Here is a 144179-nt window from a genome sequence, read left to right as displayed (position 1 = left end):
GTCTTACTTAAATCTATTGCATATTTATATGGCGGCACCCCTCCACCACAACGAACCGCGCTATAACTGCTGGCTTCTCGTTCTATTCCCTGCGGTGAGCGAGCGAACTTATAAACAAGCAAACAAAACTAACATGGTGGCCTTCACAGCGAGAGAATGTTGTCGTCGTAGCAAATGAGTTCGGAGCCGAAGGAAAGACTGAAGTTTGCTGACTTTTCTGTGAGGAGATTGACCTAAAGACAAAGAAACAAAGTACTTGGCGCATCAGGTGGTAAACCATGACTGGCCACACGGTGAACTCACCGGGCTTGTCCATGAGGAGCTCAACGACCGCGCCCCAGTTCTGGGCCTCGGCCAATATCCGCACGAGCATGGGCAGGAGCTGCGACGAGTTGCTCTGCTCCGGCCACAAAACACCGGTCCGTGCGAGCATAGCACGGACCCCCTTCAGGTCGCTGTTACCATCCGTGTAGACCTTCTGCACGAGTGGTACAACTTCACCGCATTCTATACGGCTGTCTGCACCCTTCGGAGGCACCGGAGTCCTGTCTGCCTTGTCGCCGACACTTGATGAATCTTGGTCAGAGACACAATGGGATCACGAACGCGTTAGCAGCAGTACATGGAAGAACTCAGGCAAAATACTCGCCGTTTATAAATTTAGACATCTATTCATAGATAGATGCGATGATGATGGCTCACTCGTCAGCGCGAAGCATGTCAGTCGGCCATTCCAGATGACCCAACGTAGACGGATGATCCTTCTTCGCTCGCGGTCAGCTGTCACATGCTGGCTCGTTCATGACTGATGCTCAGCATGCTCGAATGTTGATGTTGATTCCATTACAGCATGGCACATACGCACAAGGATTGGCCACACAAATGAGAAATAAATGAGTACCTAAAGATAACACGAATGCGAACGCTATACATCGCCGTCGGCGTGCAAGGCGCATCAAGCGCCACTTTTTCCATCCCAGCGTACGCAGCGCAGCTGATGTAACTTTGTTTTGGCCGTCGATGCATTGAGCTCTTTATTATAGGTTGACAGATTGGGATATTAAAATTGGGCTACTTTTTGTCTGCTTTGGCAAAGAAAACTATGGTTTCTCTAGTTAGCTATATTTATCTTCGCTAGTCTGGACACCATCTAAATAGTGAGAAAGGCGGAACATTCAGTTTGCGAAAACAGCACTTCACTGCGGCGAAGACATAAATACGATGCTGCACCGACGACGTTAAATCATGCACCATCTCACTGTATAGTTCTTATGTGATTAGCCTTATTCCGGAACTTCATGCACATTTCGGCATGTTCCTTCGTATCTGACCTCTTTCACATCAACTTGGGCCATTGTGCCATGTGACACTAGGTATCCAGAACTCCACATTGGGTATGTGCCACTGGGTAGGTATGCCCGCACAGACAAGTAGAACAAGAGGCAAGAAGTCAAGAAGCGGCAACAGGAAATTGAAGAAGTCAAGTACAGAGAAGTGGAGAATTTGCAACACAGTGCTTCGCTACATTGTTTCAATGCTAATTGTGTTGATGTCGACATTCATGGTAAGATGGATGTTGCCAGAACTTTTTTTTCTTTTAAATGTGTAAGCATTTCTATGCCTACCCAACGAGGAAACCCGTCCATCCATCCGTTACATAAGACGATCGCTTTCAAGATAGCGCCTGCAGCAGCGAGCGAATTGACCTTCGTGCTGTCTCTCACTTCAACGCGAACTAAGCGGCGAGCAAGCAACACAGCGCAAGGCTATCAGCATTCGGCGCACTCGCTTTCAAGATAAGGCCTGTACGGCTGCGCCATACGCAGCCACCACAGCACGGTAGATAATGGTTCGCATCAAGAAGAGGCAGCACCATCGACCACGTCTATATGTACGAAGTCTACCAAACGTGACATTGTTAAATTATGTCCCGTACTGCAGCACGCATAGACCAGTGCTCATTGTCCACGAAGCAGCAGTATCATCCAAACGCACCATCCCATAACATAAGTGAACATTGCGACTACTCGCCTCTTCTTCGTCGTCTCATGTTAGTTGGTTGGTAACAACTTTATTTATTGTCCTGCAGAGCTTTCGCCGACGGGGCCTTAGGTCTCCCACGTGGGGACGTCGAAATGTTGCCTTGCCGCCGCCTCGCGGTCCTGCTGAATGGCTCAGATGTCATCATCATCATCAGCCTGGTTACGCCCACTGCAGGGCAAAGGCCTCTCCCATACTTCTCCAACCACCTCGGTCATGTACTAATTGTGGCCATGTTGTCCCTGCAAACATCTCATCCGCCCACATAACTTTCTGCCGCCCCCTGCTACGCTTCCCTTCCCTTGGAATACAGTCCGTAACCCTTAATAATGACCACCGGTTATCTTCCCTCTCATTACATGCCCTGCCCATACACCCCCCCCCCCCCAATTCTTTTTCTTGATTTCAACTAAGATGTCATTACCTCGCGTTTGTTCCCTCACCCAATCTGCTCTTTTTTTATCCCTTAACGTTACACCCATCATTCTTTCCATAGCTCATTGCGTCGTCCTCAATTTAAGTAGAACCCTTTTCGCAAGCCTCCAGGTTTCTGCCCCGTATGCGAGTACTGGTAAGACACAGCTGTTATACACTTTTCTCTTGAGGGATAATGGCAACCTGCTGTTCATGATCTGAGAATGCCTGCCAAGCACACCCCAGCCCATTCTTATTCTTCTGATTATATCAGTCTCATGATCCGGATCCGCAGTCACTACCTGCCTTAAGTAGATGTATTCCCTTACCACTTCCAGTGCCTCACTACCTATCGTAAACTGCTGTTCTCTTCCGAGACTGTTAAACATTACTTTAGTATCATGCAGATTAATTTTCAGACTCGCCCTTCTGCTTTGCCTCTCCAGGTCAGTAAGCATGCATTGCAATTGGTCCCCTGAGTTACTAAGCAAGGCAATATTATCAGCGAATCGCAAGTTACTAAGGTATTCTCCATTAACTCTTATCTCCAATTCTTCCCAATCCAGGTCTCTGAATACCTCCTGTAAACATGCTGTGAACAGCATTGGATATATCGCATCTCCCTGCTTGACGCCTTTCTTCATAGGGATTTTGTTGCTTTCTTTATGGAGGACTATGGTGGCTGTGGAGCCGCTATAGATATCTTTCAGCATTTTTACATACGGCTAATCTACACCTTGATTCCGTAATGCCTCCATGACTGCTGAGGTTTCGACTGAATCAAACACTTTCTAGTAATAAATAAAAGCTATATATAAGGGTTGGTTATATTCCGCACATTTCTCTATCAGCTGATTGATAGTGTGAATATGGTCTATTGTCGAGTAGCCTTTGTGGAATCCCGCCTGGTCCTTTGGTTGACAGAAGTCTAAGGTGTTCCTGATTCTATTTGCGATTACCTTAGTAAAAAAGAGGTGAGGTGTGCAAAGAGCACACAAGAGAAGTGGACAACACGAACGCGGTATAAGTAGGGGAATATGGAAAAGGGCTCAGAGAACTCGAAATGAAGCTTAGAACGACAGAAAGCCGAGCTAGTTGGTAAGGATTCATTATGCAAAAAAAGAGGCGAGGCGTGCAGACAGGACACAAGTAGAGAAGTGGACAACACGAATGAATCCTTACTAACTAGCTCAGCTTTCTGTCGTTCTACCTTAGTAAATACTTTGTAGGAAGTTGGACTCAGTTCAAGTTTCTGTGTTGCAGCCGAGCTCCTTCATTTCACAATTTTTTCGTGGTGTTTCTCATAATTATACCCAACACAGCAGCGTACGACGACGAAAACATACAAGGTTCATAAGATGACTTTTATTCCTGGCCCAGCAACCATAGAAGGTGACAAGCATAGGCATGTAGTCTACTTGAGCTTCTTCTTGGGACGCAAGTTGTTGGAGTGGCCACACTTGCGCTTGCGGCAGTTTGTGGCCTTTGGATGCAGCCGGGCATAGCACCTGCACACAAATAGAACAGCCGTGTCACAATACTCTGGCAGCATTGACCATTCAACGTGCAGAACACAAGTTGACACTTATGCCTAGAGGGCAAGTGGCCTGCTCCCCAATAAAAACTCCATACATTTGCAAAAAAAGAAAAGGTAGAATTCAAAATAGGTGGCCTCCTTATATCACCTGCTAAATTTTGTGACATTTACTGCACCCAATGTTTAACCAGCATTTTATGAAGTCTGAAAATTTTCATAATGGTGGCAATAGAGAATGGTCACAGTTGTGAAAAATATTGTTCTCAAAGTAAAATATTGCAGTGACAGTTGTCGCAGAGACTTCAGCTGTATTCACTGCACTGAAACTGGTTGCTGCTGTAGGCCATTGATGTGAGTCGCCCACAAATAAGCACTACATAACTTTCAAAAGATTGAGGCTCCAACCAATTAGCTTACAAAGACACTGATAAATTGAGAGCACTAATAGCAGCATTTACTCAGTGGTTGTAAAGGTGCTATGAAATAAACAGGTAATGAGAAAGAAAGATAGAGGAAGACAAATAAATGGCTTGGTGGGTTATTTTTCCAAACGCAAGAATTTGCCAACTGTAAATGACATGCAAAGAATGCACTGCAATCGCAGTGTTTTGTTTGAATGCTACAAAATCAGAGACCAGTGGCACATCAGCAGCACATGTCAGAATATCAAAAATGCTTTCATTTCCTACCTTTTATGTGCAACATGCAAATCTAGAACTCAAAAGTTGAAAAGAACAAGAAGAGGACCTAGAAGAGTATGAGAAAAAGTGCACAAGCATAGGAAAACAGCATGGTAGAATGCCACAGCATTGCATACAGCACCAAGTGTACTAATGGTCAGCACTGCCATCTTCCTGCATAGGCTGGAGAAACATGGCGTCGAGGATGCTTGTGGCACAGGAAAGTAATTACAAGAATCACACAGGCACACTGTACCATGTTGTTTGTGTTAGAATGGCATAGCCTAACAAGATGGAATAATTTGCAACATACTACAATATATAAACATTAATAGTGGTCCCATGGCACACACATGCATCTGCTGCAGGTTTTGTACAGTTTTTCTGGGCAAAAACTGAAGGCCATTACAAGGATATTTCAAAAGTACTGTGGCACACAATGTGCAACATTTTTATTGCACTTTTCATTTCAGTGCTAATGTAGGCATTATTACATTCACAGTACGACCTTCATATCAACTCTCATGAAGCACTTTTTGCACCCAGGAAGGTCACTGGCTAGCTACAGCAGTCCAGTCATGACAAAGGGTGTGAAACTGTGGTACCTCAGAAATGCATTGTGCCAGGCCAAAAGGATGATGAAAGCAGCATCAAATGCAGGAAAGGAACTAGCACTTGTTTTTCTCTCGTCCACTGTGGGAATTTCCAGTTTTGCATGTTGTATCAAGCGAGATGTGTGTACTCTCACACCAGCTTTAAACTTTAGATGCGTTGTTTTATAGCAGAGTTTGCCAAGACCATGTATCTTGTACCGAAAAGCAGGTCGCGTAATCAAGCTTATTCTGTATGATCATAAGAATTCAAGGGTTTTCAAGAGGAAGAAAATTCCAGACATTTAGACCATGAAAATGCAATTTTTAATTGAGAGGGATTCAACGACCAGTGTAAACCCTGTACTGTGTGGCATCAATCTAATGACATTTCCCTGTCTGAGGCAATACTGAGGCAATATGTCTATGTCTATATGTCTATATGACATATGTCTGAGGCAATACTTTCAACCATCATGTCGACATACCTGTATGACAAGGAACACCTTTGCTTGCGAACTAATTCTGACAGACCAGCTTGCAGTTTCTGGTCCAGGAAATTGGTATGCATTGTAAGTGAGAGCTTGTATCAAAGAATACAGCTTCTATTACTGAATAGAGTGGCTCAGGGCAATGCTAAACGAGGTTGTCTTTTCTTGTAACTTCATGTCAAGCACAACATTTACCCACATTTGAGGTTAAACACGTCTGTTAACCCTTTCAGGGACAATGACGTAAATATACAGTGCCGCAAAGAAGTCCAAAATGGTCAATGCCATATATTTACGGCGCCATCTGTATGTTTAAAAAGCGCTCCAATTTTCTAATTTTTTTCTTTCCTGGCACATGCTGACACTATGCGAGAATACAAGCAATTTTTTCTCGCGCCTCCCTCTCTCTGTTTTCATAGCATGGTTTGTTTTAGAGCTAGTTTGCTCCGGCGCGTCAATTACTACCGCTTGTGCATTGGCGGGCGGCAGTTTCGGCTTCTTGCGCTCTCAAAACTGATGGCTATTTTGTTATCAATTGCTCAAAGGGCGACCACCTGTCTCTCGCTCGTTTAGTGCTCGAAGGGGTGTGCATAGGAAGGATGCCGCCGTGCATGCGTTTCCTTTTCTTCAAGACTCTCGAAAACTAATTACCTCTGGTTGGCGATAAGACGAAGATTAGTGGCAGTTTTTCCCACGTTTTGCTTTCGTGACAGGCACACAACCACACAGCTTTTTTTAGTGCGCTCATCTATGCAGTTCGATTACGCTATGGATGTAAATATTAGTCTAAGAGCATGAACATTTGAGACTTGCAAAATATTCTCGTGCACTCATTTTCTAAGCCGTGAACTATGTGTATAACAATTCATCGATATTTTAGTCATAAGTTATTCATGAATAAACAGTACATATATACCAACGCAAAATATTTTTCTCTCACTTTGCAGTCACCCTAGAAAAATTGCGGTATCTTTTTTCTTTTTTGAAATAGGTCCCTCGGAACAATTGGAATCCGCCAAAAAAAAAAAAAAAAACATCGGCCCTAGGTGGTCGGCACATGACGAAATAAATCGACCCTGAAAGGGTTAAGTGCTCCTAGAGGGCAACAACTCTAGATTGGCGCATCCTTGTCACTCACTTGCGGCAGATCATCTTGTCGCAGTTGTACTTCTGGGCTAGGATGCGCAAGCTGGGCTCAATCACACCACCGACCAGGCGCAGGCTCAGGTCCAGGCTGCAGCCGGCCTCCAGGGTGTCGGCATCGTCCAGTGGCCTGCCCGAGGCCAACAGGAGACGCTGCTGGTCACATGGCAAGCCAAGGCGGGATCGCAAATCCTCCTTGAGCTCGGAAACCAGCGCACCAGGCGCTAGGTCCACAACCAGCGTCCGGCCATCAAGGCCACGCACGAACACTTGCTGATGCATGTCAGCTGCAAAGACAAAGTAAGCCTTAAAGGGAAGCTGAAAGCTTTTCCAGAAAAAATGAGTGAAGAGCAATACGCCGTGGTTTTCAACCCTCTGAATTCGAATATTGCATCGAAATTGAGCGAAAGAAAGCACAAACATACTTTATTTCGACTAAAAGTGCAGCAGCAGACTCGCCCAGCTCGCGCGCCTCGTTTCAGCCTGTGATTGGTCGGGCGCCTTGTGACGTCAACAATTGTGTTCGTCCGGACCGGCCGCTGCCGCTACACACGAAGCACGGTGCAAAGTAGTTTGGTGGTGTTTTGCCGAGACGGCCATGGAAATTTTCGAGAGCTTGCGTTTCTCTGAGGAGTTCGGTGTTAAGTAAAAACTCTACAAGAGCAATTTTGCGCGCGACGGTGACGGCCGTTGCTTGCACAAATCGCTCGGTGTTGTCGCTCGATCGCTCATTTCTAGAAATCTAGAACTCGTCGCCCGGAAATGCTATGAGCGACTAGCCAATTGTGCGAAGCCGAAACTGGATGTACATAACTCAAATACTACTGTTTGTCACACGGAACGAGCAAACTATTGAATTTTACACGTGCAAGAATAAGAACCCAGTGCAAGACCTTCAGAAATATTTTGTGCTCCTTCAGTAAAATACATCAACTTAAATTGATAAAGCATGCGTCACGCTAGTTTCGGCGCATATATTGCTGCCCTCATACCGGGAAGTCGTCGCTCGCGTGGAGTTCGGCTTGCAGACGAGTGAACGCGACAGCCATCGCCTCGCTTGTAGCGCTGTCGCGTGCAAAATCACTTGTAAGGGATTTATACTTGCACATACTACACGTATGTACATACTTGTACATACTACATGTACGAGCCGATTGCGAAGAGCCGGCCTTTCCAAGAAGCACAAAATGCTGGTGCAAGCACTGCTTTCCACGGGAATGAAGGCGAAGTGTTAGCATCTCCTTGTGTTGGAAATGTTCTTTGGCGAGTATGTTTTTTGCTAAGCTGCATTCAGCGTTCCAGTGAGTACGTTTCCGGGCAAACTGTAGTGTTATGTTCCTGCATGCCTCCTCATAGAATGTAAGCGGTGATGCAATCTTCAGCATTTGTGCGCTGCCCCAAAGCTGTCGGCAATCTACACAGACAGTTTAAACGCGGGAAAAGTTTACCGGCTGTTGTAGCATGTGTAGTACAGAACCTTCATCAGTGCGCCATCCGCACGCTACTGGTAACCAGCTAATTCCGTCGGCTACGTGAGATGGTCGGTTTCTTATGTGTGCAAGAGAAGGGGGAGCACAGCGTCTTGGCATGAGCAGGCTTTCCAACACATGCAAACTTTACGCTTGCACTGCGTTATGGTAGCTGCATGCAAGCTGTTTTACAACACATGTGCAAATAGAAAATTCGCGGCGCTTGGCGATGAAACCTGCGTCAAGCGTGGGCAATAAACATGCACCTTCCGTTCAGCGTGCTTATCTTTTTTTTTAGGAGAACGCAAAGCACGCATTATTGATAAACTCCGGTAGTAATCGTCACGGAAGTGGTTAGAGCACAACACTGTTGTTCTTGAGCGCTTGAAGTTGTTTCGCTTCACAGCAGCCTCCCACTTAGCTGAAAGCTTCTTGTCTTGCAGGAACTAATGGAACATCGGAGCATCGTCGCGGCCGCTGGTGTTCGTGAAAGCGTAGGCTGCACAGAACGCCGGCATGATCGGCCTACAAGTTCAATTGATGCTGCGCACGTCAACTACCACTCCTATATACACACAAATAAAGGAATGTAGGGTCGAGCGAAGCAGATTAGGTCGGCACGCACGCAGAAATAAGCCCGGTCAGGCACGGTCGCGGAGACTGCGAAGGAGCGGAACACCAGTGTTGACGTCACTAAGCCGCGGTTTCCGGTCTCCGCTCGCATCGTCAGCGTCAGTAGCAGCGCGCGGCGCTCGACGGGGGGCGGAGCTACAGCACTATTTTAACCGACGATTGCGTCGCTCCTAAGGGAGAAATCCCCCCAAAATTTTACCTTCATGGTTTATAAGGTTCCCGCATCCGTAAATTTCGCTGGTGCAGATCTGCATACAAGTTAAGGCACATACTTAAACAGAAAAATATCGTCACGCAAATAGGCCAGTGCTGTAGCACATTTATCAAGCTCGGCTGAAACCGGTAACTCGTTTGCATGCCTGTTTAAGGTGGGGGCTATCAACATGGAACGTTCCAAGCGCGAAGGTTGTATTATTGTTCAATGGTCCAAGGAAAAAATTTAGCAGCTCTAGCCATGTTAACCGCGGACTGAGTAGCCCCTCCTAAAAAAAATTACTAGATTGATAAAGCAGAGAGCGGAGATAGATAAAAGCAACGTATTTCTGCTGCAAATTGATGCATGGTTTAAGTGGTATGCATGTGCAAGAACTTTGAGCGCAAGCTATGCGGGGTCATTTAGGTCTGTCTAACGTTACTCTTACGGTTTCCTAATTCGTTAGAGACTGTTCATAGTTCAACGTAGGATGGCCGTAGGAACGCGGAATGTTATGACACGAGGTAGACTCGCCAACACGCATCTGCCACTCGACTCTTCTACACCACGATTCCGCAAATCGCCGCTTCAAGCGGGTTCCTGTCACGCAAATGTACATAAATATTACTGGCACAACAGTGTCCGCAGAAAGAAAAACGCCAGTTAGCCTGCCTGATCGGACAACGCCGGCCGCAATCTTCCGAAACGTGCCATTTACACTACCATGAAAAACATACAACATAAGCATATCACTAGAAAATGTACTTCCAGGACACTTTTGCCACTGGCGGACACAAACAGCCGAAAATTTGATTACTCACAAATAGATATTTCCCGAAAATGCAGAGATGGAAAAAACGCACTTACTAGAGCGGAGCCTGACTGAAGCAAAAAGAACACGGGGTCCTCAGCACTGGCGGAAAGACGTTTTATGCAGTGTTGCTTGACGGCTACACGGTTTCGTCTAAATAATATATAAAGTAATAAAATGTGCAACTTGTTGACGCTAACTGGTTTAAACATTATCATTCTAATCTATTACTTGATCATTACACTACTGAATAATAAATTTGCCTTACAATGCAGTTTTGGTTCAATATAAACATTTTAGTCAATTAATTTTTACTATCTTTTACAGCAACCTCATTTCAACATTATGCAAAACCAAGCTATGAAGATTAAAGTGAATTTGTTTTTCTAAATATTAATTAATAGGTACTTACAACCTCAAAGAATCTTCATGATCAGGTGCATAGGAGAGTTTTCGCTTTTCTCCTGGCCACATCGAGTCGTCAGCGCTGGCACGGGGTTCTTTCCGGTAGGCGTACGGGTCTTTTCTTTTGCGGCATTCTATCCGAATAGACGCCGGAGATGGTATGTTCGCTGTTTCCGTGTTATTTGTAGTTAGCCACTATATTCAGTATTTCTTGCTTTCTGCGAAGCTCTTTAAAGAGAATAAGGTTTAACTGAATCAAGAATTGCTGAGCTATTTGGTGAAATATTCAGTGTCAACTATGGCACACGTGTTGCATGCAAGGCCTAGATCTCTACGCGTGTGCGTGCTTGTGTGATGCAGCGGTACCGGGAACTCGGACGAGGCTAATCACATAGTGATACAGCTGTTCATTTGTGTATGTTCGTGCGTGTGCCTCAGTTTATTCCTAGCCGCAGGGGTTTGGCATAGACTATGTAGCAGTATGCTCCTTTGCCCACTTTCCCTAGTCCGTCTACTGGGCATGTTCGAGGCACTGTGTGAGCGTTTATGTACGAGGTGCATTTGATTGTTCCAGTGTGCCAAACTCACTCCAATTAAGAAGCTCTGAGTGCGATATGTCGTTTATAGCGTTAAAAGGTCGGACGGAGCTACGTTCCTGGTCCTGTGCGCTGCTGATCGTTGTCAATAGCACGCCACGTTTTTGGCCATAAGTGGTAAATTTAGGACTGTCGCTGTGCCACTTTTTCAGCCCGTCATAAGCGCGCGCACGTTGTCACCGTACCAAAAAACATCTTGTGTTAATGCGTCGGGACTTGACTTAAGCCTACTTCAGCTTTTGCATTTTGCTTGCATATTTCAGCCGCCCAAACAGGATAGTAAGAAAAAGACGGACACGAAGGGGACTGCCAAGAAGAAGGAGGGATCCTCCGGAGGCAAGGCCAAGAAGAAGGCAAGTAAAATGTAAATCCAACGAAGGGCTCTTAGGATTGTGTTCTTGGATACCACAATAAACGTTAAGCTACTCGGCGCTGTTTTTGCTGTGTAATATAAGAATATGCCTATAATCCCTTGTTAGCGGTACACCAGCGGGATTGCTGAATTGAAGCATGATGAGGTCAGTCATTTACAACTTTCAAGCATATGTTTCTGTTCACTAGTCATCAGGGAGCAAATGTTAATGCATGATGTATTACAGGAAAAATGATGTCCTACGCTTTTTCTGCTAACAACTGCTGCAGCACAGGCTATGGCAGCATCTAACACTGTGGAACTGGGCAGCGAGATCAGCTGATGGGATAGCAGCAGTAGAACATTCTCTCCGACACCGATAAGGCAGTCATCTTCGAGGTAGAGTTTTTTAATACTCTTGAGATAGCGGAGTTCGAAGGTTGTAGAGGATTCACAAGAAGTGCTCGGCCAGCATGCAACATCACGTGAGATGGTGGTATCGTCTCAATTCCTCATGTGACATGCTATTGCACAGGCTGCGCTCGCTGATTCGTAAGTGCAGCCATTTTAATGTTTGGGCTTGCACCTTTCCACACTGTTCCAAGCACTTTCAACGCCAGCGGCCTTGTTTTGCGTAATATAGCAGCTTGGAACGATACCACACAGGTGAGTCTGTGGATGCAATTTTCACAGAGCACGACCCAGGAGGGATCCATCCATGGTACTGTGGCTCTGCTGACTACGCATGAATTTAGCCATTGACAAAGCAATTGTTTTTAATTTCTAAATACAAATCTCTATATAGTAGTGTTACATTGATTTCTCTGCACATTTTCACTCTAACAAGTGTAGAATTCTATTTTCAGTATCGTAGAGCCTCAAAAATTCAAGGCCCCTAAGCACTTCTCACGAGTTTTGAATGTGAAAGCATCGTCCATTTGAATGCCGCTGGGCAGTCCTTCCGAGTTAAGAACTCGCATGCAAGCGATCCCGTTTAGATGCTTGGCCAATGCCTCCTAGATAACATGAGGTTGATGCACTTGAGTGCACAGGCCTGCTGTCTAGTTAGGCCAGTGGGTAAGAGAATCTGCTTCTGAGCAAGGGGTCACAGGTTCAAATCTCATTACCGCCAGCGTTTTTTGTTTCAAATTTATTGTTTTATACATTAATTTCTTTATAAGCAAATATCAAAGTGAAATTAGAACTTGGGTGAGAGCTTGCGCTGGACAGGGAATGTGCAGATAACAAAGTCCTCCGAAGCGAGTACATTGTGGTGATGCCCTCTCCCTTCGTGCAACACCTTTCATGGCAGCAAGTCTGCACTGCTCTGTCAAGGTGTGCACGTGACGTGGTGTTCCAGATTTAGGTGCCGTTTCGCTGCTACAGGCACCACTTTTTCCACTCAATAGGCCATTTGATGCTTTTGTGACAATCTCATTTAAATGCGAAGCACAGTCTTAGAAAAAAAAACATTGCTGTAACCTGCCAAGAAGCTTCCAAGTAAACACCTGCCAATGAGACCACTTGTTAAGGCCTTTTAGTTTCAGACTATGGCGCTAAATCTTGCTCCACAATAATTTGCACTTGCAGGCGTTGTAGCTTTGCTGTGAGGAATTGCTGAAACAGTATAGTTGGTGGGGTCAGGTTTTCCTTCAGCATACTGCAAGATTGTGGGCAGTGCATTGCTGTGCAAGTTCCGTGGCTGCTGTTTTGTTGTCAAGCACGAATTCTCATGCAGCGCGAACGAATTCCTGTGGTGAGCTGTTGATTGCCCCAACAGGTCCAGACATCGCGCAACATTAAGTGATCACCTCGGTGAGATCTTGCTGCATTCCTCACCTCTTGGGTGTAGCACTATATACTGAGGCACACTCACCACCTGTACTCCTTTTCTTTGTGGTACGTGACCAAGTTTCCAGTCCCTAATGCAGGATGAATAAATCTTTACTAAATTGATATTGAATTGCACCTATTCAGCTTTTCTTTGTTTGGCCGCATATTGAAAACCTTCTTTTGGCAGGTCTTACCACCTGCACTTGACTCTGAAAGTCAATATTTTTGTTAATTACAAATAGGCAATTAGTTTTTCTTAGTGCAAAAAAAGTCAATTATTTTTGTTGTAAGTTTGTAATGGTGAATTCCAAGAAATGTACTGTACTAAAGAGCTGTCATTAAGAAGGTATCTTCCTGACTGATCAAAGAATGCAAGTTTGCATTTTAATGTTTATCTGTATTTTAGCTTATGTTATCAAATTCTAAAGCTACAAATTTGCAAATGTGAAGCTTTATTGTGATCTATACAAAATTTCGAAATGTTGCAGTGTTCTAAAGCACTCTATCATAGCTTTTGTGCACTCTGATTCTCGTAACATTGAGGGAAAAGGGAAATGAGGATTGAATGAGTAGCAGGGACACAGTGCTTCCCTAAAATTTTCGACATGGGAAAAATGCACAAAATTAAACACAGTGCAAGAATGACATTTTATGCTACAACACCAGGCAGTTTCTTTATGAAGCAGCATTGAAGACTTGTTTTGGCAGCAAAGCAAGCTGCATAGATGCTTTTTCAAACAAGACCATGATGGCCTGGCTGTGATGGTTTTGAAATGGCGCATGACAGAAGTGTTATTTCAGAACTTTCGCGGGGAAAACTGAGCATTCATAAGACTAACCCAGTGTTTTCTTCCTCAATGACATTTCATTTTGAGCTAATTTCTTGCCAACAGGTGCGCCCTGATATGGGGGTTAGAAGAATAACCAAAATTAAAAATCTGTTTGAATATTTTTGTCTCCATGGCCCATGTGCCCCTTAATCTCATTCAACTTTCTGAGCTGATCGCAACAATGCAATGATCGTTTGATAAAGTAAATAATTATGGAGATAATTAAAATTCTATTACTATTGCTTGTGGAGACAATATGGTAAAATATTGGGCAGAAAGCAATAATGCACGAGTTGACAGCACACTGTTTATAGAGTGAAGTTTCGCAAGCAGTTTTCAAATCCAACAATTGGCAATTTAGTGTATCATCAAAGTACAGTATTGACAGTATGGCTACTGCTGAACAGAAAAAAAGATGTAGCTGTCCTAGATCTCGATATAGCATAATGAAGCGTTTACATGTTACCAGTTATAACAGGTTAGTAGGCCCCTGGCACATGTGCTAGTATGTATGCTGCAGTGTTAAGCATTTATTATTGCAGAAAAAAAATGGTTTGCTGATTTCGTGTGCTCAGCATTTGGCGTGTGGCGAGATTATTTACAAGATATGGATTGCATGTTTGGCCGACGCAGCATCACTGTAGATTGCACCCGAGGTGAATGTCTAATCACAAGAAATGTCATTGGTGCCATTTGCCAATTACTCCTGCGCCGCATTTCGAGCACAGCAAGATTGTTCACGAGGAACGGGGTGTACATTTGGCCGTGCCGACGCAGCATCGTCGCAGGTTCGACACAAGCTGATCATCTTTATAGGAACACCGCACTCGCGTTGCCAAATTAGAGGTTTCTCCGTTAAATTTAGTATGTTTTTACTCTGTTTAGCAGTGAAATTGTTGTATTGCGGGAGGCGGGGATTTTAAGTTTTGAAGACTTAAACTTTATTGCTGCGGTTTTTGGTGGTTGTACATTTTTATTTTGAAGAGTCGAAGTTTTTAAAGTTATACTCTTTTCTGCAAAACATCACTGTGCGTGTATGACGTAACGGTGCTGAACATCGGAACACGCCCAACGCTTTGAATTGGCTCTTCTTTCCCCCCCCCCCTTCCCAGTAGTGTACCCCTCTAGCGGGTGCCAGTCACAACTTCATACATCCATACACCATTCTGGAGAGTCTGCCTGCCATCACGTGTAGTTAACAGCTTGGTGCCCCTAGTGGAATTTTCTAATCTTCGATAAAAAAAATTGCTGCCATTGAACTTCAGTAGGAAAAGCTCACTCCCGTTCTGGGACGAAGCCAACAGGCTTCTGATAAAAATCCTTCAAATTGGCCGAGTTTGCCATATCCATGCTGGTGCTGCCCTGGTCGAATGCAAAGGTTATGTGTGTTCAGTTAACTGAACATTATCAAATGTAAACAGGGATGCTGCTCAAGCTACAAACAACCCACAAATGTAGTGCCAAAGACCGCCACGATGGAATTCGTCGGCAGCAGCATTGGAAGCCCGCCTGGAACCAGCGGTGCAGTTGGGCGATCACCCGCTGAGTGCTCATCAAACAAAGACAAAGCAGATGACATCTTTCTGGGAATGAAAGTGCCTGCAGTGAATCGGCAGCTTCTAGACAAAGAAGGAATTTCTTGATTGATTGAAAACTATTGAATGCGTGGGAATTACTGGTGTCTGGAGTACAAATATTAAATTTTGGGGGTTCCTGTTGCAATTGTTTTTTTTTTTTTTTTTAAGTTGGCGACACTGCTCCATGTAAGTGTTTGCCTGCTGTCATGCCATAACATGCGCTTTACACAAGACAGGAGAGCATTTATAGAATCGAGGTTTTAAAGGCAAAGCTTAAGCGCCTTCCAAATTTTTTGGGTCATTTCTCGCCATCCACGCTGACAAATTAATTTTTTTCGGACACTTGGGGTGCATTTTGGGGCAAAGTGTTTTGATAACGTGTAGACTAGGCATTACAGATGCCGAAACAAGTAGTTCCCAAAAAAATTTTTTTCGCGATTTTTTGTTTTTAAGATCCACAGTTCCCCCTTAAAGGAAGATTTGGTTGGCTGCCAGTTCCTCGGTACACAGTTGGTGCTTGCGCTCGGCTGCAGCATTGGCACAGAATAGACAAACTCATTCCTGGTTCTGCTTGCGGCGTTACTGATGGAAAGCTGCCTGCTTCTAAGGAGTACATATGACACAGGGCATATGACACACTGCGAAGTCTGGGAGAAACTGCTGCACGTGTGCTCGGCTGCGATGGAGAACGATGTCACTACTGGCGCAGCTAATCCAACACCACCTTCACTCGGATCCATGTCATATAACTCGGCCTGTCTGCCAAGGAATCTAATGGGGATGATCCCAAGTAGTCAACATTGATCTTGATGTCATTGCGCCAGCCTTGTCAGTCGAAATTTCAGACCAGGTAGCCTGACGTCATGGATCAGAGTAAGCAGGCCTTGTGCTGTCTAGGTGGTGTTGGCCAATTGCGTGCCCTCTTTTGCACATGAGGTTGTGCAGGCGGTGTTTTTGGTGTACAGGTGACCAACAGATAGACGGACAAATCAGCTAGCCATATACAGCTTCGCTATGAAAATCAAATTGTGAGAGTTGGTGTTCAGTGTACACTGCTGTTAACCAGGCTTGCTTTTTGTGAGGAAGCCAAACTGGTCCAGTTGCAGTCCAAGGAGTTCTAGACCACTCTTTAGGCATGGGGAAAAAACACTCCGTAGATGGCACTCGCTGCTGTGAATATCTCGGCCAAGTTATCTAGTCATGCGCGGCGCATGTAGCTTGCAAGTGTAATGCAGTCGCCTTTCTCTCAAACGCTCTTTTCAACAAAGCCTGCTCCTTACTCTTTCCCAGTTGCTTTATTTTGTAATATAGCAGATTCCCATACGCGGCTGCTAGTGGCCAATAGCTGAATGAAGAACGGTGTTTAGATTGGTGTGCTTCATCCTGCTCTTACTGTGCATATTTCTTGAAGTATAGTAAACAGGCTGAAGTAAGGAAAAATCTCATTTCAAATTGCTTACTTCTGAAAGAAGCGAACTATTGTCGGCTATTGCTTATTTCACCTAGATTTAAACATTTAACTAGCCTTGAACCATGTAAAACTTAAGGTTGGAACACGCACATGCTTGCCACTGTGGGATAACTCCTGGTCGCTCCTGCTTAGATGCCTTGGTGGACTTCGTATTGGGCTATCATAAAACTTCAAAATGTGCAAGTTAGTGTGACTGCTATTCGTCGGTCAAGTGTGGTGCAGGACAAAGCCAGTCCACACCACATAGCACGACCAGACTGGAGCACACAATTGAGAGCACGCACTAAAATTGCATGTATCTGCGGTCTGCTACATAGCATAGATACCGTAAGGTGCTGCGACGAGTCTGCTGGCTGAGGCCGCTGCAGCTCACTGAGGACGACATTTGGGTCGGCATGTCGTAGGTCCCAAAACCAAAAGTAGTGGCATCTATGTGAACATCTAAAATCAAATGTGAACTGCGCACCATAGTGGTGATCAGTAGGAGGAGCATTGTGGGACTGCACCGCTGTAGCCTTGAGAAGTGTAAGGCACTGAAAGAGTGAAAGCATCACAAATGGCATGTTTGATTGCCAGTAATTCCACTTCTGCTCAACACATTGAAGTCCTTTTTGCGACGGAAGTATTTCTGAAATAGCCTGTTTTAACTTCAAATGCATTTCTCCATTTCTATGAAAAGTGGTTCAGGACCCCTTTAAACTAAGACGACTTTTCTGTGCTGTAAAAGTTTGGCAAGGAAACATTGCTGTTCGGAATGAATTTGTAACCGAGCCTTAAAAGGGCACCACAACCCTGAAAACGTTGTCGGTTTTGTATTCAGAAATTTCCGGCTTTAAGCTTGGGCAATTAGCATGTGCAGTCTTGCTGTTTCCTTGGTATATTATGTTTCCACCATAGTGCTTAGGGTTCCTGAACTTATTTGGATAATTTTTGCTCATATTAGTCAAGTCTCTGTGGTTGGTTGGGTGTATTTTGAGAGTGACTGTCACAGTGCTTTTCCATGTGCAGAAGTGGTCCAAGGGAAAAGTACGTGACAAGTTGAACAACTTGGTGCTCTTTGACAAGGCTACGTACGACAAGCTTCTCAAGGAGGTGCCCAGCTACAAGCTGATCACACCCTCTGTTGTCTCTGAGCGACTCAAGGTGCGAGGCTCTCTTGCCCGCAAGGCACTTGAAGAACTGCTCCAGAAGGGTGAGTTTATTACACATGTGAACAGACAACCCGCTCTGTCTGCTGTGCTGTAGTTTCTTCCTTTTCATTATACCGGTTACAGGTGTACTAGTACCATTTTCATGTTGACGATTATGATTCTTATAATGGTGTTTTTCAACATATAAGGCATGCTTTAAGGGGGACCCTGCGCCTGAAAGCGTTTATTATTTTTAAGTTTGTCAATTGTGAATGCACTTGCTGAGTTAATGTATTTCAATGTGCTAGTTTTAAATATACATCCAGTTTTCTTGCAGAATAACTTTCCAGAAATTGATGAAATTAAGCTTTGTTGCATAATTTGCCTGGTTGTGAGCTATCTACAAACTCTACATGGCATAATAAATATTGACATACAAAAATGATGTGGAACTAACAAAGAGTGCAAATAAGCAAGTATGATGTTCTAACCCAATTTTATATCAAATCAGGGTGTCTACCAACTTGGAAAACCGGCAATTCCCAGGGATTTTGAGTAGTCTGGAAAAACTCGGGGAATTTGTGCCTCTATAACAGAAAATTAGCTGTAATTTTATTGCAAGGGTCGAAAGTTGCGGTAATGCAGGCTCGAGTAACGGAGAGGAATCTTCTTTGACACCCTGTCGTAGGCTGGAGGAGTTGCCAATGTACAGTCAACGAGCGACTTTCCAGATGCCCGATAATTTGGACTGCTTCGCGGTGGCACCATGTAACCCATAGAGTCAATGTATCAAAACGTCCAAAATTTCGGGTCCAATTTTCTGGACTTTTTTGCCGTTACCGCAGGTCTGAAACGGCATTAAAGCCACCACCGCTGCCATTTCGATTACCTTGCCACCTCGAACCGGCGCTCTCACACAGATCTGCTGGCAGCCGTAGCCACCACTGCGGCAGCGCTAGGCCTAGCCACGTCGACATTCGCTATTAAACTTCTTGCCGTTGGGTGCCATGTTTTGCATTGACAGAATTCGCTGCTGTCAGCAATGGCACGGACTCCGCCTTTATGGTACTCACGATTGGCTTAGAAGCTTGGAAAGCACTGTACGTTGCATAATGCCGGTTTCCGATAGTCAGCTTCGCCTCTGTACAGAAATATTACTTGGTGAAGCATATGCAAAAGTATTGCAGTGAAGCATAACAAGCGTGGGAAGGGGCTATTGCCACGGGACACAGTATGTATTCCTTAAACACGCGTGCACCTGGTATCTCCTGCCACAGTACGAGCACTGATATGCCTAATGCATGTACCGACAGGCCTTCAGAGCATTTTCGAATGGGCCTGTGACGGTTTGAGCCTTTAAGGCAGTAAATGACATGCATTTATTTTTTCCAACTGGCCAATTTTTCGGACGTTTTCGCGGCCCCTAGGGAGTTTGAAAAATCGGACGTGAACTGTGCAACTGACCAAGAAGATGCTTCAAATGGTCCATGGGGCGAACGAGTGGCAGAAAGAGGACAAGAACAGAAAGGACCTACGCATTGAGAAATGAACAGGAAAGGAAGCATGCTGCCGCCGTTTTTAAGGTGCTTGAGCTCAAAAAAAGTGGCTGATGCCGAGATGCAAGTGTCCCTCATCCAAACCAAAATAAACTCTAAAGCAGTGAAGCACAACACTGAGGCGTTGTGCGCGGGCTGAGAGTATGTCAGGACAGTGGAGGTTGACTTGCAAGCTCTTGAGAATCTCAATTATGACAAAGTTCGGGCCTCATACCACTGAGCTTGCCATCAGTTGATAGAAATAGCTCATATTCAAAAATATTTGCTTCTGTATGCATCTCCTTTTTATTCGTATTTGAAAATGTCAGACTCGATTTCCAATTTTTTTCGAATACATTTTGTTTGCTCTGCATTCTACTCACCCCTCCCTTCTGTTTTCTTTTTGAATAACATAAACACTGCTCATTAGTATTCAAATTGGGTTAAGTAGCTTTTTTTAATTTTTTCATATGCTTACTAGAGGATGACTGCATCTGGTGATATAACATAAAGCAAGCGTACAAAGCAGTGGCTATGCCAAACGTTTCCACGTCATAGGAGGCAGGAAATTAATTTCGCCTGCCTTCACAGGCCTAATCAACTGAAAAGATCCTGTATGGCTTGTCTCCTCAAATTGCGTTCTTTCATTTTGTGCTTTTGTCTTTGCTGCTACTACACAGCCTTTAAAAGTTTTTGCAGTGGATTGCTTCCTGAATGACTTCTAAAGGGCCCTTACCAGGCCCCATAGCAAATTTTGGTTATACGCTGGAAGTTGTTACGTGTCCTCTAGGGAGCATTGTGCCACAAACATTTTTCAAATTGGCTCATTAATAGCCAAGCTAGAAATATTTCAGTGCCGCAAACCCACGATTTCAGTAGGCGGGCTCCACTGCCAAGCAAGACACTCTTCTCCACTCGCCCCATCTAGCCTTTGCAAACAAAATTCCTTCCCTGCATTCTCCCATACCAGACCTCGAGGATCGCGTGATGTATACGTCACAGGCTCCGCCTTCATTTTTTCATTACACATTAAAGTGCGTGCAAAATCACTATTTTGCCATTGTGTAGGGCTTAACTCAAGGGCTATAGCAGCTACACAAACTAATGACATAATTGAAATCTGCTTGAAATGCTCTCTAAGCTTGTGGATTTTCAAATCTATAGTAAAAATATTAAGTGGAGACGCTCCTCAATATGACTTTTTTTATTACTTGTACTAGAGGTTTCAAAATTCAGCCAATTAGTTTTCTATGCAGATTTCAAATATGTCATTACTTTTTGTGTGGTTATAGTTTTTCAGTTAGGTGATGCACAACAGCAAAATACAGCCATCTTTGTGGGCACCTTTTATGTACTAAATTTTCACAAAGGTGCCGATATATAGCTAAACATGTACAAAACCTGAAACTATGCAAAAAGATTAGAGCATTTTAACTTTTTCTTCGATTCCCTGAAATATAACCTTGCACTTTTGCAACTACTTGCTGGAGATTTTGCAATTTAAAGTAGGTATCAGCACTATACATATCTTCAAGAGTATGCATGCCATATTTAGTTAGTACAAGAAAATTATAAATGTGCAAGGTTATTTTCATGTGATTTTGAAAAAATTTAGTATCTACTTGTAATGCTTACAGGTGGGTGTATTTTCAAATATCTAGTACAAATATTTTAAAAGATGTTTTTCGAGGAGCGTCTACCCTTAAGGGCGTAGTTGCATCAATTTGCAGGTGGATTGACTAAGTATTTGTTATCGCTAAAGCAGAAATTAAGAGTCATTTATCTGGATTCACGCCCTACATTTGAAGAAGCATTGTGTGTACATGTAATGACCTGGTTCTCAGATTTAAATATGTTGACAAATTTTTAATTTGCTTTTCATCCAGCAGAAGTGAAATCATTTAGTGAGACTTGTTTTGTCTTTGCAGGACTCATCAAACAGGTTGTCAAGCACCACAGCCAAATCATCTACACAAGGACAACCAAGGCAGAAGATGCATGAGCTGTGAATAAATAACATCTAGTGCACAGACCTTTTCTTCCTTTGGCTTTGTTACTCAGCCCTCGCAACCTAAGTACAGAAATTAATTCCTACTATAGTAGGATGGACAAGAATGAACCAAGGTGCCCTATTTTTGTTGTGCTGCCTTCATATAGAGTGGTGCTGGCTAACACTCCCTTCGTTATTATTCAGAAACTATTTAATTTGCTTAAGCAAAAATGCGTGGAACACTAAAAAATGTCAATGGGAAGTTAAATGAGTTTGATAAAACACAGCTCTTTTAAAGAAGTCTTACATCAAGCTTTAGAATGTGTGATAAGGCTGCTATCAGCTGCTTCCCATTGTCCTGACATAGCTATTGGCCTCGAGCTCCACCACTGGAAAAGCTGGCGCCACCGTCGGCGTGACGTGCTAGGAAGGGTCACGTGGACTTAGCGGCCGCGTCGGCTTCGGGCGCGCCGAAGCGAGCTGAAAATGAGTTTAAATTCCCTCGTACGCTGCGGTCCTTATTTAGTGGCGAAATTTTCCCGCTTTGAGTGTCTCCTTTACAACGCTTCAAAGCACAATAGGTAGTGGCTGCCTTTGAAGGCGCGCAATATGGTAGGCTACTGCTCGGTTCCGCAGGGCCGGACGCACGTAACGGAGGCCGGTGTCAGCCTTATTAGCCGCTGGACAAGAAGCTGCGTGAAGCTTGGCTCGGGAAACATAAAACCGGCAAACAGTCATCGGCTACAACTCTGGTATGCAGCAAGCACAGACGCGAGGAAGATTTCTGCTACGGCGCCCGGTCTGCGATGTTCCGAAAACGCGCATTGAGACGCTCGCCCGAGTCTGCTGCACGACTAATGTTATGACGGTTTGGTCTATCAACTAGTCGATGCTATAGATACTGGCAAGTTAAGTGGAGTAGAAAGGCAGCGGTAAGAAGCACATTTTAAAAAAAGCATGGCATATGTCATGTTTGTGTTATCAATTAATGCACTGGATTGCAAAAAAGGAGCAGCGGGAAATCGCGCGCTGAGAACACCGATAAACATACAGTGCGACGCAACTCGAAAAATAATATTGAAAAGTCAAATAATTTAGAAGAAAAAAAAAGATAGAATCGTCGCGACGGGACATCAGTCTCCGTAGGCGCCGAAGTTTCTACAATGAAATGATTTTTGAACAGCTCTGATAGCGCCCACGCAACAATGGTTGCTTGTATACTGTCAAATGCTCATATTCTGCGGCCTAAAGCTCATGGCACGGTGCGAAAACGCGCGCGCGGAGAAAGCGAAACAGGGCGCGGACAAGCATGCAGACGCGCAGTCGGTCGCTGCGTATCTGCGCGATCGCTGCATTGAGGCTTCGTTCTATTACGCTCCATTTAGTTATACAAACACTATAAGAACATGTTTCACATAGTTTGCTCTCGGCGTTTACCTACCTTTCACGCAAGAAGCCGGTTCGGGAGACTCCATCGCGGCGACCGCGCGCAGTGGCGTTCACTGTACGTATTCGGTAAGGAGGTAGCGTCTGTAAACCATTGTGTGCTTTCAGTTTGCCCAAGATTTTATTTAGACAGCAAGAAACTTCTCTCGTTTTGAAAGTACTTATATAAATGTCCGGGAGAGCTTGCGCGTGGTGTTTTCAGTGAGCGCTGACAGCAAAACCTATGAGGAGCGCGCCGCATGATCCCTCATACTACGCCAGCGAGGCGCTTCCGATAGATGGCGACTCCGTAACTCCTCGCCGCCAATAGGTTACATGTTTATATTTTGCAGAAATGGGAGGCTTGGTCATGGCAAGTGTGATTTCTGACAGTTGTGGCGAAATGTATGTTGATGTATTACTAGCTTATAAAAATTGCTCACAATAAGTGCTCGAAAGCCCTGCCCCGTTTCAAACAAAGGCAACATATACTGGCAACCTTTTAAAGAAATTACACGAGTCGCTTATTTCAACTGCTTGAGAGAAACGACTTTGGTGGAAATAGTTTTGCAATTCTTGAAGGTTGCAAACATCGGACGTTTTATATTTAGGGGCATGAGCATCGAGTGACACTTCTGTTTCTTGCGCAGCAGTTCCGGTTCACCTCCCGAGACGACCGTGGAGGAAATTCGAAAGCAATCTGGAAAAAAAAAATTAAAAAAAAACTATAGTACAAGATTTGTGGGCTTTATTTAGATATATCGGAGCATAAGTTTACAAGTTGAGTTACTGAAGTGTCTGGAATAATTACAATTCGAAATTACTGAGACGGGGCGAAATTCAAAATCAATCTGAATATAGAAAAAAATACTGCAGTACAATATTACTGGGTTTCGTTATAGATAGATCAGCATTAAGATCAACTGAAGTGTTTAATTGGAAATTGCTGATGACCGTGCACCAAAGCACAGAATCGGTAGACTTCAGAGACCCGCCACGTGAGCATGACTGGCGAAATTCCTGGAAACCCAGAAGTAGAAGCGGAAGTAATGACGGGATGCATGAGGGTGGCACATTTAACCGGCTAATTAATGGAAAGCAGTTTCCTCCGAGTTCGGTTCATGCGTTGCATTCGTCTAAAGTTAACTTAAAGGGACACTAAAGGCAAATATTAAGTCGACGTGGACTGTTTACCAGTGGCGTAGCAACAGGGGGGGCCGGGGGGCCGTGGGCCCCGGGTACAAGGGGCCAGCGGGGGGGGGGGGGGGGGTCGTATACGTCTGAAGACGCCCAGAAATTGTCGATATCCTCACCTTCCTCGACTACAACCGGAGGGGGGGGGAGTGACAAAAGACCTATGGGCCCCGGGTGCCATACGACCTAGCTACGCCACTGCTGGTTACATACCGTTCCTGAAACCTCGAAACGCTTGTTTCGTGTTAAGGCTTCGTTCACGAGAAAATTACATCTGAAGTCGGAATATTAAAAATTCAAATCTGCCACTGAACCGGGGGAGTGGTGACTGCATACGCCATCACCACCCTTTGCTGCCGTCAGTAAAACGGCGGCCGTCAGACAGCAGTACTGAGCCAAGACAGCGACGGGTTCGCCACTGCAGCTGCTTTTTGGTCAAGTCGCATAGACCATTCAGGCATCCCGCGATATCGCATGGAAGTTGAATTCTCTGCTACTTGCAGTTTGTGCGAGTTTCGAGAGCCAGCAAAACTAGCGTACGTGGGCGGCGCGGAGTTGAGCGAAAACGAAACCTTTCGACCGCCCGCGCGTTGTCAAGGGCTTTTTTTTTTCTTTTTTTTAAGTAGAACTGGACAACTAGAATTTTATTTCATCTTGTAATACGATACAAGTGCATTTTTTGCAACGAGTAGATGAGTACTAGGGACAGAAGTTAACTGAGTAGGGCTTTCATCATCGGGCAAGTGCTTGAATGTCCCGGGGGAGTCTCTAATCATGTCCTGCATTTACCTCAATTTACCGATTATTAAAGCTCCGTTCGCGATAGTATTGACGCCTTAGAGATTCTCGGGCACTAATCTATCACTTTAACTTGACTTACTATTTGCCTTTAGTGTCCCTTTAAAGAACAACGCCGAGGGCCATTAAGAGAGACCAAAGATTAAGGTCGCGGGCCATTTATCATGTCGGGAATATCGTTAGTCATTTTTTTTTGTTGACTGCTTTGTTGTGCTAACATCGACAATACTATTACCTTAACTAGCGATAAATGTGTGCAGTAGACTTATACACCAGGTAGTAATCACTTGTAGAATTATTAAAATAGGAAATGTCTCCCCTAGATCAAGATCCCTAGTACTCCCCTAGGTCATCGAAGCCATTGTTAAACTTTCAATCCAAGCATTCTAAAGTAGTAAAAAACGGAATTGCCATGTCGTGCCTTAAGTCTTCTGTCACCACATCGTGCATGCACAAAATGATCGTCAGTTTTAATGCACAGGTCCGGCGCCTATTAGCAGCTGGTTAGCCTAGCGTGGCAGTGGCCACTGTGGCTGACCGCCTAAAGAGGTTGATTTCGAGGGGAACGGACGTGATTACAGAAGGCATTAATAGCAAGAAAAGAGTAGCGACTATTCCCTGCATTAATTCAGTATCGCACAGGCTCAAAAAAGTTGCAAGTGTTTTCACTGCTCTCAATAAGCTAGGTAAAATATGCGCTGCCGTGCAGAGGAAAAAGGAGCAGGTGAAAGGCAAAGAAGAAAAAAATGTGAAGCACACCAAGAACAATTTTACGGACTGTCGTGTGGGTGTGGTATATAAAGTTCCCTTTAGCTGTGGCCATTTATACGTAGGGCAAACGGGGTGGTGTATCATTCAGAGGCTACTGGAACATAAAAGGCCGTTAACCGGTGTATCGCCTTCTAATCTTTCTTACATTGCCAAGACTGCCAATATTGTAACTGCACGCCTGAGTTAGATAAGTGCGCGATATTGTACAGGCATAGCAACGAAGATACGCGTCTTATAGTAGAGGTATGGCATATCAGTAATGGTGGAAGTGCGTGTGTGAGGCAGCCTCCGATAGCCTTACATAGGAAAGAGATCAATTGCCTTAACAGTTATCTCTCACGTAGACCGGCACGTGTACCCGATTGACATGTGCTACCATTCCAGAGCTTGCGCAGATGAGTTTTGTCTTCTTTCTTTTTTCGCCTCAATGCTTGGTTCAGTTGATAGTCGGCGTTCGTGTGGTCCACTTGTGTCCGTGTCTGCACGCCTTACCCGTTTTTGCATTAGGAAATGTCTAGTTATGGATGGGGTGGAGGGGGGCTGTACTGCTGCTACTGTGTGGGTTCAGGGACTTCGGTTACCTTTTGTCACTGCATCATCTTGAGATTTTATATAATTTCGGGCAATATATGATAATTTTCTGATCCACCATGTTCATCATGCAAGTTTGATAATCACTTATATGGCTGGTAATTACAATATTAACTGACCGATGTATTTGCAGGCTCTTTCTCTTAATGCAGTAGCAATTCACAACTTATATAGGTAGAGAGATGGGGGGTGGTCGGATGTTTTACAGATTTAACTATGAGGTTTTACGTGCCAAAACCACTTTCTGATTATGAGGCACGCCGCAGTGGAGGACTCCGGAAATTTTTACCACCTGGGGTTCTTTAACGTGCACCTAAGTCTAAGTACACGGGTGTTTTCGCATTTCGCCCCCACCGAAATGCGGCCGTCGTGGCCGGGATTCGATCTCGCGACCTCGTGCTCAGCAGCCCAACACCATAGCCACTGAGCAACCACGGCGGGTTGTTTTACAGATTGCCTTTAGCATTCGCTCACCCCCCCCCCCCTTTAATAAATATATGTTGGTACATCACTGAAACCGACCAATCAATGCTTCGCTCAATTGCGCTGGCCCTTACAGTGCATGGAACCTGCATGAATTTTGTGCTAAATAATGTCGTTTTCTTTTTCTTCGCCGGAATGGGAGAAGTTTTGGTTCGAAAAGCAAGCGACCGAGAAAATTGACCTATAGATTCGTCTGGTCGGATCAGTCGCATTTCCGATGTGTTTCCGGCGTGTATAGAAGGGAGCGTTAATATCTTTTCGCATGGTTTCTATGCTGGCCGGCAACAGCTGTTTCCTTCAAGGGCACAGGTTCATTGTGGCTGACTGTGCGTATCCTGTTTTTCTCCGTCTAACGGCCACCTACCGATGGCGAAGTTTGGTGCACGCTTCCTTTCGATGATGAGCCTTGAATCACCCTCAAGAGAAATAAAATAAATGTGCAAACAATGGCGCAAGCTTTGAGCGTGCGCTGAGCAGGTCATCTTCAAGAGTCCCACACTAATAACTTTTGTCGTTGGTTCCCCTAAAGGCCAAACTCGTGTGCAACGCGTGAAGCGGGCCTGCGCTTTTAAAAGCGCAGTTTTTCAAAGCCCAGTTGCACACTGTGCACTGTGGTAATTCGGTTCCTTCCTGCTTATAACTATTTTATTTTTATATTATTATTATCATTTTAGAATTGATGTACATGTGTCTATCGACATTTTGTCATACCTTGTTGATGCTGTGATACGCACACCGACACAGGTTTTTTGAAGATAGTGAGTGCAAAAACTTTTCTTGGGCAATATTATGATGAAGAGAGGGGCGGCGTGATTACTCGTAATTTTAAGATAACTATAGGAATATCAGATCTAAGAATCCGATATTCGAAACATTACGGCTGAAATATCTCTGCCTTTTATGAAGTGGGCGCATGCACACGTATGGTCTACTTACCGCTTTCAAGTCTATATTGTGAACCAGTTATGCAGGAACTGGAGTGAACTCAACATTTTGCTCATTTACAAGCTGCCCAGTTGAACTGACTTTGATAGAAATATACATTTTCTTTACATGCTTCTTTTCCTGCATTTAGAAGCTGTGAAGGATTTGCCATTATTTTTTGCTTAAACCTTACTTTCTTTTAGTAATTACTTTGAAAATTTCGCTACTCGAACAGTTCTACCAAAAAGTTTGTGACAAAGGACAAAAAGCAGCTGTGTAGCCGACTTTCCCGCCGCGGGTGCGCGTACTTTCGTCGTCACCAGGAGAGCGCGCACACAGGAGGTCGCCCGAGCCTGCATTGCCAAGGTTGTGCCGTGGCGCAGATGCATTGGCTTGCGTTTCCCACGCAGTGGCCCGTGAGAACATCGGCGTGGGGACACGGCCGTCGGGTTTGCATAGGCAGTCCTTCTCGCACTCCTCCCGGTGTGCACGAACAACGTACGTCGTCCTCTAGCCTCACGTGCCAGGCATACGCGCATAGAAGGCGGCGTACGGTGTAGGCGCGCGAAAGCTTCTGTACCTGCCTCGTTCTGACCATGCGGTTGGCAGTATAAAGCAGAACGAAGAGACAAGGTCAGTGGACGTATCAAGACCGAGGGAAGCAAAATATTCTTATTCTGAGCTAGGTACTTGCTCAGTACTATTTTTTCAGAGCAGCAAAATATGACATCAGCATGTATTTAGTACACAGGGGGAACTGAAACCCGAGGGGGTGTTTCAGATGGATGTGGCGGCCTGGTGCTGTGTACGTGCGTGGTCGTGGATTCGGTTCCCGGATTTTGTGACCGCATTAATTCGATGGGTGGCTGTGTGCAAAAATATTGCCAAGTGCTCATAGGTTAAGGTTCATGTGAAAGGACCAGGTGATCAAAATTAATCCGGAGCCAACCACAACAGGCCCCAGGATGTTTCTTTGGTACGTAAAACCCCATCACTCAAACAGTCCAGATGGGCTGCAAGATAAGCCTTTCGGTGTTTGTGCTTTATACATTATGATTGCATAGCGTTCTGCGTTTCTAAAAGAAGTTGAGAGCCGACTGTACACCTGTTCGGTTTGCAATGTCGGCGCCTTATACAGAGGCGGTGTTTCATGGTTTATATGTAATTTACAAAACCACGTCCTTCGATCACATATTCACCTGCGACCCACCTCCCATGAGCAAGGTATCGGTTTGGCAAATGGGGCGTCGCCCATCAGTCTATCATCCATTTGCCCTATTCAGGCGAAGCCATGATGTCTAGACTCCCAGGACTTGTGCTACACGCTCCCAATGCCTCTGTTGGAGTGGCAAGCGTGATGGCTGGGCCATCGGTCAAGTTTCGGTCGATAATTGCACGTCATCCAGTCACATGCTTGTTGGTGAAACTCTCTGTCGCATTCCTTGTGTCGACCCAGGTATAAAAGCAGTGCGCGTTAGTTTGCGGTCTAATCCAGATTTCACCGTTTGTTATTGTAGGATAACGCTTTCTCTGACGACGGTCCCCCCAACCAACATATGCGCAGTGGGAGGCTATCCTCCGTCGCTCCGAGCCTCAGGTCTGGCAGGCCCTGATACGACGATCACGAGTGGTAGCGACAGTCATTGGGGCCCTTGACTGAGGGCGCCAACCACACAAATCATTTCACATTATAATAAAGTTCCTGCTCTCTCTCTCTCTCTCTCTCTCTCTGACGACGGCCATACGCATATCTTTATAACGCATATGATAGAAAAGCGATCGTTTTCAAGTTCTAGAAAACTAGAAAACGATCGCATTTCTGTCCATATAGTATAAATACAGGGTGTGCGTGTGTTCTCTTTAGCTGCACCAATTTTTTTTAACGATTGCCTATGGCAGATAGCACAATTCTTACCCTTGATCTAAATTACTATGGTGCTTTATTCTATGCGCACATATTGAAGGCTGTATTTATTATTTATGTTTGATTTCCTTATTTCTTGGTTGCTTTGTCTGATATTCCTCTTACTAATTATGAGCAGCCGTGATTCAGCGTGCCCTTGTCCCGAGCCCCTTCCGCCTTTTTGTCCTCGGTCGCCGTGTGTGTCCACGATGAGCGGGGACCGACCTGCCGCCGGACTTCCTTTCCGTGTCGTTGCAACCTCGAAAGCCGCGACCCGAGCGAGACCGACGTACGCGACGCGTTCACCGCGGCGTCTCTGACACCGCGGAACCTCCCTGCGTGGAGAAGGGGGGGACCGCAGGTCACGCTGCGGCTGGACGAGGCCCCGCCGCTCCGGGGTGCATATCATCGCGCGCCCCGCGGGCAGCTGCGGCACGCGCCCATGGGGCCTCTCCGGTGGGGCTCGCTCGGCCCAAGCATGACGGTTGCAGAACGCGGATATGCACCGACACCCCCGCCCGCACTTTCACAGGGTGCCGCGGCTGTGCTCGCCAGAACTGTTCACCGCTGGCCGGCGGTGTAGAAGAGCAACAACGCGAAACTTCCATTTTCATTCAAAGAAGTGCCATTGAACGGAACACATATTTATGAGTAAAAAGGGATATTCGGAGATCATACCACGAAACCGGGCGCCTGTACAGGTATGTCTTCCGATGTCCGCGTTTCCTTGGTGCGGTCACAGTTGACGCATATACTCGCGTTCTCTATGAGCGGCAGCATGGTGTCCTTGGTCGAAAGGGCTCCTGCAAGATGTACGGAGGCACCGACATACGAAGAATAGGTCCAGTGGACGTCCCTCACATGACCATTTGGCCACACTTTCCGTGTCCTGTGGGCATCCCTTGCATGTAGACATCGTCGGGACATGCTGCGTACATTTTACGGGCATATCCCAGGGCATTTTGCACAGTGTTTGCCATAATGTCGATTACGGTCGCAGCGCACGCTGTGTGACAGATGCAACGGGCAGAGCGCCCGCACATCAAGAACAGATGCATTGTGGGCCCACGTTACGCACGTGGGCGGAAGTGCAGTGTGCTCCAAGCCAGGTCCACCGCAAAACGCAATTAAGTGTCTAATTAAACTAACAGAATTTTTCAAAGTAAACAGTGTCAGAAAATTGGTGAAATACGACGTACACATGAACGGCAGACGCGGTACAATGCTAATGACGATTATGATGATGATTTATTGGCATCCCTTTTGAAGCGGGGCGGTGACATAGTCAACTAGTCGTCTTGATTTGGCCAGTGGCACGATACGATGCAGCTTCGTATTTGAATTCAAATATGCGCGAAAATACTGTTACGAGGAAACTCAAAGACAAAGCCTCGTTTGGAGGACAAATATTCACGTGTATGTCAATAAAGGTCCATGTGGTATAACCTTTAGACATCCATGGTAGTATATCCAAAACAGGCTCATGTGCGATATCCTTGAGACATCTGTAATAGGATATTAGGAAGTGGACGTCCAGCGGATGCCCTAGTAGTATACGAAATTGTGCATGCACATTGGGGCAGGATTCGGATGTTCTATGAACGACTTGTTTTCACTGAGGAATACCATGCAAATTGGAGCGGTGTCCAATTTATCGTATTTCAGCGCTGCCGTGCAGCCTTGAAAAAGTTGTTTATCTAGGGACTTGTACTGAATAATTATTAAACCCCATTCGTCTTGGGAGTCCCTTCGTCGACCACGGGCACTGTGTCGCACAGCTCATATTGAACGCAACTGTACGTTATGCTTCCGAACTTAAACCGACCGAATGTCCGCGCCATTTGACAACGAACGAAAACAGCGGGGATCACGATAAAACCACCGTGGAACGGGCCGGCATGCATGTCATAGCTGAAGCACGATCCGTACGCCGTGCACAGTTTTATCTGCACGGTGTGCAACTAGAGATACAGGCGAGCGCGTGCACTGCCGGAAGTTTTCGTACATCGGGCCGACATCAAGACAGCGGGGAAAGTGCACGAGGACCCGCAGCTTCGTTTCTTTTTTTTTTTTTTCGCGGCTTCTTTCATTTTCCGTTTCGCAAGTGACAGCGCACTGCCGTTTTTCCTGCTGCGAAAGTGGCGTGGCGGTACGGGTCACGACAGGGAGCCGAACTTGCGCGACAACAGTGCTGCACAAGCCGCCTCTAAACAACTTCACTTTACAAACTCCGCATACATAGTTGTTTGCTAAACCACCTTGAAACGATGTGGCATAACCTTATTAATTATGATTTGGGGCGGGCTTGATATATATCGTCGAGTCGTGGTCTATAGCTTGCATTAATTGTTCCCCTCGCAAGACGTAGGGCCATGCGTACACGAGATCGCACAGAGAACAGTGGGTCAATATGCACCAAAGGAAGAATAAAATAGTCTGTGTAGGTCGGTGGCGACTCGTGCTGTCTCGGTGATAATGGCGTGTGTACACATACACTTGACGAGGCACTTGATCGCCGTATGTAAAGGAAGGTGAAAATCGAAGAGAGAGAGGAGTATGGTTTATCCGACAGCTGAGACATATCCGGCCACTTTGGCCCTGAGCCTTGCTTCCTCAAGGGCTGCAGAAGATATACTGCCAACCTTTCATTTCCTCACATAGAACCACTTCTCTTTCCGTCCACCGACGACTCTGCCCTTATACGCATACGAAATCTGTGTAGGTTGCGTGAGAGTGATGTCACCAGAAGCAGACTGTGTGGTGCATTTTGTTCCGCATATCGTACTACACCCACTCGGCCTCGTGATTTTTTTTTTAACATCCTGCAATGTACGTTGAAGAAAAGAGAGGCACTCATTCCGGCACCATTTTTCGCTCGGCACACTTCGCTCTAAACGGGCAACGTCGAGATCGCAGATGCTTTTACGTTAATCTTTAACTGAGAAGACGTCGGAAATGGGCACCGCTTACGACTGACCCCGATATTGCGCTCGGTTAGCGAGCCTATAGCGTACGCACGTGCCAGAGCAGATAGGCAGCAAGGAAACGGAAAGCATGTGTTCGGATACGCCGCAGTTTTCCCGCTGGCATATAATAGGACATCTGCAGCGGCTGTTCCAACGCGCCAGGCTGTCGCAACCCCATTCTGTTTTTAATTATTGTTATTTATGCTGCAGACCACGTTTGGCCCAAGCTCAAGGGGATTATACTACATTTGACGAACAGTGCCACATGTTAAGCGATACATTTGCCCCAGTTTTATAACAGGCCAGATTCAACGATGAACTAGTGCGTTTCAGTTGATTTGGAGTGAGGGTCGAGAAGGGAATTGGAAGGCGTAAGGGAGACGTAAGTACTCTTGGAGAGATTGATGCATCAACAGGGGCGATATTCAGCTGCTTTGGAGAGAGGGCAGATTGTCAGAACCCGCATTAATTAAACTGTGAGGTTTGATGTCCCGAATTCAATTCAATTCAACACCAAATATTTCAACACCAAAATGTTGAGGACTGCGAACAAAAAGCCTTTCTGTGGCTTGACGAGGTCCGCAGCTCTTTTAACAGGCAGTGACAGAGCATAAGGTGAGGTGTATTTGGATCGGACTGCTGGTACGATCTGTTGGGAACTCGGCGCTGACGCCCGTGGTTGTACCTGGGTCGCAAGCCCCAAGGGTAGCGTTGGCCTGGCGGCCTGGGGTACAACTGCAAGCATCCGAAGGTCCCGGCAAAGCATGAGTCGACAGGTAACAACGAAACAACTTGTTTATTTTAACATCGCAAAGAGTAGGTGGTCAGGTTTGACCGAAGTAGAGAGACGGGAGAGCACTTCACTCAGCAGAAGAAATCGGAGCCCTCCTCTGGCGTCCGGGGGCAGCTGTTTTTATACTCTCGCAGTTGAGGGCAAGAAGGAACCCCTCAAAAGACGAGCACGTGAATGTACAATGGGCTAATGGTGACGCACACTGTCGTAGCGATGCCGTAGCACCATGTCGTGGCGCTGCGCACGATCTCGTAGCACCTGGTCGTGGCGCTGCGCAGCACACTGTCGTGGCGCTGCCGGTCGGACACAATGACTGTAACGAGAAGATGGTCCCTGCTTTGGCATCGCCTGTTTCGGGCACAATGACTGGAACGAGATCCCTGCTTTGGCATCGCCTGTTTCGGGCCCAGTAACTGGAATGAGATCCCTGCTTTGGCATCGCCTGTTTCGGGCACAATGACTGGAACGAAATCCCTAGGCGGTCGCATCGCCGCAGACGCGCCTGGAAACACCTGGCGATGAGTGTTGCGGTGACGACGATCGGGCCAAAATGTCCGCCGCCCCGCCGCCGTCGCGCCGGCAAAACCACGTGTCGCAGGCGAAACGCAACAGACCGCCCCGCCGGGGAAAGGAGATCCCGATGGACAGGGGACTGCATCCGCTGTCCGGAGGGATGTCGCTCGATGATGCTCATAACCGAAGTCGGGCGTCCCTTGACGTTTCTTGAGCGCAGCGCACAGAGAAGGCCTCGTTCTCTCGTTCAGGTTCGCACGGGACACTGCAAAGTGACTTCGGGAGAGTTCACATTTTTGTTCTCGTTCCCGGCAAGCGTTAGAACTACGCTGAAAACTCAACCGCTCAGTCAGCAAGCACGGCACAACCCTCACTAAGCCCTGCCAGGCTCTTTCCCCTTTTTATACCACTGCCTAGTTCCTTACAGTAGTCTAGCATCACTCAGAACGCGTCCACAAATTGAAAAATTGCACTAGAAAGCATATCATCACTTTGAAACACTAAACAAAAGCAATATGTTAAAAAAAATCCTGCCTCAGGAAGAAAAACATCAGTAACAAACAATTTTGAGGCTGATTCCTACGTTAGGGGCTTCGACTTAAGCCATCGGCGTTACCGTTGAGACTCCCCTTTTTGTAACGCACCTCAAAGGAATATTGTTGTAAAGCGAGGCTCCAGCGCAGGAGGCGGCCATTTTTGGGAGAGATGGTCTGCAGCCATTGGAGAGGGCAGTGATCTGTCTCAATGATAAACCTCGAGCCGGCTAGATAGCATGACAATTTCTGAACGGCCCACACGAGACATGCACACTCTTTCTCGGTGGCGCTATACGCCTGCTCACGACTGGTCAGCTTACGACTAGCATACAGGACGGGGTGTTCTACTTCTCCATTTTCCCGTTGGCACAGTACAACGCCCATGCCTCGCTCACTAGCATCGCACTGAACAATGAACCCTTTTGTATAGTCTGGCGATCGTAGCACAGGCTGGCTTGTTAGGGCACTCTTTAGGGCGCTAAAAGCTCTTTCCTTTGTCTCGTCCCAGACGACTGTTTGAGGCTCTGTCTTTCTTAGAGCATCCGTCAGGGGAGCCGCGATATCAGAGTACCTAGGGATGTACCTCTGATAGTAGCCGGCGACACCTAAGAACGACCGAATATCGGTCTTTGTGCGCGGTTGCGGAAAGTCTCGCACAGCGGCCACTTTTATTTCAGAGGGGCGGCGACGACCCTGACCAATCACGTGACCGAGGTAGACAACCTCGGCCTGTGCTAACTGGCACTTAGGAGCCTTTACTGTCAAGCCTGCTTCGCGCAGGCGGGTTAGCACTGCCCGCAAGTGTGCCATATGCTCAGACCAGGATGCGGAGAATATCGCTACGTCGTCTAGATACGGTAAAGCGAATTCTTGCTGTCCCCGCAACACTTTATCCATGAGACTTCAAAAACAGTATGGCGCGTTCTTCAAACCAAAACTCAACACTTTAGGACGGAATGTTCCCATTGGTGAAATGAACGCCGCATACCTACTAGCCTCTTCTGTAAGTGGAACCTGCCAATAACCCCTGACAAGATCTAGGGTGGAAATAAACTGAGCGCTACTAACTTTCTCAAGGCGCTCCTCGATGTTAGGGATCGGATAAATTTGATCCTTAGTGATGGAATTAAGCCTGCGGTAGTCGACGCAAGGACGAGGTTCCTTGCCCGGTACCTCAACTAAAATCAAAGGGGAGGTATAATCACTCTCACCTGCCTCAATAACACCGAGCTGTAGCATTTTCTTTACCTCAGCCTTCATAATATCGCTCTGGCGGGGTGACACCCGATACGCCTTGGATCGTACTGGCTCTGTGGAGGTAAGTTCTATATCATGAGTAAGTACAGAAGTCCTACCAGGCCTCTCAGAGAACAGACCTTGAAACTCTTGTAATAGCTGGTGTAGTTCGGTTTTCTGCTCAGGCGACAGCGGTGCTTTACTGATAAGGTCACTAATGACTTGACCGGTGTCTTCCCTGTTCGTCACTGAGCCTAGTCCCGGAAGCTCGACCGGAAGCTCTTCAGGAACGTTTACCATCATGCACACCACTGCTTCCCTTTGTCTATAAGGTTTGAGCAGATTACAGTGGTAAACTTGCTGTGCTTTCCGCTTTCCTGGCAGACTTACCACGTAGTTAACGTCCGACAGTTTCTGAACAATTCGCGCTGGGCCCTCCCACTGCACGTCTAGTTTGTTGTTTAGCGATGTGCGCAATATCATGACCTCATCGCCAACCTCAAAACGACGGGCCCTGGCTGTCCGATCATAATAAACCTTGGCCCTCTGCTGGGCCTTTGTCATTGCTTCACCTGACAACTCCTGTGCCCTTCTTAAGCGTTCGAGGAGCTTAAGCACGTACTCCACCACGACTGGGTCGTCGCCCCTACCTTCCCACGATTCTCGAAGCATGCGAAGCGGAGATCGAAGCGAGCGACCGTACACCAGTTCAGCTGGCGAAAACCCCGTAGCCGCATGCGGCGCGGTCCTTAAAGCAAACATCACCCCAGGCAGACACAGCTCCCAGTCAGTTTGATGTTCAAAACACAAGGCTCTCAACACGCGCTTCATGACGGAGTGGAGCTTCTCAACGGAATTCGACTGTGGGTGGTACACTGAGCTGTGTAGCAGCTTTACCCCACACCTTTCGAGAAAAGTTGTCGTCAAAGCGCTAGTAAACACTGTGCCCTGATCTGATTGAATTTCTGCAGGAAAACCAACTCGCGCAAATATGGACAGTAGTGCATTAACTATCTCAACTGAGCTGAGTTCTTTAAGCGGCACTGCTTCAGGGAACTTTGTCGCTGGGCAGATCACAGTCAAAATGTGTCTGTACCCCGTGGCTGTTACCGGCAGAGGTCCCACTGTATCAATAACGAGCCGTCTAAAAGGCTCCGTAATGATAGGTACCAATTTCAACGGCGCCCTCGATTTGTCCCCTGGTTTGCCCACCCGCTGACAAGTGTCACATGTCCTCACGAAATGGTCTGCGTCCCGAAAACACCCTGGCCAATAGTACTCTTGCAAGAGACGGTCCTTAGTTTTCTTAACTCCTAGGTGTCCGGACCGCGAACCCCCGTGTGACAAGCGCAACAGATCCTGACGATAGCATTGAGGCACGACCAGCTGATCGAACTCCACTCCTCGGCGGTCTAGATACTTCCGGTACAGGACTCCACCTCTTTCCACAAAACGCGCAGTTTTCCTGGCGATACCTTCTTTGACATTGCAGCGCACGTTTTCCAGGCTGCCATCCTTTTTTTGCTCGGCTATCAAAGCCGTCCGGCTGACTTTTAGCAACCTATCAAGTCCGTCTGACGTAGGCGCGATGAGCAAATCAGTAGATAGCTCTTCTAACTTTCCCGCGTCGGGATTTTCCTCTCCAGTATCTGGCGCCTTCAACGCTACAGACTCAATTTTATTCTGTTCGGGCGTGCTCTGAATATCAGCTTGCTGCGCCTCTGACCCTTTTTCGTTGTTTGATAACGTCGGCCCCGCAACTACCGCCTTTGCAGCGAGCTCCCGAACCTTCGATCTGGTTAAGGCCTGAACACTAGCTTCACCAAACAAAAGCCCCTTCTCGCGCAGGAGGTGATCGGACCTGTTTGAAAATAGGTACGGGTACTGGGGTGGCAGCATAGATGACACTGCCGCCTCTGTCTCAAGCGCTCCGAAAGGTCCTTCAATAAGCACTTTTGCTACCGGCAGACACACGCTATGAGCTTCCACGGCTTGCTTGATCCACGCGCACTCGCCCGTGAACATATGGGGTTCTACGTAAGACGGGTGAACTACATCCATCGTAGCTGCGGAATCGCGAAGCACTCGGCACTCTTTCCCGTTTACGAGGAGGTCTCGCATGTAAGGCTCAAGAAGCTTCATGTTCTCGTCAGTGCTGCCTATTGAAAAAAACACAACTTTTGGTGTTGTTTCCGGACACTGCGCCGAAAAGTGACCCGGCTTCTGGCACGTATAACAAACGCCCGCTCGCCTCATCTCGAACCGCTTTCTGCGTTCGGCTTCGGCTGCCGTCTCTTTACGTTTGGTCGGATTGCTTTCACTCGCATCCTCACTACGCGTGTCCCCCTTAAATCTCATGGGCGTGAACCTTGGCCTCTCAGACTTGGAGCCAAATTCACCCTTTTGACCGTCCTTAGCTCCGCGAGCTCGACGCGTCACAAACTCCTCGGCTAGCTCAGCGGCTCTAGCCACCGTACTCACGTCTGGCCTATCCAAGACCCAGTATCGCACGTTCTCCGGTAACCGACTATAAAACTGTTCTAGCCCGAAACACTGCAGAACTTTATCGTGGTCACCAAACGCTTTCTCTTCTTTGAGCCACTCCTGCATGTTCGACATAAGCCTATACGCAAACTCTGTATATGACTCACTTTTGCCTTTCTCATTTTCCCGAAACTTCCGACGGAACGCTTCCGCAGACAGCCGGTACTTTTTTAGCAGACTCGATTTTACTTTGTCGAAATCCTCTGCTTCCTCTCTATCCAAGCGAGCGACTACGTCGGCCGCCTCGCCGGGTAACAAAGTGAGCAAGCGCTGTGGCCACGTTTCCCGAGAGAACCCCTGCTTCTCGCACGTTCGCTCAAAGTTAACCAGGAACAAACCAATGTCCTCTCCAAGCTTAAACGGCCGCATCAGGTCAGTCATTTTGAACAATACGCGTTCTCCTGCACCGTGTGCCTGACTTCCATTACGAGCGCGTTCCATCTCTACCTCGAGACGCTTCATTTCCAAAGCGTGTTCGCGCTCTTCTTTTTTCTCTTGTTGCTCTCGCTTTTTCTGTTCTTTACGTTCACGCTCTTCTTTTTCTGTCTCCCTCTCTTCAATAGTCTCAAGGCATTCCGACAGCTCGTCATCCTCAGCCTCTAACTCAAGAATAGCCTTTAGCAGTTCAGGTTTTCTTAGTTTGTCTGAGACATCCAGACCCAACTCTCTTGCAAGCTCCAACAATTTCGGTTTGCGCAACGACTTCAAATCCATGGCTGCTCTGAATGCTGCTTTCTCTACTGCTTACTATTGTCTTGCCGCAAACTAACCCGGCAGCAACGACAACCACAATTACCAGCTCTGTTTCTGACACTAACAAAAAGCCTGGCAACGCTCAGAAGAAGAAAGTCCCGCACTCACCAAACCTCGCAGGCAGGAATTCCGCGCAGTCGTTCCGCTGCAGGCAACCAGTCGTCACACAGGGCTCGTTGCACTGCTCCCGGATCGTCGTTGAGCTGCTCAGCATACAGTCAACTGCATCTCTTCGCTGCTGGCCTCCGTTGTCGTGATCTCGCCGCTGGCAGACAGTTGTTTGAAGTCGTAGGCGATCTCACCGCTGGCAACCAGATATTTGAAGTCGTAGGCGATCTCACCGCTGCCAACCAGATATTTGGATCGGACTGCTGGTACGATCTGTTGGGAACTCGGCGCTGACGCCCGTGGTTGTACCTGGGTCGCAAGCCCCAAGGGTAGCGTTGGCCTGGCGGCCTGGGGTACAACTGCAAGCATCCGAAGGTCCCGGCAAAGCATGAGTCGACAGGTAACAACGAAACAACTTGTTTATTTTAACATCGCAAAGAGTAGGTGGTCAGGTTTGACCGAAGTAGAGAGACGGGAGAGCACTTCACTCAGCAGAAGAAATCGGAGCCCTCCTCTGGCGTCCGGGGGCAGCTGTTTTTATACTCTCGCAGTTGAGGGCAAGAAGGAACCCCTCAAAAGACGAGCACGTGAATGTACAATGGGCTAATGGTGACGCACACTGTCGTAGCGATGCCGTAGCACCATGTCGTGGCGCTGCGCACGATCTCGTAGCACCTGGTCGTGGCGCTGCGCAGCACACTGTCGTGGCGCTGCCGGTCGGACACAATGACTGTAACGAGAAGATGGTCCCTGCTTTGGCATCGCCTGTTTCGGGCACAATGACTGGAACGAGATCCCTGCTTTGGCATCGCCTGTTTCGGGCCCAGTAACTGGAATGAGATCCCTGCTTTGGCATCGCCTGTTTCGGGCACAATGACTGGAACGAAATCCCTAGGCGGTCGCATCGCCGCAGACGCGCCTGGAAACACCTGGCGATGAGTGTTGCGGTGACGACGATCGGGCCAAAATGTCCGCCGCCCCGCCGCCGTCGCGCCGGCAAAACCACGTGTCGCAGGCGAAACGCAACAGGTGTTAGATTCAGCTAGAATCACCAAGTCCCAATAGCATGAGTGACAGACATAATGCATATATATATATATATATATAGGCACGAGCTTTGTCATGAACCACGGCTGCCGCGCAGACAACCAGGGGAAAGAAAGAGGAGAACGACGTTAGCCAAGCTGCCGCGGGACCGCTCTCCAAACCGCGCCTGTCAACCAGATTCATCTGGTCCTGCATTAAACACCTCGTGTGTAACATTTGGTGGAGTTGTGCGGGGTAACTCCCACGACCTACAACGGAGCCATCAGCACAAGAGCTACGCCGAAGCCGTCGCCTCGCCGGACTTTCACCGTCGCGCTCAATCATGGCCACAGAGCAAAATACCCTCACCAGCAGTGCCTTGGCGACCCCAGTCCCTATTCAGCACTACCGAGAGCCACGCACGTTCTCGGCGAAGGCAGAGGAAGATGTGGATGAGTGGCTGACCCATTACGAAAGGGTAAGCCAATACAATAACCGGAACGCTGCCAGTCAGCTTAGGAACGTTTTCTTCTTGGCAGGCACGGAGTTGGTATGGTATGACAACCACGCGGACATGTTAACTACATGGACACGCTTCGTTGAGAAGATCAAGAAGTGTTTCGGTGATTCGGACGCAAAGAGGAAGCGTGCAGAATTCACATTAGCCCAGAGAGCTCAGGTACCCGGCGAGACTTGTACTACCTATATCGAAGAAATTTTGAAGCTGTGCCGAACCGTCAAACCTCAAATGACAGAGGAAGATAAAGTGGGGCACGTCGTAAAAGGAATAGCGGAAGACGTGCACAACTTCCTCATTGGTAAAGAGAATTTGAACACGGTATCAGAACTGATACGGCACTGCCGTACATTCGAGGCTCTGAAGACTCGCCGAATTACACCAAAGTTTGGACGGCTGGCCAATGTAGCAAGTGTTGACACGAGTCCTCTGCTCCCAGACCTTTCATCCGCCATCCGCCAGATAGTCCGCGAGGAGCTCCAGCGGCATGACGAACAGGCACGTCAGTTGCGGCTCCTCCGTTTTCCGAGACACTCTTTGGAAACCGTCTTCGGTTACTTGGAACCACTCGGTGAACGTCGCGGATGTTAACGGCTCCAGAGACGAATCTCATTACATTACGACCGACCCACCACGCAATGATTCGCCCCCTCAACGTTTTGATGCACGCCCACGCAACTTTCGTCCACGAAGACTTGCCGCTACCTACGACTTTCAAGGGGAAGAGCCCCGTTACCCTCAACCGATGTCTTCGACATAATACTTCAACCCGTATTCTGAAGTTCGCCCTTTGCCAGTGTGTTACTGCTGCGGCATGCCTGGCCATATAGCTAGGTATACTGTAGCCGACGCCGAGCATCGAACTACGGATCGTCAGCGCCGACTATGCGGCCTAGCGGTCGTACACTGCGCATTTAGTGGCCAGGAGACACCACTTCAGGAAGCCACTTCCGAGAGGACCGATGCACCGCCCAAGAGACCTACTTTGGAGAAGAAAGAACCCGGAACCGGTACCGCTCCCCTGCCTCCGACCGTACTCTGACGCCACCACCAGCCTTCCGAGCCTCCCGATCACCATCCCCTCGGCCGCGATTCACCTCACCATCGCCTCGGCGCCGTTTCGTGTCGCCCCGGCCGGGAAACTATAGCCAGCGCAGCCGATGGAGGTGGGGTCGCTGGAAAATGTGTGCTGCCGACGCAACTACCTCCAACTATTTTCATGCTGAAGAATAAGGTTCATGTACTGATTGATGGGGTCTCTACAATGGCTTTAGTTGACACGGGAGCAACTGTCTCGGTCATGAGTATGGGGTTTAGAGACCTTCTGGGACGCAAGGTTATGTTTCGTTGGGACCAGTGCACAAGTTTCCATGGATTCAGTGGTGAATCATTATACCCTGTTGTTGTGTGTAACGTGGATGTGTCTTTGGGTGGGAAAGTTTTTAATGCAGAGTTTAGTGTTCTTCCTCGCTCCTCGCATTACGGGATTCTGGGGATTGACTTTTTGCAATTGTGTGGTGCCAATGTTGACTGCCGGACGGGAGAACTCAGTGTCGACACCAGTGTTTCGCCTGTGCTCTTTGAAGGTGCAGCTTGCCCGGAGAGTGTGTTGTGCGTGTCTGATGATACAGTTGTGCCCGCCTTATCCGCGATGCGTGTTGCCGTCGCCTGTTCATCTCCGACTCCTATCTCGTTCGATGCTGCAGTGGAACCTGTATATCGGAACTGCCTCAAGAAAAACGTGTTAGTTCCGCACTGCGTGGTCTCAGTGACCAATGGATGCGCGGGGCTGTGGGCGCTAAACTGTTCCACTGACGCGGCATTGTTACCTCAAGGCCTAAAGATTGCCACGTTTCAGGAAGACTCGCCCGTATCGGTGGCAGTAATTACAGAGCTACCCGATGGAGGAGCAACCGGTGTCTCGAGCCCCGGGAGCTCGAAGATACTTTCCATGATCGATAAATCACTCAGTGATCACGAGCGTCGAGTGTTGATGGCCCTGCTTACGAAACACACCTCGGCATTCGACTTTGCGCAGCACGATGGACCGCCATCAATTCCTGCATCCAGAATTCGTCACCGCATCAACACAGGAGCCGCCCAGCCAATCCGACAAAAACCCTATCGTGCGCCCCCGTCAGAACGCAATATAATCAGCGATCAGGTCCAAGAAATGCTACGCAAAGGCGTCATTCGAGAATCATCTAGTCCTTGGGCAGCCCCCGTGATATTGGTGAAGAAAGACGGTACGTGGCGGTTCTGTGTTGATTATCGTCGCCTAAACGCCGTTACTAAGAAAGATGTATATCCGCTCCCACGAATTGACGACGCCATCGACTGTCTATTTGCGGCATCTTACGCGATGCTTTTCGGGTTGTACAACGCGCCCGCAACGTTCGAAATGTTCATGGACACGGTATTACGCGGCTTAAAATGGGAAGTTTGCGTTTGCTACTTAGACGACGTTGTGATCTCCGGGCGAACGTTTAGTGAGCACAGTAAACTTTTGGACTTGGTCTTGAACTGCTTGGAGAAAGCAGCTTGCTCAATTAAAAGAAATGCCGTTTCGGGGAACGACAAACTCTTGTGCTATTTAGGACATCTGGTCGCTAAAGAAGGCATCCGACCAGATCCACAAAAGACTGCGGCCTTAGAAGCATTTAACGTACCCAACTCTGTCAAGCAGTTAAGAAGTTTCTTGGGCTTGTGCTCCTATTTTCGCCGATTCATTCCCTGGTTTGCTGAAATAGCTCATCCCCTTACACGCCTTCTCCAAAAAGGCGTTCCCTTTGAGTGGACTGCAGATTGCGACCCATCGTTTCGCCAGCTCAAGTTCCTGTTGACGTCCCAACCAATTCTTCGCCACTTTGATCCTTCATTACCAACTGAGATTCACACCGATGCCAGTGGCGTAGTCATCAGTGCTGTGCTAGTTCAGCGTGTCGGCGACAGTGAGCACGTGATCTCGTATACGCTAGCCGGTCCTTGAGCCGTTCCGAGCGCAACTACACAGTCACCGAACAAGAGTGTCTGGCGGTCGTCTTCGCAGTGCAACGGTTTCGTTCGTATCTCTACGGGCACCCCTTCACAGCGATAACAGATCATCATTCGCTATGCTGGCTTGTGAATCTGCGGGATCCCTCAGGACGACTAGCGCGCTGGGCCCTCCGTCTACAGGAATACGATTTCGTTATTTGTTACAAAAGTGGCCGGCGACATGCTGACGCTGATTGTCTTTCTCGGATGCCACTTCAAACAACTGAATGTGATGCGGACAACTTTGATGAATATATCGCTTTTGTGTCCCCGAAATTTCCGGATATGGGTACCGTCATATCCGAGCAGCACGAAGACGAGAGCTTACAACCACTCTTCGCGGCAGCACAGGAGTCACCTGAAGGCAGTCGCTTTCGCCTACGTGATGGTGGCGCGCTGTATAAGAAGAGCTACTCGACCACCGGTGCACGCTACCTTTTAGTTGTCCCCAAGAACCTTCGCCACCAAGTATTACACGCCATGCACGATGACCCAACTTCCGGTCATCTTGGTTCCACACGTACGCTCTACCGGGCTCAAGAACGTTTTTACTGCCCTATGATGCGGAAGGATATCGAACGGTACGTCGCCAGCTGCTCTCAATGCCAACGCTACAAGCGTCCGTCACAAGCGCCACACGGCCTGCTTCAACCAGTTTCCCCTTCTAGCGTCCCCTTTGAGCAAGTTGGTATTGATCTTCTGGGCCCTTTCCCGCGATCCTCCAAGGGCAATCGTTGGGTTATAGTTTGCGTAGATCATCTTACCCGCTATTGTGAGACCACCGCATTGCCATCGGCGACAGCTACAGAAGTTTCTATCTTCTTGACTTACGTTATACTCCGACATGGACCTCCTCGCATAGTAATCAGCGATCGCGGGCGACAGTTTACCACGGACGTGGTTGAAAAACCCTTCGTCTGTGTTCATGTAGCTTCCGCCATTCTACGCCCGACCATCCACAAACTAATGGTCTAGCTGGTCGAGCGCACAAACAGAACGCTTGCCAACATGCTGTCCATGTACGTCGATTCAGCACACAAGAATTGGGACAGTATCTTGCCTTTCATTACCTATGCCTTCAATACCGCGAGACACGAGACCACTGGTTACTCACCATTTTTCCTTCTTTATGCTCATCCGCCGCGCTACACCCTCGACACCATATATTTCCCTACTTCGCTCATGACAACGAATCAATTGATGAGATGCTCTGTGGAGCAGAAGAAGCGCGACGCTTCGCTAGGCTACGCACCCTGGCATCGCAGGACCGGTCAAAGATACGCTATGACGGGCGTCACCGCCACGTTTACTTCGATCCTGGTGACCTTGTGCGGCTCTGGACGCCGTTGCGGAAGCATGGCTTGTGCCAGAAGTTTCTCGCCCACTACGTCGGCCGCTACGTTATTCTAGAGCGCCTCAGCGAACTATCGCATTGCGCGTCTCACGAGCAGTGGACGACGCTCCGGCCAAGGCTGAAGTGACACACGTCGCGCGTCTGAGGCGTTACAGCCCACAAGATGACTGACTCGCCCGGCGGGCTTCGTCTGCCAGCGGGGAAATGTCACGAGCTTTGTCATGAACCACGGCTGCCGCGCAGACAACCAGGGGAAAGAAAGAGGAGAACGACGTTTCTTCACACATTGATTATTGTGCACATTCATTATAACATTCATTATTGTGCTTTATATATATATGTATATATATATATATATATATATATATATATATATATATATATATATATATATATATATATATATATATATATATATATATATATATATATATATATATAAAGCACAATAATGAATGTTGTACAGTGTAGATTTTGTTTAGACAAGACAGTAATGTAAAGCGCAACGTTTGGTAGGTTTAATTAGTCCTTGCCCGTGGCATCTCCCAGAGTTCGCAAATGCGCCTATTTAGCTTCCCATCTATGCGTTTTAAGCTCGAGGTAATACTTATCGTGTTATTATTTCTGTTAATACCTGTCTTATACCGGTGAATTAGTGTTTGCTCATAAATATTAGGCATAGGAAGTAAATTTAGTTTTTTGTAAAATGGGCGCGTATGAGTGTCATGGGGAACATCCAGAACACTACGGACGGCCTTTTTTTGTATTCTGTGTAAGGTGGTGATACTAGAAAGTGTCGTAGTACCCCAAACAAGATGGCAATAGTTAATTTGACTTAAAAGCAAGGACTTGTACAGGAGAAGATTGATGCTTTTAGGGAGAAAACATCTTACTGAGCTGCACGAAATTCCACTCACATGGGATATTTTAGCAGCGACTAAATCCACATGAATGTTCCACGACATATGTTGCTCGAATACAACCCCAAGACATTTAACAGTAGGCACAATCGGAATAATAGAATGATTAAATTTTAATGTTAAGTCTGTAGCGACATTACGATTTCTTGGTCTGAACAGAACAGCTGCAGTATTTATACTAAGTTGTCCACTTCTGTACTCTTGTGTCCTGTCTGCACGCCTCACCTCTTTTTTTTTTTTTTTTTTTGCATTACGATATACTACGTGAGTTTGCGGTAGACTACGAGGGCAGTTTTGTTAGTGCCTCATTTGCGGTACCGATAGCCTCTGTGGAATTCGGTGCGTTAACCAGAATAGTTGTGTCGTTCGAGTACGTAATAAATTTCACATTATTATCAATAGTAACTAAGTCATTAATATAAATACAAAAAAGCAGGGGCCTCAGGATACTTCCTTGTGGCACTTTCGCATCAATTGGCTTTAAATTCGACACATATCTCTCTATGATCATTTGTTGCGTACGGTGTTGAAAATACGACTGTATTAATTCAAGAAATACGCCTCGGAAACCATAATGTTCTAGTTTGTTGGGTAGTGTAGCATGAGTTATACAATCGAACGCCTTCGAATAATCAACAAATATACCCGCAGTACATAATTGCTGTTCAAACGACTGCAATATAATTTCCTTTTGAGTAAGTAAGGCAGTTCCTGTCGACTGCCCTTTCACAAAGCCATACTGCATACTAGTGATCAGGTCGTGTTTGATTAGAAACGATGTCATGCGGGCATGTACTAGTTTTTCTATACGTTTAGAAAATATGGGCAACACCGATATTGGTCGGTAATTCGTTAACTCGTTTTTATCACCACCTTTGTACAAAACTACTACCTTCGCAACCTGAATTCTTTTCGGGAACGAGCCCCTGGAAAATATCAAGTTGAATATGTATACGAATGCAGGTAGAATCAAGTCCAGGACATGCTTAATTGGCATGATCTCGAATCCGTCGACGTCACATTATCTGGTGTTCTTGATAGACATAAAAGTAGTAAATACCTCATTTTCTGTAGTAGGCGCCAAAAATGCACATTGTTTAGTCCTGCAGTCAAGGTAATTCAAATAATTAGGATCATGAGTACTGTTTACTAAGGTTATCAAATAGTTATTAGATGTATTTGCAAGCGTCTCATTTGATAAAACTTAATCACATAATGTGATAATTCATAATGTGGCTCACAGAGGCTCCGTAAGGCGGGCTCAAAAATAATTTTGATCGACTATAGGATTCTGTATTGTGCACCCAAAGCCCGGTAGACAAGCGTTTATGCATCCCGACCTTATCAAAATGCGGCCGCCACAGCCGGCAGAAATGGCCAAATCTTCTTATTATTTTTTATGTCAGTAAATTTTCACTCAGCCACACTTCGGCGCGGCCCTTCACAACACGAGTTTGTGCACATATGCGGCTTCTAACTCGTTTCCTTGCGTTGTTGCCAACCGGATGCTTTTCCACTTGACGTCCTTGCCTTCATCTCTTCGTATTCTATTTCTCTTCACAGGTGTTGGTTCTAGCTGCGGGCCTCCGGACGGGTATTGTCTAAAAATTACTATTTCTTTCTCACTGGCTTAGCGTCTTCGAATTACAGGCCATTTGAAACAAAGTGCACGTAGCACGACTATTCCTCTCGGTACACAAAAATCTGTCAATCAAAGGTAATTCTTTAGATTCGACAAGATGAAAACAATAAAATATGTCGTGCAACGGCACACGCATTTTCGCCAAAATGTGCACGAGTAGGTAACGTTTGTTTTTGTGAAGAAGAATAGCGCAGAGCTTCAATTTGAATGTCGCGCTGGTGTCGTGCGGGAAAGCATGCTACGTGGAAAACGTGGGTGCTAACCTCCTCTCTTCGAGGACGGTCTGCGATCTTTCCATACACGTAGGAGAATGCTATTTCTTTCACTCCTGTGTAGAGCAAACAAAAAAGAGCAATTGTGTTAGTGTAGTTACGGACTAACGCAAGCTCAGTGACTTTTGACGCTCGAAAATCAGGAAAAGCGAAAGCAAACACAGCACAGGTGCAGCATGCAGATACAACGAGAGTGTTACAACTCGTCTGCGATCATTTTGGGTTGTCGCTTGGAGGTTAACGATCCCATCGAAAGTTCCTAACTTTAATCTAGCCTATGCAGGCGCATTATAAAGATGTAGCAACGTGTGAAATGACAGAACGAGCCACCAAAAACGACAACCGAAACCTGTGTTTTTCACCCGTACTCCGCTAGCGCTAGCGCAGTCGCGCGGGCGGCCGCGATGGTAGCTACGCTCCCATTGGTCCGCGCGCCGACTCGTAGCTTCTCCTGTTAAGCGCGCCGCGATTGGCTGCCGAGGAAGCGTTGCGGTTTGTGGACTCCGTCGAGAGTCTCCCGGCAAAATGTTGAAAATGCGACTGGTGTTGTCTCTGGAAAAAGGCAGCGCGTAGCGCGATTTCTTTCCCACTGGAATACGCACGAAGAACGCTCGTCTACGGTCCAACAATCCCGATGAGATGATTGTGAAGCAACCATGCCTACTAGTGGCTCTTCTCCTCTGCCTACGGAGTCCCCAGTCAGGTAAGGCCGCGACGTTCGCTCTCGCCTGTCACATCTTGATGGCCGGTCAGCGCGCTAAGCCTACCCGCGGCGCTGGGCGCACACCTCGCGATCAGAACCGCGTTCTTGGTCGTCTGGGTTCCGTCGCCCACGCACGCGGCTCCGTACAGCACTGGGCGAAATAGACGCAGGCGTCGTCAAGAGCCGTTCGGGGCTGAATAACCGCGGGGCTGCTGCGTGTGGTTTCGGTGTGCTTTCTCCACGGGGGCGGGGACGCGCGCTCGTCTCCTTTCGAACCTGTTTCTCCACTGGACGCTGCTGGTCCTACAGCTTCGGCTATCTAAACGGCGCTGACCGCTAGATCGTCGCTACCTACGCAAGGGACGTTCACTTCTGCTCTCCGCCTCATCGCGCTTACTACACGGCTTTGCCCTGCACGAACTCTGTGGCGCTATCGCGGGGATTGCAGCAGCGTCAAGTGCGCTTCACCGCTATACACCATCGCAGGGAGCGATGTGCCCGCACAATCATGCGGTTCTCTTCAACTGCATAAAGCAGTTTTTAAAGACGAAAAAAAAAAAAAGAAACGATTTATACTTTGCAGGGCGTATAAGTGTCCACGCGGGTCACCCTGGACAAGAGAATATCGTCGTCGGGACAAGATCGAAAACGCGGTGGTGCAATGGTCGGACCCGCGCGGTCGCGTATGTTTGGCCGATCGAGCGTCGGCGCCATCCGAGAGAGGGAAAGGGCGGATGCGACTTTTCGAGACACGCGTTCGCGCATGAAGTAGTGTGCACGCCGCCCGCAATCCAGTGACTGCTCTCAGTTCAGCACATCATTCTTATGGGAAAAGTTGCTGCCACGAAGAAATGATTGCGCGCGTCCGCAGGAGCGAGGCGTGGTTTATCGTCAAGCGGTGGCGGCGCGCGTCGCACGCTGTGAGGCCAAACGTGCGTGCGATCCCGCATTCGATGCAGTGCTACTGGAGGAAGCGCGCGCGGCGGACCGACGCCCGCAGTTGCGGCCGCGCGATGCGCCTTCCGAGTGTGCGCTGATATCGCGCTGGCTCGGATATCGCGCGAAGCCATACCTCCTCGCCCGACGCTGTCCGCGTAACTGCGCCCGACATCCGACGCCCGCGTAGATGTGCAGCTCGTATTGCTCGTACCCTCCCACGCGCAAACTCAGCGCGCGGAAAAGATCGGCTTGTGCACCGTCCCGATGTCTGGTGGTAGGGTACACACGTTCCAAATTTAATATATATATATCGCATCCTAGATCCCAACACCCTATGTGATCCAGTCGCCACAGCATACCATTTGCGTACGATCCGTAGGAAGACGGCTCGGACATGTCGGATTCTGCGTCTGTCGGAAGATTATATTTTGACTGCGTGCATCGATCGATCTGCGAGAGCCGTATACGAATAAGGCCGCCTGTGCGCGTACGCGGACTACGTTTCCCGTGCGCCAGTCCTCGCACTTGGCGTGAAATTCGCAGTCTTCCGTTTTCTCAGCGGCTTTGAAACGTTCGGCATAAGTATAGCACGCACTTGCCGATGCGAGCAAGAGTATGTCGTGCACCGGCGATCATCAATTTGTGTTCGCTTCTAGCACACCGTATTAGAATAAATAAATAAATTGCTTGCGCTTTAATTAAGAGAAAAAAAAGGAACTGGACGTGATTATGTTGCTCACGCGGCAAATGTCATTTTATAGCGCACAATTACCCTAATGCAGCATTAAATTTGTATCTGTTACATACCAGTGTAATTGAATTATGTTAATCAGTGTCGCATACATGCATATATGTGCTTCAATGGAACAAGTCATGGATGGCAACGAAAGAACCAGTTTCTGAAGTAGTACGCAAATAACTTGGCTTACACCGTTGGTTGGAATACTCTGCATGATTCCTTTTCAATGCAGCTCATTTCTGTTTTTCACAACAGACCATCTGGGAATATGAAAAACGAAGGGGAATAAGGTCTTTTCAGTGGAATCTTCAATGTACTGTTGCCTGCAAGTATTTTGTGTTACAAGTATAAATAAATAAATAAATAAATAAACTACAGTTGATTAGAACTTTGGTGGCTTGTATAGCATTATATAGCACTAAAACATAGTTAAAGAGTGCATTGATCGCTTTGTCCCCTTGTCGATTAAAAAGAAAAATCGCAATAATACCTGGATCCCCCACGAGGCATTGCAGCTCCAAAGGAAATTGAAATGTGTAAAGAAAAAATTAAAAATTGAGAACGTGCAGTCGGTAAGACAGCAGATCGATGACATTTCCTCTCAGCTTAAAAGTAAAGTGCATGCTGATAAACAACGCTACCATGGTGAATCGCTACCAAGTTTCATAACCACGGCTCCAGAGAAATTTTGGCGTTCTATTTCTCTGTCCGCCAAGGAATGTGTTGAATTTCATGTTGATGGTAAGGCAGTTCACGAAAGCAAATAAATAGCAAATGCATTTAACAAACACTTTAAGTCCGTCTACCAATACCTGATGTTCAAATAAGCGAACCAGGTATACTAAACATGCTTTTACAAGTGAACACTAAAACATCTTCTGACCCGGACAACATTCCAAACACATCTTTTAAAACGGTATGCAGAATGGATATCAAAGTACTTGCACGTTCTGTTCACAAGGTCACTGTGCGAGGAACAAGTACCGAGCAACTGGAGGACAGCCAGAGTGAAACCACTGCATAAAACAGGAAAAAAGCACTGCATTCAAAACTACCATCCAATTTCTTTAGCATCTACGGTATGTAAACTTTTGGAACACATAATCCATAATCATATCTCAGAATTCTTGGAAAACAATAATATACTAACAAAGCATCAACACGGATTCAGTAAAGGCTACTCTACAATTACCCAATTAGTTTTAACAGTGCACGACTTCGCGAAAGCAATTAACAATGGGAAACAAGTAGATGCTATATTCATGGACTTTTCAAAGGCTTTCAACAGAGTCTCTCACAAAAAACTACTTTACAAATTGAGCAAGATACTGAAAATCTCCAGACTAATTAATTGGCTCACAGCATACCTTGATAGCAGAAAACAATTTGTTCTTTTGAATAATCATTCTTCTCAATGACTTCCGGCAGACTCTGGTGTTTCCCAGGGCTTGGTCCTTGGACCTCTCTTGTTCCTTTTATTCATTAATGATATGCTGCATGGTATTCCAGTTATGGTTAAGCTTTATGCTGATGACTGTGTATTGTATTCAGAAATAGACAATATTACTGACCAGGAGTTGCTGAACGATGCTTTTCGACAAATTGTCGACTGGTGCGATGCCTGGCAAATGTTGATTAATTTCAAGAAAACTGTTTTTATGTCCATTTCACATAAGAAGCATAAACTAACGTTTCCGTACTGTATTAATCACATAATTATTTCCGAAGTAACACATTATAAGTATTTTGGACTCTGGATCACAAATGACCTCACTTGGGCTAAGCACCTTGAATATGTAGTAGCTAATGCTAACTGCAAGCTTTTTTTTTTTTTATGGAGAGTTTTGAAACTTTCTACTCCCATGGTACGCCTACTCACATATAAAGCTGTAATTCTGCCAATGCTAGACTATGCATGTGTAATTTGGGACCTTTTTACTAAAACTGGCACTAACAAGATAGAAGTGGTGCAAAGAAAAGCAGCTTGTTTCATTTATAACAGCTTCAGACGCACTTCCGTGACAGACCTCTCAACAAAAGCAAAACTGCCACCATTAATGCAAAGAAACCATGTACCATGACTAAAATTCCTTTTTCAACTTATCAACGGTCATTATAAGACAGATCTCACGGGAATAATTACCTTTTCATCTGGTTATGCTACTAGACAACAACATAGCCAAACAATAACCCCATTTAGTATGCGTAATAATTGTTTTAAGTATTCCTTCTTCCACGAACAGTGGTTGAATGGAATCATCTAACCAGTGACCAAGTTTTAAAATCATCACTTTCGGCGTTTGTTTCAAGTATTGAGTAAAAATGTGTTATCTTGCTGTGCCACTGCTATGTTCAAGCTCTGTTGACCTGATTTGTATTGTTTTCGCTGCCTATGCTATAGTGTTTTTTACATATGCATTGTTTCCCACCCTGCTAGAATCCCCACTGGGGATTGCAGTATTGATAAATAACTAAATAAATAAATAAATAAATTAGCAGTACTTTGAACTTACTTTAAAGAAACTTTGAAGTGTTTACTTGAAAGTTTGAGTGAAAGGATTATACATGACATTTAGATTGTCCTTAAAGTTTTATATGCATGATTACATGTCGCCATACGTAAAAAATTAGAGAGAAAAAACAACAGGTATTGTTCTTAATGTTGTTCTCAATATGCAACTAATGATTTACAACATTGCTTGTATGCATCAAAAAGCAAGACAACAAATTTTGTTAACAAAATAAATAACTATATTTTTTAAAGAGCTAGTTTAACATTCTCATACAGTTCTATAATTCTTACACATAAGTATTACTTTTTTTGGGTCAGTAAAGTATAGTAATAAATGATTATTGTGTAATTATGGCATCCAAGATCAGGTGGCACATGCTGTGCATGGGGTAAGGCAGAAATTTCATGTGGACTTCTTCCAGCACTTCTGTATTGGGCTAACGACATAAGAAGCTTGTTCAGCACATAAGCACACTGATGTACATAAGCGGCGGGTATGGCAGGATAAAAGCGGCATAACCCATGCATTTTTGAAATGAAGACAAATGATGAAAAACAGCATCAGAAGACAAAATATAGTAAATGCAAAGAAAGAATTTAACAGTGTGGTTTGCTGGGCCATTTGGTGCACTGTAAGTCCAGCATTGTCCTGTGCGTTCCTTTTTTCTTGCACTCACGTATGTTCTTGCTCAAACAATTTAAATTTTGTTATTTTAAAATAATGGAGTACACAAGATAAAGAGCAAATGGCAATACAACATGCCATCAGAAAGTATAGCTGACCATGGCAACATCCACTGGTAGTAAAGTCTAGGCTAGAAGCTGTGTTAGCTTTAACACAGATTACTTCTATCAACTTTATTTCATTCTTATCACCAGCAGGCCAATAGTGATGATATGTGCATGATTTGAAGCAGTCAAAAGTTAAAATGAATTTCTTAATTTGTGATTCAATGTAATCATTGTTGGGTTCAACAAAGGTTCAGGAATTAGAAGTTCAGAGCAACTAATTGCTGTCTCATTGCAGCTGATTTGATAGGGAAGAACAAAGGAGACTTCCACTTTATTTTCCTTTAGGTGTCTATGTAGCACTGAATCATCAGCAGCACACCTATGTGCAGGTAACTCTTTCCTTGGAAGGTGTATTTACTGCTAGACAACCACGAATGTCCAGTCTTCAAAGGGCATTCAATAGCCTGAAGCGTTTCTCATAAATACAAATATAAATTTATGCTTTCGAAATTTTATCTGTTCAGTGTACAATGACTGTTTCAGCAGAAGTTCAGCCAGTCACTCTTACCCTAATTCTGAACAAAAGAATGTTTTCATTATTGTGATTTCATTGTGTATGGTTCAAATACGTAAGAAGATATTTGGAGCCCTTAGGCAGATCTAAGTTTTTCCGAACATATTGCAGTGCCTGTAAAAGTGTCTGAATAAACAAACAGATAATATTTGCTGCATGAGCATCACTTATGCCTACTCTCAGATTATACGGTGATTTGCCCTTTGATTGCTTCATTATTAGCCCACTTATTGAAGATTAATTGGTGGAATTTGATTGATGGAACTGATGAAAGAGCAACACAGGACAGTCTGCCTTAGTTCTCAAGCACACCAAACTATAGCAAAATAGATCTAAATGTTCTAAAAATTGGGTACATGCAACCAATAGGTTCGGCCTTCTGGTTCCCATGCGGGAGCAGCCCGCTTCGTGAAGACTCACGATCTGCAGGACTTCAATAAAGTTTTACCATACCATTGAGTAGCAGTGAACTGAATTATATAGTAGCGCAAGACAATTAGCTACACAATCTCTGAGTGGTAGTTTTGCTATGCTTACTCCACTAGTTAGTATGATGCTTGACTGATAGTTATACAGTAAGATGCAGCTTAAGCTTTTTAATTGTTTGCAGTACATTTTATATTGCTTCTTATACTGTGTGTACAATAGCAACAGCTTTTCTCAGAGCTCTCAAGTTCTTGATTTGAACAAAAAAGGCTTACTTGTAAATATGTTCTTGCAGTAGCTAGTCTTCTTTCTGTGCTTACGCATAAAATATTGGTGCATGCTCACAAAACAAGTTTTGGATAGCTTTGGCTAATTAGTTTTGATAATGTAGTGTTGACGACATATGCAAATTCTCTTGGAATCTTGTTGGTGCAATAGCTGTCCCCAAAACTTTAAATGAAAAAGGTCAGAAAATTATTTTTAGAAAATTTTGCTGTGAACAAGCTGCACCCTTAATTTCTGGAAGACCAAGGCTGCAATTTTTCCATAACAACTTAGCCTCTTGGGGCCTGAGCTGTGATTGTACAGATGTGTCTTTCTTATGTGCCACCTCCCTGCTTAGCCTATCTATATTCACCTATATAAGTTTGTACAGCACTTTCATTTCTTGAAGACAGATTCACATTAACTTGTGCAATGAAATGTTTAAGTAAGGAAACAAAGCTGCATATATTATTATTTTTTTTTAAGTGTGCCTGAGCATTTTGTGCAGGGATTTAGAAATAAATGTGGGACTGTTGCATGAGTCTGTGCAATACTTCTCTTATTCCACTGATCTCAGGTCTGCAGTGAATGTCAACTTCTCATAAGGAAGTAAGCATTTCAGTGAAGTGATGCCTGTGCATTGTAATTGCTCAAGTGATAGTAAATATTTTACTCTTGTCTAATGTTTTGCAACTATCTGCTTGAAAATATTATGACCTATGAAAATGATATGTCAGTTAACCATACATGCAGATCACGTGAATCAAGGGTCAAGCACCGGCTGAATAAGAAACAGCATAGCTCAGTGTTTGATGTAATTTTGCTTTGTATTTTTATATGCTTTGAAGGTGTGGAAGCCTAGTCGTACACATCTGGCTAAAATCAAATCTGAGCATTACTGTAACTGTGCTGAAAGTGGGACATGTAGAAGTGAAAACTAACTGGGCCAACTTGAATCTCACTGCATCTAAAAATATACTCCTGTGAAAGGAACGGTAGAGAACATAGCACTTTACACTTTAAAATCTGGCAATTAGTGCAAGGTTTATTCCAGATGTTGGCATCTCAGATTTCCCCCCTTCTCATGTTATATTTATTAAGGTTCAAGTGCTATCTCGGTGTCATGTGATTCAACTACCAATATGAACAGTAGAATACAGTAGAATTTCGGTAAATGGAAATAGTTTATACAGAATTGCCAGTTGAACGAAATAACCTCTAAATTAATGGGTTTAGTATTTGGATTATGCACAAAAAGAAAAGATAGTTTTAGTAATTAGAGCAAAAATTTTTGCAACTCTCAGTAAATGGGACTGCAGAAGCAAGCTCCCAAGTAATTCTTAAAAAAAGAAAGCAAAAATAATTTTTCTTCTTGCGACACCTGTCTTCCATGCAGAAAACCATCCTTAAAAAGCAGTTGCAAGGACTCAAGCAAGCAAACATTTGATAAATATTTTATGCATATCGTGTGCAGTCCAGAAAGCTTTGTAGCACTGCCGCTTGCCCCAATGATGGCCAAATTGAGAACATCGAAAATTTCAGCCGCCTTAGAGCACGCCACTTGATGATTTGGACACCACCAGCATGACCTAATGCTAATTCAGCCACCAAATTCAGCAGTAAGAGCGAAGTTATTGCTGTGATACGTTGCCAGTGCCTCCTCTAAACTAAACTAGTGAAGCCTAGTGAACTCAGAAGTTCCCACTGTGGCCGTAAGACAAATATTAGCTGCTACATTCAGTTCTTGATGCCTAACATTAAGTGTTGAGATGGTGTACTGTGACCCTCCTCTTAATTGGAACATATTTATCCAGTCTCTTGAAGTTCCATTTAAAAAGATTCTACTGTGTATGTGTGCGTGCATATATATATATATATATATACAGGGTGTCCCAGCTAACTTGGACCAAGATTTTGAAAAACCCTATGCATCCTTCAGAACATAAATCGTGTAGATGTTAGCGTTTATCTAAACTTAGAGTACCATATTTTTGCTCGTCTTTTTTCGAGTAATTATCCGAGATAAATTAATTAACTTTTTAAATATAGCTTGAAACATTCGGGCTACAATAGGAAAGTTGTGGAAAGCTTCACAAATATTGCTCAACCCAGGTACTTCCAACGAGATAGACTTAACGTGGCCATTTTTGTTCGGGAGAAACGAAAGCCTGCGGAGTTTAAAAAATATCACTGGACAGTGTGCTCTGTGCGCCCGAATGCGCCGCGATTACAGCACTCTCGTGAGTGGTTTGTAAAAGCATCACCAGCGCCACGCCTTCCCTTCACTTATGAGAAAGGGCTTCAACCTTTACTCGACTCTGACATTACCAGCAGTGGCCGGCGACGGCCCCATAGAATAAAAAACCAACTTATGGCCCTCCAAAAAAGCCGCTGGCGCCTGTCGCCGAAGAATGCACCATCATCAGCCGTTTATTCCGATATGACGAGAAGAGCAATTTTTTTTTTCCAGCGTTGAAGTCGATGCGGAATAGAAAAAACACACACAAAACATGCATCATACATCTGGAACCTGTGCGAGAGAGAGCATCATTTGTTACAACGCCGCTTTTCTTCCAAGCTGTGCCAGAGGCTAGATGCATGCGAGCTTGACTGTCTATTACTGTCTTTGCCGCACAACCGTTTCGAAGAATTTGTTTGCAGTGCCTAAAGCATGCCGTACTCAAGCGAGCAGAAGGCGAACATGGTCTTAGCCTTGGGAGCGGCACGGGGCGACAAGAGGAAAAACTGCCAATTAGGTATACCTAAATTGGCAATGTGGGGGAAAATCTTACCACGAACACAATTATGAGGAGTTACTTGACGCTGAAACAGGTAGCTTTAAGAAGCCGTGGCACAGAAAGGGGACCATCAGTGAGGAAGCTGAAGGAGACATTTTGGCTTTCATGACTGCAAACCCTCATTCTAGTGTGCGTGATGTGAGTGGTGAGGCCGGCATTTCAAAGTCTTCAGTGTCAAGAGTTCTTAGGAAGGCTGAAATGCATCACCTCCAACTGCATCAAAAGCTGCAAGAAAGAGACTTTCAATGGCGGCTTGATTTATCAAATTAGATCCTTGTGAACAGTGATGAAATACCCGATTTTGTTGACAAAGTGCTCTGGACAGATGAGGCAACCTTCTCCAGAAATTCTCGAGTCAACATCCATAATGCGCATTACTGGAGCGAAACGAACCCGCATTGGGTGGCGCAAACCAGACACCAGTACCAATGGTAATTCAGTTTGTGGTGCGTTATCTTTGATGGAAGAATAGTTGGCCCCATATTTTTTTACCTCAAGCTCACTGCTCAGCGGTACGGGAACGACATCTTGGAAGGCCCAGTCGAAGATTTTCGCTGTGATCTTCCTCTTGCGTTTTTAAAGTGAACTTGGTATCAGAGCGACGGTGCACCAGCTCACAGCAGCAGCCTTGCCCGAGCCTGGCTTGACGAAGCCTTCAAATGCCAGTGGGTTGGGTGGCATGGTCCAGTGGCATGGCCTGCAAGGTCACCGGACTTGAAACCTCTTGACTTCTTTTTGAGGGGACATGTGAAAGACCGAGTGTACCGTAAACCTACAACTACACCAGAAGCGCTAAAGGCAGAGATTGCCGAGGCCTGCAGCGAGATACTGTCTTGCGTCATCAAAAAAGCTACATCGGACGTGCTGAAAAGGTGCCAATACTGCATTATGGCAGAGGGCGACTTGTTTGAACACATTCTTTAGACAGGCATCACAGCGAATAAATCTCTACAACCGTTATCCATGAAAAGAGCAATCTGTGTTAAACTTTTGTACGACGTGGAAAAGGCAGGTAAGTAATGTGAAATTACAAGTTCTCTGCCGACAAGGAATGGACAGGAAGCTAGAAAGCAACCTTCCGTGACAGTTTATAATTCTTCCTTTTGTGACAACCAGCGTAATTCACACGACGTTATCAAGCTTGTTATAATGAGTGTTTGCTTGTTGGGGTCCTGCTCCCAAATTCGAGCTCATGAGCTTGTCAGCGTGAGAGTGCAATTATCACCGCAGAAACCGAAGCCACGCTGTATTTCAACTGCTGGCCTGAACCCACTGGCGTTTATCTCGGAACCAAGCACAATGCGAAGCTCTTTCGTGGGCAGCACGAAAGGAGCGAAGCGAGTGATGTATTTTACAAAGCACGGTTGAGAGCGCAGTAATCGTGGCGCATTTGGCGCACAGAGCGCGCTGTTACATGGTATTTTTTAAACTCCGCGGGCTTTCATATGTCCCTAATAATAACGGTCATGCTAAGTCTATCTTGTTGGAAGTGCCTGGGTTGGGCAATATTTGTGAAGCTTCACAACTTTCCTATTGACGCCTGAACGTTTCAAGCTATATTAAAGAAGTTAATTGATTTATCTCAAGTAATTACTCAAAAAAAAAAGACGAGCAAAGAAATGTTACAGTAAGTTCCCACCTGCAGCAAGTTGTTTTTTTGTCCACTTTCATTTGCCCTTAGGTTATCATTTCTGCGCTTCAATTAAAAGCTACAAATAAATTTCCCTGTGCCTTCCTTGGCTTCATATGGTTGCAATTGCACACACGCATGCACACATGTACATATACACATACACACACAAGCGGTTTCATACTTGATGATAAATTTTTCTTTCTTGTGAGCCTAAATTGTCCATTGTCTCACGTGTGGATTTTGTGCTATACTCTGTAACAGGTTTGTACATAATGAATGACATGCAATTAAGTACTTATAATCAATAGCACTATTTGGCAGTTTTTAATTGTTCAATTACTTTTTACTCAGTAGCACTCATTGTAATCCAATTATCTTAGTTTAAGTAACTAATTACATGTAACCAATTACTATATTCATAAGACAAGCTGTAAAGGCTACACTGCTATGAATACTTTGATTTGGAAGAAATGTCCGTGGTTATGGCACGCAGCATGCCATTGTGCGTGTTCAGAAGGAGATACTTGGGACGCTTAGTATTTCTTGTATTATCTTAACGCTACACCAGATGTTGGTCAAAGTAATGAAATGGTGCTGCTATGATTTAACAGCAATGGCCACTTTGATGCCATGAAATCATCTACGGATGATTTTTCTTACATTTTCATTGGCCCTACCAAGTGTGTCTTTTTCGAGCCCAAGTACCAATGACCTGCTGCGTTTCACAGAGTACCCAGATGTGAGCACCAAAGCACTGAGCAGCAACCTCGATCTTGTATGCAAAGTGTTCACACGTTACAACGCCACAATTCTCTCCATCTAGCGAGTTTTCACTGTCACTGGTGATGCCTTTACAAGATAACGAGGGAACATGACTGACAAAAATTTTCATCCTTAGTGAAGATAAACAGACAGTATGTGAAGGGCTAAGAAGGCCGCACTAAAGGAGCCATGCCAGCTCATTCTGTCTGCTGTATTTGTGAAATGGTAATAAACATAAGGAGGAAAGTAACATAAAATTAATTTATTACATTTTAGGAATTGCTCAATTACTTTGGTAGGGAAGTAATTGATCATTGTAATCATTTACCAATTTTAATGGAACAATTGTAATTCCAATCGGTTACTTTTTTTTCTGTAAAGTGTGCAAGTCTGCCCTGTAAGCTGCATACTGTGCAGTGTTCTCTCTGTTGCAGCTCAACATAAAAATGCTGGAAAGGAGGAAAGCTTATGAAATGTGATTTCAGAAGTCTTTAATGAGCGCCTTCAATGACATCACACATTAGATGTGGTGGAGATTGCATGCTTCTGTAGTAAAGGGATTATAATTGTGGGTTCTCTTGTACAAATATTGCCTTATGTTCTTTCCAAGTTAGGAGAGAGAGGGCAACACTCACTGAGCCTTGCCTGCTTCCTCATGCCAGAGTACTAATAATAGAACTCCACCACCCTGTCCTCCTTCAGTGCACATGTGTGTTTGTGTATACAAGCCATGTGTGGGCAATCATTCATGTGTGTGCCTCATGTAGTGGGCAAGCCACAGGCCAGCTATAAGATATGTTTAAACATTGCTGTGGGGCTCATGTTTATTTCTGATGCTGCGGAAAAAACAGACTGGGCGCTGTACATGAGGAAGTGTTTGCCTTTTTCAGTTCCCGGTGCAGCGCTGCTGTTTTACTGTAGTGCTGCTGTCCTCTATGGATTTATGATGGCTGTGCCAACACATTTGTGCATGTAATCCTCAATTCTTATTCAGAGTAATAGAAGAGGTAGTTATGAAACAAGGGTTACCCTCCCTTCAGTTCTCAAATTGCTAGAAAAAAAAAAGAAGAGAGAAAAAGACATGAAAACCCAGTTTTCATCTTATTTCTCTGATTTCTTCTATGTCATCCTGATCTGAAAAATGCATTTGCATGCATTGTTCCTTACTTTGTTTGCCCAAGAACTTAAGTTATTGCCCTTAGATAGAAAGGGAGGCAACTGCTCACTATATTGGGTCTGTGAATATTTGAATTTTTTTACAGGAATCAAATACATACGTTTTGAATTGCTCGGTTTGGTGTTTGGTACAAGAATTTAATTGTCAATTTTCTTGAATATTGAATTGTCCCCATATATTCAGAGTTGCTGTGAATAATGGGGGCTGTGTTCTTTCAAAAAGGGTCCATATGTATGTTTTAAAAACATAATAAAAAAGAGGCAAGAAAATTTTCCTGCCTGCAATGAAGGGACAGAAGAGCCAAAAAGGAGAATGTTGTGCTTTAGTATGTATAGTTATGTCCTTTTGTTTTCACTTATGTCCTATTTTCTTTACATAGTCTCTTTTTGTTACCTTTCCTCTGCCCTTTCCTATTCTGTCACCCTGCATCTTTTCCAAGGTCATGGGATACTTCAGGTGTCTTCTAATATTTGAGACAGTGTTGGTGCCCCCTTAATACCCTTCCCTCTTTGTTGTCCTCTGAATATAACAAATACAGCTACTATACTACATGCCGCTGACAACTACAGCATATACCCAGGTGTGCCAAGAAGCACAGAGGAAAGGAGAGTCCTTGCTACCTTGACGAGAGAAATATTTGCCAGGGACACAGGGACAATGTCAACTGCATAGGCACAGTGTCAACTGCCTAGAGACAGTTTCAAGTGTTTCCTGCTGTGCAGATGCGTCAGATAGCTTGTTAGTATATTTTTTTCCTGAACAAGCTGCTCATGTGACCTCTTGAGACTGAAATAATTTGAACTTGAAAGTTGAACTTGAACTAAAGTACCAGCTATCATCACTTGTAGAACAAAAGTCTAGTTATATGTGGCTCACCAACCACTTCAAGCATTCATTGTAAACCCAGCCAGAAACTGTGATGGCTTCACTTCTTGCGCATTTACAAGTTGCTGATTTGAATCGACGTTGTATGGTCTTGCCTGTCCTGAAGGAAAATAATAATTTTCCTTACGTTTCTCCTTTTGAAGCAGGAAAAAAAAATTATATTTGGTTCAGTGTTCCTAGCTAGTGTTTTTACATGTTTGTACTCCATCTAGAGAATTGTACAATTCATTATTTCACCTTACTTAATGCACATGAAACTTTGCATTACAAACAGCAGCATAAGATACTAGCCCACGTATAAACTGAGATAGACTAATGTCTTTTGCCTTCAAGAGGAGGATTTGTTTTCATGTTCAATTTTAAAACAGGATATTGTTCACAGAACAAACAACTTATCACTGTTCGCACCTTGTCCTGTAGTAATATTTTGGAACTGCTGTTGTCCTGATCCATTCTTCTTGCCTTTTGCCACTGTCCGACACATATCATTGCATCCCATTTTTCAAGAGATTGGTCATTTGACATTGGTCATTTCAAGAGATTGGTCATTGTTACTGACATTCTCACATAGTTGCTTTCTGTTTTTGCATAGATCAGCAACATGGCATGTTGCATGAAAACAAAAGTAAAACTCTAGCAGAACCCATCTCATGATGAATGTCAACGTTAGTGCGATTTGCATTGAAGCAACGAATCAATAGACCTCATTGCCACTATCAAAACATGTAATTTATTAGATGCAAATGCTGCTGGGCTCCTCTCTCGTTCATCCCTCTAGACATGCTGTGTCATCTAGTGGTGCCGCCACGAAGTCAGCACCTGGTGCATGTCTGAATATACAGGGTGAACATTTTTACGTTTTCCAGAATTTTTAAAAATCGCCTGTTACAGATAGCATAATTCCAGTTCTTGAGCTAACCCGGGTTATTCAGAGAGGTGGATATTACTTGCATGAAAATTGGAACACATCTCCTATTAAATAATGAAAATTCACTAGTTAACTTCTTAATTAATTACTTTACGGCACATATTGCAATTTACAAATTGTAGCCAGTGAGTTTGCAAGGCATATCCACTTGGAATGAATTTCCAGAATGACACCAGTTTAGAGATAGGTGCCATCATACTTGCCGTAAGTATGCACTGTTGTTCCGCTTCTTTAACAAAACCCTCTTATGCATTGAAGCACAAAAGTAGCTGGAATGCCCATGCATTTCATTCTTCACAATAGAAAATATTATCTTGAAACTGGTGTCATCCTGGAAATTCACTTCAAGGCGATATGTCTTACAATCTCACTGGCTACAATTCGTAAGTTGCAATGTGTCGTAAAGTGATTAATTAAGAATTTAAATAGTGAATATTCGTTATTTAGCTGAACATGTGTTTGCATTTTCATGCAAGTAATGTCCGCCTATCTGAATAACCCAGCTCAATTACTAGAATTATGCTATCTGTTATAGGCAATGTTTAAAAATTCCGAAAGACTTAAAAATGATCACTCCTATATGATGCAGGTTCAATTTCACCTAGCATTGAACAAATTGAAAGAATATATTTTGTCAATGGAGAATGGCGCATACTTATTGGCAAATACCCGGTTAACCAAGTTGTTGTCAAGAGAGAGAGAAGTTTAATGATATGAAATGCAGAGAAGTTGGCCTGAGGTATATTCCTCTAGCCAGCTACTCGGTGTTGGGGGAAGGGGAAGAGGGAAAGAAAGAGGAAAGTAAGAGGCGCGCATGATGGGTGACGATGATGATAGAGGGAGGATGTAAAACATATGGCAAGCAATTTGGCATGCTCAAAGCCTACAGTCCAGGCCCATACTTTTTAAAAAGTTCAGTAACACCTGGATGGCCTTGAAACTTCATTGAGCGCCTTCATTGGGCGCCTAAAATAACGTCCTCCGACAATGGTGGGCTGTCGAGATGCATAAGGTCATTGTTCAACTTTTGACGCACTTCCACATACTTAGGGCAGTCACAAAGCACATGACCTATAGTCTCACATTGCACAACTCACAGTCCGGAGACTCAGTGCATCGCATGAGGTGCACGTATCCGCACGTAATCGCTACCCCCAGCCTTGGTCTGTGCAGAAGACTGGCACAGCTGCGTTGAATTTTCGGTGGTAGCCTAAATTTCATGGTAGGGTCCAATCTCTGGAGTCGCCTGTGGTGATTATCCGGATTGTTCCAGTGCTTTTCTGTCGAGTTTCGGATGACACTGTAGAGGAGGCAGGGGGCGTCCGCTCTTGAAAAAGGAATTTCAAGCAGTAACTCTGGTTCTTCGAGTGCTTTCTTCGCTTGAGCATCAGCCAGTTCGTTGCCGTGTATACCACAGTGACTGAGAATCCATTGAACTGTGATGCGTTGGCCGTTTACTTGTGCTAAAGTGTAGAGCTCAGCAGTTTGGAGAGCCAACACTCTGTAAGCGCTTTCTTTCAACACCACTCTAAGTAATTGCAGAGCCGATTTTGCATCACTGAAGACTGTCCATACTTGAGGAGGCTGTCGCGAAATATAGTGAATGGTCTCTCTGATTGCCACTAGTTCCGTAGATGTTGTAGTCGTCTTGTTACACAGACGAAACCATCGAATGACTTGATGCGCAGGCACGACGAAAGCCGCACAAGACGCATACGACGAGACTGATCCGTCTGTACACACATTCACCGAAGAAGCATATTTTTTTTTACATATATTCAAGTGTTAAATGTTTGAGGCCAATGGTAGGTATTCACGATTATTTAGAAATTTCGGGAATAGATAGACGTATCTGTATTTTGGACGTTACCCATGGGGGCATACGCGGAAGGTCAGCAGGAGCAAAGTATGATTGTATGGCAGATTCTTGGCATTTAATGGCTCTTGAAGAAGTGGTGATAAGAGGTGGCGTCCATGATGGCACAGCAGTCGCAGCATACTCGAAATAGGTTCGCATCGTAGATTCACAGGTAAAGGGGTGATGCGAGCCTCCTCAATTGTTCCGTAGGTTGAGGTGCAACGTGGAACACCGAGACATGTTTTCAGCATCTGTGCCTGGGCACTTTCCAGCGTACGCAAACATGACCGGCTCGTACTTGATAAAACTGGCAGGCCACATCGAATGTAGCCGACGTAGAGAGCCTGGTACAGCCAGAGTAACGAATGCTCAGATGGACCCCACTTCATGCTGGCCAGAAAGCGAAAAACTTGAGCAAGCCCAGTTAATTGTGTTTTTAACATTGCCACATGCCTCAACCGTGAAACACCGCGGTCAATGACAACGCCGAGGTATCTAGGGTGGGTCACATATGGGATGATATTGCCATATATCATAATTAAATACCAACACGTAAGCTTCCATGCGAACGCTATTGCAGCGCACTTATCTGGGGCCAGTTGCAGTCCTTGGCACTGCAGGTACTGAGACGTTAAAGAAACAGCTCGCTGCAATCTTGCATGAATTTGCGGTTGTGTGACTGCGGATGCTCAAAGTTGGTGTCAAAGAGGTTCATTGAAGTGTGGGACATACCCAGTGACCCAAGTTAGCATGAAAGAGGTTCATTGAAGAGCGGCACACACCCATATCCTCATACTCAGTGGCCCAAGTTGGTTCGATGGTTGCTTTCAAAAACAGTTCTTTCACCCCAGCAGCCAGATGCTCTACCCATTAGATCATGGACTACCCAGTGATCCAACTTGGCAGGAAAATGGTCATAGACACAGACCACCTGATAGTCCCCTGAAAGCTTGTGAAGTTCTCAAATAATGATAATCGCATTAATAGAATCAGAAGAGAGGTAACATTAAATAATTCTGACCCCTGGTTATTAAACAAATTAAACAAAGAAATCGAGATATATGCAAATAGGGTAACCCAACAAAAGTGAGAAGCCACATGAATCTTGATGGAAAGGCAGATGAGAATGTCCAAGACCTGGAACATTCTCCAATGCCTCTTGGACCCCGGCAGTGCAAAAACCATACAAACACACAATCTACAGAAGGTTATAAACAGCTACGATGGTACATTAGAAGTGCTCTTTCGAGAGATTCAAAAAATGTACTTTGGAGATGCGGATAGAGAAGGACTCCTGGATTACCTAGGTAACGAGAATCCTGATCTCGATACCCCCATTATGGAGGCAGAAGTCGGACGTGAACTTATCAAGCTCAACCCGAAATTTGCACCAGGACCTGATGGGGTAAGCAACAAAACACTCGGGAACCTCGATGATGTATCCATCCGAGCTCTCATGGACTACATGAATAACTGCCAGGAGCAAGGTGGCATTCCAAGTCAATGGAAATCAGTCCAAATAATTTTTATACCGAAGCCTGGAAAGAAACCACAACTGACGAACTTAAGGTGCATATCGCTAACATCGTGCGTCGGCAAACTCATGGAACATGACAAGATACATAGATGATGGAGGACTTTACCCACATACCATGGTTGGATTTTGACCCAAGTTATCAACGCAGGATATTATGCTCAAACTAAAACATCAGATCATAGATGCGGGTGAGAAAACTCTAGACACCGAGGCGATACTAGGTCTCTATCTAACTAAGGCCTATGACACTGTCACGCACAAGGCAATACTACAAAATCTCCAAAAGCTGGATGTAGAATGCAAAACATACGCGTACATCAAAGACTTCGTGACGGATCGTACGGCAAAGATTTCAATTGGAGAATCCTAATTGGAGGTGCTCAAACTAGGTAATTGGGGTACCCCTCAGGGTTAAGTCCTATCTCCCTTTCTATTCAACGTGGTAATGATCAGTCTTCCTGTGAGACTTGAAAAGATAGAAGGACTTGGACACAGCCCACACGTGGACGACATCACCCTCTGGGTGGTGGCTGGAAGCGATGGGCATGTGGAAGAGATCCTCCAAACAGCGGTAAACACAGTCGAAGACTACATCAGAGACAAGAGACTGTAATGTTCCTTGCAAAAGTAAGAACTTCTGCTCTATAGACCCACATGCAGGGGTCAAAAAGGCATTATGGAAAGGCTGGGCATCGTGGTCACAGTAGAACGCACCGCGATCGATACCGATAGTGGTGATCCTGGGAATACTGGGACTCTGCATATCGGAAAACGGTCATAAATCATTAGACTACTAGACAATAGTGTTCAACAAACAATCAGACTAATAAAGCAGATATCCAACAGGCACTATGGCATGAAAGAGCACAACCTCATCTGATTAATAGAAAGATTTGTAGTCAGTCGTATTGTATATGTGGTCCCTTACCTCAATTGCTACGCTGCGGAGAAAGGGAAGATAGAATGCATTATTAGAAGGGCATATAAGCAAGCCTTGGGAATTCCGCCAAATACACCAAATGAGAAATTCCTGGTGCTCGGCGTGCACAACACACTAGACAAACTCACTGAGGCCCAGAGAGTAGCGCGGTATGAAACACTTACACAGAGTTTTATGGGGAGATACATCTTGGACGACATTGGAATAACCTACAAAGCACAGTATCGACTGCGGAGAGACATCTCAAGAAAAATAAGGGCAGATCTCTCAATACCCCCCATCCCCAGAAACATGCGCCCTGAGTTTCAGCAAGATAGAAGAATCACAAGAGCAAGAGTTCTCCATAAAAGATTCCATAGTGCCAGGGACGTGGTCTATGTGGACGCGGCAGGGTGCGTAATTAGACATAGTATGCCGACAGTTGGTACGAGTCTAGAGGGTGACTCCTGAGTTAGTGGCACTGTAAAAACAAGAATGGCAGAGGTGGCGGAGGAGGCTGCGTTAGCATTGGCAATAGCCTCTACGGAGGCTAATATTGTAGTCAGCCACTCCAAGATAGCCGTCAAGAACTATGCCAAAGGAAGAATCTCCCCGGAAGTGCTAAGAATTTTAACCAACTTTTGTGAAGATCGAGATGTTTACATTATATGGGCACCCGCACACTCTTCCCTTCCCAGGAACGAAATAGTGCACAGCCTGGCTCGAGAACTGGTGGGCCGAGCAGGTGACATGCAAATACTAGGAACGGAGAGAGACTGGATGACCAACTTTAATGAGATCACCAAACACTATAAATTGGAAAGGGCCCATTTTACCCCGGCACACTCCTTGCTAAGTAGACGGCAAGCGACGGCATGGCGCCTCTTACAAACAGATACATATCCGAACCACTACTACCCGGACCTTTACATGGATAGATGTAGATTCTGTCAAGAGAGGATGGACCTACAACATATGGTTTCAGGTTGTCCAGGCTCAGACACTCACACAGAATCAAATAAACAAGACCAGAGAGCAGTGGGAGACCATGTTACTCAGCTGTGCACCGGAAGACCAACTTAAGGCAATCTAGCAGGCTGAAGATGCCGCCAGCGCTCAAGTGCTTCAGGCCGTCATTTAGATAGAGAGGCCTAGGTCTCAAATATGCTGCTCTAAAATAAAGATTATTCCTCCTCCTCCCTGGTTCTCTTTTGTTCTGGATTTCCAGAACATGCATGTGTTTACTATGCATACTTTTTCTTTGTCTTCTGCTTTCCTTGTGTAGTTGTAATATTTATCGCGGAGGATACCACCAGCCTATTAAAAGATGTAATATGGGTTGGGGACTGTTTCTCATTTCCAGCAAGCAATGTGAATGAGCTCTAGCCTGAATGAGTTGGAGTTGAGTTCAATGGCAACATATTGTAGGGATGATTGCTTGGTGCCGGGGGGTGAAGGCACTGTTAGTAGATTGTGTGCAACCAGAGTAAATTATTGTAAGCTGCATGCATAATGCATTTTTTTTTTTCTTGTAGCATGAATAGCACAAGAATGTAGAAGAAGAACAGAGACACACACAAGGTGCTACAGAAAAAAATAAACTGCAATATGTTACACCAACAAGCCCAAATTTCTACAATGATGCATACATAATACTATGTAAGCAAGAAGTGACTTTTTGTCTTAACTTACACGCTACTTTCCAAAAAAAGACATTATTTGTTATACATTTAGAAGAACTAGCCTTTGTGAAGGCAGTAAAAGTTCTCCAAATTTTCCAAGTCCAGTCCTTTGATTCCTTTAGTATACAATGTAGTTTGTCTTTACCCATAAAATATTAACTAGGCACGAGAAGGTGCTGTCAGAATACATAATGTCATGGCAACCTAGTACAGGAACTTAGATGCAGAGGCACCTTCACTTTTGCATCTTTTCTGGCCTATTCAGCCTGGTTGGCTTTTTCATTATTAGTACAGTGTAATTTACTCATGTAACTTCTCTTTTCTTTTGAGTCCCTTTAAATCACTATTGTGCCATTACTTGAAAAGCTGTCCACTGCCCAAAAGGCATGGAAAGTTAACATTGCCCCAGGCATAGCTATTAGCTGCACAGTAAAAATGTGTTTATATTATCTAAATAACACCATTCTGAGCAGCGCAAAGACCAGGATGGAAGGGAACACAAATGCCAGGGTGTGCATTTCTTTTAGTCCTGACCTTCATGCTGTTATAAATGCTGTCAGCAAGATGAACCAAGTCGCCCACATAGAGGTATTATTGTTACTAGCTTAAGTTATACAAAAGTGGCCTTTTGAATACTTGCCAACTTGTTTGACTATTCATTTCACTGTATGACCTTCATTGTCTTTGTAAGTAAAAATGATATCATCAATTTGCCTATTACTACATATTGTGTCATGGTTACCTGCTAATAAGGGTGGTGAATTGAGTGGAAGGGGGCGTGGGCCTCGGGTGCAAGGGGCCAGTGAGGGGTGTCATATACGTCTGAAGACACCCGGAAATTGTTGATATCCTTGCCTTCCTCAACTACGCCCGGGGGGAGGGTGGGGGGGGGTTGTGTGACAGAAGACCTATGGGCCCCGGGTGCCAGACAACCTAGCTACGCCACTGTTCCAGGGTATCAGCTTTCAGCCTGACATGGGAAATGAAGCAGCGCATTCCCCTTGTCACCTTGCATGCCGACTACAGCGACTTGAAGATCACCGCCTTCTTGAATGCTTTGAAATGGCTTTTTTTCTTGATGAGACAAGTGTTTGTGGCCAATTATCATCTGTGACAAACACAATCAAGCGTTGCCAGTGGTCAGATGTTGTTCAGATGGCTGAATTTCTCCAGCATGTGGAGGTCATGATGTGTGAGAACCCTGAAAAGCTGATTATGGGCCACTGATGATCAGCTCAAAAATAAATAATCAACCTTCCTGTACATAATTTTATTAGGCACCCCTCCTAAGTTATAGATTTGCTTTAGCACACAGCGCCTGTGCCACCCAAGAGCATCTGGTTGCAAATTTCAGCGACCACGTCACCCTCAATATAATGTTCTACATAGTTCCGAATATATAAACCTGTACGGCACTATATATGGCAAGCACCACTGAGAGAACAACTAATGGCCACACAATGATAAAAAATTGCTAAAGGCTACTATTGTGGAAGCACTGCCGAACATCAACACACGCTATCTGATCTGAGTATATAGATATTATAGAAGGTGAATTCAGTCAATAATTGATACTGAAGATAGCGTTATTTAACCTTCTTATAGAAAAGCAGCAAAAGAAACACTAAAAAATATTTTAAATGAGTATGCCGAATCTTGTCTAAAATATTGATGCTATTCCTGAAGTCGCCATTATACTTAATGCGTTCGGTATTAGCACCAAGGTATCTCTATGATAATATCTGGGACGGAAGTGTAATATTTATAAAGTAAAAAAAATGGAGTGAGAATGCTTATGGCTTAAGGAGACAATTTTGCATGCCGACACACTTACCTAATGTCATCAGCCATGTGCTGTACCATGTATGACTGCATTAAGACCAATTTGTAGTTTTGTGGTCATCAAAAATGTCAGCTCTGGTATAAATGAGACAGTTGTCCATGAAGGTCTTATTTAGGCAGTTTTTGAATTAGTCATAGCATATATATTATTGAAGTTGCCATAAAGGTATTGTTAAGTAGCCAGCATGTGTTCTGTTGTGTTTAACTTGGTCTTCATCTGAATAGTCCTGTAGACGTTGTGGAACATCTACAATACTAACAGCTGTAGTCTGTTACTTGAGCCTCATAGTCACAATTTGTGCCACTTCTTCATAAAGGGGAGGCAAAAGGATAAAACAATAAACTTGCAGAGTTGCATGGTGCTCTGAGAAATTTGTGATCACTGGGCTTTAAAATGATCGTGGAATAGTAAGTGACAATTACTGATGCAAAAAGGGAGAGTAATATCAGCAATATGTTTGAGTGATTATAATAAGCACATTGTTTAGCATGCTAATTGTGGCAGAGCTTTTCGAGGTCCCAATTCCTGTGTGTCATGACTGTCGTGTGATCTGGCTAAAGTTATTAGGTGACTAAGTGAGTCTAGCCTAGTAGCAATGCCTTGATGCATCCATGCAGTCTGCAGACAACTGGGGACATGTCGCTGTTTCATAAAATTTGCATATGGTGTTTACATTCTTTCAGTGATGATATGCAGCTTGTTGAGATTAGTGTGGTTGCACAAACTTTGCTGGAGGTGTCTGCTGTCCACCACAATTTTTGCTTGTGCCATCCCTGCTCACGTTGCTACACTTTTGTGCTTTTTACAGATGCATCTGGGATGCCATCACAGGAGCCGGAGCATATGACGGCATTGCTGGGGCAGGATGTGATCTTACACTGCCCCTTCGAATACCCGGATGGCATGCCAGTGCCCTATCTTGTCCAGTGGCACAAAAAAGACCACAAGATACCTATTTACATCTGGTATGTACTCATTTCTTTTAGATTCTGTGTTACTTGTCTGTGTATCCATGTGTCGCCATGGTGTGTCTGTGAAGCAAACACACAAATTTGGGTTAATCATACTAAAAATTATGCAGATCCCACTTAATCAAGGAATCAATGTTATGCAAAGCATTTTGGAGGTAATTGGCTATTAAGCATTGAAAGGGGTTGCATTGGATTACCAGGTGCACCAAGATGTTTGTGTAAATCAATCAGTTGTGTGTGTGTCACAAATGTGTATGTGATGACAAGCAGCAAGCTGACAGTTGTATGACGGTGACAACATGATTTCTATCCCAGTGTATCAGAGCAGAATTCTGGGAATTCAATGATCAACATGCCCATTGTTGGGTTCTACATAGTTGTAGGTACTAAATCGCCGTATGCGAGAAAACATGGATTGACTGTCACCTGTGACTAAGTCTCACACAATCATACGTGTCAGTGTCTATGTCATGTGATCCATGTTAAAATGATGATATAATTTGTACTCTGACAAAGAAACATTAAAAACTTGTTCCACATGGGCTTATCATGAAGGCAGTACAATGTTACATAGCTTCTACATAGTGTTAGCTACTACAAAAAAACAAATGACTGGGGAATTCAGGCCAATCCTGAAGGGCAGTGCCATCTTACAGAGTGCCTCAAAGTGCTAGCTGCCATAAGGAAAGAATGTGAGAAACATGACAAACGTACAGAATGTCTCAAAGAGCTATTCGTCGTCGGCATGAAATAGGTATGTGTATGCTCATAGCATAATGGCTATAGCATCAAGCTCCTGTGCTGGGAGACAGAGGTTCGATCATACCATTGGACACTCGAATTTCTTATTAAAGAAGTCTGAAACGAGGTAAGACAGGAACTTACCCACTGCAGTTGCTTATCTTACCTACTTACCAACTAGTTTTAATTATTTTCACCAAAGTTATGCCAGCCTTTCTACCAATTAAAAACAGTGAAATCAAGAGCCTGTTTTCGTAATGTGGCTAATTATGCAGGTACGACGGGTACCCACCACATGCGGCCGATGACTACAAAGAACGCATTTCACTTTCGGGTCAGTCATCACTGAACCTGACAAATGTGCGCGAGTCCGACAAGGGCTGGTATGAGTGCAAGGTCTTCTTCCTCAACCGGGAAACTATTCGTAATGGAACTTGGATCTACCTCGACGTACTTGGTGGGTGCTTTCCTTTCAACCTTCAGTGACTGCTTTCAGTGAAGTGGCCTTGCTGTAGATACTGTGGATCCCCTTCGGTTATCTTTAAGGCAAGATCACTGGAAGGCTTTTGATGCCTGACAAGCTTCGAAATTGAGCATCCACATTTTGGTATTTTAATGTATGAAACTGACTAACTGAAGCTTTAGTACATATAGGTTCCTGTGCACATGCCCCGCTCTTGTATATCAGCCATATGTATTTTTGCAACTATTGCCAGCAACTGTACTGCCCATATAAGTAAAGGGGCCCTGCTGCATCTTTTATAAAAGGTGCTGAATGTGTCTGATATTAAAGGACACCTCCTCACGAATATTTTTCAGTAAAACATTATTGAATGTACCTTGCATGAATCGAATTATTGACACTGAAATGCTGTTGCTGTCAAGCCCTCATGGCCATCTACTACTTTTCATAATTCATAATGCACTCAAAGCAGTGTACTGTACATGCCTGTGTGGAACAATGGCTACCATGCAGTGCCCATCATTGTGCCATGCTTTTTATTGGCGTGACCACGAGATCATTTGGACAATGATTTGTTGCATTGCCTATCTCAGAGGCCATACGAGACCGCCAGAAAGGTGCAGTGGTATTGTTCACCACCAAATGTTGGTATGGCTGCTTAAGTGATAGTGTTTATTCACTTTTTCTTTAGCCAGAAACACTGCTTCATTGTAATGTTTAAAGAAGAAATCTGGTGTGTAGCCAGCGTCCTTGCATAATAGAGAAAAAAGTGGCAGGTGTTTTGGAATGTTCAAGGAAAGGGCAGGGCGGTCTTTTGAGTGAAATTCTGGGATATTTGGCTGAGATGTTTATGACAGTATTACCTAGTGACTACACCAGCTTATTTACCATATTCAGGAAGTGTTGTAGAGCTGCTTTAATGTAAAATGACAGCTATAATTGAGTGATAACCTTGAATTAATAACATGGTGCATGATAAGTGGAGAGCTACTTCATTTTTGGCCTGCATACTTGCCAGTAGTCCCAAATCTTTTCTAAAGTTTATGAATTTGGGCTTGTTGTACAATTTCAATGGTGTTGTGTCAGGTTTCACGAAAACTAAATTCTGTTTTTGAAAGCTTTTCGCACATCAATCTTCAAACCTTCTGTTTAAAGTCTTCTCATATTAGAAGGATGCCATAATTTGGAAGGCGTGGGCATGAAGATGTAATGCATCTGACACAAGAGCCTCAGCCTGTTTTTCTGTCATCATTGGTTTTTAAAAAAGACCGTCTATAATGTGACAACATGAACACAACAGCTTCATCTCAAAATGTTATTTTTAATTGTTATTGCCTGAATATATCAAAGATTAGCCATTGATGACATCCTCACAACATTGGACAGTATCCTGACAGCAATATTGCTGGAAGTGTGAAAGTAATCAAATATTTATTATCACTTGTATATATGTTTCAGCTCTGAGAGTGCCCACAATGACTACTGTTTGTTTATTGAGGTGAAAACATAGATGTTTATCTCAATGGGTGGCATGTTATTTAGGCATCTTAACAATGGCATATTAGCTACTCTTAGTATTCAGTGCTGGCTCTGTTTTTCTTTGGTGTGGGTCGAATTGTTGCACTTTATTTTATTTTTTAACTCAAATTTTGTTGCACCAGCAGGCAAGACTATGCCCCAAGCAATAATGGCTTGTGGCATAAATCAAGATAAAACATGCCAGCAGAGCTCTGGCTCGCAATTTCTGCCAGTAACAAATTTCATTCTGTAGTAGTCATCAGAAAGAAGTGCAATTGAGAAGTGATTTGTCAGGGGGAAGTACTCCTAAATTTCTAAAGCTTGGTCTCTGCAGGCAGATATGTAATGAAGTGGACTTGAGTATGATAAGGTCATGATTCCAGTTTGGCAGGCAGATATGTAATGAAGTGGGCTTGAGTATGATAAGGTCATGATTCCAGTTTGGTTATTATAAATCATATATAAAAGATTTAAGGAAATACTTTTGTGGCATTCACTTAAAGAAGCCCAGCCCAGTTCTTTTGTTATATTTGTTGCTCTATCAAACTGGTTGTACCACCCTAGAACATGTCTTGTGGTGTTCAATTGTACTTGCTGTACTGTATTATAGTGCACACCGAGTGAGACAAGCACCGTACAGGGAAGATGTGCTAGAGTATTATTGGCCTTATGTAAGCTCTATAAGCATCCTCCCTCATGCCTTCCCAGATCCTCACAAAATAACGCCCCATGATACCTAAATGTGGATTCCTGTTGAACAAATTTGTTACTTAGAATATAGGAGTTATAAATTTTTGTAGCTTTTTTCATGAAACTGACCAGTATGCACTTATTCTGTAGGCACAAAACCATTATTTTTAATCTGCACCATGCTTAAACACAATAGAGATCTTACTGCAGGTGTGCACAATCCATTCCACTGGTTGCTTTTGCATACTAGGCACAATCGTTGGGCAAAATCAATACAAGTGTAGAATGTGTTAAACACATGCACCTAAGTGGCTGGATGGTGGCACCCTCTTAGTGTATATATAGGTGAAGCAAAAAAATAAAGTTGGGGTCTTCGAGTGGTGATGTCATGTCTTGCTGGCATGCTTAGTCTAATTTTACCACGGCCCTAACTACGCCTCCTACACCTCCAAGCAGGCCAAGCATAGATTCCTGTGGGCCTCTAAACGAGATATAAACTGTAAAAGAGGCTATTTCATTTGGGACAACTTGTTGCTTTTTGTATGTTAATTAGTCTGTTATCCAAGAACATGGTGCAACTGCGGGCAAGTTCACACATTGTGATATGTGGTCTCTAATTTGCATCCTCACTGGAGGCAAACTGTACTGTGTAGTATAATGTGCCGTGTTTCTTGGTTCTGGCTGAAGGGGAAAGGTTCATTGACTCTGTAACTGTGGCTACATAAAGGGTGCTGCTGTTGCTGCTTTGTAATGAACGTCTGATTCCTGTGGCTTGTGCAGCTCCACCACACTTCAAGTCCAAGCCAGAGCAGATAATCTATGTGAAGGTGGGCGAATCGGTGGTGCTTCCCTGCGAAGCTGAGGGCACCCCACCTCCCACCATCATATGGTACAAGGTGAGCTGGATTGTCTGCCTTTTTTTAAACTCAATGTTAAACATATCAGTACACATTCTCAGTGGGAACTTGGGAGAGCTGCACAAGCATTATTACTGACTAAATTTTTCTCCTTGGGAGGAAAATGCATCAAAATATGTTCAGATCAAGGTCCTGGACCTCAAAACCCTTAACAACAAAAAAAACAACAACAACAACAACACTGGCACACTTCAGAGGGCCTTATCTAATTGGCTATACTAATCCCTTTTCTACAAACTACTTTCAATTTCAGTTCCCAGGAGGTGCATATGTCATGACATAGAAAGTGACATGTGGTAGCAGGACATTGCGACACTTTGTCATTAGCTCTGGCTCTCTTGGTTGTCTACATTGCTGCTACTTATCGCATGGCTCCTATATAGCAGCACAGCAGATGACTGAGCTAGCTGGAGCAAGTGCCAAGACTTGGTAATGTGGATAATATTTTGCTCCCATGTGACCACTCTCTGCATTGTGACTTTATGACCCCCTCCCCCCAAGAAATGAAATCGATACTAGTTCGTAGAAAAGGTAGTATCGTAAGTAAATTATCAGGGTGCTTCTGGGCTTGCCAGTATTTTCCTCAAATGTTTTGAAATCCAGAACCTTCATTTTCTACAAGAAATGAAAAGTGTGAGATGTCATGCGAGTACTCCTTAAGGGGACAGGGTAGGTCCTATTCTTGCCATGCATTTTAGGCTATGTTCGTGACCCTTTTTCTCGTAATCTGCAGGGGTTAGAACATTAACCTTGGTGGCATTGTAATCAGCAATGTTAGGTAGTGCTACTGAACCAGGATTATATTTTTGAAAGATTAGTTTTTTTTTTGTTTTCTTTTTTTACTGGACCTACCAAATTTTAGAGCCAAAATCTTCAGTTAATAGCCTGTAAACAAAAATCCTGTATAAGAATATTTTTAATCTTGGTTCAGTAGACTTTCTGTAATGTTTGCTCAATATCTGGAAAATAATATCTCCCTAGCGCTTGTAGTTTCTGAATAAAAGGGTCAAATGCAGCAAAATTTGGTGTTTTGAGATAATTGGCTTTGAAGTGGAAGAAAGAGCTTTATTGCAATATAGGACTACAGAAACAAATTCTGGCGCATTTTTTCAATAGCCACCAGCCTGGTAGTCCCCTCCATCACCAACACTTCTTTTCTGTGCTAGCTGCCTTGTTTTCCGGGCCTCCTTAGTGACCAGTCGTGTAGCCCTCTCTGCAAAGTACAGTTGCCGCCGGTCAGCTTCGCGCAACCACTGGACTGTGAACCATCCTGGAGAAACTCCGAATGACTTCAAAATGTCGGCTTGAGCAATGCTGCGGTCATTAAAAGTTAGCACAGCATCCATTGTCGTCATTTTCAGCGTCTTGAGGCCAAGAAAGACATTCTTCGGAGCGCGCTCCCATACAACGTTGTTGAACGCCTCATCGCGTTCTGAGTTTTTCTATGGAGACATTTCTGGTGAAGCTCAAGCGTTCCGCCGAGCGCGAAAGCTTCGATGCAGATGCGCACGTGGTGACCGCGGCGCCCACTCCTGGATTGTGTTGCAGACAATTGGCGTCACTGGAGATCGACTTATGCCGGTTTCCGTGGAAGATACGTTTTTTAAAGCACTTCTTTGGCTTCGTCATTGCATTACGGCTAAATAACCAGCACCAAAGTATAAACAAATTCGATTGTCCGCGAAAACACACCGAAGCACGAGCAAAACGCCGCCTGTTGCGAGTAATTCAGCTGCGTCTTAGGATTCGTTTGGCTAAGTGAAATATGCTAGCTAGGTTTTCACTGTTGCCAGATGAGACAGCCATTCCGCTAAACGTGACAAAAAATAGGCGGTGAAAAAGTTTTTTTTTAGTTTAGGACAGGCACAGATCCCGAGCATGTGTCAAAGGGGGCGTGGCTGGATGCTGCCTAGGTTTCGAAAAATGTTGATATTGAGATAAATATTTCGTGTGCGCGCAAATGAAACACTGGGCCATGTTAAGGAAAGAATAGAGATATTAAATTACACAAAAACAAAAAATCGATTTTTTTCAGGAACTTTGCCTACCCTGTTCCCTTAAATGCCCAGATAAATCTTGTGCTCCTCGTTATGAAAATTCTTACACAATTCTGCAAGTGTTATGCGTATTGTACATGTTCTTGAAGATTAATCTTTTCATCATTGGTAGCAATTGTGTTGTGCTCATTACTGCTTGATCTTTTTTGGGTTACCACAGTGAGTGCTGCATTTGCCTTTAGCGTCAGAGCAGAACTATCTCTTGTGTGACTTTGATAAGAATAAAACTTTGTTTCTTAAAACAGTGCTTAGAATACAGACTTATCATTGTACTTTTGTTGTCTAATGGCCATTGTTTTGTTGCACTGCAACATCAATTGTTCCTAAAGAATTCGTGCTCAGAAAAGCTATTCAATTTTAATGCATGGCCACAGTCTCTTTAGCTGCACTAACCAGAGGACTACGAGAATTAAGCCACATGGCAATTCTGAATGAATTGCATGCTCTCAGTTTTATTGATTGATCATTATCAACATCATCATCAGCCTATGTTAGGTTAACTACAGGATTAAAGAGCTTCCCAGACACCTCTAGTTACCTCGGTGTTGCGTCAATGAAACTCATTCTCTGCTTGAAAGTTTCATAATCTGATTATACCACCTAATCTTTAACTGTCATCAAATGCATATTCCTGTTCTCGGCACCCATTATGTTGCTCCAATAGATAACCAGCTGGTTATCAGTTCTATGCATTACGGGACCGATTTAAAGCTCCAGTGCTTATTGATCTGAATTTCAACATCACCTTCCCATGTTTTCTCTCTAATACATACTCTTTCTATCTCTTTATGTTGCACGCTTGTTTCCTGTAGAGCATTGAACCATACAATTAGGTGTAACAGTAAAAGTTTGTTAATTCACAACTCGTTAATTCGAAATTTCGGATAATTCAGAGTAGCCGCTGTGGTCCATCTAGCAATGTATTGAAAGCAATATGTAACACATCCTGTTAATTCACACTGAAATCTGCACCGCCACCGATAATTTGAACTCCGCGCCATCCTGGATGGGGAGAGTGCTAGGGCGCAGAAGCATGTTGGCGACGCCGCACGCGCCATACAGCTTTGTCTGCAGCCCTTTGTTTAGGCCTGAGTGGAGAGGTATGCTTTTGTGCCTGGCCAGGCATGGCCAATGCCTCTGTTGCAGGTCACTTCTCTCGCATGAGGTTCTGTATAAAGCTCAAGGGCGATAAAATCGTCACTGTGCACCGTACACTGCATGTGCGAGCGAAAGCATGCGAGGGTGAGCCAGTGAATGCGGCTCAATCAAGGCACGGAGGTGAGGCGGATTGAGTTTGGGGTGTGGGGGACATTCTATTCCGGTAGCTGCTGAGGCTGCTGCTGCTTGCGGCTCGCCCATGCGGGCGCCGCATCTTGAAAGCAATCTGTGACATGGCCAAAGTGTACGCCCGCGTGGGCCTCATCTTCAAAGTGATCTGCGCAGTGTGCACGTAGGGCCGGTAGCTTTGTATGTGATGCGCTTTCTACGTTTCATTCGTGCTGAAGCGAGAGCTGTACGAGAGCTCAATTCTCTTGCTGCTACTGCCGCGATTCTCACTCCAGCGTTTTTCAGCGAGTTTCCGTGGTCATCGATCGAGATCTGCTCATGTTTACCTGTGCATGCGTGACACTGTACTTGTTAGTTTAGTTAGTAAGCGAATGTTCACAACTTTATACGGCCGATAAAACTACTATCCTTACTTCGTATAGCTATCTACTAATTTGCTATCGCAATCGATGCTTTGCTTTTCGGGTGAAACTGCAACATTTTTTTTTCTTCGCGCCAGTTGACACGACGAACGCGTGAATAGAGCAGGAGCCATGTTGACATTGGGCAGGTCAGAGCACGTGGGCCACGTCCTGCTACGTTGGCTGCGCCATTGTTTCGAAGTATAGATGTTGTTGTTCACGCCAACGTGACGTACCATGTGTGCACGCATGCTCACACCATGTCGGACTATATACACGCCTTGACGGAGCTACGTTTTTCTCTGATTTTCATTTGTTCGAATTTTGTAGAATTAGAATTTTCGTAGCATCCCTGCGGAATTAGAATTACCGAGCTCTTACTATATATAACCCTGAATCTGATGCTGATTATCTGGAGTGCACAATAATCTGCAGCAATCATTTGCACTACTTAGAATTGTTGGACAGCCCAGGCTAACATCCTTAATACATGAGCGATTATGGTGAAGTACTTGCCGTGATGGTAGGTTCTGGCTATTCATCCCTTGCTCGTATTGTGAATGCAGGACAACCTTCCGCTGGAAGAGAGCACCAACACCCAGATCCACCCAACGGAGCTGCGCATTTCCAACCTGCGCCAGACAGATGTGGGCGACTATACCTGCATGGCTCGCAACTCGGAGGGCAGCGACTCAGCGCTTGCCAAGGTCATCGTGGCTGGTAAGTTACTATTGTTTTCAAAGTGTGTTCCATTAGCGAGCGGCAAGGCATTGAAAGACAATCTAGTTTATTTTTGGACATACTTCGTAAACCTTTACTTTTATAGTGACATTGTTAGGTTGGAAGAGGTTTGTCTTGTAAATGTTTTTTTTTTTTTTTCCAAGGGACATACAAGAATGCAACAGTGTGATAAACACTCCAACACCACATCACTGAAGTGAACAAATATTTTCTGCTAATAGTGTGTCGCAGCACAGTTTAAAGACATAGGAGCCTCTCAATAGTGGGCAAGGAGCATTCTGATTGGTGTCACTACAGTCTCCCTGTGTCTTGATGCCCTGCTCTCTTTTGCCACGGCTGCTGGATAGAAAAGAAAAAGTGCGGCCTGACGCATCAGGCGGGATGCAATGGGAGTGAACGTGACAGCCGTAGTTGCACTCTCAGCCATTTGGCTTTCCTGCCCGGCGCTAGCTCGCGGGTACAGGATGCGTCAGGCTATGGCATTCCAAGCGCATTCTTGATACGTCATCTATGCTGATCCCAGACAACAATGTCCGGCTGGCTACGCTGCGGTGGATCACACCATTTTCGAAGCATGCAGCAGGCTGCATCTTTTTCTTTTTTTTTTAATCCAGCGGCTGTGCTTGTGAAGAGCAAGTGAATAAATGTCTTTTATCTGAAATGTGGGTTGGCAGAGTGTGTGGTTAAGTGCCAGTAAGGGCCATAAAAGAGGGCAATTACAGCCATTTTATCCATTGAGTTCCATACTAAGGTTGTCGGGGAGAAATCTGACATTGCAATTATTCAGTCAACATAGGAACTATGGGTAACACGTGAATTTGTCTATAATTTGGCATGGATCCATTGAGACAGCACATTGCAGCTTTCTTTATTGTTATTTTGTTTCAGTTGTGTTTTGTGTTGACTTCATAGTGTTTTGTTAGAGCAGTTAGTTAAGTTCCTTACATGTACAATTAGATTACACTTCTTTATGTAATGTTGCTAAATTTAGATGATATCTGTTAAGTAACAGTCACTACGTAAACAAATATTTTTATATTCTAAACAATTGCTCTTGTTTGTAATGTTCTGAGAACCATCAAATTGTACAATTAACAAGTTGTACAAGCTGTATGACATAGCAATCATCACTGGTGATCATCACTAACAATCATCACTGTTGATTGTAATACAATAAATTTGCAAGAAAAAACAACTTTTCAGGAAAGTCAATATAAAAATCCACAAGGTCACTCAAATCCAGGAGGATGAAATTTAGGCAAATCAATGTACTTATATGGTGGTTGAAAAGCTGCTGAGTAAATCTGCATAGATGCTATACAGTCAAACCTTGATGTATTGAACACGGATATATTCAGTTATTGCGTATATCGAATATCCAAGGCAGCCATCTTGGCAGACGAAACTCGGCGGGTCTTTATCAGCGGTGCTGTTAGCAGAACAGCACACTCAGGCCTGGTCACACAGTAGTTAATGAGTGCTAAATAACTTCGAGGAGTGACATGCTGCCCTGGGGAAGCCATTATTAATTAATCGCGATTCACAGAACGTATAACCGATGCACACTCAACATGGACACAGGCACACAAATCAACCGGCGAAAGCCCCGGCATCCTCACAAAATGTTCTAGCGGTGTGCAGCAGAGGGCAGTACAGGAGCACGAAAAAGGCGGATTGCGTGCAGCGCAACCAAACATGCGCTCCAAACAACGATCGCGCCCTTGGTTCATTGAGTGATTTGCAGAAGTTTTTGACAAGTTTTTTATGTGATTTTATATATCGAATTCTGGCTATACTGAACTATTTCACGATCACCGCGCTGCTCGATATATTGAGGTTCAGCTGTAGTTGGTGGCTGCCTACAAAAGCTCTGCCCATGAAAGCACACCGCAGCTGACTTCGCAACCTGAAACACAGTTCCCAGGAGAGGCCGATATTGAAAGATGTTCATCTACACCATGGCACTGCACAAATGAGTGAACAAACTAATTGGTTGGCACAGATATACAAATTATCTTTGAACTTGAGAGGCTTGTGCTTGCCAATGCATTCTTAGGTTGCCACCAAATGTAGTGTCCAACTACTCTTCAGGGTATTTATTTAGAAACTTTGTGCCTTATCTACTTGCCTGTTGACTGCTGCGCTTACCATCTCGTTTGTCTTGGGTGAAATGCGAAAACACCCATGTACTTAGATTTAGATACACATTAAAGAACCTCAGGTGGTCCAAATTCCTGGAGTCCCCCACTACGGCATGCCTCATAATCAGATTGTGGTTTTGGCACGTAAAACCCCATAATTTAATTTTTTCAAAGTCTCATTTGACTTCAGTTTATTCTTCTACACCACCTATTTTCCTGTTCCCCTCAGCCTACTTTATTCATTTGGCTTTGATGATACCAAAGATAAGCTGAGCTGGAAGCCATATTGAGGTGGCATCACAATGTAATAGTATCGCCTTGGCGTTTCCAGCTTTGGTCTTTGCCCTGTGATAATATAGTGAGACCAAAGAAGCTGAAACGATGAGGTAGTGCAGCATTTAGTGCTGTTTGCCTGGCTGAAGAAAAAAAAATGTTCCTTTATGCTCCTTTGCTCCTCTTTGTGGGCCTGCCACTTTTTGTTTGTCCACCCTCTACACTTAGCCAAGCCCATACACAGAGTTGTGCACACAATGTGATCTGAAAAGCTTTCATTATCAAGGCTCCAACATACTGTTACGTAGGCAGACACGGTGATATCAAACATGGTGATAATCAGGATGAAGTGACTTCATTTCAACGAGGATTTAGTGCACATTGTCACTGTGTGATTTTTATTCTAAGCTCTTAAGAAATAACAATTCATGCTAAATGAAGTGTTATTTGTTTCACAGGCCCTGCAGTGATCACAACCCCTCCACAAAACTTAACGAAGCTGGAGGGAAACTTTGCAGAGTTTGTGTGTGAAGCACGTGCATTGCCCTCCAACATCACTCATCGCTGGTTCTACAACGGCGTAGAGATCTCCAAGTTGACCTGGCTGCAGACACGTACGCTTGTACGCCAGGATGGCACACTGTTTATAAACCCCACTGCAGCGGATGACTCAGGTTTCTACACCTGTGAGATCTCAAATGGCATTGGCCAACCTGAGTCTGCTACTGCCTACCTCAACATCGAGTGTGAGTACAGTGCTGGAAAGGTTCAATCTAGGGAGCATATTTGGGAAGCTCTACTGTAATAAGCTTTCAGAATACATCTGGCATTTCCTTCCCTGATCCACAATCCTTGATTTAATTTAACACTGCCCAAGGGTTCTCTCAAGGCACTTACGGTGCAGAACCACTGCTTCAGTGCGACTGTGCCCAGTGAACATGTTTTCAGCATGCTTCTCCTCATCACTGGCTGACAGACAGCAGTGCCACATGTAGTGAACATGATATTTCCAAATGTAGACCACCCATGGTATTGTCTCACGAACTTCGTGTAGTGCAGTGAAAGCTACTTTGTCTCAACCCATCATGAATGAGAGCCAGCTGTTTGTTTTGGAGAAAAGAGAAGGGCTTGCCCATTTATCATCATAGCCTTACATACACTGCATGACCAACTTTTCACCCAGTGATATACAATTACACCATTCTTGTTTTCTATCAGCAAACTCCCTTCTATTCCTACAAATTTTCTAATCTTATCACACTATGTAATCTCCTGCCACCTTCAGCTGTGATCCTCTTGACTTGGCATTTACTTTGTTACTCAAATAGACTATCAGTTATGAACTGTGCATCCATTATATGTGCTGCACAACTGCACTTCTTTCTCCTAATTTCAGTTAGATTATATTTGTTCCGTAGACCATATGGCTACCTTCCTGTCTCTCAATCATGAGAGACATGACCACATAAAGCCAACAGACAATGAAGCTAAGGAAAGCATTGGGGAAATTAGCTGTAGTTGAAATTGAAATGCAGAAAATAATGAAGGAAAAGGGAATGAAAGTGGATAAAATGAAATCATGACAGGAAGAGATGATACAGTTGTCATGTTCCACTCCACCACTCATTGCAAAGTCGTTAGCTTTTTCTCAAGTTTTTTTGTTATCCTGCAAATGTCTGCCCCATAGGTTGCAATTTCAAGTGTGCAGGGATGTTAAACGAGGTGCATCCACCTCGAGTTGGGCACAGAAGGGCATCTGCTACTTGACTACCGCAAACCACTAGTCAGTGGCCTGAAGTCTTAAATGCTACGAGTGCACACAGTGCTGTACCATGCCGACCGTGAAGACCATGCCCAGGTGCAAGCCTTTGACCGCTGTGTCACAGCTTGCCACAATAGGATGCACTGATAACATACTTTTCTTATCTAGGCTTTTGTTTAACTGCCCTTCGTGACTTGAGAGGGCCTGCCATGTATATACTCCTTGCCCATTGTGGGCAATTGATCCCTCTGTGAACTTCCTTTCAGCTAGCATGGTGCACAAGGGGGGTCAGTGGGGGAAAATAGGCGAACTTTTCTTCAGATTTTCTTTTCTAGTTGGTTGAGGTGACTCCTAGCCTTCAGTGCACTGCGTGGAGTCTACGAGACACGACGTACGGCAGTGCTGTGTTCTGGTGTGTGTGCACCATGCACCTGGTAGTGCTCCATCTTGCTTTTCATCTTTCCTGCACCCCGTCTTGTGTGCAGACCCAGCAAGGGTGAACTTCACGCCAGCCTTCCAGTACATGCCTCTGAACCTGTCAGGAGTGGTGCGCTGCTACATCCAAGCCAACCCGCCCATTCAGTTTGTCACCTGGTTCAAGGACAACCGGCCCTTTGAAGCCAATGCCCTAAATGGTGTTGTCAACCTGAGCAATGGCTCACTCTTCTTTCAGCGTGTGTCGTATGAGCACCAGGGACGCTACCTGTGCTCTCCTTTCAACATCCACTCCACAGGAGGGTCTTCTGCTGTCATGGAAGTGCTTGTCCGTGGTGAGTACAGCCGTATGCCGAAGCCTTTCTTCCAGTCAGGAGCTCAGGGTGATTCCACAAGAGATCAAACATGCATGTCCGCTTGATATTTTTGTTTTGTCTGGTTTTTTATGTCATGTTGAAATACTCAGACTGCACAGAACCGAAAATTCTATTCCCAAAAAGCATTCCCGGCAAGTCAAAAAAATATTTAAAGGTGGCGCAGTGAGCGTCCTCCTATTGCTTATGACAATATTTTTTGATTTCATGGCTGAATTAAATGCAAACTAAAAGCGTTGTGCCGAAAAACATTTCTGCTCATTTTAATACGTTTTACAGCAAATTAGTTCAATGTATTTTTTTATGCTGTCCAGAAACAAAAAAATGTAAAAAATTCCAAACATGGCTCAAACCAGAAAAATTTTGTAACTTTGATGCACCTTGGCGCGATGTCTATTTCACACAGAAAATAAAAAAAACTGTCAAACATAGAACATTATTTTTGCAACATTTACTCAAAATATTGTATTCCTACATGAAACATAGGATAAGAAAAAAAGAATGAAATAAACAAGATTTCTCAACAAAACTCGTTTAAAAAAAAGAAAAGGAAAAAACTTCCAGTTCCAATATTTGAAAAAATTTTCGATGGAAGTCTGCTTATGTCGGGCAAAACGTGGGTGCAATAATTTGTTTCCTCATTTGCTTTATTCACAAAATATAACGGACCAAAGTGGCCCATGTTGAGCCTGCTGGCTTCAGTACCTTTGCTGGTTGTCTTCAGTTTGCATTGACGTAATAGCTCTGTGGAAACCTGCAATGTGGAGGGAAGTAATTAATAAAGGGAAAATGAGACATCCACCCAATCGTAGCAATTGCGATAAAGGAAAGCCATACGGTTTCCTCGAAAGGAAAGGCTCGCAGTTGAAAAATTCGTCCTGGTCCAGGACTTACACCCAGGAGTACCGCCTTTCCGGGGCAGCCACTCTACCATCTGAGCTAACCAGGCGGCTAGCAGCTGGCAAGGCAAAGTCAAATATATTGACAACTCGAAGGAAAGGCAACAGTTTGACGTAATTTGGCAAGAGTTTGACGTTTGACAAGCTTGCATTATACGCAAATCTAGTTCTAATTTCCTTGCTGCTTCAGAACTTCACTCTGGCAGCTTGTTTTCAACAAAAAGGTATCGTCACATTTTATTTATGTCTAGTTGTGGGGGGGCTGGGGGCTGCCACCCTCTAAAGTGCTAACATGTACCGAGTATGCAGCCTACAACCACTGTGGGCATCACACTTATGCCTCCATTATACGCTTGTCAACAGCATGCGAGACACTGTGAGTGCATGTTGTGGCTGAATTTGCCAGAACCCGCCTGGTGCACACAGTAAATCCCTGTAAGCTGTGCCAAGGCAGGCTAAACCGTAAGCAACGGACCGCTTCCATAGTCAGCAGGTGTGCCATTATGGAGGTGCTACTTCACTGTGTGCTCCCCATCCTCCACATGCAGTGGATACTGGAACCTTCTTCGGCATCACCACGTGTGACTCACACTGTGCTTTTCTAAAAACTCAGTCATTTCCTGAGCTGTTTATTTTGTTTCCTGTTATCACACGTTTTCCGTGTCGCTCACAGATAACGTCTTCCTGTCTCACCTCTACCTTCACCTCTGTGTTTCAGCTGTCTGAAAAAGTGCAGTGCTGCATGACTGAGCCAAAGGCTGCCGAAGTTGGCTAATTTATGATGTTTCGTCAGCACCTTGCTGACGCGCTTTCCCATGCCGAGAACAGCAGAGGTGATTGGGGGCTCGAAACAGACATTGTCTTTTGATAACGAGTGTGGCGCACACGTTTTCACCGTGAAAACCTTTAATTAAGTGGCCTTTTATAACACGTGAAACCGGGAGACATTCTAGAGGCTCAGTCATGATAGCCCCGCAGGAAAAGCGACAGAAAGAGTGTGTTGCTGTTCTGTATAAATGTTCGACTTGTTCGAGCTGTTCACTACATGCGATACATGCGGCTCATAGCTCAGTCCAAGTATTCTGTGCTGATTATTTATGCATTCACAATAGGAAGATTGCTAACAAAAAAATTGTTTGTTGCGTAAACACTTTGGATGTTGCCTCGCTGTGGAAGCTACTGCCAGAGGCTGACCATATTCGCGACACCGACGAAGTCTGCCAGCACTGCTTTGCATGCCTCAAGGAAATCCTGTCTTCATCTAGTGACACCTGCAATGAAGCAGACGAGGCATTGCTTCAGGAAGAAGAAGCAATTGACGACTTGAACAGGCACTTCCACCTTTCTTTCGATGTTTCACCATTGAAGCCACCATCTTCCATACACAGATGTAGCAGACGATCTTACGGAAAGAGATAATGGGCCGAGATTGAAAGGGTCGTGGTGAGAAAGATACGCTCAACTTTAAGTACTGCATACGGAAGTGTCAGTACACTTGAACTGTCTGTGACAGAATGTCATGCATGCGCTGGATGGTTAAATAGCTTGAAGCAAGCGTAGAAGGCTTCAAGGTCCTATCGAGAGCGCCTCTGTCTCTTAGCCATCGTTCCACCAGAAGTTGAAAATAAACGCGTTCAAGAGGCAATCCAGCTGTCACAACGTATATGCTTAGAAAGGCCTAAATTGGTGTGAGAAGCATGGAATGTGGTCAGATTTTGATCTGCACACGACTTCAAGGTCAAGTCCATCGGATGTACAAGCTGCGCTCGACTATTTCCCCAAGGACGAACTTGAGTGCTCTCGGCAGAGCCCGAACAAGAAGGACGTTGTGTCAGTCATCACGAACGAGCGGAGAGAGCACGTCTCAAAGCACATTTTATCTGTGAGACGTCTGACACATTTTATCTGTGAGACCGTCCAGGTGTTCAAAGCAGCTCACACCGAAAGTGCCATTGCCCTATCAAGGTTTTAGAACCTGTGTCCAAAATGGGTGCTGCTCGCACTACAACAAGAGGTTTGCATGTATGTTTATTGCGCTAATGCCATCCTTTGTGTCTCCGCACTTGAGAACATAACCAGCATGGAAATCTCATTGGAAGGCATGAAAGCACTGTGCCTTTGCGGCACCCCAACCCCAGATGGTATGTTAGGTGAATGCGAGCGCTGCCCATGGAGTGAAAGCCTCACTTTGGACAGTCTGGGAATGGTCGATGAGGACGAGGTCACATTCACTGTTTGGAAAAGCGGTGACTTGATCAAGAAGACATTGTCTCCAACCCTTTTTGTGAAAGAACTTGGCAATGGGTGACCAAATGGATTCCTCATGAATACATATGCTGCACTCAAGCTGCGGCTATTCACGAGGCAAAGAAGTGCGAGCAGCAAAGAAGCATTGTTCTGCATTTTGATTTTGCAGAAAATTGGACTGTTCTTCTCTCAAATGAAACACAATGATACCATTGGCACAAGAAATAAATCTCCATTTTCACCTGTGTTGCCATGACAAGGAAAGCACACACAGCTTTGCTGTGTGTTGCTTTCTGACTCAGCGCACGTGTTAGATAAAAAAGCACCCATCTACTGTCACATAACATGCGTCAGTGATGGTGCAGCGAGCTGTTTTAAAAATAGGTACCAACTGTATGAGTTGTGCCACTCCAGGTATATATCCATCAGGTGGTATTTTCCACTACCGGGCATGGGAAGAACACCTGTGACAATGTGGGTGGACTCCTTAAGCACCAAGCTTCCCTGCACAACCTGAGGTCTGAAAGCACCGCCTCCATTCAGTCGGCACATGAGATGGTCTCCCAACTTAGTGGCAGCATCAACCCTGCTTCATGCGCCTGCTGCAGCTGTCGAGGAGCATCGTCAGCAGAAGTCAGTGGAGTGGAAGTCAGTGCCGCGGGTGCCAGGAATTCAGCCATGGCATGTGTGGATGCGTGCCCACGATATATCAAGCAGACATGCGCTGTCCGTTGTGAGAACTGCAGCTAGTCAGCTGACTGTGATTAAAACCTTTTAAATGCTAACTGCAACGTCCACCTAATAAATTCGTTGAAGCACCACAAGTAGTGTCGAGTTTGTTCTCTCTTGTGTCCCAGAAAACAAAGCAGGAAACATGTTCTCTGTTCTTGCCACAATAAAAAACTCAGGTAAACCTTCCTTCATATGTGGCAACCATTGCCTTTTCTTTTTTTAAAAAGAAAGTAAATGTTAACAAACCAGAACGAGTCATTGTGGCACTAAAGCCAGCATGCTCAATGTGGGCCACTTTAGCCTATTATATTTTGCGAATAAAGCAAATGAGGAAACACTGTTGAACCCACGTTTTGCCCACCATAAGTGCACTTCCTACCAAAATTTTTTCACAAATTGGAGCTGGAGATTTTCTTTTTAAATGAGCTTTGTGGAAAAAAAAGACATTTATTTCACTATTTCTTTCTTTCTTGTGTTTTATGTAGGAAGATAATATTTTGCATAAATGTTGCAAAGAGAATCACCAAGAAATCACCTCACACTATCGAAAAGGCAGAATGAAATACCCTCTCCCGCACGCCAAACTCGAATGCGGGCAGGCGGCCGCGTTTCGAATGCTGCAAACGGACTCGTATCCGTCATGAGGCCTACTAAGCCACTACAATTCAGAAATCCCGGCAAATTGCCCACACTGCCCAGAACTCTATTGCTCACTCTCGCACATGCCTTGGCAATGTACCGTGTTACCAGAGGGCCCTCTCTCCAGCGAGCCCGAATGGGAAGAAGCCCTCAAAATCCCGGACCTCAAACTCCAACTCAAGGCCGTCCAGAGGGCCCAAGAACTGGCGAAGCATCACCACGTTCCCGTCCCGGCTTGGGCGTCGCCTACGGTTTCGGCCCAAGGAGCTCCCCGCGTGCGATCTCCAATGGCTTAAACCCCCTCAGGACCTCAATAAAGTTCTTGACTGACTGACTGATTTCACTATTTCTTTCTTTCTTGTGTTTTATGTAGGAAGATAATATTTTGCATAAATGTTGCAAAGAGAATATTTTATATTTGACACTTTCTTTAAGATGAACTTGAAGAAAAGAGGTACCAGCGAAACACAAAGGACGCACACACAAGGAAAAGGTGTCAGACACGGACTGACACTGGACTTTCAACTGTACTTTATTGAAATTTACATTGCCGCACATAACCTCCGACGCATGCGCATCTTCAACTCCTTACCCTGGTCCTACCCTTTCCCTAAAATGGTCACACGACCAAACAATGGCGCACTTCTTTCGCACTTACTGCAGCCATGGTAATGAACCACCAAATTGCTTCCCTGGTCCTCGCTTAAGGATAGGTTATGTTCTTGCAAGTGCTTATTAACACACCTACCTTTCTGGCCTATATTGACTTTACCACAAGCCAACAGAATGTGGTAAACAACGCCAGTGTTGCACTTGATAAAGGGCGTCACGTGTCTAACTTTACAGGCCCCTGAAGCCGGTTTGCGGAAAGTAAAGGGTCTAGCAGGCCAGAAGTCACTGACATCAGAGCGAAGAAAGCAACTAGAAGTAATACCATACATTCATAAAATCTCCCACAGCATTAAGAACGTGGCGGGAAGGCAAGGTGTAAGCATTTCGTTTTCTGAACCTTGCACACTGGCTAGCTTGTGCGCAAGGATTGGAAACGAGGGGACAAAGAGAGGGACCTGTAAAGTTAGACACGTGACGCCTTACTTAGTTACTTAGCTACTTGGAAATGGGCGCTGAACAAATGACTAGGCAAAATAAAAGTTTTCTTAGTAGGCAGAGAGCCACATTCTAAGGCCATGTCCTGTTTTTCTTTGGCAGTTGGTGTGCTTGTGCACTGTCTGTTGCCAACCTTCTCTTGTTCTAATTAGATGACACCAGACATGTAAAGGTTGAATTAGCGAACTTGTTTCTTCATAGAAACTAGTGAGAAACTTTGAGAGAATGAACATAGTTGAATTTAATAAGTGAGAATTTAGCTTGTCTTGAACAAATGATAATTGGTTATATCGCATTTGAATTGAATTTCAAGAAAACAAACTACCTTTGTGAAAGTTAAAACATACTCACATTTTTCATCACTTCCTTTTTTCTTTCATCGAGTGCTGTTATTCTTTTCATGACCTGGAAAATAATTTTGCACTACTGTTTCATTTAACGAGGCCTTGCGTGTTCTCTGCAGACACACATGCATGTATAAAAAAGGAAGAAATAAAAATAGTGGCAGGGACAGTTTTCATTGTTTTCTGTGTATATTTGTGTTCAGAAGTTAGAAAGACACAAAAATGGTGCACTGGATCTGTCACTGCTCTTTCCTTTATAGGAGGTCGACTTCAACATAATGTGCTCTGCCAGGATTTTCTGTTAGTAGCCAGGTTTAGCTGAGCCCTGCTGTGTTCACTTTTCTCTAGGGATACACCATATATTATATCTGGAGTGGACACATCAAGCCTCCCTGTGAAGATAATTTCCAACAACAGCTTTGACCAGCTGTCATTGCAACATGTATAGTACATATAGTAAAATGTATATAGTAGTTGTGGTAGTTTCCCAGCAATCTGATGCTGCAACTTAGTTCGCACCCCTTACATCAATCCTACTAAATTACTTCTAGTTTTGAAACTTCATTCATGAGTGCCACAAGAAGACAATTCATTTTGCTGCCTCCTCTACTGCTTCCATTGACACTTTGCCTGCATCTGTGGGATGCTATCACATGTGTATTGAAAGAAGAATGGGATATGGTGTTGCAGAGCCACCCATGTTCTCAGTGAAGCCCAAGGAGCTGTACCAACAGCCGAGAAACACGGAAGTCACCATGCCTTGTGAAGGCAAGGGGCACCCTCCGCCAACCATCTCTTGGAGGAGAGTAAGTTACCCCAACTGTCTTACAGCATGTGGTCAAAGCACGTAAATCCGGCTAACAATTTTTATCCCAGTTAAGGTCCATTCCTTAATAGATGAACTGGTTGTGTTCACTTATGCACACAATTCTGTTGGTGTGTGCGATGGCAATGCTTCAGTCATGTGCATTTAGGACATAAACAATGTTACATTTCAATTATGGCTTCCTGACTTCAAAACTTGCAAGATCTCACGACTCCCTCTTCTGGCATTGCACCTACTGAGTTATTCCTCTCAATTCTGAACACATTCGACTTTTGTTTAAATGATAATTGTTTTTGATAATTTTTGATAAATGATAATTTATTTTTCGCGGCTTCGAAAGTTCCAGAAATTTTACATCACTAGCCTGTGTGGGAAACTTTCCGTTGATGAAAATTTGCGTCGGCTTAGTAAACAGATGCACACCAGCAGCATGGGGAGAGGGGAAACCTTCCTTATGCAGGGTGTGCCACTGGGTGAGTTCCGTGAGATCTCAACATCAATGCTCGCTCGAGTCTATTTGGCCCCCTGACATTTCCCAGCCAGCAAAATACTGAATTTGTCTGAACAAAGTAAGCTTTCTATTTCAAACAAGAATTTTAGATTGGGCAAGAATACAAAAATGAGCTAACACATTTGAACCCACTAAACGCCATGGCAAGGTCATCTTCCAACATGCGAGTGACCGCTCTGAAGGGACTTAAGCCTACTTGTGTCTATATATATGCCAGTGACCAGTGTCAACAAAAGCCCCGTGAAGGATTTCAACAAGCCACTTTGAGGAGGTACAAGCCTAGCCCTTGCCTCCTTTACTAGATGCCTACCGCATCAGCGGAAAACCAGTTGTCCTGCCCTTTCTCTTTTACCCTCTCTCCAATAGTGTCAGTTGTGAATGCCACATGTGACTGGTGGAACCACTGGGTGCAACTTTGCATGACTTCCGAAATCTCTATTGTGCATGCACGCCAATCTCAAAGGCTATTAGCATCGATCATAGCTCAGTATATGTTGGTAGGCAATACAGGCAACAGCTATTCTAGAGACAGACAGCCAACCTTTAAAAAGCACACCCAGAGGATTGTGCTACCATTGTTCCACCATGGTACCGACCACGTACATGCCATGCACTGTGTCACTAGCTGTTGGTACCGCCTGCCACCCGTGATAGTGTTGGTTGTGAACAGCATCTTGCGACACTTGTTCACAACTGAGGGCAGGTCTTGTTATGCTGGGAGTGCGAGCCGTTCCACAGGCATTTAGTAAAGGAGGCAATGGCCTAGCTAAGGAGTCCCTGCATGCTGCAGTGCAAGCAGCTTCCGAGTAGGCTGTTTGCCACTGCAGTACCAGCAACGAGCAGATTATGGTGCCTGGCTCCCTGAGCTTGTGGGGATGCTTGACTCTCAAGCGTCCTCTGATATTGTTTTCCCTGCATGGCTCTTGCATCTCCTGTTATCCAGCTTCTTCCTGTAACTAAGCACCGGTGGCGATCAGTGTGGTTGCAACAAGTTACAAGAGATGGTGCGAGTGTTGCGCTGCTAACGTTGCCTAACGGCGGGGTTAGTCGGGCACGACAGGGAGTAGGTTCTTTCTCTTTGGCTCGGGTCGGCAAATGGCACAGATGTTCCACGTGTGTGCCTATCAATGCTTCTGCGAGACTGTCTCGCGAGCCCTAGGAGCAGGACACCAGAATGGACGAACACAATCATTTGAATGCGTCACCGTTCACATTACTGTACATGCGAATGACCAAGTGTTTGTGCCCAGCATGGGGCGAACGTATTCACTCAATATCCAGTCACAGTGAGTCAGACTTCCTAGATTTGTTGCGCGCCCATTGGTATGTTCTGTGGATAGCAATTCTGCAAGCAGGCATTAGTGTATGAAAGGTGCAATAAATGCCCTTGTGATTGTTTGCACCAATGTGCTGGCATTATTTTGTTGCAAGAGCACGGGTGAGACACCACAAGCCAAAAATACAGACAAACTCTGCCACCATGTTGGCTGCTGCCCCCACACCCTTCAAGTGTGCTGTCTGTCTTGGCGACGAGCACCCTGCATGGCCCATGTATGGTAGATTTCACTTGGGAAAACCCGCTTCAAAATTCAGCATCTGTACAAACTCCACGACACTGGCACAGTGCTAACTCGCATGCAAAAAAGTACATAGCTAGCAATGCCGACTTTGGGTCAGGCTTAAAGGGACCCTGAAACGATTTTGACGATTTCCTACAAATGTACTGAGTCGTTAGTAGGTCCTTCTGATCATTAATTGATGCATATAAGTGCTCCACATAAAGCGTGTAATTTATTATAACGTTTTAGAAATGCACATCGCTGCCGATGGCAGCACACTGCTTGGCGGAATTTTAAGCCACCCCTACCCATATGACGTAAATCACCCGTATGATGTCAGTGGGGCGAGCTATCCGATTGGCTGACCAAGGTGCGGGATCGATAATTTTTCCAACTTTATGGTAAACAAGTTATGTTCGTAATAGTTGGAATGTTAGTTAATTTGGTTTTATAAAAAGAAAGTAACATAAAGAGTATGCACAATAACAATTTCTCACTACACTTGAGTACTTCCGGCACACAGCAAGCGTCGTCTGCTTGTGTTACAATGTGCTCCATTTTGACGAGAGCTCTGCAGCCAGAGTCTGCTATGATTCGACTTTGTTGCGTTATGGACGGCAAACGTAGCGACTGGCAATATGTCAAGCTGCGACATCGTATCCCTCTGCAAGGCAGCAGACTAGCGGACTGGCTGCAGCGCATCGGACTGCCGCTATCCGATCAACGCCAGGATTTGCACGTTTACGGCCGTCACTTTACACAGGAAGATTGCTAACGCGATAGCGTTTCGCAAGTCCGGTATTAGGGCAAACGCCAGCGCAGGGGAACAGAGCCTGGCCGTTCAATCGTGTCGTTCATGGAATGAGCAGAAGCGCAAATGTGAATGGTCTGCACGGTGCAGCCAATTGGTGGCACAGAGTTCAACCACACACAGTAGCAGCAGCAAAATGTATTCTTCTTTGCTGCTGGTGTAAGTTTTTCGCTGGAGTGTAATCGTTAACACATTTTTTAAAGATTTTTTACACTTGGTATGGCAATATTTGCTATTTGTTTGGCTGGTGAAGCTCTGCGCCAACGGGTGGCTGGACCGTGGAGACCGATCAGGCAGCTCACGTACATCTACGCTAAAATTCCTTCACCAGCCTGAGTTTATGCCTCCAGCCATCTGCCGAAATGCCCAGCTCACCTTTGGTTACCGGAATACCAGACACGTTCGGCGCTTCAACAGAGTGCTCGCAACGCACGCTGCTTTGATAGCTCTCATTTGGGGTCGACTGCCAAGCAGCTGGCAGAGAGTTTGGAGAAGCTTTGCGCGCGCTCCTAGAGAACTGGAAGTCGACGACACGATGTGACATCATGACGCAGAGCCAGTGAAGACGGAGCTTAGCCCCGATCACTCGGCGAACGAGTTGAGGAGAAAATGCATGACTGTGGAGGAGGGTAACTTGTAATCATCCGTAGCTCTCTTAATATGAGACGTTTCACACAAATTGTGGTGCGAATGATTAAGTTTAGCTGTACCCTGCGCGCCTACAAAATTTGTCCTAACCGTTTCAGGGGCCCTTTAATGCTGCTCCAGATGAAATCTTCCTTGCGCTGAAGGGTTTATCGTTCTGTGTTCCAAGAGCTAGCCCCACAATGGGGATTTCAAAATACTAGGGATCAGGCGTGTCAACGGAACTACGCCTTGGCACTTCGTGGACTGTGGTTGATGCACACCTGCTTGCCAACCATAGTCCAGTTCAAACTCGGGGGAAGAAATTTGCGACAATTATGCGCACGTGTAGAAAGAACATTTATTATGCTTGCAGCTAATACTTCAAGCAGGCCACCTAGCTATAATTTACATCACTAAGTTGTTCTTGAGGAAAATACACTAGGTAAAAAGGCACATTTGTTTTATGCCAAGATAGGACTTAGTTGCATAGGAAGCTACAGCTGAAGAGGGCAGCACCGTACTTCTGCTGTTCAAAATGCCCATGACAAATGAAGCTGCATACATAGGTGTTTTAAGCTCACATGCTCAATTGAAAGCTATTGCAAAAGAATAGAAAGTCAGGTGAGTTGATTCAGTGACATGATCTTGCATTGTAGCGCGAAGTGATACTGACAGACTAGAAGCATACAGGACGAGCATTACAGACGAGCATGTCATGGGACAGACAGGACGAGCGTGTCATGGAAGCTGCTACCATTATCTCACAGCGGTGACAGAAATCCTATTGTACATTTATGTCATTCTCTCACTTACCAAGACTCTGCTCTTTGTGAGGGTGTGGTATTTGACACCATAGAGCACTAATTTGTCATTACAGCTTGACTTTATGCCCCTTTCGTTTGATATTTCCAGCCTACTTTCTCAGTTTTCATATTACCTTTCTGTTTTCTTAAGTATACATATATATATATATATATATATATATATATATATATATCCAACAGCAACAGTAGTGGTGATGATGATGATTATGCTGCTGCTGATTATGATGAGAAGGAGGAGGAGGATCTGCAGTAACTTAATTTGTAGGGAACACTTGCATGTGAACATTACTTTGAAATAAAACAAGCACTTACCTAAGGTTTGAAAGAAAACAATACCATTATGTGCACTCTACACAAGAACACACCAAATGGAGGCAGGTAAGAGAGCAGGGCATTCACAATGTTGTTGGTGCATTGTGCAGGCGGATGGCAAGAAGCTACCCAAAAATCGTCACAGTGTGAGTAAAGGAAAGCTGACCATTAGGAGCCTGCAGAAGGAGGACCACGGACGATATGAGTGTGTACTGCAAAACGACGTCGCCACCTTGGTCACCAGCACCCTTTTGCTGGTCGAGAGTGCGTCACCCCTTCTCCTATAACCATGAGCTCAACTTCTTTGTATTGTTCTCTAGTCAGCTTTGGCAGGCAGTTAGCATAACTTGTCTTTATCATTAAATCGGTCTTAAAGGCACTCAAACTGTCACATCTTTTGTGTTTTGTGTGTTTTAAGCTTCTTTCTGCAGATTAAGAAAAATATTTGTTTACATATACTCCAGAAAAAAACAAAAAATGCTGATGTGTCTTGCTAATGTTACGTTGTTATCAGCGCCAGATATTTAAGAGCAAAGGAGTGCAAGACTGCTAAAGTTGCAGCTTATAGCGTTATATTCCCGTGTTCATACCATGTAAATACACATGCCCATATTTTCAAATACATAGAGCACGCATTCTGAGTACCCCTCCTAACACTACAGGAGTAACAAACAAGTACTAGTAGCATTATCATAAAATGCGACTTGCTTGCCGTAAGTATTGTCTGAGCTAGATTTAGTAGGAGCCTCAACACCACTGTGGAGCACTCTGTAAAATCTTTGTTGTGTAGAAATTGTGAGACAGAAGTGTGTAATAGATTATGCACTAAATTATGTTCTTTTTTTTTTAAGCATGTTCTCTGAGGGCCTTGCAGGCTTGAGCTTGCTGTCTTAGCAGAACCTTCCACTGTGCGTTTGTGAAGTTTTACTCTGAAAATTGCAGTGCTTCACCTTCAAAGCTTGTTGCAGTGTATGGCTCCAGATGGATATTGTGTTCAGTGTTTATGCTTTAACATTGAAAGAATGTGTTTGCGGCGACTGCCTTGCAGGCACAACACCACATGCACCAACCAACGTGTCGGTGAACACTAGCGCCTTTGCGGCCACTGTCTCTTGGCTGCCGGGTTACGATGGGGGCCACCCACAGACCTATGTCCTCTGGTTGGTGCTCCTTTCATCATCTTGGCCTGCATGGTCACAAATGGTGGTCATTGGTTGAACAGTAGAAGTGGATTGTGCAATGGGGCCTTATTTAAAGCTTGCATGATGAATAAAACTGCTGGTTGCATGGCTGTGCATGGCTGAAGTCGTTGATACAGAAACAGGAGCTCATGTTATCGAATACTTTTGATGAAAACCTGTTGCACGAGCTCCTTGTGGGGATTCTCAGAGACTTCAGGCAACAGTGGCAGCATAAGCTTGCAGGAGGCACCACATGGGGACACTTCAGTTAAGCAGCCACTTGATAAGGGACTTCAGTGGCGCAGATGACTCACCTGAGCAGCAGAAACACTTTCATTGTGGAGTGTTTAAATTGAAGAGTGTCTGCGAACAGTCTGCGACTTGGTCTGGAATCCTCCCTTTATTCAGAAGCACGCAGAAACATATACACAACTAAAACATTTGTACAATGCCTCCTCTCAGGGGAAGAAACTAAAGTGAAACCAAAACTGAACTAAATCACAGCAGAATGCACATGCATCGGTGTAGTGGTGGAGGTGGAGGGCAGTTGTGGGACGACTGCGAGGGTGGTTGTGAGAATATTAAACTGGCTTCTCTTGCAAGGAAATTCACTCAGTCATTGTGCTTGCCTCACAGTGTTGGGATAAACTCAATGGCACCTGTTTCATTTCATTTTCATTTATTTATTTTCTGAAAGTGCCCAAGAACAGCTTTGCGCCTTAATATTGGTACACTTGTGTTACACAAAGAACATAAAACCAAAAAGCAAAACAGAATATGTCAAACAACAGTGGTACAAAGTGCGACAAAAAATTGAATAAATCAAAGACAAAAGTCAGATAATGAGCAAATAGTAGAGTAGAATATATCAAGATCATGACGCAAGGTATTTTGTTGTGTTACAAGACGTGTTATAGCGTTAGAAGTGTAAGAGGAATTCACGCGGAAAATGCTAGGATTGCGCATGTTAGGGCAGGGCTTGCAGAATGTTACAGCTGACAGTAACTGCGGACAGGAGAAGTAGTTGTGAATTCGTTTATACAAGAATAAGTAGTCATGGTATTTCTGCCTTATTTCTAGGGGTCTAATATTAAACATGTGCAGTACACGCTCATAGGCGTAAAATACATGGCGACCAAGAAATAGATCATACAGGATAAGAATGAAACAATGCTGAACACATTAAATTTTTGCAACATTGGTCAAATGAATACAGTTTCGTACAACAGGACTAAACTCTATATTTGAGTGGACAAAAAGGTAAAGCAGTTGACATTCGTAAACTTCTTAATCATCCTTGAAATGAGGCCTAACTTCCTGTAGGATGCATTAACGATGCTTGAAACATATTCTTCGAAAGTTAGCCGGAAGTCAGCCAATATTCCTAAGTCACGCCTATAACTCGCTCTTTTCAAAACAATGTTACCAAGTGAGTATTCTTATAGTAAAGGGTACATTTTGCGATTAAAGGAAACAAAAAGTGTCTTATTTGGATTAAGGTGCAAGAAGTTGGAAGCACACCACTCCACAAGAGAATTCACGTCTTCCTGTAATAATTCACAGTCGTGCTCTGATTCTATTTCACGGTAAAGCTTAATATCATCAGCGTATAAAAGGAGACGCGAATAACACAAACACTCTTCAAGATTATCAACAAAGATATTGAAAAACAATGGGCCTAAGATCAACTCTTGCAGAACACTGGAAGTTGATTCATAATTAAGGCAAAGAGTACTTTGCACCAACGTGAACATAATTTAACCTAGTTGACAGGTAGTCTTTAATCAGCATGCATAGGCTGGTACTAACGCTGCAACTCAAAGGGTTTATGGATAAGATCATGAGAAGCAGCACCAAATGCTTTTGGCAAGTCGAAGTATACAGTACAAGGCATTTCTCCATCGTGTCTTTGCATGCAAAGGCGTTGGCCCCAGGTTTGATCCCCGTACCAGGACAAATTTTTTTTCAACTGTGAGGCTTTCTTTCCGAGATGCCTGCATGGGTCTCCTTTGTAGCTTCATGCTATGTATGGCTGGATGACAATTTTCCCTTTCATTAGCTTTGCTAATTGAAGTGATGTGGCTATGAACTCTTGCACAGGTACCGGCTCGTGGGGCAAGGTGATGCTGAGTGGCGCACCATCCGAGTGTATCCGGACAACGCCATCACACTGACCATCCATAATCTACAACCTGAGTCTCAGTACGAGTTCCAGGTGCTTTCGCGCAATGCCTTTGGAGATGGACTTTACAGTGACATTGTGCGCGCAAACACTACCAGTGAGTGTTCACTTGGTCATATTATGATGCATACATTGTTTTGCTTTCTGGTGGTGATATTTCTCACTGCTTTATAACTATTATCAATTTATTGCTTGGCGCAATGCGTGCCTATTGTATCCCGAGTTCCTTAAGTCGTTCATTTGATTCACTGATTCTATAGCAAAAGACTGTTGTCTAATCAGATTACGTGCATTACACAAATACTGCTTTGTATTCTCGAATGTACATGAGCGCCAGTGATTATGCTAAAATGTACGATGAATCGTGTATAAATAGCAGACAGACTCATCCTGTCTGTTCAGATTCAACAATTGGCAAATCTTCTTACCCCTATTGTTGTGGTTGATGATTGCTTGGTTTTCTGTGTACAAGATCACCCAATAAGACGTTACCATTTCAAACTCACTGTTATGGAAGTGTTTGATTCCTCACCATCACAATGTGACAATATTCTCCCATGGTTGGAAGTCAGCCTTGTGGCAACTATGAATCCTTCCATAGTTTGCAAAACCTTGCATTTTGGCAAGATTTTGCGAGAAGTAGTGGCAGTAATTGCAGTGAATTTTTTTTACAATATTTAGCTTTTTATGGGTGTGTGAATTGAAACTCAAATTAATTTGGAGAAGAGTAGACCTCATGCAAAATTCTACAGGCAGCAGTGGCATAAGAAGAGGCGGGATTAGGGAGTGTGAATGTGAACTTCTTGATCTCTAAATTCTTAACCATCATGCGTACTTAGTATTGAACATAGATTGAGTGCAGAAGCCTTTTCATCCCCACTTCTTCCACAAATAGGATTATGTTTACACAATTGCAGTTACAGGCCTGCTTCCCAACCACTAGATAAAAGTAACTAGGTAGCTTAACTCATGTGCTTATTCCTGATGGCCTACCTTGCTTAGTCACCAAGATACATATCACAGTTGTTTGTATGGTAAAGTATTAGAAGTGCAACTGCAAAATCTTACTGAAGGTCCAATTTAGTGCTTTCGTTACGTGAGTCTATTCTTTGAAAATGGTGGTTTATCAAAATAAACTGTCTCAGCTTGAAAAACCTAGATGAAGTCATAGTCTAAATTGCTTGCTTTGCATGCTTAAGTCTCAAGAAAAGAAAGGGGACATTATTGCATTCTAGAATTTGGTGGCACTTGTGGGGATTCTCAGAGACTTCAGGCAACAGTGGCAGACTTCAGAATACGGTGGCACTCTAGCCTCTATTGAATTTGTGTTGGTGGTTTATGAATGTGCAGAGTGGAACTACATTGAAGGTGCCTACCCAACAGATGCGTATGGTTCCACCTACATCCCCACTGTGAACAGGACCCCGACAGGTAAGAAATTGCTGGAGGCTGTACTAAACATCTGGCAGACTACCAGATATGTTGCTTAGGAAGGCTGTAAAGCGCAATCCATCCAGGGGAGCAGATGTACAGTCAAACACATCTATGACAAATGCAGTAATTCTGCAAAAAGCAGTCATTATTCCAGTAATTAATTGTACCTGTACTTGCACCAAAAGAGACTGATATTCAAAGGTAATGGAACTAGTTGCAACGAGCCACCTCACCTTGAAAGAACTGAGTGAAGGCTTCTTTCACTTCGCAGTGCTTTACCAGTGTTTCACAGATTTCATTCCTCCGCATATGGGCAGGGGAACACATGAGCGCACACTAGGTGGTATTGGCATATGTTGCCTCGCATTGGCAACACGAGGTGTGGCTTTCCTTTATTATGATACTGTATTTACTTTTTATGCTATTCAGATATCAGTGTTCCTTTTTTCCTTTTGTTTATTTGGTTCCATGTTGTTTTGTGTGCACTCAGTGATTGTATAATAACCCCACCTTCTCGAATCCGTCTATCTAAATAAAGATAACTTGAGAAAAAAAAGAAAACATACTTGGAGGATAACAAAGAAATGAGAGGAAGCTAGGCCTTCACAATGAGCAATGGAACAGCATAAATTGTAACATTCAGGGACAAAAAAAGAGCAGCACTATGGATTAGAGAGCAGTTGCAGGGAGCTGATATATTTCTATTGAGATTATGCAGAAGAGATTGAGTTGGACAGGTCATGTGATGTATAGAGTGAACAGCTGGTGATCTGTTGCCAATGGAAGGGAAGCATACTCGGTAATGGCAGAGGATTTGGTGCAGTGGTGGAAATAGGATGCGTGCAGGCACAAGATGCAGTCAGCTGATCCAGGACAGATGTCACTGGAGATCGCTGGAAAGACATTTGTTGTGCAGTGGACAGGGCAATGATGATGATAATGCATTCACTGTGGATAGGATCAGGCATTTGGAGCTTAAGCACTGTCTGGGTTAGCATTATAAACTTTTTGTCACAATTGACTGACATTAGATGAACAAGGGAAGCCTCACCTTGCAGCCAGCATTTTAATAAAGGGCTCATGCTTTTATTTGCCCTCCCCCCCCCCCCCCTTCGATGTTGATTAATTAGTCTCAATCTTTTGTGATCCCTTACATGCAGTCACTGAGATTGCTTAGCTCATGCCTGGGTAATCCTGGTCAGGGAAAGTGTGTGTTTCAGTGTACAGGTTGTACCACTTTGCTTTTTCCTCTCAGCAGTACTGCATTAAAAAGGAATGTTATTTTATTGTAGCTTGTCTTTCTTGAAAACAAATTGCACTCCATTCTCTCTTTGCTGTCCAGTGACTTGCTTGTACTGTGCAAATGCTTTTCGTGTTCCTCTTGCTTCACCAATAAACGTTGGGATGTATGTTCATTATCTTGGTGTCAGTCACTGTTGTAAATTTCTTTTTTTCTTTTAGCATGGGCTTTTGGACTTGGTATTTGAGTCTGCTGCTGAATTCAACATTTTGACCTTTCTTGTTCCCAGTTACTGTTATTCCTTCCTACTTTTGTGCATTGTTTTTTGTTCTTCTTATTTCATGCATGTGGTGGTCTCTCTGTTGAGTTCTTTACAACGCTTGCTTCTCCAGCATATCATTAAAGCTTGTACTTCTCTCTCTTGCTTCTGTGTCCTCTTTTGGTTTCTCGTGTTGCAGACTGCCCATCCTCCATTCTTGTACCCATTGTTTGGGTGGTGCTGGGCTAGCTTGTTTGTGGATCTCTGTGTGTGCGTGTGCCTTTGTCTGCTCTTTCTTGCTCCCTTTGACCCATTCCCCCTTGTCCATGCTGCTCAATGTGTCTGCTGCAAGGTGCGTGAGAAGTCAGTGCTGATTCACCACCACTGCAACTTAAGTGTGCTGCCTCACACAATGAGGTATCCATGGCCACTTACCAGGGTTACTGGACATGCTACTCATCAGTGTGCAACATTCACTAGTTGACTCCTTGTAGCGCAGCAGGAGTGAGAACTTGGAATTGCAGAAAGGATAGCAAAGTGGTGCAGACAGCCAGATTTTGCACTTGTCCTGAAAGTTTACATTGTACAGCAGGTGTGTAGGTGTTGAACTGTAGGTAATAATCTGCAGGGTCAATTGACTGACAAGTCCATCACTGAGCATCAAAACAAAACTTCACTTCAGCACGTTGTCATGCCTGCTAAAAGGCACTCATCCATCTAAAAGAAAGATGCTGTTTGACAATGTTTTGAATTACTTTGGCTACAATATATTCGTAGATATTTCTTTTCCCTTATTATGATACTGAAGAAAGTAACACTCCTATATTTAGTTCTGTTGTCCATATGCGGCGTGACAATCAGCAGACCTCCCATCTCCCCCCACATGCACATTTTTCACCAATCACAGTGTCTGCCTTCTGGAACATGGGGCCTGTATATGAACAGCTTAGCAACTGGTATGATTGAAGAGCTCTAGCAGACAACGGCACTGATAAGGGAATAGTGATCTATATTACAGCAGTGAAACAATAGTGACCAGGATGGCAGGTAACATACTACAATCTCTGTCAAGAAACTGATTACAGAGCCTTATTATAAGACATTGTGCAGTGACAGCTTGTCAAAAGAAACAAAGCCACTAGGAACAGGAGTATTGCCGAGCCCTGGCTGCATCATGTTTTCAAGTGGGACTCCTGGTACTAGAAAATTTTGAAGGCTGAAGATAAAAGTTAAACTCTCACTCCAAAGCTCTTGAGCAGTGAAGTTTGAACAGGGCTCAAACTAATGCTCGAGAGTACATCTATGCAGTGAATTTCCTTTAATTTTATTTTATCAACTTTTTTAATGAGCATTAATGGCTATACAATCAACGTTTGTAATTGGAACATCTTGTGTTAAAATGCGACATTTAGCAGTGAGTGTATAGTGCTCGCCCTCATGTATTTTTTGTTCCTGTCTCCGTGCTAAATGTTTGCACTTTCACGCAACATGTTTCAACACCAACTAGCCAAATCAACTACGTCACTAAGTTTGTAATTGGCTTTTGTTAAAGAGAGCTTTATATCTGTAGAGACTATCCCTCTGCTGACCTGTCTACTATTTATTGCACTGTCATAACAACATTCAAGAGTTGCGCTATTCTGCACATCCTCTGTTTGCTTTCCATCAGTGCTGTTTTTTCCTGGGCACGTTCCTCCAACTGCTGAGAAACAATCCAACGTTTTCAGTAGAGTGCTTCAAAACTTCTCTTGGCACTAGCTAAGAGACCACAGCAAAGCTGGTGCAGGACTTCTGTAGTTCGAGCAATTGGTTTAGATAGGTTAAACTCAAGGGCAACTGGACTGTGGAGACAGGAACTAGGCAATTACTTCCTGACAGAATGTGCTCACGTTTATATCTTTGCTGTCCTTGACTTTGTACTGCACTCAGCTTGTTCTTTACGTCTTCAGCCCTGCCATCGTCCACTTTTTTACTCCGTTGTTGTACATTTCAAATTATGGTTTTATGAAGCACATTTCTGAAGATTACCTGTGATACTGGTATGAGAGATGAGGGAAAGCCACTCACAGGTGAAAATGGTTGATCTGGCTTACTGTTCCCTTCTCATTTGTAATGAGTTAAAGCTATCAAAACAGAGCAAAGAAACCAACTTAGGAACTGAATCAATTAAACTGGTCACATGATTTCAAGTGGACTGTCTTTTCATGACCATGAGTGCTGCACTTATGCAATGTGATCTAGCCTAGTATTGCTGCCAATATCTTGAACTGGTCTGTCTAAGAAATGGAGAATGCACACCACATCTGTATATAAGTTGCCAAAGTTGTGTTGCCAAGAAAACGCAAAAGTATTGACAACACATCCTAACTCACTGTCTGGAGTCCATTAAACAACAACAACAACAATAATAATAATAAAGCACTGTAGTCCTGTCAATAATGCCTCACTTATTGCACTATACTGTGTAAAAAGTAAAAATACGAAAAGCCACATTGAGTAATAGGTAAGCAAAAAGAAGACTAAAAAACAAAATAAGATTACTACAGCCAGTACATTTCATGTTGATCCATGCTTTGGAGTGTACCTGTGAACCTGTGCATCATTTTCAGTACATTTAGTGAACATGTACAGTTGTACGCCATTTCTCCTTTTCATACAGCTATAAAATATAGATTCAATGAAGCATAATGGCATTGCACATCCTAAGAATGTCTTTGTGTACTGTAATTTTAGAACCACCAGCAACATAGACCCTTTGCGAAAACTTCCAATTCAGCCTCCTGCATAGTAAAAATGTATATTTTTTTTTATCCTACCCATGGTGAAGGCATTGTGAAAAAATTTTGTACAACATTAGCTGCTTCTCATTCAATGCCGGTGTGGTCTGAATGTGCAATACCATGGTGGATGTCTCTTCTGCATTCACCCTCCTATTTATATGTGTTTCACCCCTTAATGTGCTCATTAGCAGACTTGTGGGACCAGAAGGCAGCCTTTCCCCTTGACCTTAGAAATCACTTCACTTGGTCCACAGTCATTGGTGAGTAAAGCAGTGCAGCTTTGCTACCGCAAACTTTCAGCATCTACTCAAAGGCACTGGGGCGGAGGAGCATTCCTTAGAGCGAATTCTTGTCACAGCCATTGTCTAGGAGTGTTACTCGGCCTCCTTTGGGCAGTGACACTGCCCTCAACTGTAAGAAGTTGAGGCATCACACCATAGCAGAGGGAGACTCAAGAGCTTGGGGGCTCCTATCTAAATACATTGTAAGGACGAAATTGCTTTTCTCATCAACCACTACACCGAATTTGATGAGGTTCATTGCATTTAAAAAGAAAGGTTAGAATCTAGTGAAGTGGAATTTTGCTTTAGGCCATGAATTCTTTAATAAGTGCTTTTGAAAATCGCAATATTTCAGAAAATCAAACAGTCACATTTACAACTCTAACTCAGCAATTGGAAGTGATATCACAATTCTGAAAACTGCAGCTAGCAATACACCTAAAGCGAACAAAATTGTTGATGTAATGTAAACCTCTGTATAATATACCATTACTATATGAGTAGGACCTTTGCAAGACGCTCCAAAACATTGTAAAAATCCATGAACACTGTAAATCCACATATCAAATGTGTCCACTTTAGATGTTCTAACAGATGCAGTTTACAGAACAGCAGTATCTCTTTTTGAAGCAGCATTATGCATTTGTAAACTTTGTACTGCTATGTTGTTTAACATCAATTTTTGGCAATTTTTCCTGACAATTCCAGACCTCTAAGTAAAACCCGCCTCATACAGTCACTAGAATTTAACTTTCTCTGTCAAATGCAACAAATTTCATTCAGATTGGTCCAGGGGTTCTTTCATAAAGGCGTTTTTGTGTATTTGAATAAGTGGCATTAGAATTTCCCCAAAGCTGAAGCATCTGCTTAAGATATGAATAATTAATTTTTATAAGCTTATGCTTAGAGGGTGACGAGCATTATTGAGGAAGTGGGTGCGTTTTAGCTGCAGTCAGTTATAAACAGATAAAGGGAAAATGAAAAACAAAAGGGAGTTAAAAAAGAATAAGAACGTCATTGTATGAAAATTAGACAAAACCAGATAAGAAACATGGCTATGAAAAAAAGACTATATCAAATGATAATCTATTTAGAAGTACCAGATCATGATTCATCGGCTAAGGTGGTGATAGAAGAGGAAAGGTGGTTCCACTCAAAGCAAGCTTATTGGCACAAAAAATTTAGTAAACCTCCAGTGCAACATAAAAAAATGGCTGTCTACTACTACAGTGGCCTCCATGGTATCAAATGTAATATGGGTATGAAATTATTGCTTCAATGACCAGGTTTACCATACAAATTTGCAACAAGGGGGTCTACTGTGTAATTTTGCCCTCAAAGGTGTGCTTGTATAGTAAAAAGACATTTTGTCACACCAAACTTTTGCTTGGGACCCAAAGCATGTTGCCACAGTCACCACCATATTTGTCACCTGCAGCTAGTTCTATATTTGCTGCAGAAGAAGTGCCTCTCCCAGTGCTATCGCAACTACCATCGTCTACTGCTGGCCCTATCTTTTGACACCACCTAATGCTTTGCCATTCTTGACTTTCCCTTCCCTTGACACCATTGTTTCACTCATTCCACTTCCACAATAAATGAGGAGAGGAGAATTAGAGAAAATGCAGAGACGTCGTCCTGAAGTAGTATTCTTCTAGCCTGCTACTCTGCTCAGAGGAAAGGGGGAGAAGAGAGGGGTACGAGAACTGATCATGAGAGTAGGTATAGTAGGACGCAAATATGTACACGTTCGTGTCCAAAGGGCCCTTTACAGCCTTGAGTCTAAGCCTATGTTGATTAAAAATTATAAGAGAGCCTAGGTAGCTCGCTTCATTGTACTCTGTCTGGCCAAGAGCCCAGTGACACTTTCTCACTCAACGGCCTACTATTGTTAATTGGTGCTAACGAAGAGGTCATTGCCAGCAGTTCACAGTCATATTTAGGGCAGGAAACAGGCATGTGCGTCACTGCCTCGGGAGTTTTCACTATGGAAAGGGAGGCTGTTTTGGTTGTTCTGCAAAGAGTCCATAGTTTCTTCATCGCTCATCACCTCTTAGCAGTATCAGTGTTTTTCTTCAGAGTGCACTGCTTCATATGATGTGCACTGTCTCCGACCAGTGGGTCCAGGGGCAGAGCCCCACGGCCTGACACGCAGCCCCCCGGCTCCCTCCTTCTACCTCGTCCTCCCCTCCTTCACCATCTCCGTCACCAGGTCCCAAGCCGTCTGCGCCTCGCAATGTAACGGTACGCGAGACTTCTGCTGGGGTACTGGTCACATGGTTGCCGCCAGTCAACTCATCGGTGCCTATCGCCTTCTACTGTGTGGAGTACCGGTCGCCAGACAAGCCATGGGCACGCAGCACCAACATCATGACTGGCAGCGAGTACACCAGTTAGTCAGGGCCTTGCCCACTCCTCTCTTTTCCCCCACGTCTGTCATTGTGGCCCAGTAGTGCAACTTCAAATCAAATCAAATTACCTTATTTCAGTGTCACAATCCAAAGAGCATATGGACATTGAAGGCTGTGGTCTAAAAGCCGCAAAATGACTTGACGAGGTTCACAGTCCCTTTAACGTTTCACAAACAGACAGGAATGTAAGTGAAAAGCAACATTATTGGTTGCCTTCACAAAACAAGAAAGAAAGAAGAAAAAAAATAATGTTAATAAGGAATTACAACTTTGCTTAGCTGAACCCTTGGATCAAAGGGCACACAGGAAAGGATGCCATTAGCACTGATGTGAATAACTTATTGGACCATACAATGTTGCATGCAAAAAGATAGGAACAAGATAGGGTACTAAGCCAATGTCAACACATCTTAGTGAGTGCAGCTGGCATCTGGATGTGTGGTATGCAACCCTCCACTACTCCTATGGTCTCAGGTGGTGTGCCAGAAAACTAAGAAAAAAGGGCAGGGGCAAGAATTAAACATTGGCCCTACATTCTGGCCTGCCTGGGGGTGGTCAGCTCGACCTCAGCTGCCATAAGAGGTACAAGTCTGGGAATCAACACTGGTCCAACTTTGGTAGACATATGGTTGGTTACCAACATTAGACCTACCACATTGCCCAACTTATCCAATACTTGTAAATAATTGCAGAAGAAGCTTTGGCAGTGGAAAATATTAGATTTAGGTCACCCAACTGTTGCAGCAATGCATAGCAAATGGCCCAGCTATGCATTGCAGACAGTCCACACATTTAGCGAAGATGTTGTAAAAATATGCCAGGTTTTCCACTGTATCTTCTAAGTGTGCAAACTAAATAGCTGCAGTTGTTGACTGCAGCCTGGCAGTCTGCTTGTAAGCTGCTGCCATTGCTACAAGCCAAGTGCACGTGTGTAATTCCTTGCCGTATTTCATCTGAGTGCTGGCTGATAAGATAGACAGTGCAGTATGATAATGACTGTAGTGTTGGCTACTGTAAAACTCCTGACCTGCATTGCTCAAACTCAATGCCTCAAATTTTTTCGAGTTCTTGCTGCTTTGAAAGGCATATTATTGAATGAAACCTACCACGGTGGTCTAGTGTTGAGTTAGTCAAAATTATTTTTAGGCCTTGCTGTCTAATAGCATTTGGAAGGCTGAAAAAGTTCTCTACCACAAGAAGCACAGGTAGTTCTTTTGTTTTGCAAGAATGATATCAGCAATGCAGTATGCACATATTTAATTAAAGAAAAGGAAGAGGTGCCATTGTGCAGCATCCACGTTTTTGGTCATCATTATAGTACATTGGTCCTGTGATTGTGTCGCAGCAAAAGAGTCCAAATAATTGAACTATTGAGAAAGGTTAAAATCTGAAAAATCAGTCTGCTACTGTAGTGGATTTTTATTAGAGAACATGAGTGCCTTGAGGAGTGTCAGGTCCTTCCACATTCAGATATACAAATTTGCTAGCCTCATTTTGGTTCACGGCATTGTCACCTGTGTTGCTTTTGTCACTTGGTAAAATAGAGTGGTAGATACACAATTACAACCGGATAGACGCATGGAGGCAATTGATTTTTCTACTTCTTAATATATGTGTTTATGATTAGCTAGATATATCTTTTTATTCATTAGACAGGAAGACAATAGATGACCCATATAGAGAAAGAAAAGGAAATATACTGTGCTAAGATGGCATGGTATAACGGTGTTATGTCTAATTTTTTTGTCAAGTAATTTAAAAATGTTGATAATGTTTTGTTGATTGTGGGCTGCACTTAACACCACCAAGCTGCTCTAGGCTCATATATTACTTTCACTGGTACTTAACGTCATTGCATACCGTAGTTTTGTGAACTCCCTTCGTGTATTGCATATACTCCTGCTGTCGGAGTGAAGATGGGTTGCAATTTCTTTTTAATTAGTCCTTCGTTCTTTTCTTTTTTGTTGATGTTATTGTTAACAACGTGTTCGTTTTTTAAGCCATCCTAAAGGCAAGGCATCACTGCCATTCCCAATTTGGGACAATGCGTGATTCTTAAGCCTCTTTTGCTGAGGATACTTAATATAAAAGTTTCTGGGATATTTGAAGTCATTGCGATTTAAAGGTCCTGTTCTGTGATACAAAGGCTATACAGAGTTTATCATCCTTGACACAGATGCTGAAGAGATGCGTAATGCATCATGGGTAGCCCTTGCACCACGAAGCACTGCATCATCGTCAATGCATCAAGGTGCATTATTTGCTTGATGTATCACTCGTGTGTGGTAAATCCCTGGCCCCTTTATCACTGCCCATGCAGGAGTGAGTGCAACTTGTAAAATGAATGTTCCCCTGATGCAGTCACTGACCTGCCTGAGGGGACCAAGTTCTACATCCGCGTCTCAGCCTTTTCCATTACCTCTGCCTTTGAATCAAGCCCCGAAATACTACTTACCCTGGCAGGTAAGTTTCTCGCATTGTGAAATTGTTCTATGCCACTCAATCATTTCTAGCAATCATTCATTTAATTATGATGATTGCCAAGCACCGCAAGAAAGATGTAGTTGTCTGCATTTGATCTTGGAGCATATAAAGTTTGTAGTCATGCCATTGCATATACTCTACCTCAACGGTCTGTGAGGCAGAGCAAACTGCTGACCCTACCCTACGACCGTGAATGCACATATGGCACAAGCCGGCTATGGTCGAATTCTTCAGGCAACAAAGAAAATTACACAAGTACTCCCACACAGAAGGCACTCTGCGTACAAAGATAGCCAAAATACAATGATCAGTACCTCACTTATTCACTTGTTTCAGATGCAATAATTACCCTAGATGCTGCCGATAAGTCAGAGGAGTAACTTATTCAGCCCCTAGAACAACAAGGTTGAAGCAATATTGCAGCAATATTTGTGAAGGTGCGGAATGTGCCTGATTATAAAGGGCATTTCCTGACTAAATCTTTTCCTACAAAATGTTTTTGATTGTACCCAGTAAGAATAATCGGGAATCAAATGATGTTGCTGCCATGATGTTATATCGCCTTCCACTACTTTTTGTTTTCCTTCTGCACTCAAAGCTATGTGCTGTACTCATGCTGAATGATGTCTCCAATGCTGTGGCCATTCATTACACCTAACGTTTGGGCTGACGTGGCCTCAAGATTATGTTTTGCAATTCTATCCCACCGCAGTTTTTAGAGGTTGTGTATGAACATGCTATTGTTACCCTGAACAAGCTGGCCATGTATAAACACTCTGCCACCAGATAGATGGTGCCACCATGCCATCAGTGATGACCTTTCTTCATTTTTGTTTCTGCCAGAGGCACTGCTTAGTTACGACATTTAAGGAAATCCACCTTGTAGTAACTTTTTTTACTTTTACTTGGTATGAAGGAAAGGTGTGGCGAAGTTTTAATAAGTTGAAGGAAAGGAAATTTTTCAAGCGAAATTGTGGCGTCCTCGCTGCATGTACAGGAATAATATTTGGCTCAGGTGTTTGCGAAGGTATTGCCTCGTAACTGTGAAAATATTAACCTGCTCAAAAAGTGTGGCAGGGTCCCTTGAATGATCAAATAAAAGCATGAACAAGAGTATTGCAGCATTGATGTAGATTCCCTTGATAAATTTTTTTCTGGTCTTGTCAGCATTATGTTTTAGCTTATGACAACTTTTATCAGTTATAGTAAGTAGCTGTAGAAGTACAGCTGGCATAATTGATGCAAACATGAGCAGAGACACTTCATGAAAATAAAAAAAAAATGCGCATGGCATTTGCTTGAGTTGCTCAAGCAAGTGACTTGTCTTAACGAAGCCTGTTTCAGCCTGCATGGAGCATCGGTGCTATATTATTCATAGAAGAAGAACATTACAGTGGACTTGCATTTATTCAAGCTCTTAGGGGCAACAGACACTTCTTCAAACTATATAAACAATAAGATTATATGACGTTATATGAAATATGGTCCAAAACAGAATTTCAAGCTATCCTATGAATAATACATGCACAAAACTATTTTATGCAAAGCACAAGAGTGATTGAATATCCACTGCTAGGCTTTGTGGCAGAGAGATGTTGAAATGGAGCGACCTTGTGTGCATGTCTGCGATGTCAAAAGTTGTGAATGTGTGAGCACTCTGGTGAAGCAATCCGGTTACAGCTTCCGTCAACATGTACCGCAGTCTGAATGTTGAATGTGGGAGCATTTTGACTCTTCCTGCACTGGGAATGTCATCTTATAAACCCTATTTGGGGCCAAGTTTGTTTTCACTGGGACCCAAAATTTATATTAAAAATTGAAACCCTTGTTTCAGTTAAACATGTTCAAAAAACAGGGGGAGTGTTTATTAACAGAAAGGCAGAGTAGTAGGCCCAAGCTAGCACGGGCTAGCTATCCTGCCACTTAAAGTAGGTTAAAAATGGAGAGAAAACATAGAAACCCTACTGAAATTTAGAGTTGTTTGAAGGAGCGCCAATTTAGTTGTCCACATAAACTATTGTGAGTCTGCTGTATCTGCGTGAAGCTGTAATGTTGACGACTTTTTCGTAAGCCACGAGACATTGTGCTTGGACTGATGTGAGGTCGACGTGCAAGTGGGGGAGTTGTTGTCCCAAGTTGGTCTCGCCGCTGCTGCTGGCAAGGCCTACTCGTGGCGTCATCGTTGTTTGGACAAGGAATGCGTGAAGGAAGGAGGAGGAGAATGCTGTGTTTCTGTTGGCGGCGCCACCAGGCTGCTGTGTTTCAGACCGGGGCCCCAAGTACAAGCGGGACCAGGCCATCATCTCGGGTGTCGTCGGTGGCGTGCTCTTCTTCATCGTGGCCATCATCCTCTCGGTCTGCGCTGTCAAGATCTGCAACAAGCGCAAGCGGCGGAAGGCCGAGAAGGGTGCGTACCATTTCTCATTGTTGCAGTTCTTCCATGTCACCTTCCCCCCAGTGATAAACAGTGCCTGAACCAGAGATGTCTATGGAGCCAACAGTCTAACAAGTGTTTACTTAGATCACTTTTTCCCCCCGCCTCCAGTAGGGAGGTATGAGCTGTACAAACACTGTTGAGGCAAGCAGTTGTTTCCGTGATGAAGACAAGTCCCTTGTGGAATCCTTGGCTCCAGAGATACCTCTTGTTCAGCCACTGTTATTTCAAGTCAGCAAATTTATCTTTCTTGTTTAGACTTGTCCCCACTGTTCACACAAAGGAGAAATATTATAATTTTAGGCCATATAACTCAAGTGCATTAGCCATTGCAAGATGATGTAGTCGTGCAAATATCTGTATTATAAATTTTATTTTGTTGTTGCAAGTAGATTGTGGTTGGCATTTTTTTACCTGTATACCTCTGGGATTACATTGTTGGGATGGACATGTTAACTGCAGATGTCAGTAGTAGGGAGTTTCGATCTGATTGGCTGTATGCATGCAAAGGTTATTGTGTAGTGCACAAACAAGTTCCTGATGGTGAATTTGCACCTGTTCTTCTGCAGCGTACATGATGGTGACATGCCCTGTAGCAGATGCTCGTAATGGAGGCCACTCACATGGAGGCAGCCCTGTCTCACTGAAAAAGTAAGTTTTCATATCTCTTCACACTTTTTTCTTCACGTATATAATTTAGTCACTTGTACGGATACCTTAAACTTATGTCCTCCTATTTTCTTTCATTTACAACCACTTTTGCTTACCTTTCCTGTCGCATTTCTCTGCTCCATTACCCTGTATCTTGACTATGGGGCAGTTTAGTCATCAGTTGAAAAAGTGACACAGTTACGACACCTATGGTCTTTCCTTTATATTTTTCTTCTTACCCTAATAAATACAATAAATTACTACTATTCAAATGAACGTCACAGGAGTGGGAGCGTGTGCTTTGGCATGTGTATTTGCAGTTGTAGATTCTTAAAAGCATCATGAAAATGAGTGCGCATATTCTAGCAGATATTGCAACAGAGACATTAAAAGCAGTGGCAGTTAACATTATAGTCTAACCGTGAAGTAGACGCTAATCTGCCCAACACAAAAATCTCTCCTTTATTTCTGTGTCAGTTTAAAAACGCAGACGTATAGCTAGGTAGGTACAGAATGGCATACAGCAGAATTGGGGAAAAGAACAGAAGTTACCAGTAGACAACAAGAGCCAATAAAGACAGTGGACATTGGTTGACTGCCTGGTTAAACTGACTGAGTAGCCATCGAAAATAAATAAGTGGCTTTAACTTTGCAAAATGTGCAGCCAATCATCCAAAGCTAACAGCTGACTGAAGGAGAAAAGAAAGAATTTGTCACATGTTTGCAAGCTTAACCAACCTTGTTGCCAAAAATGGCCAACTATAATGTCCCTAGATGTCTGAATCTTCAAAGTTGCACTGTATTGCTCATATCCCGATGTTCTTGTTATTGATGAGTCGATCGTGCTTGGAGGAACAAGCTTACCATGCAATAAAAAGGAGACTACACAACAGGTGTCGAGTTGCCAGCTAAACTGGGCATGATGTTATATGCCAGTGAACACGTTATGATTAGGCAATGGCCATATTAATGTAATTTATTAAAGGTCTGAGTGCATGTTTGTGTGTGTCATTTCTTTGTGTTCTTATCTAGTCCTGCTCTTGATACAATATAGAGTACAAATAGTTCAACGTCTTGTATGGAGTACAGAGTTCACTTACCTGCTTTTGTAGATAAATTCATGCATTTGGAAAGTTCACTGAAACCATACAATATTGCTGAACTATACTGAAACCAGGCCAGTGACTGATACTACAGATAAATCTGTGCAATATCTTGCCACACTTTACTTGCCATGTATCTTGTACACAAGTGTTGCAACAAATGAAAACCTCTATAATGGCACAAAGTCTGTTGAGAACTTTTCTCATGGCATCAGTACCAATTCACAACAGTAGTACTATGAACAAGGGTAGGTGGTATTACATCATGTTCAAAACTTTAATGCACTTGTAGGAATCCCACTAAATAAGAGCTAGGCCTGAGACCAGAACTAAGCAAAAATGTTTATTCTTAAATTAAGTTATGATGCTGAAAACTTGCGATAAATGTAATCACTTACATGTTATTTCCAGAAGTGTAGCGAAGTTTTGAACATGACTAGTTGGGCCCTAGGATAAGCCAGTAGGACATGTGCTGTATGCCTGGCATGTTTCTGCATCCTGCCACACCAAGCCCACAAAGTGCAGCCAAAACTACGGGTTGTGTCATCCAGTGAGAAAAGTGAGCCAAAAGGCAGTCCTGCATGATGGCACATGAATACTGGTGCATTTACTCAAGGCCAAACAGAAAAAGCTCATGGCAGCAATGTGGCAAATGAGAAGTGAAAGGGGGCTGTGCTGCCTCTTAGGGTAACTGTTGTGTCATGGTTTGTTCACTAATGATGGAAGCAAGCAGGAGCCACCGCGTGCTGTTGCCCATTGTTGCTGTAGCAATCGCTATGCCTGGTCTTGTAGTCTACAATTCTTTAAGCAGAATAATGAAATTTTATTCAGGTCATACTCTGGTGTCAGAAGAATACACATATATGCAGCATAGCTGTGCTGTGACACTGTGTATCGCAGCATAATTTGAATAAAAAGCTGGGATCACATTCTTGAGTTCATTCAGCAAGGTGTCCACTTGCCCCATATATTAGGCTGCATGGCATAGGGTTGGTGAGGTCGGGACATGGTGTAAGATATACATCTTCAGGTGTGGACACAGCACAACAAATTCTGATTTGAGCGCTTCCAGATAATGCACCTTTGCATTACCCTTAAACAGACCAATTATTGCTGTGTCACCAAGGAAAAAAGGGGTGCAGCTCGTTGATATCACATTTTTTTTTTGTGAGTGTATCTCCCAGAGACATGAGATGTGAGTAACACGCATTCAGCTTGGCTGTAAAATGACAAAGTAGCTAAGCAAAATATAGTCATGCTCCACTTAATCGACTTAGCAACAGAGTGAAGGCAGCATATTGTGGTTCTTTCTTTTCCTGTTCGCATGAGCATCGTGTACATGCATGCTGACGTTTCTACTGAATGGCTGTGTGCAATTTGTTAGAAAACAACGATACAAAAGTGCAGATTTCCTTTAGCAAGGAAGTGCCACCTCTCACATGACAGACCTATGACCAGACAGTCATCTCATGGTGTTGCTTCGAACCAGGGGACATTATTAGCCCTCCCTGCAAGGCGCACTGTCAACACCTAAAGAGTTTGTCTTACACCAAGGGTTGGGAGCATGGATGTGTCACTTTTGCTGCTCAGACTAACAGATGTGATATCTTTCAAGCTCCACGATTGGTGCAGAAGGGTTGGCTCTCTGCGAATCCACCTGCCGTTGACGTTGTTCATTCCCCGCCCGCTTTTTCTCTCCTTCTGTCTTTCTCTCCCTCTCTCACACAACTGACACCATTGCCACCAACGGAGGAAAAAAGGTGAACCTCCTTTTCTTCACTTTGTTGCTTTTCTCACCACTTGATTTCATGCTGATGTGTGCCTTTGTTCTCTGAAGACATCTTTGTCTGACACATCTGAACATTGATCACACTTACCCAATCTACTCTGGGGATATTGACGTTTTCATTAGGTCTGAGACCATTTTCATGATTTTAACAAACTAACACCTGCCTGCAGCTAATGGTTTTTACACCAGTGGAACCACCTTCCGAGCCCTGTTTCGCAGAGAACACTTTCGCGGTTAATAAAGATATTGTGCTAATGCAGATAAACTATTTTCTTGTCAATGAGAATACAGGTTTATGAAAGCTGGTAAAAATGTCTTATTTATTCTGGTAACATGAAATATTGCACCTTTGGTTGTCTCTGTTTAATAATGATCCCCTCAGGACCTGTTTAGCTGTTGCTTTAGTTCCAAGATGCAAGAGCAGCATTTCTACATTTCTTTTTCCATGTCTTTTGTAATAGTGGCTGACATCTGTTATAAAGGGTGATCATTTTTAAGTTTTATGGAATTTTAAAATTAGCCTGTTGCAGATAACATAATCCTAGTCCTTGAGCTGGATTAGTCAGAGAGGCAGACATTACTTGCATGAGAAATCAGAACACATACTCAACTAATTAACCAAAGATCCACTAATTATATTTTGAATTAATTACCTTACGGTACATATTGCAATTTACGAATTGTAGCCGGTGAGTTTTCTTAACACTAGTTACCCAGCACTCTCGTTATGTGGTGCTTGGATTGTGTTTTTTTTTCATTAAGAGGAATTAAGCTTTACTGTGGGGCCGACTCCCCGTTCAGGTACACGCCAAAATTCTGTCACTAGACATCCACTGAAATTATTTTCAGTTTCAGTTTATTATTCTTTAAATACAGTGCATAATTGGTAAGATACAATATACAGATTACAATACAATTTTGCTGGAATTTGTTGCATTTGAGAAAACTGAATTCTACTGATTCTAACAAGCAGAATATTGATTTCCATAAAGCTGCACCAAAACCAGATATTGCAGTTCTGTGAACTGAATATGTTAGAGAACCTGAAATGCACAAAATTGTGATATATGAGCTAACAGCTTGTGTGAGATTGTTATGGTACTACCACAAATTTGTGAGTAGGACTTTGGCAAAGCTCTCGTAAATACATGTTTATGAGAGCTTTTGACAAAGTCCTACTCTCAAATTAATGGAATATTTCAGAACAGTGTATAATATATCAATTTTGTCCACTTTAGATGTTTCAATAGTTGGAATTAACAAAATTTTGATATATCGTTTTTTCATTGTTGAGTTACAAAGTTGTGAACTTCATGCTTCAGTTTTCTTCATGCTTTCTTAAATTTTCTTGTTTTCAACAATTTTGTCAAAAAAAAATTGTAGGGGTGTGTGGATAGTGATTTTTGAGATCGAATCGAATCATGCAAGAAGTGGATCATATACAGTTGCCTCGGTATAACGAACTTCAATATAATGAAATTCTCGATATAACGAAGTATTTAACTTTTTGTTACCTCTTGTCCATGGAACACCATGTACGGTGTGTCCGTAAGGTCATGATGCACTTTTGACCAGCCACAGGAAATCAACAAAACAATATAGAAATGTGAAATCTTTACCAAAAAAAAGGAAAACTCTCCAAGTTTCATACCTGTTCAGTGCAGTTCGATGTGACCTCCATTTGTTGCCCTACACACATCTAAACGATATTCAAGTTCTTCCCACACACGGTTAAGGACGTCTGGTGTGACAGACTGAATAACATCTGTGATTCTCTGTTCTAAATGATTAATGTCCTTGATATGTTCACTGTACACATGTTGCTTCACATAACCCCACAAGTAAAAGTCTACTGGTGTCAGATCCAGGGATTGTGATGGCCATGGCTTGACAGAACCCCTGCCTGCCTACTGCTAGGGGAATGTTCTATCCAGAAACTCGTAAAAAATGCTGGCGTAGTGTAGAGCAGCACCTTCATGCTGAAAGATGACACCTTCTGGAAATTGTGGCATTGTATACAATTCCAACAAGTCGAGGTAGTTGTTTGATGTCACAGTCTGCTTCACAAAGAAAAATGGGCCTATCACTTTATCATGCATCAGGCCACACCACACGGTCACCTTAGGGGTGTTACGTTCGTACTCAACATAGGCATGAAGATTTTCAGCAGCTGATATTTGGACATTATGGGGATGAACATGTCCACAGACATGGAATGTTGCCTCATCACTGAGCACAATATTCTGCAGAAATTGTTCATCATTGTTGGTCTCATGAAGCATATCTGTACCAAACGCAAATCATTTGGGTCTATCCGCCGGTTTGATAGCTTGCAACAGCTGCAATTTGTAACCCAAAAATGTAGATATTTCTTTAACACATTATGAACTATAGCCTTGCTTAGGTGCAATTGTCGAGAACACGCATACACAGATTTTTTAGGGCTCCTTGTGTAGCTCTCCCTTATAGCCTCTACAGACGTGTCACTTACCAATGGCCTACCAGAACAAGGTTTGTCCAACAAACTGCTGGTGTCCTTCAACTGCTTATCCCATCAATTAATATTATTCCTATGTGGTGGCCATTTGTTGTACACTCGACAATATTCATGTTGCACTTTGGTCGTGGATTTGAGTTTATAAAGCCACAGAACACACTGAACTTTCCTCTGTACCGTCTACATCTCGACTGGCATAGGCGTGGCCTGATCCGCTGCTGCACAGTTCGTGGTGCTCCGTCATCACCTATGTGCGCATTCCCTTGCACAACATGCCATAGAAAATTGGAAAGTTTTTCTTTTAATTGGTTAAGATTTCACATTTCTATCTTGTTTCGTTGCTTTCCTGTGACAGGTCAAAAGTGCACCATGACTTTACGGACACACTGTATTTAGAACCTAAATATAACAAAATGTATTTGTATGCGATTTCAATATAACAAAATTTAACTTCCACCACAGTGGAATGCGGAGAAAATAAATGAAAACCTCCATGGATGCAGATGGTCAAATGATTGAATTACAAGCGGCTGCATGTAAGCGCACTTCTCAAATTGCATGCTGTGCAACAAGAGCCACTGCCAAAGTGGAGCTGCATCATGTTCCGCATAAAGTCCAAGTGTGATAAGATTCTATCGTGCTTGTGCACTTTGTGCTTTAGATGCAAGTGAAAGTGTGTGAGGGTGAAGAAGAAAGATGGTGGCTTCGCGAGTGCTGCCTTACTGCGCAAGCGAAGGGAAAGAGGGGGATGGGAGCGAGCTCGTGGTAACGTGATCAAGCGCGCACGAGAGGTGGTGGGTGGAGGGGGGCTTCCCACCGTGTAAGCTGGTGCAGGTCTCGGCCGTGGTTGCGCATGGCTATAGCACGGCTGAGCACATACACAGGCAGCTGCGCACGCTGCTTTAGAGGTAATTTACCGCGTGTGCAAAGAGTGAGCGTGCTGAGAGAGCGTGGCATTGTGTAAGCTATCTTTCTGCGCTGTTAGTATTGGAGGTTGCGTAATCTCGAGTTTCAGTGACCTCTTGGAGTGAGAGACAGACAAAGCATTTGTTCCCTGCTGCTGGCGCTTTCCATGATAGGGTCATCCCAGTGCAGGTGACGATATCAGCCGTGGGCGTGGAGGGCACGTGAAAGTGTGGCTGGCTTCGCTTAATTCGTACTGTCAATGTGAAGATATTGTCGACGTGGCATGAAACCGTATCATTCGTCGCCTATTCCCAAATTCGTCAAAATGAATTGCTTTTTCATTCATATTTCCCTTCTATTGCTCGATAATTTGGAAAATTCTGTGGCCTTTAAATTTTAATTGAATTATGGGTTTTACATGCCAAAACCATGATCTGATTATGAGGCACGTATATAGTGGGGCACCCCAGAAATTTGCACCACCGGGTGTTCTTTAACATGCGCCTAAATCTAAGTACACGGGTGTTTTCGACTTTCACCCCCATCGAAATGCGGCCACCGTGGCCGGGATTCCATCTAACGACCTCATGGTTAGCAGCCCAATAGCATAGCCACTAAGCATCTGTGGCCCCTTTCCATGTAAGACAAATCGATCGGCCGCTGTACTTATTTACATAAAAGATTGAATTTCAATACAACGAAATTTTGATATAGCCAAGCAAATTGCCGATTTTACATACTTCGTTATAACGAGGTTTAACTGTATTGAATACTTTTCGAATAGTTTTTAGATAATGAATAGGTGTTATCACAATTATTATAAAACAATGTTCACATGTCAGTATTCTTAAAGCTAGCAAGTTTCACATAGTATGGTATGAAGTGTTGTTTATTAAAAGCATAAATGGAGAATTAGGAGCAAAGAAGTAGTTTCTTTTCATGCACACTGTTCTTCAGAGAGTGTGAACGATTGCTGTGCAGCCAGTAAAATATGGCCCCCTAAGTGACATAACCTGCTACACTATGTAAGTTCTCATGTTTTATTTATTTATTTATTTGTAAAATACCTTACAAGTCCCCTATAGGGGGAATTAAGTAAGGGATCATAGAACAAAGTACACACAAACAAGTGGCAAACTCACGACAATATCAAAGTTGTAAAAACAACACCAGCCAGGTGTCGCACAAACATATTAATGACATGCAGCCGTGTATTAGAAGAATAAAGACAACTCAATAAGTTAGTAAACAAATGTACCACAGTGCAAGGCAAAAAAATAAAAGAAAATCAAACAGTGAGTATGATAGCATGGGTTGACAAGGGATAAGTGAGTTGAGTGAGTGCCAGAATTTTTCACTGTCAGTTTCCTTGACTATGTATCGAGGAGGCCGTTCCAGAGATGAACAGTACATGGAAGCGCAGACAACTTGAATGCTTCAATTTTACCGTAGATGCACATGAAGCTAAGATGATTGAGGAACCTGCGTGCCATGTGCAATGAAGTTTCTAGGCATAGGGAGCAGTTAGTGCAGTGGGTGAAAGTGTTAGAGCAGCTGAAGTGAAAAATGAAGTTTTTGTTTGAGTTACGCTAGAATGGTAGTCATAATTTGGGGAAATTAAACATGTGGCTTTATTTTAGATTGATTCTCGCATGTTAAAAAATTTTGGTGCATAGACCAGACCGGAGCAGCGAACTCAAGCCGTGGGTGAACAAATGTTTGAAATGCCAGTTTACTGGTAAATGTAGGTGAGTTTCGAAGGTCGCGGCACAAGTAACCCAGTGATTGAGTTACTGGTGCCAAAACCTTCGAAACTGTCTACCTACTATACGTGTGGCAGTGCTGCAATTTTATGTTTATTTGGGCGCAATGGATATTTTAATATATTCAAAAAGTATTTGAAAAATATTTGCATTTAGAATAGTGGCTATTCGATTCGAAGACCAAATCAAATGGGACACTATTAGATTTGTCATTTGAAAGTTTCGAACATTCGCACACTCCTAAAAAATTGATGTCCTAAATGAAAAATTTTCCTACAGTTGGTAGGCTAACTTTTTTTTAAATTATACAAAGATAATTAAAATTGGTGCAGTGGATGCCAAGTGAAATGATTTCTCTGTTCCATGTATTTGTATAGCAGCTTCTGAAATAACACCGCCTCTTAAGGCCTCATTATTCGAGCTGAGCTACATGGCTGTGTATCAGTTTAAAGGACAGGCGAGATGGCTATTGAACATGCACTAACTGGAGAACAGTTTGGGTGGCAGAGGCAACAGAGACAGTTGGGCTGTTTGTTTCCTGCTTTATTCTTTGCCTCCTTTAAACACATGTTCTCTGCTTTCATTTTAAGTGCCCAGGTCATGCATCAGTGATCTAAAAGACACCTATAGTTGGTGACAATCTACGAATGCAATGGAAAATAGCCTGCTATTCAGCTGAAAGAGGATTTGTGCCGATGCTCCAGCCAATTACAGTAGCTTACTTTCGTGATATCACGGTGAAGGCAAGCTTTTTTGAATATCAACATCTCTGAGGATTTGTGTTTCGGAGCACAGGGATGCAGAGAGCAGGTGTGGTGCAGTCTTGTGGGTGGAGCTCTTACTGAATTCTTAGGTTGTCATAGACAAGAATTGTTCCTTAGAACTGAGAAGAAATGAGGCTAGCTCTCTTCTTGCTGGCCATATACCAGCGCGGTGATAACCTAATCAAATAGTAAATTGCCACATGGTGTTTTCACAGTGCACGGTGTACCAACTCAATCAGCTGTCCAAATTTTTTAGCTTACTGATGAGACAGGCAGATTAAATGTCTTAGACAAGTAGAGTCTTGTTGTTGTTTTGTTGTGGCATAACTATAGCTAGGTTTGGTAAACCAGAGATCCATTGCAACTGTGCAGCAAGTCAGTGGCCCATGCATGCCGTATAGCCAGAGTGGCTAAGCTGCTCTTTCGAGTTTAAAATGGCAGAAGAGCTTCCCTCTTATGCCAAAAACAGGAATGCAGAATGAGGCTTGAATGGCAGAAGATAGGAAAGACAATTTGGGCATTCTCTGTTCAGCACCGTTCCAGTGTCTTGTGCTTTCCATTGTCAGGCAACTTATATAGTTAAGGCGAGGTATGGCAAAGCCTCTTGCAGTGCAAAGCAAGAGGCTGCATGTGATATCTGTGGTTGTTGGTGGCTACTGAAACATGGATGTTCAGGAAGCGTTTGAGAAGTATGTTTTTACGTGGATGCAAGCACATCCATATGTACAACTGAATGCATAAGCACCAATATCACGTAGTCGGTCAAGTTTCTTAACGGTACGCATGCAAGAGAACCTCTAATATGATCATAATCACCACCAGCCCATTTATGTCTACTGACGAACACCTGTAGGAGGAAGGCTTCTCTCCCACTGATATATTGTTGCCTCTACCCTGAGTTGTTTTTGGAAGTGACATATTAGTTCCTTTCAAAAGTTCCTAGCACATTCAATGCAAGACAAGAGCAGTCTGTGCTGTTGTCTATTGACGGAAGCTGTTGAGGTTGAAAGTTCACCTTCTAAAACAGGACACTGCAGTACTGGAGTTCCGCTGCACTACTTGGAGTCAGCACTGGTCATGTACCGAGTAATCTGAGAACCATGGTGTTAGCATGAACAGTTCCACATGAAATGAAAGGCCTGTTTCCCTATGTGTTGTCCAATGTGCTTGTGCTGCACCTCTGCAGACACCCGGAAGGCCGAATACCAGGTGTAGTGGTGACTGGTGTAGCGGGCCCGGGACCCTGGTGGCCGGTCCCCCCTGAGCCCCCTCCGGCAGCCCCGACAACTCGGCGGCCCGTCATTGCAGCAACCACGCCGCGGGCAAGCAGCCCGGGCCTCCAGCTGCTGCTGCAGGGCTTCCCCGATGACTTGAGCCCCGTGAGCGGTGGTGACCGGTCACTGCCCAGCACGGTGCCATCGAGTGCCGCCTTCTCGACGCCTCCGTCCCGTGAGCCACCTTGTGGCTTCCGGCCCATCCATGCGCCCCCTGCCATCGTGCCCCGCGCTAATGTCGCCACCGGCAACACCGGCCGGCAGCCACCTCTAGCCACAAGCTCACCGCCTTGCCTTGGCTATAAAAATGGTGGCAGCGGCTACACCCGCGAGCGCCTGCTGGGTGCAGTGCAGCGCGTCCGGTGCACGGCCCTCCGCCACCACAGTGCTCCTGAGCTGCAGATGACGGTCTCGGCAGGCAGTACGGCAAATGCGGGGACCGCGGCTGTGGCGGCGTCGAGGCCTGATTCAGCAAGCCTGACAAGTGGTAGCTCTGGACGTGGCAGTTCGGCTGGCGCGGCCCGCGGTGACTCCCTGCAGGGAGAGCTGCGTCCAGCAGCAGCCAACCTAGTGTCGTCATCTCTGGTGCCGCCTCGCGACCAGTCAGTGGACGAGAACTACGAGTTTGACCCAGCTTTGAGCCCTGCGTTGGGTGACGATGATGACGCGTGGCGCGGACTGAGCGACAGTGAGCTCTACAGCACCGCCTGGGATGCTGAGACCCGCTGTGCAGCATTGAAGCGCGAGTTCTTGCGCCGACGCCGGCGGCCGCTTGAGAGCGCCTGCTGAGACAAAAAAGGGGGTCTCCTACTCCTCTTCCTAGTCACGGAAGCAATAACGCGCCGACTCGCCTACACCAATGTCACAAACGGCACATCCTATAAGGGCTATGCTGTAGTGGCCTTTCGTGGCAACTCACCTTGTTGCTGCAACTAGTTTCATCTCGAGCTGCTCCCTGCCTTCACTTGCATCTGATGACATTCTAAAGCCATATATGTGGGCCTACCTGTGGCTGGCAAAATGCTGTTAACTTGTGGTGCACGTGTGTCATCAGTCTGCTGTGGGAGATGCTGCACTAGCAAGATCTTGTGTCTTGCCACGAAAGACCACTGCCTCACACTTCCTTTACCCACATCAGCTCAATGCGGCGATGACAACCCATGTACAGACTGACGTGCTGTGGCCACCTCAGTTGACGAGTGCTGGACGCTCGTGTGCGACAGTCCGAGGACGCTTCTACTTTTGTGGTGCTCGTGCAACGCACATAGAAGGTGGCAAGCATGCAAATTCTTCTTTCTTTTCTCTTCTCATGCGCGTCACCGACATAGTACAAGGGCTTCTCGGTTTATTACTACGCTGGCTTCACTTTGCGCTCTCTGAACCCCTCCACCCTCTGGAATGAGATACTTTTTCTTTCGGGTGGACCGACTCACCAGCTCTTGCGATAAAGGGAGTCTAGGAAACTTGTATGCATGTAAATAGACTGAGGAGAAAAGAAGGTGGTTGTTGCAGAGCGTCGTAGTTCTCGTAATGTTAGTCCCCAGAAGCACAGAACTGTAGACACCAAAACAAAGAATTGTCTTCTTTCTTTTTTTCGCAGTTGCTTCACTGTGTAACTTATGGGATGATGGTGCCCCATGGCACACTACGCCTGCACACATTCCAAGGTCACCTCCATGCTCCACATATACACCGTCGTAACAATTCCTTAAAAGAAAAGCACACAGGCACATACTACAACCTAAACTCATGACATCCATGTGAGACACACACACACACTCTTTGTAGAATTTACAGCAAGAGTCAAAATTTTATTGTAGGCTGTCACATCACAATACATATAGTGCAAATTATGCAGCGCTACTTGTTGCTGTGTTAAATACAAAGATGGCTAAAAAATTCATCTTATGTACGCCTGTTGTCACGGCACTCATGAAGGCGGACAGGCAGTAAGAGACTTCGGCAATTTGCAGCCAGAATTTCTTTACATGCAAGTGCTGTACATAGCATTATGCATCATATAACTTTGTATTGCTTTTGGCTATGGTATTTTATTTTCTAAATTTTTTATTTCTTGTTTTTGTCCTACACTTGCTAAGGATATCCATGTGAGGCTGAAGTCTATTGGTTATGATGTCTGTCTGAAGTGTTTTTGTGGAGAGCTTACAGAACGTTCTTATGTTTGTGAGCTTTGCAACCACTTGTTGGTAGATTAGTTTTTTGCAGGCAATTAAATCAAGGGGTCTTTATGGCTTTTATTAGTTTGGATGCATTGCTAAATTCTCTTTGTAGTTGAGTAAACGATAAGTTCCCTTGCTGTGTTAGAATTATTATAATTTTTACAAACACTTCAGCCCATGATACCTCAGGGATTAAAGGACGCTTTAAAGGTGCCTGTGACATTAAGGGGCCTTGATTTCCTTTGTGTTTCAGTTAGTTTTCTTCTGTTTCTTTGTTTTCAACCTGTCCTTAACCATCACATACTGGAGATAGAAGCTTAGTTTTCAGTTTATTTGCGTATCAGGCTGTCTTGAAATGAGCTTTGCAAATTTCAAAAGTCTCTTGTTGCTTCGTGCCCTACTGATATTCAAAGATTTGTCTACGTAGCAACCTGCAAGGCCGCTACGTTAAGTCAGCCAGTGGTCATCTTGAACAGATTGCCCACCCTGACACAAATGAAGTGGAAGTATATGTTAAAGAACTGCCACTGTAGGCTTCTAGAGCCAGAACTATACATAAGGTGCAGCAGCAGCATTTTGCAGTCAGCCACATGGTAACATGATAACTTTGATACCTGTATTATTGCTTTGCTCCAAATAATATTGTAAGCAGTTATGTATATACCTGCCTTGTTATGTAGCTGAGAACCAAAGTGTCTGCTCCTGGTCATGTGTGTCACAGAAGTAGTCTTGGAGACATCCATTACGCACAACAATAAAAGGTGACATTTTAAGGCAGGTAAAGTGCAAAAAGCATGGAAAATGTCGCCTTGCCAACTAGCTTGGGTACAGACCCTAGAACAATAGAAGGCACAGTAAAAATAAAATGTTCAGAAATAATCTAAGGGGATGCTTAAGATAAATGCCAAATCACGTGCTGCAGTGGCCATATTTCTTTTAATTCAGTAAGCATATTTTTTTTTGCGTACATGTTAAAAGTTACCCAATTTGAAGTCTGAACTTTGGCACTGATGATATCATTGTGTGATGCCACAGATTTCCTACTCCATCACATATTTCAATCCTCTGTGCATGAAATGTGTGCAGAGGTTGAAAATTTGAGGTGGTGTTGCTGCCACTTCTTCACCCCCCCCCCCACCATTTTTAAAAATTTTTGTTGTTTTATAGTACTGCGCAATACTTTTGGAATATTTGCAAAACAAACTTTGTTGTAGCCGTATGTCATTTCAAGGTTGATTTTACATGCCTTGAATGCAATGCAGTTTACTAATAACAATGATGAAAATTCAAAATGTGGTATCATTGAACTAGATATTTTATGTAGATTGAATTTCATGTACATCCAATACTATGTGATGCAGTACGTGGTACCTTTCATCATAACCAGCAATCATTATATGGCATATCGTTCAGAGTAAACTCGTATCTTTGCAGAAGACCTCTACACTCATTGGAACTAACCTACCTGGTGTCTTAGAAGTGGGATCTAATGATCCAGCTTAACTTAATACTTTTCTTTGGTGTACCTGATATACCATGTACAGAAAGCTTAGCTGCATCGATTGTTTTAATGTTTATGCTTTCACATGTATGCTAACAAGGCAAGGTCCTGCATCTCAGCCAGGACTGGTGTGGTATCGAGTTGTATGGCATGGCTGGCTGCAGTGTCTTGCTGCTGCACACTCCCAAACAGAGACAAAATGAAATGCCGAGGCATATGATTTACAGCACAGCAGCAGTAGAATGCAAAGTAGAGTGTGTTGCTTCATCTGTTCTGCTTGTTTGCTTTTGTGTCATTTATGTGGTATTGCATCTGTACCAAGTGGTTTGCATGAGGCTCTACTGCGATATAACAAGAATGTGTGTACATATTACCATTTATCACAAGTTGTCTAGGCTTAAAAGAAAGGAGAGGCGGAAGCTCTTACCAGTGCGTGTCGCCATTGAAGGGATGTTGGGATGCCTCTTAAATCAACACGAGTCTGTTGTCGCGCACATATGCTGGGCCCGTTGTGGTCTTGACCACGCTGCTCAAGGGACAGGTGGCTTTTCTGTATAACCTGTGATATTGTAGTGCAACCGATTGGCTGCTAGGCTATCCAGTCGCCCTTTTCCTAATTTTTTTTTCCTTGCGACTGGAAAGCAAAGATGCATGAAGTGGTGGCAGTTTGTGCAGTGATGGCCTCATCGACAGGATTGATTTGTGGGCTTTATTCCAAAGTAACAGAGGGTCTGTGAAAAATTACATAGTGGAAAGCTCCAGATGAATTTTGACAATGTGCGTGTCTGAATTCTACTGTCATTGGAACACAGATGCTGCAGCCAGGATTGAAACCTCATAACCAGCCGTGGAAAGCCGTAGCCACTTGGTCATTATGGCATGTGCCTCATCAAGACATGTTGGCTTTGGAACATTTTTGCTTCACATTTTCGTGAGCTGAAGGTGGTGTAAAAAAGAGAAGTTGGCAGAGCACATTGTGTTTAGAACACATTAGGTTTATGTGCCATCAGAAATCACCTTCAGCAGAATTACTAGAAGGGGTGAATTCCTGGAGCGGATGGCCTTTTGTTGTAATGTATGGCTGTTGGGCATAACGCCTGAATAATTTTTGCTGACCACTTGAAAGAGTGCTCAAATTTGGCTCTCTGACGAAGTTAGTACTCTTGTCAGATTTGTAGTTACAGTGTACAACCTTGTAACGGCACCTACTAGATTTTTACCAATTTTAATCTGTTTACTGGCCCTGCTTTTTTTTTTTAACGGCAGGGAGATTCATCAGTACAACATTTCTGAATTAGCGTGGAGGGCGAGTGCAACTCGAGTTGCCTTGTAGACTGGTGGAAAGGCGGTTGGCAGTTGTTGGGACAGGGTTTCATTTCTCACAATCATCAGTGCTGCATGCCAATGTGTAAGCAAAGCAACTACAACCTACTCACTAAAACGCAATTGAGAGTAAAAAGGCCACAGATAAACCAGCAGCCACTGTAAGTTGCGTGATGTGGCAAAAGATGATGAATGGTCAGTTTTTGGCATTTAAATATTGGCAGTTCGGGAAAATCTGGTTCAAAGTGGCTAAAAGTTAAATGTTGCCATTAAAATTTCAGTCAAACTGCACATTTGATAATCTTGAATAACTATTGAATGTAAACCACACTCATGCAGGAGGTGGGTACTCTCCAAAGAATCTCACAAGATTCATGTATTTCCTTTGCATGCTCTTAATTTGCATTACATTGTGCCATCTGGTGCTAGCCTGGTTGCATTTTATTGTGGAAAGAAAGAAAACTGTGATAATGCAGAGAAACAAAAGCTAGACATTTTTGGTATGAAGCTTTAGAGATATTGATGATAGAGTGACAGCACTGTGACCCATGCAGCGGGCATGTGCCCTCTCTTGCTGCGACAAAATCACACTGCATTTTTACTCTTACACTTACAATTTAATTGTAAGTGTAAATTTCAATTTAATTGTATTCTTTTGCAAAGGCCCCTGCTGATGCCTCCATTTTTTGCTTAAATCAACTGCAACATAGTTTTTGTGAGCTTCTTCCTGTATAACAAAGTAGGAATTGATTTTTGTGTGTTATAAAAACTGAATAAATATTGAAACAATGGGTGTTAAAGATAAATTTCCAGCTGTGGTAATTTGAATTTGTTTTAAGACTTGAGTAGATTATATTCTGGTAGGGATTAAGTTTAGAGAAATAAGTGAATTTGGTAACCATGTAATCTGTAGAACAGCTAGCTACTGGTCTCTTGGAGAGTTGAATTGAATTGAATTCTAGGGTTTTATGAGCCAAAACCACGACTTGATTATTAGGCACGCCGAAATGGGGGACTGCGGGTTAATTTTTGACCACCAGGGTATCTTTAACATGCCCCCAATGCATGGTACATGGGCATTTTTGCATTTCACCCCCATCAAAATGCAGCCACCGTGGCTGGGATTTGATCCAGCGATCTCGCGCTTAGCAGCGCAACACCATATCCGCTAAGCCACCACGGTGGGTTCTTGGAGAGTAACAGAATAGATCACAAGAGAGGGGAAGTGCATTGGAAGGCTGCAGAATGCTGGATAGAGTGATGAGGTTGAGAAGTTTGTGGGCAGATAGAACGAATTAGGTTGAATCAAGGCAGGGGTCATTTAAAGTCGCAGTAGGGGTGCACTGTGTACTGCAGTGAGCGTAGATAGGCTGGTATCTGAAAGCCCATAGTCATGGTAGTCACTGTTGTTGGAGCCATCATGATAGTTTCTCTGTTTTTCACACCAGTACATCTCCTATGGTCAGCATGCAAGATGCTTTGTGGGCAGCTTTGTGTGCAGTAGTGGTGGTAGCGTCACATGCTAGCCAGGAAAGCCACTCGTGTCCTTAGCAGTAAAGCTGTGCACCTTACCTCGTTATGGGTGTACACATTTGTGTGCTTGGTCCTTCCAGCCACCTCCAAGAGTTTCTGTCCTTGTACTCCCACTGGAGTTCTTACTTTTGACTTTATGTATTGTTTGTTGTGTACCATCACATTGTTGGACATTTCGGGCAGGAAGCTTTGGTCGGTCCTCTTACCTTGTTATTTTGACCAGCCATAACCTAAAGATCATTCCACATTATCCTGCGGTGCTTCTTGAAAGTTTTATTTTCCCACACCTCAAGGACATGAGGGGAAAGAAAACATGGCGGCCAAGGCTTTAACAAAGGCAGTCCAAATAGCTATGTGGCCTTCTCTGCCCATGGCTGCTTGTCAAGCCTGAAATGGATGTAGCATCAGTTACTTCGGCCATTTTTCTACTGTATATGTTCCCAAAGTATGCTTCTTTGGAGAAAATTGAAAGGCATGTAATGGCAAGGAAAGCTATGGAACGTTGTTGGTGCTGCTGGTGCTGCTGCTTGGAATACAGTGCATGGGAACATTACCTCACAAGAGGCAATACAGGAGTCTGGCTAGCTTGATGCTATTGTGTACGGTTTGAGCCATTTAGGGTTTATTGCAATACTATGTGTAGGAAAATCTGGCACTGCCATTTACACGAGTTTCTTGAAGGGCACTGTGAAATTAAGGGAATTATGGGCTATACCCATGCAATGCAAAAATTTATTGTAGACGTCTAGGAGAGGTCTTCATGAGAATATGCAGATGTGCTGTAGTGGTCTAAGTCAAGTGATGATTTAGCCCTAGAATTCCAGTAAATGTGTAGCAAGTGCAAATGCTACACTTGTAGGCATTTTATAGATGTCTCTGTAAGAGCACATTTATATGTCTGTGGGACAAGCCTCATATAGTATATCTAGTGTTCTTTTAGTGTATACGCGTGCAGTTCACAAGAGTTACTAACTGAACATTTTGAGCATATTCACTTCTTAAAAGGTGTCTTTCAGCCATCCTGCAGCATATGGAATACACACATGTTAAATGCTGGACAGGTTAAAGTTGGCTATATCGAAAATATTCAGAATATGTTATCCTTACTTGTTGTTTATTTCTAATACAAAAGAGCCTTTAGATGTCTGTCAATAAACATCTTGAAGAATTGTTCATTTAAAGCGTTGACCAAGACCAAGCTGTTAACTGTTTCAAGATGCCTGCAGGAAGTTTTGTGTTCCATGGGTAGAAGGCTTAGCTTGAATAATGCTTGGCTTAAAACACGGTCACGACTGCACAATATAGCTTTCTTAGAGCGAAACTTCATTTAAAAATTCTTGTTTTTTTTTATAACACACTTTGCATTAATGTTTACTTTCATAATGTAAAACAAGTAAATGAAGGAAATGGAAAGGTACAATTCAAACCAGTGCATTGTGAGTGCAGACTTTTCACCTTTCCTTCAACTTTTTCTGCACACTGCTGCTGTTCACATTCAGTATAACTATGCCCTAGTGTGATTGCTTGTGCTTTTAATGACAAATGTCTTACATAATAATAGAGAAAAAGAAGGATGATCAACAAAGAAGTATGATAATTGCGTTCTAAAGAAGCCGAAGACTCATCGTAGGAAGTTTTGTGAACTTATGCTTCACCAAAAGGGCGCAAGTATGAGAAAACGTATAGAAATTGGTGATGTCGCACTGACATACCTGTACTGTGGTTTGGGCATGCTATTCAAGAAAGGGAAGTTCAGATTTCATTTGATCCTGTAGTAATCAACATTACTATTGGGACAGGAATGAGAGTAGAGCCTTGATTGTAAACTACACTTGTCTAAATAAATTGATTTAGTATTTCTCTTTCATCTCCCTTTAAAGGAGGACAGACAATATTTTTGACTTGCAGATATTTTTTTTCTTGCATTCAGTACAAGTCCAAACTCTTCTCAACCTTGGAAAGAATACTAACATGCATCAGAGTGCCCTCAATAATTTACTACTGTAGTTTTTTGTAGAGCCCCAGTTTCAGTTTCGATACCCCGGAAGTGTATGCGTCATAACTTTATGATACATTTTAATGCTCATCCCAGTGCCTGTCACATGCAAGCACACGCAAAATAAGTGTGTGAAGCACTCTCACTTGTTTTTTTCATTAGCAATGTCAACATACATGGGCTTACTGCTACACTATGTCAGAAATTTTGCTCCGTATCATGACGTCACAATAATGTTGATGCCAGCTTTTAGTGTTTCAAGACCAACTTTAGTATCAAATTAAAAATATATATTTCCCAACCATCATACTCGCTAAGTACAAACCTTTTATGTGTGAGAAGAGTGTGGTAGTGTTTCTAGAACTTCAAAAATATGTGTCAGTACTCCTTTAAGTTAAAAAAGAAATTAACTCAAAAGGCCAGAACTTGGCTTTGCCAGCAGATGGTTATGCTAGTTGAATCTGCCTGGCAGTGCTCATTATGCTCTTTGTCAGCTGCAGAGATGACTATAGTCTTTAAATCTAGCTGGATGAACCATCCTAACTGAACCATATTATCTGTTCTAAATGTTTGAACCATAAAATTTGAACCATAAAATTTGATCTTGGTGTGAAAAAAGAAAGACACGAAAAGCACACACACACACAAAAATAAGCTGTTTGTATAAATTTTTAGGTCACTGCAAGAAAAGTTAAGCACTTTAAAACAACAATGCTTAATTTCTCTAAGGGCTTTTTTTTTTCTCTGGTGCTGTTCTAGTGCACTGTGTTTCATTAGTAGCAGGTGCTAGGCAGGTTGTTGACTTGAAAGCGCTTGGGGTGCATTCTGTAGCTTAAACACTGCTGTCCAGCCTTTACGTTTCATGTGCACTTTTGTCACGATAAGGTGAATTTTTCTTGCTGAGACAAAAAACTTAAGGGCATTCATGTCATTGCAAGTAGTAACTTGAATTAGCCTCGGCACATGCTCAGATATAAATTGCTATATAAGTGTGCTTACGCCTGCTGATTTGGTTGTACTGAGCTCACATCTAGAAGGCTTGTGGACTGAAAAAGGCTTGCCATCCTTTAAAGAGAGTTAAAAATTAAATTATGGGGTTTTACGTGCCAAAATCACTTTCTGATTATGAGGCACGCCTCAGTGGAGGACTCCGGAAATTTAGACCACCTGAGGTTCTTTAACGTGCATCTAAATCTAAGTACACGGGTGTTTTCGCATTTCGCCCCCATCAAAATGTGGCCATCGTGGCCGGGATTCGATCCTGCGACCTTGTGCTCAGCAGCCCAACACCATAGCCACTGAGCAACCACGGCGGGTCTTTAAAGGGAGTCTTGAAGGGAGTGTGCTCTCTTTAAGTTGAACATGACATTGCATGTATTATTTTAAGCAGCTGAGTTCAGCAGAAATACACTAAATTTATGAAATTATTTGAAGGTTGTCAGACTCATCATCATATGGGAATTCATCCTTGCAGATTTTGCTGTGTTAGCATGGATAGAATTAAGTTAGTGTATATTTGTTGCAACAGAAGATGTAACTGTGACTAGCTTGTCCCCTAGGCCAGAAAATGCAGAAAAGTAAAGCTGCTTAAATAAAAAACACTAGTCTGCTGATTGCAGTAGCTATGCAAAACAATAATGCAAGGCATTTTGCCATTGAACCTAGTAACAACAATAGGAATGGATTCATCAGTGCACCAACAAGGACTAGGATTGACTCAGCACTCTAAGGGCTCATTCACACCGGCGACTGACAGTGGTCGCGCGACCAAGTTCGTCGCAAAGCGACCAGTCGCAAATGGTCGCAAACGGTCGCCTTTCTTGAAAAGCGACCATTTTGGGCCAGTCGCTTTCTGCGCGATTTTTCAGTCGCGCGACCGTGGTCGCAAAACTGATAAACCAATCAGCGGCGCACCGGAAGTGATCTTTCGTGTGTCTACATCCGGCCTCCTCCGGCGTCGCGTTCAAATTCCGCGTAGATTCCGAGAGTTCTCGCTGAGAACGATAATCTCCGGGATGGCGACTTGCGGGTCGCGCTCAGCCGGGCTTGCCGGTGTGAACATCAGTCGCCTTCGGTCGCTTTTTGATTGCGAGTCGCAAATGGTCGCGCGACCTCCTCAAGTCGCCGGTGTGAATGTGCCCTAACTATTGACCAACTCAATAATGATGACATCATTGAAAAGATGCTTTGGATGTGGGGAGCTTTATAATATAAGGCTTTTGGGTACTTGGAGCACATTAAGCTCAGCATTTGCTATGTGCTTTTGGATGTATTGCAATCAGTACAGGGCTACTTCCAACAACCGTGATTAAAGCTGAAGCCTTTCGATCAGTGGCAGGACAGCAGAGCTGCTATGCCATGGCAAATTTAATGGATGTAGACGATAACATTGTCATGTCTCAAGCACATGTGGTTACTGGACGACTGGAAGGGTAGTGATTTTCAGGCACGCCAGCACTTCTGTTAGTGTGGTGACAAAAAAGCACATTATGTCTTCAGAAAATTGAAGAGATTACTTATCTATATACACCTTAGGCATACCTGTGTGCACCTCGCATGCCTGCGTAGAAAAAAAATTTAGAGCTTGTTCGGAATGGGTTGCCGAGTGCTGCGAGGTGAGTTGTAACAATTCTCATAGATGCCTAAATCCTGTGTAGCATGCAACCTACATTTGGGTTGTGAAAAGAATACTCATTTTTTTCTTCTTATTTATATATTATGTTTACATAGTTCAGCTGAGACATGGATAGATTTGTGTTCTTGTTCCAGCAGTTATTTTCTTTCGGTGCATTTTTTGTTTTATAGTCCCCTTTTGGACTGCATGTGCTTTTCTAAGTTGTTTGCTGTCATGCCTGTGAGTTGTGATATGGGAGTTTATTCTCATAGCACTCTTGGGAAGATACTAAATGATGTGCGAGCTACACTTATGCTTTCATTTGATGTCTGCAAGTGCGTAGCATTGACCAAGCTTAATTTTATTCACATTAAATTGCAGTGGTGCTGTTCATGTCGCACCTCACAGTCATCTGAGCAAATGCCGTTATAGTGTTGTTGAGAGCCGTATTATACACAGGTTATTTATTTTCTCCTCTTGCCTTGGCTATGTGAGCTGCACTTGTGTGTCTCACTTGTACTTGTTTGTCCCGGTGTGTGTGGACATATGCACATGCTAGACACATTTGTTGAATTGTAAGCATGCCGTCTAGCTGCTTTCATGTGAACACTGAATTGCAACACCCCTGCCCCCTCGCTTTGTTAGAGGCTGTGGTCATAATGCCTAGGTTGTTGGGTGCTGCTGCATTGCATTGGGCTGGAGGAACTGGCAGTCAGCGACAGATGCCAGCATTTGCCTTGATGTATGGGGCCCCGCAAACATCATTGTTAGTGTTGTCATTTCATTGTGCTATTTTGTAGTCATCTCCTCCTTATTGAAATAAGCGATTTCTTGTGTACCGTGTTGTCTTTGGGCCTTCTTACATAATGCCACATCAGGACCTGCTTCTGGCCTGTGCAGAGCTATACTATGCTTGTCAATTATTGGTGTAAACTTTTGTTGCAGTTGTAACCTTCGTGCACTTTGTGACAGCTTGCAATTCCCTTTCATTTTTTCCGTGCCTGCTAAGGAAAATTTTTCTGCATATGTAAGATGTAAAGACATCTCAACATTTAGTAACAATGTGCATATATGTGGCCATAAATATTTGCAGCATGGTCTCATAACAACCATGGTAAACTAATCTATGTGCCCTGCCCAGACAGTTTTTCCATAGCAGGTAACTAGGCTGATAGTATAAATAGTTGTCACAAAATGGTGACACAAATAATAGTCGCTACACATCTGTGCATTGTCTGAAAGTCTTTAGGCATTTAAAATTACATTATGATCATGCAGATGTGCCACATGCTGTATATTCGCAACAACTGTTTACACTGCACCACACTAACAGCACATTGTGCACATTATGCGGGGTCTCACTACATCACTGCAGCTGGCGATGTCCGGCTCCAACTTGTTTGCTCCCAGCCCATGTAGAGGTTATGTCTTTCTGCCATGCCCTTTACTTACTGTCTCCTCATTAAATGTGTTGATGGGGGACATTGTGTATTGTGTACATTTCCAACTGTGTTCTTGCGTGTTGACATTACAGTGGAATATCCTCTGATCTGATGTCACGGGGAATAAAACAAGACACGGTTTTCTTTCCTGTGTCTTTAATTCTGCATTTCTTGTGCCCAGCACAGCTAGTACAGTTATAGTCTTATGCATGTTTCTCCCCTGAAACTTGCATATCTCAATGTGCTTAGCAGTATCACTCAGCCTAGCTGTACTAACGCAGATCTGTTAACAATTCTGGTCCTTGATAAAGGTCTTTTTTTGTATATTGCGTTGCATAGGAATTCAATACTACTGTTACACATAGCCAAAAAAGACAGTTCAGAGGTAAGCATCAGTAGCTGCATCGGGGCACCATACAATTATCGTTGGATTCACACGCGGCAATGTTGATAAAAAATACAATAAATTCATGTGCGCGGCTGACGTGAACAAACGCTACCATCACTTCTGGTAAGGGGGGAAAACCCGCAACACCAATCATGGCGAAAAGGAAACAAATGATGGTTGTGTGTTATGTCATTAACACCTTTCTGTTCATAAGATCAGTATTTCGAGGACGCGACCGGGCTAATCTCCAACGGCAGTAGCGCACTGCGTCATTCTTGAGGACCCTTGGCAGAAACTTTACGCTTGCCGTCGATCTTCTTGGGCGTAGGCAACAGGCTCTGGAGATACTCGTAAAACTCGCCAGAGTTTCTTGCGATGAACAGCACGTCGTCAGCAGTCACGGTGCTTCTGCGACAGTGTAGTGCCAGCATACTAAGCTCGCGAGCCACACGGCTCACTTCGTGGTGCACCAGTTCAGTAAGCGCGGCCACCGTTGCCCGCTGCACAGGAAGTCCTCCCTCTGCCTCGGCCATGTCTTCGCAGATGCGTCCCACTGTGTAGTGTACGGCGGCTTTGAGGCACGCCGCATGACTCAGACGCTCCACTTCGTCGGGGTCTCGCGACATCGTCTCGTTAGCAAACGACAACGACTAAGAGACACCATAGGAGACACCGTCGCGACGCACACAACAGTTTCAAAGTAATGCCAAGGAAGTTTATGACAGGTTCGCTAATAATTTCACTGTCTTTCTCTGTGACACATCCGCCGCCTTAAACATTGCGACCATGGAATAAAGAAATCGCAACATTGCGCAGTTGACTTGGATTGGATCGTCCCAATAGAATCCAGAATAGTCTTCTCAGGTACCTCAGGCTTTCTACAAGTTGGTTCTTTATTCTATGATAAGTATTGTAGGAAACTCTGCCTCAGATGGTCTCAGGCCTCAGGCCAGGCGCTCAGGCAGAGTTTCGTACAATAATTATTGTATGCACAGAGTTTCTCACTGTATTACTAGTGAGAAACTCTATGATTGTATGCAACCCTATGGTATCGGGGCATTGCTCAGAGTCCCGCATATGTGGCTGTAGGCTGGCCAGAGGCTGGCGCTGCGCAGGTGCATTCGACCATTGGTTCGAGTCGCCTGCACGTCTGTGTGAACCAGTTCAAGGCGAATCACGAGTCAAGAAATTGTGCAGCTCGATTTTTTTCGGTGTAGGCACAGCACAGCAGTCGACAGTAGGCACAGGCGTTTTTTTTCTCCGCCTAATGTGCATGGAGCGCGTAAGTTTGAGAAGTCCTGGAACTTCATAGTAGTTCGTGGTAGTTCGTGGTAGTTCGTTACAGTGCAATACAAGACAAGGACCACGACCTACTGAACTCCAGACCCACACAGATCTCCCTTCGCCAACACGCCTGGTCTAGTTCGCCTCTTTTGCCGCTAGGGACAACGTACGAGCGCAGTGGCGCTAGTTATAACCTGTTCGCTGTCGTCTGCTTCTGCGATCTGTTCAGCGCTCGTGCTGCCATTTCGGCAGGCACAAAGCACTTGTATTGGCGGTAAATGAATAAATTCACAAATATAAAAAGAAAACAGAATTTTGCTAATGCTTTGCGTGTGAATAGTGAAACTAGAAGAGGGGGAGCGATGCAAGAAATGTAAACAACGAGCATAGGTGGCAACTGCAATGCTAGATCTACGGCATAAATTTCCCTTTCCTAGCCTCCATAAGAGACTGGAAAAATTGTTTTAAAATATTCATAGAAAAATCTAGCTTTCTTGAGTTGATTACAGATAGCCTAATGTCGTAGAATACTTTAGGATTTACTGCTGTGTGCCGTAGTGAAAGGCAGATGATCTGGTAAAAGTATTCGCGAGTAAGTCCTCCGCCCGATACGTACAATAGGTTGATCGATTGTGTTTCAAGGAAAGGTGAGCATATCTTGCTTTTAATGTCGTTGGATGTATAGCTCAGTAGAAAGCTTGCGAAAGCGATCCCAGTGCTTTAAAACGTGCTGCACTGCAGGCCTTAAATCGTGTCACGGAACTCTACTCAAACTGTAAAGCTAGCTTTTCTGCATGGTACGGCGGCTGCATATAACGGTGGTGCTTAAAGGGACACTAAAGTGAAAGTGATTTCTTCTGCATCAGTAAATTACCGTTCTACAATACCAAAAACACCACTCTTACAACGATAAGACGTTTGGTAAGCCAGAAAAAGCGCAAGAACGAAATACGGGTGGCGACGCCTACTTAAGTTCCCGCACCTGGGGGCCTGTGACGTCTTGGATTTTGATGGCATCTTCTAGGGCCTACTAAATATATATAGCGGTGCAGACTGACTATATATTGTGTTCTAAAAGAACCAAATATTAAACATGGCAAGTTTCGGGAAACTTAATTCAGCCAACGCGGCCCTAATGAGAAAACATACTTTGTAATCCCTGACGTCACGCTGACGTACCAACGCTGGGATTTCGGGGCGAAATTCAAATACTGATACTTGGACCCTCATTTTCTCATCTAATAATCAAACTATTTTTTCGAAATGACTGCCTGCAGGGTTCTCAAACAATGCTTCGTTAGTCTAAACTGATTTATTCTTTCGCTTTAGTGTCCCTTTAAGATACGTACGCAGTGAAGATGTGTGCGTAATTCTCTTTTTGAACTCGCGACGCATTCACGGGCAACTGTTAAGAGTTAAAATGAGTGGTAATCGTTACAGCTGTCGTCGAACATTACGGTGGTTTCAAGTTTCTAAAGAGCGCAGAAGCGAATTTTACAACGTATACAATGAAACTGATGTGTACGCTACGAACTCTATAAACAATTTGACTTATAATAATTTGCCTGAAGAAGGCAATATAGGAGCGCCTATTTAACGCTATTTTAGAGAGCAGCGGACTACACGCTCTGACATATTTTTTAGGTTCGGGCAGTCAACTTTCGAGCCAAATGACCGATCAAAGCTTTGTGACGTCACTGTCACTGTGTTAGCAAAAATCATCAACTAGACAAGCAGTTCGTCACAACACAACAGCCGCCGTACTAATTACAATGCCGCACCAGTCAACCGTAGAGTAGCAGACGAACAGGTTATAAAAACGGCACCAACAGCCAATGGTTGAACGAGAGTAGGCGCAAGTGGCTCCCACAGAAGCCGGATATCTGTGTAGGTCTGGAGTTTCAGTAGGTCGTGACAAGGACACAAGGTGTAAAAACGACGACACGGCGCTGACTCTCAACTGATATTTTATTGAAGATACGTATAACATATATATATATATATATATATATATATATATATATATATATATGTATATATATAGGCACAGAGATGCATCAAGGCAACTGTGACAATCTGACGCATAATCAAAATTGACATAGGTAACGCAATTCCTTGTCATGAGGAGTTATATAGACGGTTCGCTGATACACGTCCCTAATCCTAATATTTATATCTTTAATCTTGTCCCTAATCTTTATATTGTGAGCCTTGGAGATTTGTCAATTGGCTTGCGTGTTTAAAAATGACACTAGTTCTTTTAACATCGGGGCGACAACTGCACGACTTGCAATGCTCCGGGAGATGAAGTGGCGCAACCCCTTGAAGAGATAGCGCATGCTCACGAAGTCGAACGTTCACACATCGCTTCGTTTGTCCCACATACTCTCTACCACAAGATAATGGAATGGCATACACAACCTGCTTAGCACAAGTGATGTACCTGTTCACATGTTTGATAGTGCATTTTCCCCTTCACTTGTTTATCCTTCAGCAAATTATCAACTAACGGGCATATATGCGACCTATCTTATGTTTCGCAGAAAAGCGAACATCAATGCTGTGCCTTGAACCAACGCTCTTAAGCCCATGCGCTAGTTTGAGTACATATGGTACTACTGCGTTTTTTCCTTTTTTCTTCTGTTTTATACCTTGGTCATTTATGCTCTTGACGCCGCGAACCATATATAATTTCACTCACAGATGAAATAATCGCTTCGGGGTAACCAGCGTCCATTAAAGAATTTACCTGATCAGAAAAAGCAGCCTTCGACATATGAAAACACGATTTCTTTAACGCAGCATTTAGGATTGTCTTCGCTATAGCCCGGTTAATTCACTAGTTTAGAGTGACCGGATTTATTGTTCAAAATGGCTTAACCGACCTGGGATCATATTTCAAGCACACATGATTTTTACCAAAGGTTAATCTCAGGTCTAGAAACTGCAGTTAATGATCCTTAGGGACTTCGAAAGTAAAATCAAGGCCGATGCCGTGCTGCCTAAATAACGTTAAAATTTCATCAACACCCTCGGCGTGAATGTCACTGGTAAAAAATATAACGAAATCATCAATTCCGGAGCATTGCAAGTTGTGTGGTTGTCCCTCCGATAAAAAAAAAAAAAAAACTAGTGTCATTTTTAAACACGCAAGCCCATTGACAAGGGAAATAGCCGAGGCTCACAATATAAAGATTAGGAACAAAGCGTGTATCTGCGAACCGTCTATCAGTCTTCATAACAATTAAGGAATTGCGTTATTTACCTATGTCAATTTTGATTATGCGTCAGATTGTCACAGCTGCCTTGATGCATCTCTGTGTCTCGTGCATGTCATGGTTATAAACTGGCACCTATGGCATCCTATGGGGAACCAGCGCTGGACAGGCGGCGCGTCGATGGATGGATGGATGATTGAGGCTCAACCCTTTGAATCGGGCGGCGGCGGCGCGCGCCACCTAGCCTTTAATGGTTCTATATGCATGCATACCTATGTATTTACTCCTTTACTTTTGCGTTGATATTATCCACCAATCAGATAGTCTCCGTTTAGTTATTTCTACCTGTTCAAAGTCTATTCTACTTTCACTGTCTTTAAAACCCAAAGCTTTGAATAGTTCCCCGTTAGATTCAACTGCAGGGTGAAGTTGTTTACAAGCAAGTATCGGGTGTTCAGCCGTTTCCTCCTCCTCTCCACATGCCTCGCACACCAAATCTATCTCCTGGTATCTGGCTCGGTACGTTTTAGTCCGCAGTACACCTGTCCTGGCTTCAAACAACAATGAGCTTCCCTTAGAGTTATCGCAAATATTTTCTTTGGCTATTTCTTGCTTAAACGTCCTGTATGTCTCCAATGCCGATTTGGTTTGCATCTCTGTACTCCACATACCCCTCTCTGTCTCCTTAACCTTTTTCTTGACAGACGATTCCTTAAAAGAGTGCGTTGCACGTCGCCCTGGCAACGAAACGCGGCATATTCCAGCCGCTCGACCAGACGACACGTCCGCGGCCCTTTCACTGTTCGTATGTTTCCGTTTTCGCGCCGCTTCAAGTGGACAGTTCTCGTAAAGAAGCTAGCGCCGTCAAGTGAAGAAATGACGAAAGAAGCTTTTGAAGCTTTATATAATTTTCACAGTGTGTAGCGGCGAGCACGTACGTTTCTTTAACGGTTGCGCCGTGTGCCGTTCGCATGCTTGTGTGGCAGCTTGCCTCGCAAATCTAGCAGCTACGGCGCCGGTCTTGCTGCGCTATGGTTTCGGAAGTATTAGTTGGCCTGAAGACATTCCATACTTCTCTAGCTAGACGTAAGAAATTCTGATGTTACTTCAGTCAATGGAGAAGAAAGCTTTATCGCATCAGCTGATTTGAGCAAGCAAAGGTTTGAGTGCTCCGCTGCTTTATCCGTAACAACCCTGGCTACATTTAGCATTAATTACATAAATTTACCAGATGGATCTCATCGCCGAGTCCTCATCCGCATGCACATCTTTAAAAACACATATGCGCGCCTTAGTCGCGCGTGCGCCGGCGGTATGCGCACACAACCCGTATTACAAAGCAGCTTCCCTGCCACTTCTTGACAATGAATGGAAACTATTTACCTTTCGTATCGTTCGCTTGGTGCGGTGATGTTGGAAGGGGCTTGGTGGTGGTATTGCGAAGGAAAAATGGTTGGTACGTATGCCGGATGGTGCATGCTATTGCTCATTTTGTTTCCGACAAAATGCCAACTGCAGATTCTGTGGTTTGGTACTGGCTGCCGCGGCTGACTATCTTCACTGTCGAATAACAAGCACACGCGCGAAATTCAATTTAGAAACCAGCCCGACACCGCTTGACAGGGCGACAAGATGGGGAGAGAGAGAGAGAGAGAGAAACCTTAAATACTTCGAAAAGAAACCTTATTTGGTCCATTAAGGGTTTAGCGTTCGGTCTTCGTCTTCATCGCTGCAGACGCTTGATCTTCTTAGCAGGGTTGGGCCCCTAGTCCAGGGCTCCAATGAGCCGCGCTGCTTCGCTTGCGTGCTGCACCATTGCCCTTTGGGCGGCAAGCTCGCAGCTGGTGAGCCGGCTCTCCCACTACTCCGCGCACGGGGTTTTGTGTTGGTGGAATGTGTAGTTACGTTTACTCTCCCAGCTTTATATGGTAAAGCGTGGGGGTTGCCCCGCACCACGGACATGTGTTCCTAAATTGTGTAGGATACATCTTGTTTAGTATATGTAAGTTATAGAGAAGGTTCCCGTTTGCAGCCTCCGCCAACTAGCTGCTTCTTTCTGTGTTAAGGCTTTGTGTGGCGGGGAGTATCTAATTCTCTTGCCTATGTGGCAGTTCAGTAACTC

The 144179-nt window shown here is 44.1% G+C and overlaps 4 protein-coding genes across 8 annotated transcripts; 2 read left to right on the top strand and 2 right to left on the bottom strand.

The window, feature by feature from the left end:
- Nucleotides 1-3797: 3797 nt before the first annotated feature.
- RpL40 (ribosomal protein L40) lies at nucleotides 3798-10142 on the bottom strand. Of its 2 annotated transcripts, none has more exons than XM_075691738.1 (3): nucleotides 10058-10142; nucleotides 6891-7182; nucleotides 3798-3962 (listed from the first exon to the last, which is right to left on the bottom strand). In XM_075691738.1, exons 2-3 carry the CDS (start codon nucleotides 7175-7177, stop codon nucleotides 3869-3871), a joined length of 381 nt encoding a protein of 126 aa, XP_075547853.1. In that variant the 5' UTR covers nucleotides 7178-7182; nucleotides 10058-10142; the 3' UTR covers nucleotides 3798-3868. The 2 variants fall into 2 exon arrangements, with proteins under 2 accessions (XP_075547853.1, XP_075547854.1); XM_075691739.1 differs by having other exon boundaries at nucleotides 10012-10100.
- A 302-nt stretch (nucleotides 10143-10444) lies between these two features.
- RpS25 (ribosomal protein S25) lies at nucleotides 10445-21762 on the top strand. The gene is made up of 4 exons (XM_075691737.1): nucleotides 10445-10564; nucleotides 11266-11355; nucleotides 18074-18257; nucleotides 21659-21762. The coding sequence occupies exons 1-4, from the start codon at nucleotides 10562-10564 to the stop codon at nucleotides 21730-21732; spliced, it is 351 nt and encodes a 116-aa protein (XP_075547852.1). The 5' UTR covers nucleotides 10445-10561; the 3' UTR covers nucleotides 21733-21762.
- Nucleotides 21763-47385: 25623 nt separating this feature from the next.
- LOC142582252 (protein turtle-like) lies at nucleotides 47386-137334 on the top strand. Of its 4 annotated transcripts, none has more exons than XM_075691726.1 (17): nucleotides 47386-48728; nucleotides 71745-71901; nucleotides 72924-73105; nucleotides 76100-76215; nucleotides 80548-80701; nucleotides 83595-83882; nucleotides 85384-85668; nucleotides 92366-92481; nucleotides 97256-97409; nucleotides 98194-98305; nucleotides 100427-100605; nucleotides 101859-101939; nucleotides 108658-108894; nucleotides 111275-111376; nucleotides 113664-113804; nucleotides 114401-114482; nucleotides 124491-137334. In XM_075691726.1, the coding sequence occupies exons 1-17, from the start codon at nucleotides 48665-48667 to the stop codon at nucleotides 125365-125367; spliced, it is 3327 nt and encodes a 1108-aa protein (XP_075547841.1). In that variant the 5' UTR covers nucleotides 47386-48664; the 3' UTR covers nucleotides 125368-137334. The 4 variants fall into 4 exon arrangements, with proteins under 4 accessions (XP_075547841.1, XP_075547843.1, XP_075547840.1 ...); XM_075691728.1 differs by having other exon boundaries at nucleotides 47387-48728; nucleotides 108715-108894; XM_075691725.1 differs by having other exon boundaries at nucleotides 47387-48728; nucleotides 113649-113804.
- LOC142582257 (centromere protein S-like) lies at nucleotides 137308-138354 on the bottom strand. The gene has a single exon (XM_075691736.1). The coding sequence runs from the start codon at nucleotides 138179-138181 to the stop codon at nucleotides 137825-137827; it is 357 nt and encodes a 118-aa protein (XP_075547851.1). The 5' UTR covers nucleotides 138182-138354; the 3' UTR covers nucleotides 137308-137824.
- Nucleotides 138355-144179: the final 5825 nt, after the last annotated feature.

The sequence above is a fragment of the Dermacentor variabilis genome, chromosome 5 (genome assembly GCF_050947875.1).
Source record: "Dermacentor variabilis isolate Ectoservices chromosome 5, ASM5094787v1, whole genome shotgun sequence".
Taxonomy (NCBI): domain Eukaryota; kingdom Metazoa; phylum Arthropoda; class Arachnida; order Ixodida; family Ixodidae; genus Dermacentor; species Dermacentor variabilis.
Note: the sequence above shows the minus strand (reverse complement) of the source record. Positions and strands in the feature narration are given on the sequence as shown.

Excerpts from the sequence above, each read along its gene's own strand:
- RpL40 (XM_075691738.1), bottom strand. The coding sequence starts at position 7,177 with ATGCATCAGCAAGTGTTCGTGCGTGGCCTTGATGGCCGGACGCTGGTT. Across the intron at positions 3,963-6,890 it reads GACAAGATGATCTGCCGCAA|GTGCTATGCCCGGCTGCATC; the intron begins GTGAGTGACAAG and ends ATTTGTGTGCAG.
- LOC142582257 (XM_075691736.1), bottom strand. The coding sequence starts at position 138,181 with ATGTCGCGAGACCCCGACGAAGTGGAGCGTCTGAGTCATGCGGCGTGC.
- RpS25 (XM_075691737.1), top strand. Across the intron at positions 11,356-18,073 it reads GAGGCAAGGCCAAGAAGAAG|AAGTGGTCCAAGGGAAAAGT; the intron begins GCAAGTAAAATG and ends TTCCATGTGCAG. Across the intron at positions 18,258-21,658 it reads TGAAGAACTGCTCCAGAAGG|GACTCATCAAACAGGTTGTC; the intron begins GTGAGTTTATTA and ends TTGTCTTTGCAG.
- LOC142582252 (XM_075691725.1), top strand. The coding sequence starts at position 48,665 with ATGATTGTGAAGCAACCATGCCTACTAGTGGCTCTTCTCCTCTGCCTA. Across the intron at positions 85,669-92,365 it reads CATGGAAGTGCTTGTCCGTG|AGCCACCCATGTTCTCAGTG; the intron begins GTGAGTACAGCC and ends ATGGTGTTGCAG. Across the intron at positions 111,377-113,648 it reads AATACTACTTACCCTGGCAG|GCTGCTGTGTTTCAGACCGG; the intron begins GTAAGTTTCTCG and ends CGGCGCCACCAG.